The sequence below is a fragment of the Quercus lobata genome, chromosome 7 (assembly GCF_001633185.2).
Source record: "Quercus lobata isolate SW786 chromosome 7, ValleyOak3.0 Primary Assembly, whole genome shotgun sequence".
In the NCBI taxonomy this organism is placed as follows: domain Eukaryota; kingdom Viridiplantae; phylum Streptophyta; class Magnoliopsida; order Fagales; family Fagaceae; genus Quercus; species Quercus lobata.
The window spans coordinates 6,424,959-6,569,137 of record NC_044910.1 but is presented as its reverse complement, the minus strand read 5'-3'; the positions used below and the strand labels follow the sequence as shown (position 1 = coordinate 6,569,137).

The window sequence follows — 144,179 nt, the reverse complement described above, 5'->3', positions numbered from 1 at the left end:
AACAAGTAGTCCAAAGTTGGTGCATGTCTTGCTTTTTTGAAGCTAATAGTACTTTCATGACATCTTCAATGGAGGCCTTCTCAACCATGCTTGCCAATTGTTTCTGTGATCCAAAAAGCCAAAAAGAGACGAACAAAATTGGTAAGTTGAATTTACATCAAAATGAGAAATATTTGGGAAGGTTTTGGTTTTGCGTAGTTGAAAAAAATGAAATAAAATGATGGGATGTTTGTGCTAAATTTGAGCCTAAGTCGTGGTTCTGTTGTAGTTTGTTCTCTTTTTCAATTTAAAACCAAATGAGGAAAGTGAATGTTTGGGAAAGATTTGGTGTGCTTACTGTTGAAGACAAGACTGGATATGGTGATCTAAATATAGAAACTCTTGGGTTTGCAGCATAAAGAAAAGAGGGAACCAATTTGAGAAACTTGAAAATGGTACATGAAATCAAGATAAGGCTTATTATATGTCACACGAACATGTATTTTACATTTACCCGGAGGAAAAGAAAAAGAAAAAAAGAAAAGTTGTTCTTTTTCTTTTTAAATGTGAAACTGTAGAAGTAAAAGAAGACAAGGAAGAGGATGAGGTTGATAGAAAAGAAGAAGAATTGTACAGGAAAATTGAAACAATAATTGGATGAGAGTCTTCAGAGACAAACTGAATAACAGATATTCAGTTACTCAGAGGAGAAAGCACTAATTAAAATGTGATAAGAAAAAAAGTAAATGCATGTGGTGGAGATCAAACCCAAGTTTTGTTAGTGGAAAAGATTAAGACAATTTGGAGAAAAGAAAGAGTTGAATTTTATAGAAGAGAATCCAATCTCACCCACTTCACCATAAGATAATGGAAATCCCAAAATAGTAATAAACAAAAACATTATTAAAAAAGAAGAAAAGAAAAAAACAAGCACAAAGTAAAAATCAAAACTCAACCCACATCCCAAAAACCAAAACTGTGAATTGTTTGTCCAAATTCCCAAAACCCACAAAACATATGACTCCTCACACACTAACACACTGACCAAGAGATGAGATGAGAGACAAGTGAGAGACAGAACTCACAGAAGAGATAGAAGAGAAACACATCATCATCACCACCATCATCATATTACTGTAGGTTAGTACAGAACTAGAAAAAAAATTCAAGAATTCAAGAAAGCAAAAACCTGAGTGAGCAATGCGAGCTGTTCAACACCAAAAGATCTAGCGGCAGCAAGAGTGTCAAGAGCAAGATCAACGGCTGAGGTGCAATGCGTGTGCCAACACCCTCTCTCCCCACAATTAGGCCTAGGCTCATGTTTCTGAGGCACAATAGAGACTTGTCCACTGTACAAGAACTGTAACAGCAACAAGAAAACTTCGTACCCCACAGAGTTCACCGGAATAACACCGGGTCTTGAGCCTTGAGCTGAGCCACCAGAGTTGATTCTGGACCCAGCTGGGTCCAAACCCGAAGGTGGGTCTGGTCCACAAAAGAATTTCCTAAAGAACAGACTCCTCGCTGCTAAGATGCATCGATGAGCATGGACTAAGCGACCCTCTACGCTGAAGGTTACGTCGCTGAAAGCTTGGCCGTTGATCAGCAAGTTCAGGTAGTCTAGGGAAAGAGATCTTAAAGACTCATCAAGAGTCATGGTTTATGCTTTTTTTTTTCTTTTTCTTTTTTTCTCTTAGTTTTTTTTAGGGTTGAGTTTCTCTCTTAGTTTGAGAGAGAAGGGTTAGTAAGAAGTGGTGTAAGAAAAGATTAAGTAGAAAAGGAGGAGGATTGGGTTCATTTGAAAGCTATTCTTCTTTGCTCTTTGTTGTTGTTTTTGTTTGTTGATGATGATGGTTACTATTTGAGTGAGTTTTTGTTTGAGATTCTTTTGTGTGAAATGGAGTGGTGTGGTGTGTGTGTGAAGAGGTGGTGGTGTTTTTGTGTTGGTAGATATTTTGAGAGAGAGAGAGAGAGAGAGAGAGAGAGAGAGCAATATGGGTGGCTGTTCTGGGCGGCTGAGGTATTTAAAAAAAGAAAATCTAGAATTAATGAATAAATTATTGACAATTAAAAAAAGATGGGGGAGAGGGAGAAAATGATGGAAGGGATATGAGACGTTTGATTATATTACTTTTTTTTTTGTTAATTTAAAAAGTTTGATAAGATAATTATTTTAATGATTATCCTGTTCATAAATGTATAATACTAAATAATTACCCTAACTATACTTGAGTAAGTTTAGAGAAAGGAATTGAGGGGAAATTAATATGTACTTTATGACTTGGATGTGTTGACTAGCTAGGAAAACTAATATGGTCTTGACAATATATTCTCAAGGTTTCATAGTTTATATGGAGGTTTTGTGGGGGTAATCACAATATCCCTATAAGAAACAAATTTTATCTGGCTAAAACCTTTTAGAATTTCATGTCCTTCAGGCAAATACTGTTTGGGATAACTACTGTGCATTCTCTTTAAGCTCAAAAGAAAAGTTGAATCTGGGAAAAAGAAAACAAAGAAGGACAACTTCTTTGTCATGAAACATTAAAGAATAAACAATAAACCTTTCACTTTTTTGGTTTATAATTTTGGAAACAATTTTCTTCTAAATGTGTTTTCAACAAATGTCTAAGACTAGCTTCTTCTGAAAAATAATCTATTTCCAAATATCATAAAAGATGGTGCATTTTATTTCTGGTTTCTGTTTTTAGTTTAGGAAAAAAAATCATTGAAAATGTTATGTATTAGAGTTTTTTTTAATGAAAATTAAATAGTCTTTAAACTCTATTTTTCAAAAAATACAACAAGCTCTTAAAATCATTGAGCTTTCACCATGATCCAGTGGATTTATCATTGAATGGATTTTCATTTTATAAGTTCAATTTTATGTAATGGCCAAATAGAAAAGTTTTAGAGAACTTTTTTCTTTCTGCCAAACTCTTCTTCCATCACTTTCTAGCCACTATCTTGCTCCATGGAATGTAACTTGCCATGCTTACTGAACAAGACTAAATCTGATTTAACATATGGTTGATATATATGACACCGCAAATAGATTGGATAAATGCAAATTATGAGTGCATTTGATTCTCATATCGAGCATTTATCAAGTCGATATGAGTTATATAAGTGATTATGAAGAATCTTAATCATTATATAACTTTTTTTTTAGGCACAATGTAAATGTAACTAACATTTTTCTCAAAATATAACAAGTCTCAGAGTTAACCTAAACGCTTTACAGCTCCAAAACATTGTAATGTTGGGGATGATGAGGACGTCAAAGATTTAATTATTTTTGCATTCATTTTAAGATGCCTAACCTCAAGTATATACCCAAGATAAACAGAACCTGAGAAAAGCCCAACCACTTGGATGTATATTAAAATTAGAAACTAGAAGAAATTTTTTTCCCATGAGAAAAGATTCTTTTGCAGCTGGGCTTGACTTCCTTACAAATTTACCTTTATCGATGTTAGAGGTGTTCAATAGTTTCGGTCCTTGTTAATAAACAAGAAATTAATTGTGACCAACCATTTTATGAGTTGTGTTCATGTATAAAGTATTATAATGCTTGCAAGTACATTTCTTTTCCCTTCCTGTTAATTTTCTAGATACCCGTTATAGAGAATCAAACTTGGGACCAACCTAAACCTACATACTTATCCCTCTTTATTTTTATAAGTACCACACTCTCAGCTTTTTTCATTGCAATTTGCTGACCAAATAGAAAAAAGAAGAGCAGAAAATTAAGAGAAATAAATAATAAAAGAAGCCCATATATGATACCACTGTACACCTAGTACTATACAGCTCATTAATAATTGTGGAGATAGAACCACCATCCATTTTGGATGAGATTCATTATAAATTAATTTCAATAACAAATAGCTGAATTGGGTACTATATATTTGTAAGCAATCAGAATTCAAACACGTCATATGCATAATTATTTAAATTACCTACTGAAAATTTAATATAATCATTAATGTATATGAATACACTACTAGCAATTGTTTATACAGACCAAAATTCTGTACTTTAATATTTCCTTTTGGCTGTAATATATATATATATATATATTAATCTCTGTTTTCAGATTTGGATGATTGGCTTCCATGATGTAATGCTACACGGCAAGTTTTCATCTCCTTTTCCTTCTATATAATTCGATGTTTTAAAGGAGATAAATATTTATATTATTGTTGAGATTAAGGGTTTGATTTGTGAGTGTCGGAATCACAGAGTTGAATTAGTAAAATATTTTGACATCATATTACAAATTTAGCTCACATGAGAGATGCAGGACTAAAAAGAAGGTGGACAACTATCCTGTTATAGAATCAATCATTAGATTTATTATTTTTTTCCTGAAAAGAAGGTTTTGATTTCAACTGGTCATTGGTCAATAGCGTGAGTCTAATGCAAGAGATTCTAAAATCAAATATAGGATAAACTCGAAGAATTTAATAATAGCACAGCAGAGAAACACACAAAGAATTTAGTGGATATATATGTCAATGCAAATTTTGAGATGCATCTCAATTCAATTCCTATGTTTCCATACAAATTAACAACTTAAAATATTTTCATTACAAAATTAAAAAAAAAAAAGAAACTTAAATATTAAAAAAATAATAACTTTCTTAATCTAAACTTTAAAAATTACTGTTTATAAACTCCATTAACTCAATTCCTTGGTGAATTTATAGTTAAGTTTAACACTTTTGGTTTAACTCTTAAAACATCTCGAATAGATTAATGAAACATTATGCATGGAAGAGAGAGAGAGAGAGAATAAGTACATACATAGTACTAAGATTTAAATGAAGCAAAAACAACAAGATAGAAATTTGGAATGGAACTGAAAACAGTAGGGGTAGGGGGCTCGAGCTGAGTTTGAGAGCCTAGGGAAGCGTGTCGGCCGGGTCTAGGGGGTTCAAGATTCATATTATTGGGACTGGAGCCCAACAAAAACATGATAGGAGGGTTCAAATTAATTAATTTTAGCAATTTTTGTTTCTGTGGGGGACAATTATTCAAGCCGGGTGTGCACGTGAGACAAGACTTTGCACGTGTAGAAGGAGGTATTGCCTTTTTGATACATACGAAATCTATTGTGTCTGTTCTACTATGATATGCAATACACTATTTATTATCATATTAAGATACTTAACGAGGTTACTTTTAATTTTTATATACTGTTTTTGGCCTAATTATAAATATTTTATTTTATGATAAATATTTTTTTTCAATTAAACTAATTGCTCACTGTCTTTTTCTTCTGTTAATTTTTTTTTAGTGGTGAGTAAAAATTAAGAAAAAACAAAGAAAAAAGAAAAAAAGAATGGCTGTTGTTTTGCCCCCTTTCAAAAAAAATTGAAAGAAATGAAAAAAAGAAAAGAAAAATCCCATTGATTGACAGCACATCCCACTGACTGTCTTATGATTTCAAAGACCCTCGATTTGACGTTTGACTTGTCTTTTCACTCTCTATCTTACTCTTTCCACCCCAACCCAAGAACCCACCCACCCTTTATATTCTCTCTCTCTGTATGACAGGCATGGTTGTGCATAAATACACACAATAATTTGACATCTCATAAGTTTTTAGCCAATTCTGTACAGTTAAAGAAAAACAAAGATGAAAGAACTTTTACATGTACCAAATTGAATGTATTAATATATATTTAATACTATACTCTTGCAGACACACGTGCTTCATGGCAGTGTGTGATTTCACTTCCATTGTAATCAGCTTCAGAAGATGTTATGATTTGCCCGTTGAAAAGGCTACGATTGCTTACCATAAATAAAAGGCTACGGTCAGTTGTCTTTTTTTATGAACTTCTTCGGCCTTTTTTTTTTTCATAAATATATAATGATGATAATAAGTAATTATAGCGATTTGTCAAAGATTTTCCAGGGAGGTCAAAACATGCTTCTAATGGTTAAATAGAGGGCATAAAAGCAATCTTGTTTGCGGAGGATTAGATCAATTTTTTTTTCTTTAATGGATATAATAGGAATTGATTTCATGATGTATGGTTTATGATAATTAGGTTCTAAGTTGTGTTTATGTACGAAAATATTTAATAATAGTGATGATGAGATAGGCTCGTTTAGGTGAGAGAGGTGGTCATTTCAATTTTTGCATTCTGTATTATGAATTGGTCATTTGATACCAAAATTAAAAAAAAAAATTAAAAATTAATACTTTGAATTACGATTGTGCTTAGACTTTAATATATTATATATTATTGCTTTTATCAATACTTTTTAGGCAAGATTTCATCCCAAATTATATATTTATATATATATATATATATATATATATACACACCATTTAAACTAATTGAAACCCACAAAATTTTAATATTATATATCTCAAGAAGAATTTGATAACTATCAATATACACTTTTGTTGGGTTTAGAGTTGACACCAAACTAATTAAGCAATTACTTAAGTTGATTAATTAAGTAAATTATGCAAAAGATTAGTTCAATTAATTGAGGCATAACCTCATCACCAATTTAGAGTATATTGTAGAGGAAAAATAAAATTGACAAAAAGTTGATATGGTCATGATGAGAAAACCCTAACAAAAGAACCTCAATAAGTGATATATAGGTCACCACTCCTTGAAACAACAATAAGGAATATCCTAATCTCAAAATTGCTACCTATAGTAGAACTTACTAAAATATCCAAGTGTATCCCCAACCCAATTGGACTACTCTTTGTGTGAATCTCTTCAGTAAACAAATATCTAATATGTGACTCACTTCACACAATCACACTTTGATTGTTGAAAGTGCAATAATCTTCAACTATAACACACTAAACTTACCAGCTCCAAAAACTCAAATTGGTGCAAAACCCTAGGCGTACAAGGTTGAAATCAGTTCCTCAGTGTAACATTCTCCTAGATCTTGAAATCATTCACTATGAGGTCACACATGAGTTCTCTTAGATCTCAAATGAGGACGCTCCCAAAAAGTACATACTATCAAAGTCGTCCTAAAACCTTAGTACACAAATCCCAAGGTTGCCACATCATCTAAAACATAACAGAAAATTCAGAATTCTCGAAACTTTATTGATTGACTAGAGTTGAGGTATAAGTTACCTCAATCGATCAGCTGTTGTCGAGATAGCAAATTCTTCACATATTTGAGCAGATTTCATGTATTTTCAGGTGTACTTCTTTACTAATTTCCAAACATTAAAAATTTATATAAAATACATCAAAAAGTGTGTTTTAACTCAGATATACTAACAAAACAATATTTGACCCTAACACACTTCAAATTCATTCTAAAAAGATGCACAAACTTTGGCGAAAATGGGTAAATACCCATTAAAAACAAACTATTTAGTTAATAGGGTCTGTTTACAAACTATTTATAATTTTAGCAACTCGAGTCTCAGAGACTCGATTTTGGGCCCTTAAATCGACTCTTAAAGGCTCGATTTTCATGGGTTGTTCCTGTCTGATGTGACAGTTTATCCAGGTGGCGTCTACATGGAAATCGAGTCTCTAAGACTCGATTTCCAACCCAAAAATAAAATATTAATGACCACAACCCAAAATGCAGAACCAGCGGAAAAAAAAGCAGAAAGAAAGAAAAAAAAAAAAAAAAGAGAAGAAGAAGAAGGAATGGCGACACAGACAGATCCAGGTCGCACCGCGACCCAGGTCGCCGCGCGACCCAGGTCGCACCGCGAGACCCAGGTCGCCGCGCGACCCAGGTCGCCGCGCGACCCAGGTCGCCGCGCGACCCAGGTCGCACCGCGACCCAGGTCGCGCCGCGAGACCCAGGTCGCCGCGCGACCCAGGTCGCGCCGCGAGACCCAGGTCGCCGCGAGACCCAGGTCGCCGCGCGACCCAGGTCGCACCGCGATCTGGGTTTTTTTTTTTTTTTTTTTTTTTTCTTTCTTCTCCTCGCGGGTGCGATCTTGGTTTTTTTCTTCTCTGATGAACAATTCTCTCTGGTTTTTTTTTTTTTTTTTTTTTTCTTTCCTTCCTCTTGATGAACGCGGATTGCTGTGGATTTCCTGCTGGCCCTTGTGGTTTTTTTTTTGTTTTCATTTTAAATGTAAATCGAGTCTCTAAGACTCGATTTTCATGTAGGCGCCACGTGGAAAAAGTGCCACATCAGACAGGAACAACCCATGAAAATCGAGCCTTTAAGAGTCGATTTAGGGGCCCAAAATCGAGTTTCTGAGGCTCGAGTTGCTAAAATTATAAATAGTTTGTAAACGGATCCTATTAACTAAATAGTTTGTTTTTAACGGGTATTTACCCATTTTCGCCCACAAACTTTCAATATATTTTAGATGTCGGCCATTGTCGAGATAACAGATTCTTCTCATATTTGAGCAAAACATTGAGCAGTTTTCTTGTGTTTTCAAGTTTACTTCTTTTCCAACTTTTAGACACTAAAAACTTAAGACTCAAATTCATTAAAAAATGATTTTGAATTGAATTTACTAACACAACAATATTTCACCCTTACACTTCAAATTAATTCGAAAAAGATGCTCAAGCTTTCAATATATTTTAGATGTTTTCGGCCATTAGTTATCCTTCATTATTCCTTCTCCATATGAATGCAAGCATATTCTTATTGTCAAATGTATTGTTTGTGAAAAAGAAGGTGAGAGAGAATAGGAAGGACAGAGGATGTAAGAGAATATGGGTCCATGTGATGACTATTTTACGGTATCATTATTGTTGGATTACTTTATTATATTTTTATTTTTGGTGTCTTTATAAGGTGGAAAAAGTAGAAGTGCAGGTGCATGAAACATTATCTAATTTATGATAGAGTTTTAATTGACCGGGTAACACATCTTTTTCAAGAGCAACCAAATTAATTAATTTTGTAGCTACTCACTTTGACGAAAAAAAAAATCAAGCTTGTAGCTATAGACTTGTAATACCAACGGCTTTGTGGTAAACTAAGAAAGCCTCCATAGATTTGTCTTTGGAAAATTCTGTTAATGATAACGATTGGGATGGGATCACTCAGCTTGAGTGGATTTTTTTATTTTTATATTTTGCTTTTGAAGAAGAACAAGGACCTGGTGGGTAGAGTAACTAGAGTTTGAGAAGAGTTAAAATATATTCACTTGTTTCTTTGAAAACAAAATTACCCAAATGTAAAAGGAAAAAATATAAAAGAAAAGAAAAAGAAAGGAAATAAAGAGACGTGCAAAAATCAACGTGAATTTCTCCTAATAAAGAAAGTCAAAATGCTTTTCAGCTTCTTACTACATTACAGTGCAAAACAATAGTGACCTAATTCAAATTGATACAAAGAGTATGAAAAACATTCTATTCCATGAGAGAAATATATCTTTTTATATAGTAGTTATTCTTTTAATGACATCAAGTTACTGCAATTTCCCTCTCAACAAATTTTTTATTTTTTATTTTTTTTGCCTCGCATTAGTGGTCAAATTTATTTCTGAATAACCATTTCTGATTTATTCCTCAAGACTTACCCTTTATGTTATTTGTGATGTCTATAAATACCACATTACTAAGTCCAAATTCTTGTTGGCCTAATTACACGAACTCTCCTTTAATTTAGAGAAGATTCATTATGTATCGAACATATGTAATCATTCTTTCCCATAAGGATCACTCCTATATAAGAAAAAAAAAATTATATATATTGGATACACCATATACCATCTCTTTAACTTGTAGATGTGTAGCTAGGTTCTCTGAACCCCGTCACCAAACCTGTAGAATGAACTTTACTTCTTTTTTTTCCCCCTTTCCTTTGTCTAATGGGAGACATAATATACTACCTTTCCTACAAGATTTTTGATAGTAACCCTCTAAAGTAAAATGCTCAGTACTTAACAATCTTTTTTGTTAGTTAAAGCCATGATTCTTGTGTTTGGAGGGTGCTTTCAAGGTTGAACTACATGGATTGGCGTGTTGGAGAAGAGGTCTAACGTACCCCGAAATAGATAATCCAAGCTAGCAGTTTATATGTCTCTACGCATTCTTTATGGCTAGGCATCTTCAAGGTGCTGTAAAATTAGGGTGTAAAATCCTAAAATTACATGGGCATCACCAAAAGCAGATGTGATTTGGTCCTTTTTGTCTACCGAGGAGTCATTTCAAGCTTTATTAGCTAGTTTCTTACTTTATCCATGCTTAACTTATTGTGGATCCAGAATCGAACTGCCAGTGTTTGTTGTTGCCAAAAAAAAAAAAAGACTGTCTACAATTAAATGGCAGCCTTGGATTTGTTTCACTGTAACCTTTCAACCTTTGCGCTCTCCCCACGTTGTGCTTGACCCATATTTGTCGTGATTTTCTTGACATTAGTTTTGCATCCATGATACACAAAATCTATCTTTATCTTTCACCCAATTCTTTTGAAACTCTAACTAATAAGTCTTACTTTTTTTCCTCATTTAATGAAGTTCACATTTTCATGCCTTTATCAACTATCAATCTTGTGTGTTTGAACGAACTTCTTTTCGACGGTTGAAAAATATATTACTACTTCAAAACAAACCATTATTTTTCGAGGTGAAAATAAGCTCTTCCAAATTAAAAGGTGACCCTTATCACTCTAAGTACATGCGGATGGACTTGTATTTGTGAATATTGAAAAAATTTCATAGATAACCTTGGCTAAGAACAATGACTTTGAACTATTTGAAAGAAATACAGCCGCGGGAAACTACCTTCATTGCATATCACAGTCATATTTATAGTTCAGTTTCAAAATGTGTGTACGGGTGGTAATGTAATTTTCTTTCTTTTTGGAAACTATTGATTAAAATGAATGTAGTACAGAAAGATTAGACCATGGCATAGAACTATTTTTCAACAGTGAAAGAACTGGCAATTAAATAACAAACAAGGAATTAAATGCAGTAACACAACAGTGATTTTGGCTCAAAAGCATGGGGGTAAAATAAACACAATTTTCAGAAGGTTTCAGGTTTCGTGATTAAAAGTTACTGTGTTAGGCTGAGGAGTAATTGTCACAATAAATTAAAGGAGCCCCCTGGCAAGGAACTATTGACACTGGATTATATTATGTTATATGGCTAGCAAAGACTCGTGCTTTGTTTGACACAGAGTTAGGTTTTAGGTTTGGATTTGAATGAAATTTGACTCCCTGTCCTATAGGAGAACATGAAACGAGGCTGGCTTCATTCTATTCTATTCTATCCATCTAGTGGTTGAGCCACATATAGACCGCAGTAACCGTGGGTCCAACCCAATTCTTTTGAAATTCTTTATAGCCCTACTATTCTAATCATATTCACATGGTAGACCTAGGAAAGTTAATACCTGATCCCCAAAATATTTTATTATTATGCACTTTTTACAGGTTATTTATAGACAATATCCAAGCAAATGAAGTCAAAACTTCTCAAAATACATGCCAAGTGGTGAACATCTATAGATCATATAATAAGAACACATGTTTTTCCTATTACAACCATTTAAATATTATAAGAAGTATTTTATTTTGCTGGAAAAATATTGTATGAAGTATTAATTTGTAATGAATAAGCACTATAACTTTTTTAGCTAAATAATATACTCATATAGTTTAATATAGTTAGTTCCAAAACAAAACTTACTATATTAAAAATTAATTTTGTAATTTTGTGATCTTTTTCCTCTTATTTATTTATATATGAAACAATCTTTCTCATCTTTTTAATTAGATGCAAAGGATTAGGATTGATTTATACTGTTATGTATTTATGGAGTTTAATCATGTTGCTGGATCTACCACTTATATAAAATGGATCCAAACTGTCAAACATAAATTACCGTTTGGGATAAGATCCTCTCCTATTGAATTCTCCAATTTCCTTTGATTTTTTTTTAGATATAATATATATTACATTTAAAATCATATAAATACCACATGTTTCACATTCAGTTAAAAGGAAATTGAAGGGGATCATTTCCCGCACTGTTTTCATGTAATAACAAATCGAGTGGTTCAAAATGTAGCAATGTTTTCATGTACTGACAAAATTTGTATGAGCTTACGCAATGTCCACTTCTCTCATATGTTACTAAGAAATTGAAAAAAAAAAACCTACATACTATGAACTATGGTTATGTTTTACAATCTTAAAATATTATAAATTTTCGCCTAACAAAGAAAAATTATACATTGAATTTCATTTCTTTGGAAAGATTAGAAAAGTTGCTCAACCTTAGCTAGAAATTGACTTTGTAGGCCAATCGAGCCTATATATCCTGAACAATCTTTTACATGACTGGTCCATTTAAATTTTGATTCTTAAAATGCCAGATTGGTTAAGTTTTACTAAAACTGACATGATAAATATGTCTCACTCCATAGAATGATACAAGGACAAATAAGTCAAGCCTAAGAAACCGATTTCTTGACTTGACTTAGCTCTTTTGCGGGGCTATGATTTTTATGTAAATCTAATTTTCTTGAAACCACATACCCTATACAGCACATGGATTTTTATGCACTGCACCTTGTGCAAGAGCCCTCACATCCTAGCTAGGCCAAATCTCAGTCAGGGATCTCATTTGTTAGGTTAGAGAATCTCAATTGTAAGAAGGAGAGGTTGGAAATAATGACAGTGAAGTTAATTTTAGTAACATCAAGTCCATTTATCGTAAATTAAATAAATAAGGAGAAAATAGTGCTTTGTAGTAAGCAGTAAATTTGGAAGGCATGTTGTCTTATTTAAATTTGCTTTTTACTGTAATTGAACAGGAATTTAATTTACTCCAAAGAGCAATGCTGTCCATTTCAACCCCTCTTAATCCAGCTCCTTTTATGTTTAGTTGGAACAACGCCATTTTTACTCAATCAGGAATCAGGAAACTATTTGAGCACTGAAGAATTTTGAGGAAAACAATGCAACAAATGCTTCATTTTTAAGTAAATTATTACTGAAGGTCATATAGTGACAATGTGACATAAGTGTCTAGTTGGATTAGACTTTATTACTCATTCAAATGAAGGCTAGTTTTTCAAAGTTGAAATACTCCTTTGAAAGCGTGTCCAATTTGTTTGTATTCAAAGTGTCAATCAACCATACTATTAAAGATCCTAGGCGTATGTCTATCGCTCCCCTGTTGAAAAACCTGAAAGTTGTATGATTCAAAATTTTTCTTTGAATATATCTCCCAGGTTAAAGGACAGCATGGCATAATTATCATAACATTTTCTTCTAGTACATTCTTTTTTTTATAGAGAGAGAGAGAGAGAGAGAGGAATGGTAATGGCTAATGGGTAAGTTGTCCAACTAAATTATGTCTATTGAATGGTTACAATGATAGGATTTGGTTGACTTTTGACTAGGGACTCTTAGGTGGTGCCCATTTGGATTGTAGGTCTCCCTTTATTTCTCTCTTCCAGTTGAGATTGATGTTTGGTGAGTTGGTAATTAGATATTATGTTATTGGGAAAGGATGAGAATTCCATATATGGGAAGTGGGTGTGAGAAATCACATTAGGTTTTTGTGGTGTGTGTATGGTCAAAAATAACACAATTAATTTTCCTTAGGTGGGTGGTGGAATATTATTGGAGTCAGCTCAATGGCTTTCCATCCATTACAGAATCCTTCTTCTCTAATGCACATTCCACCAATTAAGGCTGTTAGGTTTCTCACCCTCACTCTCACAAAGTTCACAACTCTCATGGCTTCTCAACCCTTTGTGTTTTGGAGAAGACATTTTTTTTTTCTTTTTTTTTTTCTTTTTTTTTGGTTTTTCCAATGGAAGGTCGGCCAATTTTGACTTGGTGATATGATAGACCTAAAGGTGACAAACACTAGGTTTTGACAACAAGTGGTTTGCCACATGTCCACATGGTCTTAGCCAAAATCATTAGCCTTTGACACGTATGATTGACCATTCGATCACTATCAAATGATGTGGGAATGCAAGACATTACAAATTAAGGTTATTTTCCTACAATAATGCTAGCTAGAGCATTAAATTTTTGTTTAATTCCATACAAGATACCCAAATTTTAAAAAATGAAAATGGCTAAAAGGTGGACCATGGCATTGGCATCCATAATATATGCTAGTTTAGTATAATCTAAGATGTACCCTAATTGCCAAACTTATATTTAACCTATGCAAATGGAACCAATATACATAATATAAAATATTTAATATTTAATTTGCTAGAACATATGAATTTTATAGTTTGTGCATACGACAAAAAAAAGAAAAAAAGAAGACAATTTGTCCTCATCAATTAGTGACATGAATTATGGAGTGCATGAAAGGGCCACTTTCGAAATCCATGTGGAGGAACGTTCATTATATCAATAAAAAAAAAATGATACCTTGTTCTGATCCTCAATTTGGCAATTATTAAGGTCGAGATTTCTTAATCTAAGATGCATTTTGTAGCAATAAAAAAAGGCTATGTTTGAATGTTTTTTCTGTTTTGTGTTCGATTCCTACTAATAAAGTTTTCTAATGAAGGAAGAGACATAATTTGAAAATATTTTTTTTTATGTGACTTACAACTACAAGTAATTGTTCACGACATTTTAAATTCTTAGTATTAATAAATAGAAGTATCCCTCCAATTTACTTTGGTTTTAGAGCATCTCCAATGGTCTATGCAAAAGCAAAATATTCTCTATAATAGAGAATGAGACCAAAAAAAAGCCACTCCAATGGATTCTCTATATCCAATTTTTTTTTTGGCTCATGAACAGTAGCTCATCAAGTCTGATGGGCTACTATTCATTCTTCAATTTTTTTTTTCTATTATAATAATCAAGTGTTGAAAAAAAAAATGTTGAAAGATGTGTAATTGTTAAAAAAAAAAAATAATGAATGAAAAAATAATATTTAAATGAGATAGAGAATGAGATAGAGAATCTATTGGAAAGTGTATTTGAAAAAGTAAGTAGATATAGGTAAAAGTCACTGTTCATTCTTCAAACAATACAAAAATTTGATGAATTTGCCGGAGATGCTCTTACCATTTTAAGTTGTACGCCTAGTCTTTGAGGGTCTAGCTTTGAAAGGTACCAACTCATGAAAAATGACATGGAATATTTTAACACCTAAATGTTCTATTGGCTAAGGCACTACCCGAGCCACAAAGTGTTATCAAATTCGCTCTATAACATTGGTCACAACCTAAGGACAGCAAGTCACATGTACCTTATACACCCCCCCCCCCCCCCCCAAAAAAAATTGAAGCAAATATGTTCCCAATAAAACTAGCCAAGTCACAATCAAGACTTTTTTTTTGTAATCACTTATATAGCCAAGATCTATGTAGTAAATATTTAACGTATGACTCAACACATGTCTATACAGTGCATACTCATGCAATTCAATCCAATCAGTCATTTAAACAATCTAAATTATCACAACCTATATGGATTACAAACACACTAAGCTAAACCTCATAAATCGTACTCACAAAACACCCTCATAAAGTAACTAACACAATCTCAAGAAAAACACTAAGAAATTAATCTCACAAACACAAACTGACTTGAATCCCATTACACCCAAAACAAACTCTTCATATCTAAGGATGATAACGGGACGAAGCATGGTCAACTTAGGGGAGTCCCATCCCTTCTTCAGTGCTGGAGCGTGGTAGATTGGGGACAGAAGCAAGTTGGAAGCATTTCGCTCTCTTTACTAAGGTGGTTCAACAATAATGAGGAACATATGAAAGAGAAAAGAGAGGGAAAGTATGAAAGCTCTAAAAGAAAAAGAAAAAGAAAAGTGTTTTAGAATATGGCAATAAATTTTGTACCAAATAAATAAATTGCAAATTGGATATATAAATAAGATAAAATTATATGATAAATAATTCATATATAAATTTGTATTGATATTTATAACACACATTCGGGGCGGGGAGAGCAAGTCTCCTCCCCTCCCCATCACCTCTCTGTGGTGAGGAAATTAACCCATGTAGGGAAGAGTGGGGCAGAGCAGGTCAAGTGGGACAAGACATTTTTGCCAACTCTATTCATACCAACTAACAAACACGTAGATAAGATATTTACAATCTTAAAACCCATTTATTGATTTTCTCTCACTCAAATAATTATAAACTCTCATCCCACCCACATTGGTATTTTTTTAATCCCAAAAGACTACAATTCCACCCAAAAAAAAAAAACCCCTCTTTATGTTCTTCTAACTTTCTAAGAGTCTTCCTCTTTTCACATATATATGAGAGGAACTTTTTGGCCAATAACACCGAACGCTTTACGTCATTGTTTTATATAAGATTTAACTACTTATTTCTTCTTTGACTTAAAATACCTTCTTTCATTGATAAGTGATTCAAAATTATTATTATTTTAAAAATAGAATTGATTTTCCTTCAGTGGTTAAGGGCATTCATGAGGAGGTAAATCTCGGGAAAGATTGGTGGGATGTCCTCGGAAAGTATACATCTAACTCATACAGAAGCTGAACAACCACAACTAGCAAGGGTGCCGAGGACATCTACCTAACCTCGGAAGGTTAAGGGTCAGAGTTAAAGGGAGCATGGAGCAATTCGAGGGTGGACAAAGGTAACTTGGTATTGAACAAGAAAGAAAAGAAAAAGAAAGGACAAAATAGCCATTCCCTCAATATTAAATGCATTGCAACCACTTAGCTAACCACATTAATGGGGAAATGACCATGAATAGTGTTCCCACAGCTCACACCCTAGTGTAAAAACCTTCTACCAAGTTCTTGATGGGACAAGTATCAGGAAAGCCTGATCCTAACCCTCTAAATGTAAAGTTCAAATGCATTTTTGCTAAGTTATATAAAGCCAAGAAGCACCTAGATTAGGGGAGGTCTTTTTTTTTTTTTTGGAGAAAAAGAAAAAGAAGAGAGAGATTATCCAATTGTAACTTCTTCCTCGGACCAAACCCGAGGATGAACACTTAGTCATTTCAAGGCTTTTTCTAGTTGAATATTTATTACTACACACATAATATTGATCTAACTTTCAATCTTTATCACATAATGGGTACTTAAAGGTTGACCTTGCATTCCACCTCTATAAATTAATTGTGTCAGCAAATAATAACACGATTAACACCAGCCCAACTTATCTGTTTCACTTTTTGCCCACCACAGAAGGTAAATTCAAAACTATGCGTATTATATATTTAGCAATCTTTAGGCAGGTTTTAATCACCAAATTGTCATAAAAATTTTCTTACAATGCCCACATTACTTACTTTTTTTTTCTTTTTCTTTTTTTCCCTTAGAGGAAAAATAATCAATAACAAAAAAGAAAAGAAAAAAAAGGCACTCACATACATAGATTTAGCACCAATCATTTTAAAGAGCAGCTATGCAAATCTTAACCAAATTCTCCTATCACTGAGATAGAAACACTGGGGGAGATAACACCTTGGGTTTGATTTTGTCTCAAATTCCTAATTTGATTTGGTTTGGATTTTTTGGATGTGAAAGGAAAGAAAGCTTTGTCCATCAAGAAAAGTGTTCTTTGTCTATCAGGAAATGTATTCCTTATCCACAAAGAGGAATAGATATTGTAACCTTATAAATAGATAATACTACAAAGGGTTTGGTAGCTTTGCCCAAGGATCCTCCCACATGGGGAGAGACCATAGATAAGTTGGAGAGTGCTAAAATTAGAAGATGAGAGATCGCTTTGGTTTGTAAGTTGTGGTTTTGGTTATTTGCTCTCTCTTGATGTACTACCACTTTGGATTTGTGTTGGTGCTACAAATTTGTTTGGCAGCTCACTTTTTGTTTTGTGCACTACAACAATGTGTATTTTATTGGTTTTAGCCCAAAGGTTCTCCTACTTTGGGAGAGGCTTTGAATTAGTTTGAGAGTACCTTAGAGAGATTTTATTCTTTGTTCTTTGTATTTGTGTGTATTGAAGTTTTGTGTTTTGTGAGATGCCTCTACACCATCTTCGTTATTTGTGAGTGCTTTTTGAATGTGTATATACTTTGTTATCTCTCTTTAATAGAGTGAATTAATCTCCAATTCCTCGTAGATGTAGGCTATTACCGACCATGTAATTCCGGGTGTATTTGTGTCTATTTTTCTTCTAGGTTGGTTTCCTTCGTTCCTATCATTTTTTTTTTTTTTTGAAGATCTTTCTAAAGTTTAACATATTTTCACGATCATTCTTAGTATTTTGAGCTTCCACTATTTTACAACAAGAAATTAGTGTGCACAATGATGAAAAACTATAGTTTCATCTCTTAATTTTAATCCACTAAAGGGACAACCTTTGATTCAAACACCGTAACAACAAACCTAGAATGTCCTATATCTAATGAAAGACTTCCCAATTTAGCTGCTTATTAGTTGAGCCTAACACACCATCAATTACCATCTTAGCATACCCTTCAATAATGGATACAGCTTTTGTCCAGTGTCTTGTGACACTGGACCCACTGCGATTATGACACGTGTCTGAAAATGGACACGTATTATGGCCCTTCAATAATAACTTGTTTAATATCCTCTATTTTTTTACCAATTCTAAACCCCAATGTATTGCTATAGCCTTTATCGTAATTGCAGAACTAGCTTCAACCTTCTCCACCCAAGCTTCAACGACTTCACTTCTCACATTCTTTATAATTATTGTCAAGCTTGCTCTGTGATTCATCTACACAACATCAAAATTGAATTAACCCGTGGAAAAGGATGTGGAGTCTATTAATTTTACTGGGAGTTTTAGATTCGAAGCTTTACTGAGCTCGTCCCTGCTTTTGGATAAGAAGCACATATTACTTACTCATATATAAACTATATTACATATCAACCTCTCTCCTCAAAATCCTTATTTTTTTTAGATTACATCAACATATGATGGGAGAGTAAAAATCCTTTTTGTAACTCGATTTTAAATGATGGGAGATTACATTTTTCACCAAAAATTTTCACATATTTTCAATGTCCTCCTCAAATTATCAATTTCTTTGATTGATACCCTAATTTGAGAGAATTGTATCAATGTACCATTTTACAGTCTAAATCAAGTTTTAAAATGAGTAAAAAGTGATGGTTTTTATTTTTCTTTTATTAAAAGAGGCAGGGAAAACATGATGGATTTTCATTGCAATCAAGGAGGGTAATTTTGTCATTATACCCAAATTTCTCATAACCCTGAATTTAGAAGATAGTGGACACCTTTATTTAATCTATCAAATTTGAGTGTCAATTACGCAAATTGAATTGACTGATTAGAAGAGGCATTAATGGTAAATGAAGTAACTGTTTAGTGTTTAAAGTGTAAGTTATCTCTTAATAATTTATGGGTCTGGCAGATGCCCTTAGAATATTTGTTAATGAACTATTTTAAGAAAGTTTTGATATTAATTTTATGTAAAATATAAAAAGCTTAAATAAAATCAATTTATTTTCTCATAAAAAATTTCTAAAAATATTACTTAAACCGATATTCTTAGAGCATCCGTTAACTTTTTTTTTTTTTTTCCTTCTTTTATTTAAAAGAGCCAAGTAAATGATAACTATTAAAAGAAAGTGTTAAAGCACATTCTGGAAGGAATGCTAAACTCTCAAATGATTAACTTAATTAAATGCTTAATAAGCTAAACTCTCAAATGATTAAGTTAATTAAATTCTTAATAAAATCATCATCCTAACTTCCTTTGTTATTGACAGTACCAGTTTTACTATTCCCTCTCTCAAAATAAATGGATCATTGCAAGTATGATCATATAGTGGAACTTCTTTTATGTTTGATAAATGGGGGACCCATACCAATAACTTTCTTGCAAAAACTTTATTGGTGATCAAATGGAGCCATTTGTACGTAGGTCCTACCTCGTGTAGTTCCCGGTTTCTTCGTTGATAATGTATAATTAAGTGTCGGCCAGCCAGCATGATCATGTATGCGTGGATAGTACTTAGCTAAAGCTCATCCAAATATCAATCATATATGATATATATATATATATATATATGATCAAGGGTAGAGCTATTGCCACTTTAATTTGACTTCCCAGTTTCATTTTGGACAATTTTCCTCAAACTAGATTAATGAAATATCTTTCAATTAGATTAGGTGGCAATTCATAAAATTATTCATATGTATTACTTAAATAATTCATATGATTCATTAAATAGGCATATGGATGGTTCTATTAATCGTTATGTAGTAGGTTGAAGGAATTTTCATCCAAACTAGTTTAAGGTTAAATTTTTTTTTACTATTTCCATGAATTTTATTGCATTCATGGTTCAAAATCATGACGGCAAAATTTAATAATTTAGGTGCTCATAAGGAAAAAGTTTTGGTCCAAACATTTTTTTTTTTTTTTATCTAACCCACTATGTGGTTATTGAAGAGATCTTTCATATGTAATTTTAGCTATCATGGCTTTGTTAATAAGCTATGTGACTTGTTTAAATAATATACATAAATAGTTTTATAAATCACCATGTAATGGGTTGAAAAATATAGATCTAAACATATTTGAAGTTGTGTGTGCTTATAAAACTGTTATATAATTTCTTTTAGGGCTAATAGGAGTATTTGTAACATGCACCCTACTCTTTAAAAATTTTACAATCCACGTTCTAATTTTAAAATAATTAGCAATATCTACCCACCATTTAAATTAAATTCCAAAATAGCAATGTAAATGGCATTGTTAATGAGTTATGTGACCTGTTTAAATAATATACATAAATAATCTTATAAATCAACATGTAATAGGTTGAAAAATATAGTTCCAAACATATTTGAAGTTGTTTGTGCTCATAAAACTGCTATATAACTTCTTTTAGGGCTAATTTTAGCTATCCTCACAAAATTATAGGAGTATTTGTAGCATGCACCCTACTCTTTAAAAGTTTTGCAACCCACGCTCTAATTTTAAAATAATTTGCAATATATAAAAGCAGAGACTTCATATTGAAGAATATGAGGTTCTATCATGTGGTGCATTTCTTGAGATTTTCTTTATGTAAGCTTCCACCTCAACAAAGTTTGCATTTATATCAAAGTATTAACTCATTGAATTAGTCAATGGAGTAAATGCAAATATTTATTTATCTATTGTTATACATTAATTGTTTATATTAGAGGAAAATATATGATTACTTTATAAATTTTATACAGAATTGCTATGTCTATAACATTTTCACAATACTTCACAATAAATTTTAAGTGAGAGGTTGTTATTAGTTCTAATTTAAATCCAAAATTAAAATCACTTTTTTGTGCACAAATCCAGAAAAAAAAAAAAAGTAAAGAAAGTAAATATATATATATATATATATATTTGAATGATATTTGCATTTTTATTTTATCAAAATGATATTTTCATTCTTGGATATACATGAAACATGCAACATGCCTATCTATATTAATCACTATATTATGCAATTTTCAAATTTATAAACATACGATCAAATCATTAAATTACTCTTATTGTTTTTTTTTTTATTATGTCTATAAAATAGAATACTAAAGATTAAATTTTTTTTACATGAAAAACTATTAAAAATATTGAAGGAAACTAATGACAAAATGCTCTTTCACATTATGCAGAAACTCAACTAGTACTATTATAATTCAGAGTACAAATTGAAAATGTTTTCATAGTTTATTGTGTACATTTATAATGTTCTTATAGTTTTGGGTGGAAAGTTGCTCACTCAATTGTAATTGTTACACAAATTTAAATTTTAGGTGGAAATTGCAAACATCAAAAGAGGATGCAAATTACTAAAGTTTAAAGTTTAGGGTTATGTTGCAAATGTACCTATAATTTAGAATGTATAATTGTAATTAATCATTTCTTTTATTATTTATATACATATGGTAATACGCATTAGTAATGATTTGTGCAAGCAATTTTTTTTTTTAAAAAAGTAATGATTTGTGCAAGAACATTTTAATTTTTAATTTTTTGTTTTTAAGTATATATGGCAGCATTTTATTTGTAGAATCAAGAAGACGAAACTTATGGTCAAAGAGTGTTCAATAGGAGTTTTGGACTTTGACAAAGAGTCTAATCCCTTGAGTGACACTGCAGGCCTTTAGGAGACCACCACCCACTTATATAAAAGCATAGAACGACGGATCCTAGCGAAATCCACTTTCTTACACCCCTTTGACCTCCACCAACTGGGGCAACCATACCATCATGACATTTGCAGAACATTTACTTAAGTGGGTATTAGTTTGTGGCTTCCCTTATATCCCTCTTTCTAATAAAAACCTTATTGGGGCCCCTTTTTTTTTTCTTCTTCTTTCTTTTTAGATTGATGGCTTGTCTTCCTTCTAGGGTCATATATAGTATTTGTGGAACAATTAAATCTAGTGGTGTTTGATGGAAATCCAACTTGCATTCAAGAGGGTTGTTTGGGAGTTTCCAATATTGATAATCTTTTTGAACAAAAAAACCATAACTATAAATGGTTTGTTGTGCAAGCATCCAATAAGGTCCCACTAAAATAGGACCAATCCATTGGAGGGCCATATATATTTTTTTAGTTTTCCAAATAGCCCTTAAAAGGTTCTTCATCCAATGCAACAAATAGTTTTTTGTTTTTACAATACATTACAATTGAGTTTTCCTTCCAATTATGCCTTCAGATAAATAAATAAAAAAAGTGTGGTGAGAAAACTGTAGACTTTATACAAGATCTCCTCGAATATGTTATGAAAATCTTTGATATCTTGTTTTCAAAGGCTGTCTCCAACATCTAAAGGACATGCTTTAAAACCCATGCATGCTTTTGAACCAATGAGTTGAGTTTGTTAGAATTCTGTATCAAACTTTCATTAAGAAACAGTGACTTTTCCAAGCCATAAATAACAACAGTGACTTTCAGTTAAGGTGTGGGCATGGATAACTATGATTGATCTTCCAAAGCAAAAACCCTTTAATTATTAAAGTAAAACACATAGAAAACCACTAATTAACATACTCAATTAGATCCTTTCCTAGTTTTCCGAACCCATTTCCCACCCAATAAAAAGATAAGCCATAACCATCTTCATGCACAGGAAAAAGTTACATATTCATACTGTATAAAAATTATGTGATATTATATATAAATAAATATATATATATATATATATATATACACGTCCATATGTAATTTTTGGTAGGGTAATTTTTTTTTTGGTTTAATGATTCCAAATGATTTGACAAGACGAGTGAGTGCATGTGAGGGATATGATGTAGACATTTGACCTGACCTTTCAAACCAAGCTAGCCTTGGCAGTGTAGGTAGGCACAGAAGCCACAGACCACAGAGCCTTTATACCAAAAAAACGGCTAAAGAACTGGTACCATTTACTTAGAAACGGTCCCATGGCCTTAACACCTCCACATCACCAACATACACGCGTCAACAACCCATGTACTCTCTACCAGCCCCTCTTTCCTCTGAGGTTATACAGTTATAACAATTACAGACATGTAACAGAAGCTCTGGTTTTGAAAGGTGACAGGCATTTCATATATTTGTGTGTTCATTGTGTCATTCATTGTGTGTTTGTGTGTGTAATGGGCACTGACTCCCACGTGCCAACTATATGACTCTTGCTATCTGACATACACACTCGCACACACATACATATGTTATACACACACAAGCACAAACACGAAACACAAACAAATTCACCCAAGTGTGATATAGCTACTTAGCTAGATAGGCATGAGACACTTCATTAAAAACAGAGAGAAACCTCTCTCACACGTCCCTTCTATCCAAAGTCTCTCTCATTCCTTTTGCCTTTTTCTTCCTCTGAGATTGTCATTGATCAATCTTTCTCCTCCTCACTCAGTCTTTGGTCTGTTCTATGCCTTTTAAGGACAACACAGTTTCAACTGCAGTTCAGAAATCTGTGACCATTGGGTTTTAATTTTTGCTGCCAGACAAACATGTCCTCTGGGGGCATTCTTGTCATCTTATAAAAACAATTACACTTTTTTCTTTTTTTACTAATTTGGTGTTTTATTAGACTGCAAAATACAGCTTGACATTGTAAATTTACATACGTTAGACTTAGCCCACCTCATGCTTCAATCTCTCTGAACCCTGGATATTCTTTTGTTGGCCTAACATTTTGGAAAGGGAGAGAGAGAGAGAGTAAAATGTACAAGTGTAGATGCTGCTTTTGGTTAATTTGTGTTGGGGTCAGTAGTATTGCACCCACATTGAGTTCAAATAGTGAAACTAGAAACTATATAACCAGTCATAAAAGAAAACAAATTTTCACTAAAGAGAAGAAATATGAACAAAGTTTTAGCTTCCATGCATCCCAAACACAGCGGAACTGCAGTTAATACTGTGGAACAATTATTACAAACTAAAGAACAATGAGCATTAAAACCAATTTTAACAAGGGCATGGACGACCCATTTAAATCACACCTAGAATTTTTTATTAAAAAAAAATTATCAAGTCTTTGCTTAAAATTGAAATATTGAATATTGTTTAATAAAAAAACACTTCAAATATGATAGTAATGTCAATCTCCTTGCAAGAGCAATTCTCCTAAATTGATATATGCAACTCGAATTAATCTACTTTTGCTAAGTAAATAAGAAAGAGAAGGGGAAGGACTTTATAGGTATGACCCCAAGTTTATTAAAGAGTGAGAATGGATGTGATTCTATAATGGCATTCCCATCCAATTATGCACCCAAAAAAAAAACTATAATTTACTAAAAAGTAACCTTATCTATTTTCCATAAATACTTTTATAACACACCCTACATTCTATTATTAATTTTGCAATATATCATATTAAAGTAATCTTTGTTCATGATCTTGACCTCTCTTCTATTATTCTTGAGGGAGATTCCATGGTGGTTATTAACACTTTTAAAAGTGAAGAAGAGTTTTTGGCCCCCTTTAGATATCTCCTTGCATCAATGCAACCTACCATAACTGCCTTGAGAAGTACTTCCTTTTCTCATACTTATAGAATAGGTAATACTGTAACTCATAACTTAACTAAACATGCTAGATATGTTAAAGGCTTATCAATGTGGATGGATAATGTTCCCTCCCATCTTCATGATGTTCTTATAACCAATTATGACTAGGTTTATTTCAATAAAATTTTGAGGTCTTTCTTCTAAAAGAAAAATGTAATCCTTTTATGGTTTCACTCTCTTTCTCCCTCTCGAGCCACCATGGCCGAAGCAAAACTCTTGCCTAATTTCTTTACCACTGCCAATGATACTTGTTGGTAGCTCAATCGCTTCCTTCTCTCTCCTCGTCCTCTCTTTCCAATCTCTCTCTCTTTCTCTCTCTCATCAAACTTGAGCTCTTCACAAGGCTGAAGTGGCTTCCTTCTCTCTCCTCGTCCTCTCATCCCAAACTCAATATCTCTCTCTCTCATCGAACTTGAGCTCCTCACAAGGCTAAAGTAGCTCCATTTTGCTCACCATCGATCTCATCACTACTGTGTTGTGGCAACAAGATCCTTTTTCCTTGATACAGTTTAACCGAGTCCAAATTGAAACCGATCAATTTTGTGGAAACCATCACACATTTATACCCACTACATAAACTTAGAACCCATCACACAACCAATAATGCAAAACCCAACAACAACCACAAAGTATAAAGATACGACCCAAACCCAAACTTCTTTTGATTCTTCGACGATTCCACCACCATGACCCTTGAGGTTTTCGACCTCGATGAGAGAGAGAGAGAGAGAGAGAGAGAGAGAGAGAGGAATAAAAAATGTTTGTTATGCACATTGCTACAATGGTGATGAATTTCTAGATAACAATATAGCAATGTATAAAAGTTTGAGGCAAATTGAATAATCAGATGTGAGAGGGTTTTGATGATATTTTGCTGTTATCTAAAAAAGAGAGGAAAAATGTATTTTTTGGCCCTTTGGATGAGAATGCCCTAAACATGTATTACTAATTTGATATTCAATATCTTGGATCAATAATTCATAAAGATTGAGAGATTGAAGAGGATGCGAATCATTGGATAAGAGTGAGGTGGACGAAATAGATAAGTGCATCAAGTATATTGTATGATTGTAGAAAACCTAATTGGAAAATTTTATAAAATTGCTATAAGACTAGTTATGCTTTGTGGTAAAGAATGTTGGATTGTTGAGAACCAACATATTCATAAAATGGGTGTATCTGAAATGAGTATATAAGATGGATAAGTTGGAATATAGGAAAAGATATGATTCAAAATGAGCAAATTCACTTAAAAATAAGGGTAACTCCTATTGATGAAAATATGAGAGAAAGTCGTCTGAGATGGTTTGTTCATATCTAGAAGATAGTGATTAATGCACCAATGAAAAAGAGTAATTTTTTTTTTCCTTGAGAAAGAAAAAAAAAAGTGTAAGTTGATTTAAGTTGAGAGTATGAAAAAGGGTAGAGGAAGACCAAAAATAAGATTAGTATGTAGTAAAGAAAAAGGGTTTTAGTTATGTTCTGATCCATAACAAATTACCACCAATTTTATGATTTATCAAAGTTAAGTCCAAGTAGTTAATTAGAATTTAGCTGAATTCAATTACAATATGGATAAAAAATTAAATCAAATCATAACAAGAATAATCACACACATAGAAGATGATGAATTTTTCACCAAGTGGAAAATCCAACAAGGAAAAATACTTTGAAGCCTATAGTTCGATCTCGTCAAATCCACTATTAAGAAGTTGCGATACAACCAATCTTACAATAGCTATAGTACATGTAATTGACTTGTATTTAAGCTTCTAACTCTTGATGCAACTACTCTTCAAGCCTCCATCTTCACAGTAATTTGCTATCACAAGTTGAGACTTCGACTAACAAACTGACCTCTTAGTTACTTCATGGCCACTTGAAGATTTTTTGTAATCTTTTTGGTTTAAATACTACTCTCCAATAATACAGGTGGTGATATGGTGTTTTGGACAGTTGAATGCTCCTCTCAAAAGGTTTTGCAATTTGGAGAGGATTGGAAGACAATATGAGTTCACAAGGTTTTTCATTTGGTTCTAGTAACCTTTTTCCTTCTCTGCATATTTGGGTTAATATAGGGTTTATATAGGAATATGATTATAGCTAGAGTTTTTCACACAATTAAAAATATGCTCACACTACCGAGAATTTAAATCTCACACAATTGATATTTAATTTTGCACTACTGAGATCTTCTTTGATGCACATTGAATAAGCTTCTACTTTAGCCTTGATATATTACTTAATATTACAATACATAGCAAATTGTCATGGAATTTGTCAACACCTAAAATCTTCACAAAAAGACATATCAATTAAGTAAGTAAGATAGAGTATAACTTCTTGTAAAGTAGAATCTTCTAAGGATCATCCATAATCAAATTGTAAAAACACACAGAAAGCATTTGTTAAATCTGTGTTTATACCCTAAAAGGATTAATCAATTTACAATTAGGGATCCTCAAAATCACTTTTAAATCCAACATCCACCTAGCTAGTAAGCACTCAATGTAGGACTTGGTAGAGGCCTACATAACAATACTCATATGATCCAATCCAATTATGTATTAATTGAAGTATGAAATAGAAGAACACATTGGGAAGGAAACCATTATACGGATCTCCCATTGTGAGAAAAAAGAAAAAGAGACTGTTGTGTTGTTAGAGCACTAGCATTGGGGGTGTAAACCACCCCCCCTCCCCCAATTGCTATATTAGCTCCTAAAACATTAAAACTATACAACATCTGGGTTTGTAAACCCAAAATTTTTTACATCCTGTGAACAGTGAGGTTGCATAACTTAAAAAAAAAAAAAAAAAAAAAAAAATTTCTCTACCACTTTTCTCTCTCATCTGACTCTCCCTATTCTCTCTATTCCACTCTCCCTCTTCTCCGTTTCTCCATCTTCTCTCTATGGTGGGTCTCTGTGGTGGATTTCAGTGGAATGCGGTGGTTTATTTTTTGGGTTGGGTTTGTGGTAGATCCTGCTGGGTTTGTGGCAATTTTCTAGGTTGGGTTTGTGGTGGATCCCGGTGGGTCTGTGGTGGTTTATGGCGATTTGCTGCCGTGGGTTCTCACCACCGTGGGTTGTTGCTACTGTCACTGTCGATCGATGCTTCTGCTCCTGCCATCGTGGGTTCTATTGGTGGTGGGTTTTGCTCTCTATCTTGGTATGGTGGTGTGGTTTTTTCTTGGTATCACTGTGGGTTTTACTGTCGTCGATTCTATTGTGGTGGGTTTGTGGGTTTTTGGATTTAAACTTTTATGGTGGTGAGGTTTATTATTGTGGTGGGTTCAGATTTTTTTGTGGGTTTTTGGATTCAGATTGTTGTCATGGGTCTGTAGGTTCATGGTGGTAGGGGTTTGTCGTGGTGGTTGGGGTGGGGTTTTCTATGGGTCTGTAGCTTCATGATGGTTGTGGTGGTGTGGAGGTCATGGGTTATGGTAGGGGTGTCAATGTTCGACCCAACTTGCGAACACAACATGAACTTAACACGGGTTTTTGCGGGTTAGGATTAGGCCTTAATGGGTTTGGGTCATAAACGGGTGAATCCGAAAGCAACACGATAAGAAACGTGTCATAAGCAAGTCAACTCGTGTAACCTGCAATAGACACGTTTGACACATCAATTTATTTGTGTCAACCCGAAATGACTCACTTAATACAACCCATTTAACTCATATAACAAATAAATATTCATTTTATTTTAGATTTGTCAAATACCTTTTATATCCAACATATATTTTAAATTTAAAAAGAAAAAGAAAAGTAAGTAATTACAAAACCTTACAAGGGATATAATTGGAAATTGAAACTTTACAAACCCTAGATCTCTAAACCCTACAAACCCTAAATCTCTAAACCTTCTTATAAATATCTAATTTTTTTTTTTTTTCAGCCGTACTACTCGCTCTACTATCTTACAGTCTTACGCCCATTTCCCAAACTCAGAGTCGCAAACTGGTTATTGCTCTCTCTCTCTCTCTCTCTCTCTCTCTCATGTGTTTAGTGAGTTTTAAAGAAAACCGTTTTCTTGGTGTTTCAAAATTCTGCAGTAATTTTTTTGCATAATGTTTTTGTTCTATATATTTTGAACCCATGTGTTGTTATTAATATGTGAGATATATCAATTGTTGATTAAGGCCATAGTTGTAGCTTTTATCTTGTGTCGTGTGTTTTTTTTTAGTGTTTGTATTAGTGTTGGATACCGTCTGCATATCTTGCAAGTGGGTTTATTGAGATAGTTTATAAACTAGAATCTATGGATGATAATCGTAGTCATAGTCGAGATTAGCCTATTGTTTGCTCCAATTCTTTCAATATTGATACTTAGCATTTGACGAGTTCCAAGCATATTATATTTTTGTTGACCTATGTTATTTTATTTTTGTTAAACTATGTTATTTTGAATTTGGGTTGAAGTGTATGCACTTACTTTGGAGTGTAAAAAACTTATTTCTAGATAAATGTTATATTTTTGTTGAACTATATTATTTTAAATGCGGATTGAAGACTTGAAGTGTATGCACTGCTTTTGGGATGTAAAAAAAAATTATTTCTAGATGGATGTTATATTTAATATTATGCAGGTTGAAATGAATTGTGTTACATTTGTGTCAACCCAACATAACTCGTTTATTGAGCGGGTCAAATGGTTTGAGTTAGGTTAACCCACCTTATTAACAGGTCGGGTTATGATTGAAGGATTATGACACGATTGTTAAATGGGTTGGGTTAGGATTGAGCCATTTAGTTGAATGCTCCTACCTCAACACGACACAAATCTGACACGCTAACCCGAATTGACACCCCTAGGTTATGGGTTGTGGGTTTTGGTGGTTCATGCAATTTGGTGTATGGTATGGTGGATTGTGGTGGTGAGATGGTTCGGTGTGGTGGAGAGTTGCGGCGGTGGTATCATAGTGAGTTGTTGTTCTCTCTCTTTTTTTTTTATCTGATTTCTAGTATGGGTATTATGTGATGATGGTGGTTGTGATTGTTTTTGTGGTTGTGATAGTGGTGATTTATTTATGGTGGGTGGGTGGTGGTGGTATTATGTGGAGGTGGCTAGTTTTGATTGTGGAGGTGGTGTTTGGTTATTTTTGTGGTTGGGGTGTGGTGGTTGGTTTTATTTGTGGTTGTGAGTAGAGATAAAAAGAGGTTAGGAAGAAAGAGAAAGAGAAGAAGTTTATATTATTTTATTAGGTAGTATACATTAATTTTTTGGGTTGTATATAAAAATAGAAACTTGGATGTTTGGTGCATTGTAAAGTGAGTTGGTATAATAAATAAAGTAAATTTTGAGGTGGTAAAATAGAACTTTTTTGGCCACTCGGATGCTAGTGCTCTTAGCTCTTTTGTTATTTTTTATGTTCATCCTAGGTGTGGTTGATAGCCAAATATATACTACAACTTATCCCAAACTATTCTACACTTTATTTTAATTAATGATATAAGTAAGTTTTAAATGTATGAAAAAATATGTCATTATTACTGGATTATCACTTCAAATTTGAAGAAAAAAAAAATTTCTAAGATACCAGACTTTGACACGAGGGCCTTGGTTGCCAAACTTTAAGGAAGTACAAATTCGGGATCGTTATCATAACTCTGCCTTTACAAAGCACCAAGTGCTTTCTTTACGGAGAAAGTTGTTAAGAGAAAGATGTTACCTTTTAGTGTCGACAAAGTTAACTAGTGGAGAAGATAAGCATATTTTAGGATTCTATAAGAAGCTTTTAAGACATCAAATTATTCGTTTTTTACAGTAAAAGAGCATAAATAATAGAAAATATTCTACCAAAAACAATTACATTATGAGAGAGAGAAAGATCAGATATCTTTATTTAATCGATTGTTTATTCTTTTGTGGAAATATGAACCATAAATCTCACAACTTGCAATGCTATAAAGGTCAAGTTGAAGATTTGTGTCCATTTTAAAAATAAATAAATAAAAGGAAAGGAAACTTTTTTTTTTTTAATATAAAAAAAGGAAAGGAAACTGGTTATGCAACAAAGGTATATATTATTTATAAGTAGTTACGTGATAAGAATATTTTGTATTACACCAGAAAGGGTATTATCTATACTGAAAAGTAGTCATAATATTAAAAAAAGTAAAAAATTTCCCTTTTAAGATTTTAAATTTGAATTCTTAATTAATCAAGGTAACAATTTCTGAATTTGATTGGTTTACCGATTTCTCACCACATTATAAATTAAGAAAAATAGACATGAGCGTAAGCACGATGATTTAACTAACACTTTAACTGTAGTCCTAATAAGAAATAAATATGTTTAGTAACTAGACCATAATATACTAATAAATAATATCAGTAAATAAATAAAATTTTAATAATAAATTTACAAAAGTTAAAAAATTAGTTGTAACCTGTAAACATTAACATATTTTGGAAATCTAACATTATTGTACCACTCTTAATACATATGTCAAATTTTGTGTCAATTTGATATTATTTACTATATGATCTATAAACTTATATTTTATGCATAATTTTAAACCACAAAAACTTGCAATTTAAACAATTTATTGTAACATAACTATTGATTTTTAATTTTCTAAAAATTTTGCAAACATAAAAAACATAAGAAGAAGGTATGATCCAATGGTGGATTTGTTAAAATTCGGCTTCAATAAAAAGATATTGAATAAGGTTGTAGTCTTAGGTTACAACCAATTTTGTAACTAAACTTTATCTATAATAAATTTATGAAAATTCATAAAAAAATTTAAGTTAAAACCCATTAGATACAATATAATCGGTCATACTCTATAACAATTAAAAAAAATTTAGACCCATTAGATCACATTATAAGATAGAGTTGTAGAGAGTTCTACACACACCAAAAAAGAAAAGTATTAAAAAATAAAAAAATAAAAAATAAAAATAAAAAAGAAGAAGAAGAACAAACAAACAAACAAAATAAGGGTGGGCAAGAAAGACAAAGAGATGTATAATTGAATCACTGATTAATTGATAGTAAAGTTTTAAGAAAGCAAATCAAGAAACGATGGATCGTCTATGTGACAATAAGGATGGCTAGCGAGGTGCGATGGGGCTTATGGGTAGTTGATTTGACAATAATAGTGTATCGATGGCCAATAATGCAATAACAAGGGGAAGAGAGGGAAAGAATTGAAAGGACGTACTGTTTTTTTCTTTATTTTTTTTATTTTAATTTTTTGGTAAGCTGTGCTGCAATCAATCGAATTTGATTGTGTTGCAATAAAAAATAATTTTCATTCTATGAAAATAGAAAGAAAAGAAATAAATAAAATAATATAGAGAGATAAAGTGGAAGCAAAAGAAAGAAAAACAATTAACGGCCTTCGACATGAGGATCATATCTTTTCACTATTTCCATAGTGAAAAGTCCTAGATGATTACATTTTTCTTTAGACGAGGATGTGAATTACAATGAACCCATTGAAGGGTATTTACAATATGCTAAATTCTAATAAGCAATACTTGAACTACAGGTAGTATTATGATTAATTGGCTATTGTATTTCAAGTACAACTAAAAATTACTTTACTTATCGAACTATTTTCTTTGCACTCAAAAGACCTTGATATCCTTAACAGACAAAACATTCTACGGAAACATTGTTTGACAAAAACACATAGTCCTTTTTACCATGTCTGTACTTCTTAGGGTTATAACTTATAAGTGAAGATATGATAATCTATATAATATCAATTTGTTTTTCCTACAAATAAATAGCAAAGAAAGGTTTGGAAAAATTTGCAAAAAATACATATCTGACTGATGGGTCCAATGCCGACCATGCAACAAAAATTGTTAGGTTTTGGCCTTGATGATTTCAGACAAATAAAGGAATATAAATTTACATAGGATAGACCAATAATATATCAGTTTGTTTAAGAAAAAGAACAAAATGATGGATAGTTGGGAAACAAGTAAATAAAGTATATTTTATATTTCTAACTTGCATGCACAATTACCATCCTATATATATGTTTCAAAATAATCTCTTCATATATATTTCACTGTAAATGGACGTGTAGACTGAAACTGCATTTTTTTTTTTGAAGTGAAATGAAAGATACGAAACAAAGACCCCACAAGCAGTGAATTAGGGAATAGGAGATTTTCATGATGAGATTAGTATCCAATGAATTGTCTTTCACCTTTTGGCTAAGATGAACTCTTTTTTATAATTTGCCATTTGCAATCACTTTTTGTTCTCTTTAATGATTAGACTGCTAATAACGAAGTGAATGATGTGGGAATCTAATTAGCTATTCGCTAATGAAGATGTACTTCAAATTAAAATACCAAATTAATTAATTAAAGCCAGCATATTTGCATCTTTGCACATTCTCCTTTTCGGTTCGGATCATTTGTTGAAGTGGCTCTGTCTACCAATAATTTTTTTTATTCAATAGAATATTACATCAAATATAATATTATTCATTTATTATAATAATAATAAATAATTTCGAATATTTAATAATCATAATAATAATAGGACTTTCACGTACGGGGGCAACTAGAATTCCTGTAAAAATGATAAACTTAATATCACTTACTCAAAAAACTCTTGATAATTTTTCCTTCTGAAAAAGAAAAAAGAAAAAAAAAAAACTCTTGATAATTTTACATGAAAGTTTAATAACATATTGTTAGGAAAGGAGAGAACAAATGTACGTAAGTTTATAGATATTTATTTATATCTTAAGAACATGGGTTTCAACCACAACATAACTCAATGATTACACAACATTTAGAAGCTAATGTGATAGTGAATGTGATCCATTGATTTCAAAATTATCATAAATGAATATCATTATTTTTTTTCCCTTTTTTGTGATTAGTAACATGTTAATTTGTAAGACCTATATAGTAAAATTTGCAATATTTCTTACATTGCTCCACTTGTTAAAAAAAAAAAAAAAATCATCACGTATTCTTAGCATGATATAAGTTCTTGTGAGTTTGAGGAGGGTAAGGGTTGGGATTCAAATTTTCAACACATATTTTTCTATCCTTAAAAAGGAAATGATATACACTTGATGATCATTTAATACATATTTAAATTATTTACATAAAATTTAATATTTTTCATACATATCCAATTTATATCTTAATTGTATCATACATGTACTATTCCCACACTTTTTGCTCTCTCTCTCTCTCTCTCTCATTGGCACCCCTCCTTTTTCTCTCTTGTCTTTATTTTACTAGTGTTGGATCACCTCAATTTGGGATAAAAACATGTCTCCATATTGCAACCATGATATGTTTGTCATGTGCCCATCTAGAAGAGGGTGGCAATGTGGCACCTGAGATCCAATCGTTACCCTCCGGTTGCAATCCCTGTCTATAGCCATTATTTCATGCACCTCACCTTTTATATATATAGTTAAAAGCAAAATAATAATTATAATAATAATAATACAGTAAACTTTTCCACACAACTGGATCACAAAAATGTTCTCAAATACCCAAAATTTGAGACGTGGGCCTCCCTTACCAAACAACTCCTTTTTGGTCCAGACCTTGCCATTTGCCAAGCATTATTATTAATTAAGTTGTACGAATTACGTATTTAAAATTTCTTAACTTTGCTTTTTTAAAAGCACAAACTGCTTTTTATGCCTCAAAATGGAAGTTAAGACATTTCCTTTTTTGTGTTGAAGAAGAAATAAGACAACAAATAAACAAGATTAGCAAGTGGTGGATGATCAAGCATTTTTTTTAAAGAGTTTGTGTGACAAGCTTTTGAAACATCATATTCTTTTACTTGATAGTAAAAGAAGTGATATGAAATCTTTTGGGGACCCAAAACAAATAGATAATGTGAGAAAGAGAGCAATTAATACACCAATAGTGCATGGGGGGTGGGGGTGTTATTGAAAATAAAATAAATATTTTTACTTTTCATTGATCCTCCATATATATTTTTATAAATATGACCATCGAAAGATTGGTTTTTTTATTGTTGGATTTTTTTTTAAGTGTCTTTTTTTCTCTAAAAAGGATCTAATCCTATGTCATGTGCTTCATTATGGTTTCATTAACGACTAGATGAAACCTGCAAATTACTTACAGGAGCATTTATAAATTTTTAAATGAAAAGTCACTTTATTCTGTTTTAGCTATCTAATTTTACTTTATGCACCATATATCTCACTCTTTATTTTATAATAATACATTTTATTTAAATAATTATTTTATTTATTTTTTTCTACACTCCCCTAAATACCGGGTAGCTGTTTAGACTCAAGTCACTCCAATTATCTCAAATAAAAGCTACAAAAGAGAACATGGATACCCAAAATCGATTACTTCTTCTTCACGAATTCTTTATTGGGTCAATGGTGATACATATATATGAAAAAGAAAAAAAAAATCAAAGGGAGATAAATCTGCACGTGTTTCACTTTCTATTGGGTGGTTGTTTTAGATTCTTCAAATGAGGCTCAAATAATTGTCTTATCATCTTTTCATTCTCGCTTTCTTAGCAACCAAACAGATTATAAACTTCTGAAGAAAAACAATTTGACAGAAAAGAACATACAAATAATTGGAATCAGAATTGAAAGGAAATTAGACTCCTAGGTTGATTTTAAAGCCGAACTAAATCAATTTTGTTAAATTAACCAATAATGAAGTTCAATTGATTTTTAGTTAATTGCCAACGATAACAAATCACCAAGTAGAAGCTATAAAGTAGAAAATAAATAGCATAGGTGATTTGTTGATGTGGTGAAGAACCAATTGACGCATCCAAAGGAAATACTCGCAGAGTTAACCCCAACTTCAAGGAAAATTTCACTATCAGAATTAAATTTGACAGCAGAAGTATACCCATATTCCTAATTGTTACCTAGTAGAACTTACAAACGTAACTCCGCAATCTGCTTTAAGCTACTCGGACTCTTTTACTATGAAATTCTTCTCATGATTGTGACTTCAAGGACCACATTGAAGATTCTTCTTGTGGAATAGGGAAGGCATTGTGCTTCATCTCTGATCACCAAAAAGAAACTCAATCTTGAATTTGAATTCTAAACTCATGATTGGTAAAACCAAGGTATTGGTTTTTCTTTTGAAGCACATTGCATAAGCTCTCTAAATCTCTATCTTCGTCGACTCTTATTTGCCATTATGTAGTTTTAGGTGTAGGGCACGGGAATTGCACTTAACAATTGATTTAATAGGTCTGATGAGAATCAATTGATCCAATCCTTGATTGATTGAGGCATAATCGAGAGTAGATTGATAAGCATTTCTTGATTGATCTAGTGATAGTTGAAGAAACCGAAACTGCCTTTTTCTTGAATTGAATCTTGGACTTGGTCTTGTTCTTGATTTACAAAATTACAACTGAATCAAGACTTACGTTGTCATGGATTCACCAACACTACATCTAACAAGAATAACAATAATTTGGAATCAAAACCAAAAGCCATATCAACCATCACAACGACTACATCTAGATACTCAACAACGTTGATCAAGACCCCAGCATCACAATTTCTTTTTTGTCTAAATTTTGAAGTAGGTAGGCTTTGAGATGCGGTATTTCATTAGTGATTCTTTCAAGGCCGTAGCTTGTCACATGAATCTGAATTTCCTATTTCTGTATGTGAAAAGAAGTATAAATATATCCATATACTAGACGCTCGCTAATGAGTACCGCATCTTCAGAATTGTAACCCTCCCATAGCATATAAGCTACTAATACGTTTTTTCCCAAAGCAAGTTTGCCGCCAATTGTAGCAACACCATCCGCTAAAATTTATCCCTTTTTGATGCATTTACCTCGCAGAACCCTCGGTTTTTGATGCATACAAGTATTTTTGTTAGAACGTTGGTACATAATTAATGGAATGCTTATAATATACCCCTTATCCACCTTGCCTGATAAAAGTATCTTGTCAGCATCGGTAGAAATGATCTTTCCCTCGTGTTTAGCTATAATGAGAACCCCTAAATCTAGAGCCCTTGGTGTTCCAACCCAGTTCCAACAATACACTTTTTGGACTGGGAAAGTGGAACTGCCTGACGTTGCATATTAGAACTCATTAAAGCTCGATTCACATCATTATGTTCAATAAAAGGAATGAGTGAAGCTCCAACAGAAAAATATTGGAAGGTAAAAATACTTCGAAGATGTACCTGTTCCCATTCAACAGTCAAGAATTCTTGACAGTATCTAACCGGAACAACCTCCTCTTCTTGAATACCTCAATTCAACCCCAAAGAATTTCCTAATGCTACAACAGAGCATTCGTCTCGACTTGGTGATAAATAAAGCATCCGTACTTTTTTTTATCTCTCAGAGATTTCATAAAATGGGGTTTCTAGGAACCCCTAATGACCAATTCTCGCATGAATTGCTAAGGATCCAATAAGTCCAACATTGATTCCTTCAGATGTGTCAATTGGGCAAATGCGCCCATAGTGACTAGGATGGATAGCTCGTATTCGAAAACTAGCAATTCGACCTGTCAATCCTCCAGGGCTCAAATAACTTAATTTTCTCCTATGAACTATTTTCGTTAATGGATTAGTTTGATCCAAAACTTGAGATAGGGGGTGTAATCCAAAAAAAGATTCATAAGTGGTTGTTAATGGAGTTGAAGTTACTAAATTCTAAGGAGTTGGTATCAATTTATGCCTAATTGCTCCGCCTATAATTCCTCTAATCATATTTTCTAAACGAAATAGGGCCGCTCCGAATTGATCTTGTAAGAGATCCGCTACAGACCGAATACGTTTATTTTTCAAATGATTCATATCGTCAAGTGTACCCATTCCAAATTTCATTCCAATCAAATGATCCGCAGCTACCAATATATCTCGCGGTAACAAAAATGGAATGTTTTGAGGTATATCAAGATTCAATCTCTGGTTCATATTTAGGCGACCAATCCTTCCTAATTCACATTTTTTTTGAAAGAATTTCTTTTGTAATTCCTTACATAAGGATTCAGAAAATACCGGATCTCCACCTACACAAGCAAATTGTTGATAAAACTCCAAAATGGCATTTTCTTTTGACCCAATTTTTTTTTCTCCTTATCATTCAGGAAAGACAAAAAAATTTTAGGGTAGCAAACATTCTCTAGAATTTCTCTTAGGTTTGAACCCATAGTTGATGATAGAACTAGAATAGATATTTTTTGTTTCCTATTCACACGAGCCCATATCCTTGCCTTTCGATCAATCTCTAATTCTAATCCCCCCCCCCCCCAAAAATCTGATATTATTGTGCCTATATAAACCGAAATTCCGGTATTGTCCAATTATGACCTATAATAGATACCGGGGCTTTGCAATATTTGATTGATTACAATTCTGTATATTCCATTTACTATAGAAGTTCCCAAGGAATTCATTAAAGGAATGCTTCCAATAAAAATTGTTTGTTTTTGCATATCTCTACTGTTTTTCCAAATTAATCCCGCGGATACATATAATTCAGAAGAATATGTGAGCGATTCATATATAGCATCTCTTTCTTTTATCACCGATTCTACCAATTGATATGTTTCCACAAATAATTGAAATTCAATTTCTTGATTTATATCTTCCATTTTTGGAAACTTATAAAGTTCTTCTGTTAAGCCCTAATTAATGAACCTACAAAACCCTTCAAATTGTATTTGATTAAACCAAGTATTGTATACATTCCCTCATTTCTACCCCCAACCATTTTAATTTCCCTTTTTCTATATAGAAAAAAAAAAAAACCATTCATTATTTGCTCATCCTTCATCAAATCATATGGATCGATCTAGCAATGATCTAATTTATATTATGTTTACTGAATCACATGAAATTTTACCTAACCTCATCTTCATATATGTAACGTATGTAACGTATGAACGAAGGAATAAAAAGAGAATTGTATACTCAAAGTAGAATTTGCAACAAAACCCAGCGACCTAAAGATGTTGATCAGTTGCCCATGGCTAGATAAATCATCGCAATGCCACACTAAATAATAACACCCAGACATTGATCAACCACCCACGACCAAATCAACCACCTCGATCAGTGACACACCTAGCAATGCCTGAAGCCTAATGAACACCCAAGCCTAGCATTACTAACTCAATACAATGCCCACCCACATTTTTGCAGAGAGAGAGAGAGAGAGAGAGAGAGTTTCTTTCTATTTTTTAATTAGAGGAGATAGGGAGGGAAAAAGAAAAAATTGAAAATGTATATACAAAAGCTAATGTACTTGGTATTGTTACCGAGTAATGTGGCTTTTTGCAAATGAAAATATTAAAAGTATTACAAATTTTATTATATAAAACTTACAAATTGATGTGACAATAAATGTGATTAGTGGACTATAATAACTTCATAAATAAATATTTAAATTGCCTATTTATGATTGGTAATGCATCAATTTGTAAGCTCAATGAAATAAAACTTAAAGTACCCAACCGTAGCACTATTCTTTTGCAAATTAGCTTTTAATTGTAGTTTAATTTTGTCCCAAGTGTTCATTTTAATTTTCTTAATTTGGTATCAAATAATTCATTTATAATACTCAATGCGAAATTCAGGATGATAATTTGATCATCACTACTATTTTTCTAACTATAGTTCTAGTTAAATTGGTTTAAAACAAAAAAAAAAATAAAAATAAATAAAAAAATAAAAACCCAAACAAACAAGCAAAGGGAGTGCCCAATGTGAACGCTCTAATCTTCGAGATGCCTTCCCTATTCTATAATATCACCATCAATAGAAGTGTTGGAGTAGATTATCATAATATTATGTCAAAATTAAGATGCAAGACTATAAAATAAATGCATAAAAAGAAACTATTATAAGAAAATTATTTCTTTATCTTAATAATAATAAAAATGAGAATTTGAACTCTAGATATCTCCGTTGAAAATGCCAAAAAAGAGCCAACCAATTAAATTACAAAGCTTTTAACAATTATAAGAAAACCACTGATAAAAGAGATTTGGTTTTCTTCACTACATCAATAGTGCAATAAATCATTCTTGTCCATGTATTAATACAAGAAGTCCAAAAAAAAAAAGAAAAAAAGAAGAAGAATAACTTTACAAATCTATGGACTAAGTTGAAATCTAGAAAGAAAATTAGCTAGGAACACCCCGCCATAAATTACTTGCTAGACTTTCTTGATAAGATTAGCATCCAAGGAACCATATATAACTCACATATACCTGGCCTTATGGATAAGATCGAAATTTATGTCCAGACCAGATCACCATTCATATATTGCATCGTGTTCACTTTTCTTGCACTTGAGTTTACCATTCATATATTGCATCGTGTTCACTTTTCTTCCACTTAATTGGTCAAGTTGCTAATTACTAATGGAAAATGTACTCAAATTATTTTACAAACTGCTGATGTGGTAAGTGATTATTGAGAAGTAGAAAAATAATGTTCGTGGTGGATTTAGATAAAAACCAATAAGAACTTGTCATACCGTGATTTGTAAAAATATTGTAAAAAAGTTTGTTTTTATAACATTACCCATTACTAATTAACAAAGCAAAATACATACTGGCACTTGCTTTTACCTTAATTTTCTCCTTTTTGGCCATGGCCTATTGTTAAATGAAGATGTACAAAACTACAAATAAGAAGCGCATAATGTTTGTATACTTTAGGCCGAGGCTAAACACGTATTTCTATGTAGGATTTAGCTTACCATATTTAGTCTTATGAAATGGTAAAACTAAGAGTTTTATAGCTCAATTGACTAATACGTCATGTTATTTTCAGCAGTCTTCCAAAATCCAAATCTCTTCTTTCCTATTCTAACTTATAACTATCAAATTATCTTTTAGAAAAATAAAAAAGATAGAGAAATCATTTTGGGAAACTTTGAAAAAACATTAGCTCTAGCTTATTAATGTGGATATTATCATTATTTTAGTTTAAATATGCACATGATATATATGTCAAAAGTCTTATAGTTCAGTGACATAATTTGATTTTCTTTATTAGAGAAATCAAGTTTGAATTCCCCTCTTTCACCTATCCGACTTTCAAAAAAAAGAAAAAAAAAAAAGAAAAAAAAAAGAAAGAGGCACATATAGAGTCAAGCATCTCTAAAAAAAAAAAACTTTTCCGAGTGTTATTTCCATTTCCACCTACACCTAAATTTTACAAAATTCTGCAACTCCTTTCATAGTTTCCTTCATAATGGCACGTCTTTCATTAAATTCCTTTTCTCAATGTGAAATCATGAAAATGTATAATGAACCTCCTTTTATGTACAGAAGAGAGATTGCAAAGGTAAGGTCCTAAATAAATATGTCATCGCTCAGGAGCCGAATAAGCAATATTAAACATCAATTCCTTTCATTCCTCTACATACTAAAATTATTTTGGTTATTTACAAATAAATGCTTCTCTTCACAAACTTGTTTGATCACCTTGTGTACCACCATATAGAATTTGCTCAATTTTATTGTTCTAACATTAACATTAAAAAAGGGGAAATGAAACTTTACCACATCAAGTTTGAGAAAGAACTGGAAATTTATGTGGAGCTGCTTCTATCTTAATTTATCAACTCTAATGTTTGTCATTTGCAATCATTTTAAACTATTCATATGCAACACCCCGAAATTTCTTTCCCCTTATTCTTTTTTTTTCATGATTGATCATGTGTTGTCTCTTGTCATATATGTAATCAATCATGTCTTGTTAATTTCCTTGGTGTTATAATCGTTGACCCATATTTTGCCTTCTCAATGTCACTTTTATAATGCTGTGTTTAATTAGACGTAAATGAAGAATTAAGAGTCTTGACATATTCCACCCAGTCTAATTGATGTGAAAATATTCAGTGTGAACAACATCAAATCCAACAATATCAAAAAGTCAACTAAAAATTAATCTAAACAAAACTTAATTAAAACGACCACAAGTGCACAACCGTCAATGAGATATTATCATTAACTTTGGAATCAAACAAAAGACAAGCTCTAGCCAAAAATACTACTAGCACTAATCTAAAAAAACTTTCATTTACTTCTATGAGGACTTTGAGTACATTTGTAGACCAAATATTAAATGACATAAGTCAAGATGTGTCCATGAAATGGCGATTGATGGCAACATATCCTGAACCCACATGTATCACAATATAAAAAACCAATCCAACCTTCTTCTTTTTTTTTTCTTTTTTCCTTTAGAAATAAAATGATATTGAAATGGTCAGTCTCATGAACATTCCATATGCAAACTAGGTATGATCATAGTAGCTCCTATCGCACATGCATGCTTCCAAAACCACAGAAGATAAATTCCAATTATTGCAAGAGAAATTAGCATTAAAAGCAACATAAAGTTTAGCCGTAAAATGAACTGCTAAGTAACAACCTCACCAAATACCTAAGAGACTTAAATGGAATAGGGACTAATAGGTATTCCTAATTATAGATTTAATCATAAGTTTGTAACATAGACTTGAATGGTTGAACCTCATCAATATCTTATTAAAACAGTATAAAACCTTAAAAGTCCACAAGAAAGATGGGAAGTAAGAAGAGGGTGATGGAGCTAAAAGAGGTCAAAGCACTGCTTCAGAGAGAGAGCAAGGAAGCACCAACTGCAAAAAAAAATGAAATAATAATAATGGGGGCAGATTTATGTGGGGGAGGGGGGCAAAGGCGACAAGCGTGGGGTTGTCTAGTCATGTCAACTCCAATTTAGTGGCCTCACCTTTCTTTTGACACATTCAAGGCCAAGGGAGGTTTTGTTTTTTTTATTTATTATCCATCCTTATTGGCACTTATTTTGGATTTACTTTATTGTCCTCCTATCTTAATTTTCCATCTCATTGGAGGGTCAATGACTCAAAGATCTTGTCCCTCTCAATCTCTCTCTCTTAGAAACTCTTTTTTTTTTTTTTTTTTTTTTTTTTTGGGAGTCCTTTAGTGTGAGGGATATTATTATTGTTATGTGTATTTTGAGTGACCCAAGGTCATAACTCATCATCATAATTGAGATTTTGTTATACTTGTAGAATTGTATCCTGACCACAACCTTGATTCCAAAAAATGAAAAATATCATATGAGATTATTGCTTTGTTTTTTTATAGATTACTATTCATTTAGCAAGGTAGTGAAAAACATATGTACTTAAGGTGAAGATGTTGAATGTCTATCCAGGCCCCAAACATTTAATGGATGGGCCAGGTTTTAAATCGACTGTGCTCTTGATTATGTGGGCTAATTGCATTCCAGTAGAGCCTCCATCTGCTATGGGCTTGGGAACAAAACAAACGTCTTCACTAGAGATTGGATCCTGGTTGTCTCATTAGGAGACGCCTTGAACAGCTTATTGTTTTTCAACAAGAAAGAAAGATCAAAACTAACAGCCCCGTTTGGTTCTTATTTTTAAATTCACAAAAGAAAAAAGAAATTTATATATATACCCCTCAAGTTGGTTTTTATTTTCATGGGTTAATGGTTTGGTGTTTGGGTTGATTTTTTTTTTTTTTTTTTCAAAAAAACCCAACTAATACCTACTCTATTAAAAATATGAAAAAATATATGTATTTTTTTAAAAAAATTATTATAGTTTTGATAAAATTAATATATCAAAGTAATTATGATAATTTATTTAATAACGAGATTAAATAGTTAAATAAAATTTACAATATTTTATTAAAGCTAATAAAATAACACTAGCCCAACAATCCAACCTATTCAAGGATTTCTTAACTTTAGAAAGTCGCAATGGGTTGAAAATACTTGGCCCAACTCAATTTGTTTCTCCTAGGACTGTAAGATATTTGAACTCCACCAATAATCATCATAAGAAACTGGTTTGAACATTGAATAAAAAATGAGTCAAGTGATTAAAAAGGATATACATTATACAGTTACCATATTCGAAATGGAAGGAACACCTTATAAAGTTTTGACAATTGGCACATAGAGAAACCTCTAATTAATAAATTTGGTTAAAGAATAGGCCATAATGTAGCAATCCAAAATGCTAAAGGTTTCGTTTGAGATAAAGGGATATAAAGGGAGAGGAGATGAAAGGATACATTCCAAACATGTTTCCAAGGTGACAAGAAATTGAGAGATTTCTTGCAAGGATTCGAGTGGCTTTACTCTCTAGCCATCTTGGGCTTGTTTCCAGTTCTATAATGGGTCTAAAAAGGTCATCTCCTTTGGTCCACTACTCAAAACATTTAACATACTGTCAAACCCAATCAACTGGAATGCATAGAAGCGAAGCATCAAATTGGGTTGATTTTCCTGTTCATGCTCGGACACCTGGTTTCAAATGTACCTACAGCTTCACAATAAATACAAAGATATACAGACTACATGATATCGGGTACTAAACAAATTCTCAAACTTGGCCTGACCTCTCCACATCTGACTTGTTAGTCCTGAAGAATTAGGTACCAAAAAAGAATGACCTTTGCCACTCCACTGGTATTGATAAACTACCACTTTCCTAACATCTGAATATTTTATTTTCTAAGGGGGAGGTGTGACATATATGGGGTGCAAAATTAGAATCACTGCACTATCATGATAAATTACCACTTATTTCAAAAGCTTATGCTGATAGAAACTATTAAAATTAATCACTTAATCATTATTTTATTGCATGCAAAATACATCAGATACGAATGATGAATAAAAGCCTAACAAAGGAATGAGAGGTGTTACAACCAAATGGTCATTTGCTAAGGTCATGTAGGCATGTACACAGAAGAGAGAGGCGACTGCTAGAATATGTTTGATGATCATGAGGAATTCAAAATTTGTATTGCCACCATTGGCAAAATATAAAGGAGAAAGTTGTACATTGAAAGTCTCTCTAGAAATTTACACAATATATGATTATGAAGCAATAAACAACTTAAGACTTATAACCTCACTTCATTCACAAGGTCGACAAGCATAAGCAAGTACAGGGAAAAAAGGGTCATTATACGAACAACCTACATTTTTGTCAAAGAAAGAACTATATTGACGAAGGCTTGGTGGTGGTTGTTGTTGTTGTTGTTGTTGCTGCTGCTGTTGTATTGGCAAAGCTCTTTACGCTGTATTTTAGACAATTGCCCAAAACTTCTTTCTGCATAATAACACAGTTTCTGCATTGCTTTCTTTGTTTTTTGCCATATGTGATGTAACCTCCCATAGAAATTTGGGAGCAAGATCTTGGATTCTTGATGCGATGGATTCCACATCTCTAATAATAATAAATCCCTGCACATACATTCTCAATAAATTTCTTGTAAACTTTTGCTACTAAGCCATAACTAACAAATGCAAAAGAAAATTATAATTTCCAACCCTGACTAGAGACAATCATGGAGATGAATTTAATTCATGGCAATTTTCATTTTAACATTTCAGATAATCAATCTAGACAACTACAGATTAATTACCTGGGGCCTTATCATACGGTCCATCTCCAGCATGATATCCTCCAGTAAGCAACCTTCTACCTTGTTATTATATAGAGAGAAAAGATGGTCCGCATGCAGCAGATCGTATGTGCGTGGATAAGTTGAGAACGGTTCACACCTGATGTTAAAAAACATAGCTTAGCAATATTAGAAAATTTTGTTTTTAAAGAATTTGAAAATTTTAACAGCTGCAAGTAATAAATTCACACAATCTTACCAATCATGGAAAGCACCAATCAGTCCTCGGTCATAAATAGCAGACAGGGTATTCTTCGTGCTTACAGGAACTATATTCATCACCCAAACAGGCAAGGTATTCAAAGCCACGGCAAATCCACCACAGAAAGCATTCATGTCCATGACATTTCGTATTTCTGTCTTACTAATATTCATCAACCTCCAGTAAAGGCTAACTTGATCTTGCCAAAACAAAGTGTCTGAACTAAATTCCTTTTCATTAATATCTGTTGCGAACAGATTAATCATGTCATCAGACTGAATAACACTTCTTTGTAATGCTTAATAATAATGTCCATATATTTGTAACTTAAAAGGTCCAAAAGATGAGCAAACAGCAGTGTTGCAAGATCTAAATGAATCAGAAATACCATTTTGTTTGAGATTTCAATAAATGGTTTTAACATATTTGAAGAAAAATAAACTAGTAATTGAATTTTACAAACCACTTATTCAACTCTACAACCATTTTGTTTGAGATTTCAATAAATGGTTTTAACATATTTGAAGAAAAATAAACTAGTAATTGAATTTTACAAATCACTTATTCAACTCTACAATGCTTTCGTGCTCTTATTTCTTTTTTTTTCTTTTTTTTTTTCTTTTCTTTCTTTCTTTCTTTTTGATTAGCTAGCTTACACACACACCCCTAGTGAGAACCAAAGACCTTACCCTCCACCTTTCTTAAGGGAGGATGAGGTGCCATCGATACAAAGCTCATTGGCACAGTGCCATCATGCTATCTCAAGATTCCTCACCAGAAAATCACATTTTGTTTATTTTTGTTCATCACTTAGACTATATTATAATTAATTTTAATTTGCTTTAGGTTATCATAATTCTTTTAGGATAAACTGAATTTCTATTTGCAAACAATCAATTGTTTAAGATTCCAATGATCTAAGGAATAAAAATTTGAGCTTGTCAAAAGCCAGACTGCCCAAATATTTCTCTTCAGGTCCACCATGTGGGATTGCAAACTTAGCACAAGCTCAATTCTTATTAGTCCAAAGCAAGTCCATTTTATCATTAAATGAAATATGCATCTAAGAAGCCTAATCTTCAGCTTTATTTCTTTAATTGGGTTTGATATGTATCAAATCTGTCTTTTTGTATAAATACGAAGGCAATAACAACATGCTTAAAAAGAATTCATGCAAAATGACAAACAGAAACATAGAACTAGCTTCTTTAAAGTTTTGAAAAGGAAAATAGACAAACCTATTTTGCTGAGACTCTGTGAATACACAGAAAGACGCTCTGCCCTAGTATGGAGTTTCTGAATATTTGTTTGTCCACTAATTACTTGTATACAGTTCCTCATTGGTGTATTCCATGATGGTTTAGAATCATTGACAGCATCACATATGTTCAAAAGTTTCTGCTCGGCATTGTCCAGAAGGCATGCCTGATTTTCTTGTTTAACCCAGATTGCTGTTTGAACTTTTCGAGCAATGAGTTTCCAGCACATTGCTGAAGTCAGATTTACCAACTTATTCCAAATCAATGGATAGTCTTTATCCTTCCTATATGCAGGTGGAGCCGAATAGACAAAGTACCCATTAGATCGCAGAAGGCGATTCACTTCTTTGAGTAAAATCCCATCTGCAAGTAACAAATTAGGAGCAAAAAGGATAAGCACACTTCACATTAAAATAATTAGCATAAAAATCAAAACTTGGCAATTTACAGATCCCACTGGTGCAGAAAGCATCCTTCACTCAGGGCTGGCTTTATTGTCAATCCACTTAGAGAATTTCCTAAGGCCTCCAAATGAAAGAAGACCTTATAATTTGGTTCTATAGTAAAATATCATACTTTTATAGCAACATAAAATAAAATATATCTCATACCATAAACTTTTTTGTTTGGAAAAGTGGTCTATGTCTAGTTAAAAATGGAAGAAATCATACTCTTTTCAAGAGTCCGTTTGCTTCATAATATTTTTCATATATTCGTAAAGGAGATGATAAAGTATTAATTACTCTTCCCTATGTTCACACTCAACATGGTCATATTGGCTTTTGTACATTATTAATAGGAAAGCATCTTGAAAATAATGTAATTTTAGGTGGAGGTGCAGTAGATATATGGGCTCCTGCTAGTTGCAAGCTGGTTGTTGCAGATTTTTATTCAAAGTTTACAGTACATGCAACCAATAGGTACAGGTATGTCACACAACAGTTTGATAACAAACATACATAGAAGCATGTTTGCTTCATCGCTGATCTCTATAACAAATAATTACTTTCTTGGATACTTATTAATTTTTTATTTTTCAAGATAATTAAACTAATTAAATTCATATGTTATGTAGCACTTTCTTACTTTCTACAATGCAGTATATATAAATATCTTTAGGATGGAAGAGTACCATTCTCATGCCAATCGACACGACACCTTGAACAGTGAACCATCTCAAAGGAGCTACTGGGATATGGTAGTTGCTTTGTGGCTAAAGCAGAGATCATTGTACCAATTCCTCGCTCCAATGCAAATTGAATTTGATTCTCATGTCCATCTTTGGGAGCAAAGGACATTGTTTGAATATCCAGTGGGAGAAGGTAAGCAGAGAAGCTGGCAACCCCACAACCAACATCCAAAACCTGAACTACCCCTGCAGAACGCAGATCACCTGTCTCACTTGTAGTCATATTTCCTACCCTGAATTTACAATAAAATTCAATAAAGTTCAAAACATATGACTAGAAACATCACAGAACACATTGATCCTGACACAAAACTTAGAAGTATGTAGAATTTGACATTCCCATTACAAAATAAAACATAGTTTGTCTAAGATTTTAGGCATTTAGACTTCAATGACTCTATTTTGTGTGTAGTTGTGATAAGTTTGTTCAACAGACCAATTTACTTCAATTGTTTCCCAAACTTCACAGCCTTTAACTAGCCCAAATATTTTAGATGTTTTAATCTGTTTGTTTCAATAGAAAACTGACTTGTTTTCCTATGTTTGATAGTGACCCTGAAAATGAGCAAGAAAACAATTTTCAGTTGTTTGAATTGCATGGAAAATCATTAGTATTTCTTTTCATTCCAAAAAATTATATGAATTAAAACTTTCATTCACAAAACATACATAAATAGCAAAACATTTTCCCTTTTTTGGGCAATTTGAGAGTCTCAAATGGGAAATCGCAAAATCGGGCTCTAAATTTGGAATCTAAGCAAAAATGTAAGTGGGAAAGAGACTGGTTTGAGCAAAAAAGTCAACAATCAGTAAACAATAGTCAATGATTGGTCTGTGGTAAGAAAAAGGGCGGCAAAGAGGGAGAAGTTACCATTGGGAAAATTCTTTTGTGGTTTGAAATTAATTTGTGGTGGTTTGTTGAGCATGTGACGTTCCAAAAAACATTTTTTGCACCTAAAAAAATATTGTTTTCTTCTCTATTGACTTGTTTTTTGTTGATCACAGAAAATGTTTTCCACCATAGAAAATGCAGAAAAAAATTTCTACAAAATGTTTTTCCACCTAAACAAACAGAGAAATGTCAAAACCAAAAACTATGAACTATTTTGGATCACAAACCATAACTTCAATTTATAAAATCCATTACAAAGTAATGATCCTAGAAGGAGAAACATTATTTTTTCATTCATAAAAACCTCAATTGTTAGTTAAAACCAACACTACAATGTAATGAATCCTTACCACAAGTTAGGTGGAATCTTCATAGTATGAATCAAAAGTATTAAGAGACAAAACAGAACAAAATTGTTAAGACTTAAATACTGCATAGAATTACGGTAGCTTAATTCTTCAGGTGGTCCTACTCCCAAAACAAGGATAGTGAATACTTATATAAATAATAAAAATAAGTAAATTCCAATTTGGAAATTCTAGAAGCATGAAATCTGCATCATTTGTATGATTGGCCTCAAGCTTGGGGACTCACAAATAGTGATTCCCTCCCTCTATTCATTAATTCTCTTCTCTCTTGCTCATACTTTCTTTTCGCTTTTCTTTTCATTCCTTGTATTTTTTTACTCTTTATGCTCGTTTGGCATAAAGTAGCTTTTGCAATATAGATTCTTCTTACTTATCACAAAAAATAAAAACTAAGGGGGAAGAGTTTTACTGAAGCCGAAAGGTATCCTAAACGACTGGTAGCACCACAATCAAATATGATTATAAACTCAGGAACTATGGAAATTACAGTTGAAATAAAATGTTAGTGACAAATTTGGGTTACCTAGGTTAGACAACATCCCCTTTATCCTCACTCTTTTCCTAGGGCAGACTTACATGGGACTATTTCTTTATTCTGGTTTTTCGGGCCCAGTTTGGCTTAGGTATGTTTAATTAGGTTATTTGTAATGGCTGTTGCCATTTCTTTTAGATAAGTTTTGGTCCCAAGGGGAGATTTGAACTGGTAAACCTTGCTACATGAGGCATGGTCCCTAGTCAATTGTGCTACCCATTAAATTTGGCAATTGCATCTTGTATGGGGGAGGACGGGGAGTGAATTGCTTACATGGAAGCATGACTGAATGCTCCAAAAAACCTAATAACTAATTTATTATTTTATTATAAGAAAATTCAAAAAAATTAATGCCAATGGTGACTTCAAATTTACATATGATAAACTTTACTTCAGTGCTTGACTAGCGAAATCATCATCAAATGCTAACTACATGGCCATCACAGTAGTGGTAGAATATGAAACACATCTGAACAAAATAGAGTATGTAAAACAAGCGTACCTTTGAATATACTCAGGGGCCCCATGTTTGAAATGGGTACCACCACCTGGGAACCACCAGAGTTGATTCTTCTCATGTACCCAATTTTGTCCTCCTTTGACTTCAGCAAGTCGTGTATGGTTCACATTGCTCCGCCACACAAAATCCCGGCTTGTTGGCCATTGTATTGGTATCTTATAATCTTCTGGAGGTGGAATCAAGCAAAATAATCGTTTCTCAAGTGGAGGGCAATGCCTCTCTAGCTCTTCTTTTCTAGAAACATCCAAGTTGGGCAGCAAACTCTTAATGTAAGAAACATCATGGCAAGGAATATATTCATTGAATGTTAATGGGCACACATTCATTCCAGTTTCAGGGATCAAAAGTGGTGTTTTTCTATAAGTAAGAGCAACCTTGTTTGTAAATGTAGAAATACCTGAAATTGTGGAATACAACAATATCAATCACAAGAACACGAGGTTGCATATCTTAGTAAAATACCAAATCTCAAGACGTTACAATGTCTTATAGGCATCCACTACTGTTGACCTCATAGCAACAATCAAGGCGATACATCAAATAAGTCAAATCATAGATTAAGACATTCCAGCCAACTATACAATGTGCACATATGCATTATATGTTCATGCCCTGAAGTACAGAACTTAAGAACAGACTTCTAGCATGCATTCGCAATAATTATTGAGTTGGAATTTCACAACATATACCCATAAGATCTATTGCATATTAAGCATTCAAATGCTTAAATGACATCAAACAATACTCAGTTTGTGGGGATTATGCAGTACTGGCCTAAGAACTTCCTTTCAAATCCAATCTACATTTATGCTATGGGAGCGGTATCATAAGGGTATGGCACTGAACAACTCCCATGACATTATTCATTAACATGGTTTTCATCCATTTTTCTCACGCCATACACTAAAGACACTCAGCCAGACAACTTCTAATAAGGATGAGCTAGCTACGCTTTGGGTTCATAGTCGACTATGCCCTCTCCATCTTAGCTTTGCATGTGTAATAAAAGACTAAGATAGAGAATGTAGACACCTTCTACAAAGTTTAGTTTTGAAAAAATTACATAGACCCAACTTATGCCAGTTCCCAGTCTCACTTAAACCACACAATGTATCATCTCCATACAATTTCAAAATCTTGACCATGAAATCAAATACATTCCCCCACCAAAATCACCATAAACCAAAAGATCACTACTAAACAAGATCCATCACACTCCCCGTTAAAAACAATCCCATCTAACATCCAACTATACCATGCATAACCCAAACTTACAACATAAACCCACCCAAAAAAACAAAAATTTGAACACCCATAAAAGCTAGAAACACAAAGAAAACATAAGCCATCAATCTAAACTCCAACTACACCATGCATAACTATTCAAGCTGCCCAATTTACTAAACCAAAAACATAAACCCACCAAAAAAAAAGATACCCATTAAAGTTAAAGAGAGAGAGAGAGAGAGAGGTGTTACCAGTGGAAAAGGAAGAAGGAGAAGAAGAAGAAGAAGAATTGGAAGGGAGCTCGGAGACATAGATGGGGCCATTGTTGCCAAAGAGGGTGCCAGCATAGAAGGTCCCAACCATTAAAAGCAGAGCCACCATTATCATTAGACCCGATTTGGAATCAAACGCTGAACCCAGCGCAAAGCCACTCATTTTCTCTGCCTCTATTCGCTTTGCTTCTTTCGCCTTCTCTACTCTGCTTTTGGCTTTCTATCTCAAATGGGTTTTTCTTGAATTTGCAGGATTCATAAGGACTGAATCCACATTTGCAAATCTGAGGAGGAGGAAGAAGACGACACTACCACCAGATTGCTCCCATTCCCAAGCTGTGAAAATTTTTATGTTACCTGCTTTTTTTATTTTCAATTTTTTTATTTATACTTTGCACGGGCATGAGTGCACGTGTGATTCACGTGACAATGACACCTTTTTCCCTCTTGCTATTGATATCTACTTAGGTTAAAAGGATACCACTCTTTACTGACAAATTTATCTATACATATATCATTATCTTGTAAAAGTAGTTCCTTAATTAATTAAGAGCTTTTTTTGTTGTAGTTCATGAGGCTTTAAAAGGTATTCGTGCTAGTAACTAGTAAGTGCTTATTTGTAATCTTGTTACTCAATTTAATCTTGTTTGTACTGGTATATTTTAGTTTGATTCAAGTTCCTAACTGTCAATAATGTTCGATCCATGTCTTCGATTTGATTTTTGAAGTTCAACATTTTTACTTAGGCTTCAATTTTTTTTCTACATACCATCAATCCGTTCATTAATTAGGTTGGATTTGTTCTATCTGTACTCAAATTAATTGTGATCATGAAAAATTTAGCTTCTTGAAACTCAATATGGATGTTTGGAAAAAAAGTCTAACCATATTAGTTGTATAAAATTTAAGCTTTTCTAGGTTTTAAAGAGATTTAACTTGAAACCCTTTTTTTTTTTTTTCTTATATTGATGTGGCGTGGGTTGTGAACAAGATTGTGCCACATGAGTGTCAAAAAGAGCCCTCAACACCTCCTTTTTCCCTCTAAAATTTAAGTATAAGGTGCTTTTATATAGATATACAAAACAGGGTTCAAACCAAATTAAAGCCCCTCCATTATTAGTATTAAAATTCTAAATCATTGTATTTTCGCTTAAGCGAGATTCTTAAATTCAATGGATGGGATAAAGGGTTGGGTCAATTTAGTAACACTTAGTAAAAAAGTTGAAAGCTCCAACGGAAGTCTAGTACTTTAGGTTCTAGGATACAGAGCGCAACACCATTGTGGGATTTGTGGTAAGCACATTGAAGCTTAAGTTAGGGAGCAAGAATAGAATGCTCTTAGTGATTTTCTTTATAGGTCTTCAATTGCATACCTTGAAGATGAGATGAGGGAATATTTATACCCTTTATTGGCATGTGTTGGACTGGGAGAAACCATCATGATTCCCTTCCATTGTTTTTGGCAGATGTGACAAGCCCATTCCTAGGCATCCTTCCCAACTAGTTAGGACCCCCACGGAGAGAATAGGTTACATCACATTTAGCGTTAAGTGGGTAATAAAAGTAGGTGATAAGGAGTAATTAATGTGATAATTACTGATTTGATCCTTTGCCTACTTTCTCATACCATATAGGTTGGTTGTATGAACTAGATACTACCCTTGGCCTATGAACATTCATCAATATCGGCCAACCTAGGTGAATTTACCATCTTACTCCTAGTTCATATGACACTCTACTCACAAGTGTAATTGTGCCAACTTCAAACAACTATATCTTACTCATTTAAATCTAAATTGGGTCAAATTTATATCCATTTTAAAACTCCAAATGTCTACTTTCTAATTAAATAAATTTTACTCCAATTAAGTGTGACCCAAAAAATGTGAGTAAAAGATCAACTCTTTATGCTGAGTGGATTGAAACTTGATTGTCTTTAACTCTAGCTCAACCTTTCCTTTGATCCCACATTCCTAAATCGGCCTAGATCATTTAGGATCGTTTATATGTTAGGTTCGAGGTAGAATTGCGCGGCAAATTGTGGGATCACGTAGGATCGCGATCCCAAGCATTGATCCTAAATAATTATAGAGCAAGAACCTTTCTGGATTGGCCTAGAGAAGCAATAGGGATGAGATCATGAGAAAGGTTAGAAGAGGAGTAAGCTTCTTTAATAGGAGCTGGAGAATTGAGACAGATCTCCTTTTTGGGTATAGAGAATTTTTGTAGAAGTTGCACAGCCTTATATTCCTTGCTGGAATCTTACATGAGCAAACTAACAAGATTGAAATTTATAGGGAACAAAAATCTTAAAGCTGTTAGAAGATAAAGTCATTCTTAAGGTGTTGAAATTATCTATCTTGGTTACTATACTGATTTAGAGCTTTGAGTTGCTGTGCAACCTAGAAGGTCTTTCTTTGACAAATATGTGCTCTTTGTGACTTGTGTCACACTCTATAGCTTTTAATTTTTAGGTTTTTTTTTTTTTTTTTTTGGGTCACATTTTATTGAATAATCAGCATAATTTGTTTTATTTTTTTACTAATAAATAAGTTACAGGATGCCAAGATGAGTCAAATAATTGAGTACAAAAAATATAAACCAGTTAATTTGTTGAACTTGCATTGAGTGCTAACGTTGTTAACTTGAGAATATTATTTTTATCGAATGTTCCAAAATTGACTCATTTGATACATTTTGAGTAATTTTCTGAATCTATAGTTTTGGTCCTCTGAGCAATGCCATTGAAATCACTTTCCTAACGCAGAAGATTGTCCCTATTATATTGTCAATTCTTCTCCAGCTTCATTTATTAATCTTCTCCATTCTAATCAATTTAAAGACTTTTAGAACATTTGAAAAGCTTATTATGTAGTTGAATATAAAGAAACGTACAAAAAGAAATATGCATTACATTAAGCATGTCAGTCATTTTATAAGATATATCAGTATTTGATTTCCTGTTTTATTTTTCAATGCTTTTTCTATCATATTTTTTAATACTTCCAAGCGTATCATGAATTGAACAGTACTATATCACTACTAGATTGAACTCAAAATAAGAGGAAGTAACTAAGGTAAGATGGTTTAATTTGCGTTGAAGTCTACAAAATCATTTTGCTTTGTATTAATTGTATTGTATTTATAAATATATATACATACATACATATATATATATATATATATATATACATATAAAATATGTTTGCCAGCATTATTCTTGTATTCCAAAGTAATGGATTTCGTTGTAACAATGAATAGTACTGCATATCCATTTTCAAAAATATAACGAAACTTTGACAAAAGAATGTAGTTGCAATATATTTCAATAAAGCCACATAGGAAGTACTAAGGTTGAAATTCAGGGTTTGGAAAATTCTCCTTTAAATCCCATAACTGGTGTATCTTCTAAGGAGGATATGGCAGACAACAAAAGTGGCTCAACTATACCCAACGGATTCCCATTCAAACGGTTCTGCAGTAATAACACCCGATGAAAAAGGGTATCCATTCTGTCACAGAAATGAGCGATACAGGAACATGAAAGCTCATAGCAGCCAACCTGATTAAAGCCAACGATAAAGCCCCATCAACAGGCCATGAATCCAAAAGATTTTGATCATCCATTATTTTAACCTCTCTTTCTGTGGGGAAGTGCACTTCTTCATATCCATTCAAATCAGAGACCTTCAAATCTTTAGTCTAACGCTTGATGGCTTCACGTTTAGTCGAACTCATACTTCTCTGCTAGTTTCAAAATGCAATAACAGTTTTTACCATCTTGAAGTTGTGACAGCAGCAGAAGAAGATTAGCCATCTTCTCCCGACATCTGCAGACCACTTGATAATATCAGTATCTTCAAGAGAAATGAGTATATTGATTGGCCAATGTAAAACCAGTCATCTTAACCGCCTTACTAGCAAGTTCTATTAGTGCATCAACTTTCACACATAACCTCATCAAATCCTCAACCTTGCTCTTAGCATATTCCATTCTTCTTTGTCCTCTGCTCTCCTTTATTCCTTCTCTAATGCCTTTTTATTTTGGACCAGACTCAAATATGAGTCAACTTGCTCTTGGAACTTGTCATAGGCATCAACCAGCTCTTGGGGTATTGATCTCTAAAGTGCCTTAAAGAGAGAATTGCCTGCTGTGAGCATCCGATGCCATTCCCAGTGCTCTTCCAAGGACCCCAACAAATCTGGACTGCTCATCAGCCCTATTCTGAAAATTTCTCAAACTTTGTCCTCAATTTGACACGCAAATTTAAACCCATCACTTTACTTCAACTTCTTAAAACATGCTGCAAGGTCCTCATCCCCAGTTTTTTTCTACTCCTCTCCAGCATTTTTCATGGGCATTAGAATGCAAGACTCAATTGATCAATTTAGCCTAAGAATACTATACAAATTCCAGCATCATCCTACTTAAACTCCCCAAAATTTCGTAAATCTTCTCCACTTGATGGTGTGATCTATCTGCAGAAACAAAACCATGGATCATCCCATTAGCCTCGACGCAGCTCCACCCTGGTTTCTTCTTCAGATCCTTTTCATTCATTACTCTCCTTACTTCTTCAACTTCATCCCATTGTCCAACACATGCTTGTACATTACTCAACAAAGTATGATACCCAATATTACCAGGTTCCAATTCCAAAAGCCTTTGTGCTGTATATTCCCCAAGTTTCATGTCTTCATAAATTCTACAAGCCGCAAGAAGAGCACCCCATATCCTACTATCAGGAAAAATCACCATTTTCACTATTATAGATAAGGCCTCTTTAAGCTTTCCATATCGACCCAAAAGATCCACCATGCAAGTGTAATGATCCAAATCAGGTTGAATACCATATATCCATTTCATTGAATTATAAACTTCACACCCTTCTCTAACAAGACCAGAGTGGCCACAAGCAGACAGTAAGCTCAAGAAGGTGATACAGTTTGGTTTTATTCTTTCCCCAAGCATTAGACCAAAAAGTTCTAGGGCTTCAAGACCAAGCCCATGGCATCCAAAGCCTTCAATCATTGTTGTCCAGGTTACTAAATCTTTGACCAATATATTATGAAAACATGCTCTAGCAGAAGAAATATTTCCACATCTTATGTACATGTTTAAGATGGAGGTTTCCATGTGTGTGGTTTCCTCCATAGATCTGTAAGACAAATTTCTTATAAAGAAGCCATGGATTGCCTTACCCAATTGCAGTGCTCCCAGATAAGTATATGCATCAAGAATGCTTCTCAAAATCTCAGCCCCAGGCTCAAAATTTGCAGCTTGCATTTGATGGAACAAATTTATGGCATCCTTTATATATCCATTTTGTATGAATCCCAACATCATAGCACCAAACATAACAATGTTTCTATTTGGAATTTCTCTATACAACTGAGCTGATATCTCTATTTCCCCACACTTTGCATAAAAGTCTAACAAACAAGTGAGCAAAATTTCATCACAAAAACCAGTTTTAATGGTTAAACAATGTATCTTTTCTCCTTGAAAAAGATCTCTACACTTCGCAAATGCTGATATAAGTAATGTTAAAGTCTCAATGCTGATTGCAGCACTACCCCGCATTTCACTAAAAATATTCACTAACTTTTCAATATCCCCTTCCATGGCATAATAGGAAATCAGAATATTCCAGGAAACCTCATCCTTTCTGTCAATCTTGCTGAAAAATATTTCAACTTCTTCAACACTACCTGTCCTAGTATACATTTTTAAAATTGAATTTTGTACTGACCCATCTATTGCTAACCCACTCTTCATTGCATAACCATGAAGTTGCATCCCATAGATCAAACTTTCAATGGCACAACAAGCCTGCAACATTGCCATCAAAGTCACCGAATTGGGTTCAGACTTTACCATCATTTCCTGGAACAAAATGAAAGCGCTACCAACACTTCCCTCACCAACATACCCTGAAATCATTGACGTCCAAGAAACCAAATCTCTCTGTGACATAGCATCAAACAGTTTACGGGCATAATCTACACACCCACATTTCAAGTAAACCTCAATCATGGTATTGCAAAAATAAACATCAAATCCAAACCCCATTTTCGTTGAGACACAATGGACCATCTCTCCATACATTACATCACTCTGAAGCGATGAAACAGCTTGGTTTACTATTGGAAACGTGAAACTATCATGGGCAACACCCAGACGTCTCATTGTTTTATATAACAACAAAGCCGAATAAAAAAGACCCGAATCAAGATGAGACTTCATGATCAAATTCCATGCAATAGTATGGGGTTCTTCTAAGGTATTAAATACACGAATGACGCTGTGAAGGTCATGGAACTGGGCGTAGAAGCTCATGAGAGTTGAGGCAACAGAGATGGGTAGGAAACCTTTAGAGACAACGAGAGAAGCATGGGCTTGTTTCAGAGTTTGAAGGTCCTTGCATGAATGTAATAGCCGAGAAGAAGAAGAAGAAGAAGAATGAGTATTTAGGTGATGGGTGCGAAGAAGAAGAAGAGGAAGTTGTGAAGGGAGAAAGGAGAGGCGAAGAGGATGAAAGACATGACGGAGAAGCGAAGGAATATTGAAGTTTATAGATTGAACAAACAAAGGTGTGTTCTTGTTATTGTCTGATTGATGGTGAAATGAATAAAAGAGACAGAGACTACACCGTCGTTTGCTCTGCTCTTCGCGGATAAATCTTTCCACGGCTAACGGCTCTTATTTGATTTTTAGGAAATTACATAAAAGGGCTAAAGTATATTTCTTGTCTGGTTAATTATTTCGGAGCATTACACATTTGTTAGACATGATTTCATTTATAGTTTGTAAATCCTCTCAAAAAAAAAAAAATTATAATTTGTAACTTCTATATTCCTTAGAGCATCACCATCTCTCTTAAAAGAAATTTCATTTTGACACATTAAAAATCTATTTTATTATTTTAAGACATCATTTTACAATTCATCATTTATCATGTCTTCTATTATTCAATTCTATATATTAAAATAATATATACCAATATTAAAATAACATTAAAAAAACCAAAAATATATAAAAATACAAAATAAAAAAAACCAACCACTCCCACCATAACCCACAGCCCACCCCCGCTGCCAGCAACCATCAACACCCCACCCACATCCCACCCACCATCGTCTCACACTAGAACCACCACAGCAGAACACCAAAACCACCACCACAAAAAAACAAAAACAACAAAAAACACAAAGATCGGCATCATAACCCACCCACCACCAATCTGCCCATTCGAACCCACCCATTGCCCAACCCACCCATCAAACCACAACCAAAAAAAGTGAACGGAAAAAAGAAAAAAAGGAAAAGAAAAAAGAAAAAAGAAAAAAGAACTCGAAGCGGAATAGAGAAGACAGATGATCGGCGGCGTCGAGTGGTGGCCTTTGGTGATCGGCGTGCTGTGGAAGAGGAATAGAGAAGACAGAGATGAGAAGACGAAGAGAGAGATATCTGTGATGAGAAGAGAGAAAAATTAAATTAAATAATATATAAATTTTTGCAATTGTTGTCCATACCATCTCATATTTGAGATGATATTGTAGTTGTGTGCCAAAATTTTTGGCATTTGAAACACCTCATGAGGCTTATATTTTGGACTATTGTTTTATATATTTATTTATTTTTATTGAACTTGACTGACTTGAAATTATATATATATAACCTCAATTGCTCACAAGCCCAAATGTTGAATTGATTGAGCACTTCTACCAACTTCTACTTCCATATCCAAAGTTAATGTAATGCTAAAGTTACTACAAAATTCTTAAAATGATGTGATAAGAATATGATTGGTGCCACTTAAATAATATAATAAGTGAATGTTTGAATAATTTTTTTTGTCAAACCGTGACACGTCAGCTTGTAATGCTTATGCTATAAAATTTGTAATATTTCTAGTATTCGTCAACTGAATTAGTCAAATTAAAAGTAAGAATAATGGGTTTAAAATGAAACATTAACCAAATTGATGGTTAATAAATTAAATATTATTTAAGTGGTGCTTAAATATAAAAAGGCTCATTTAAAATTTTGGCCTCAGCCTCAAATTGTATTGACGTAGCCTTGCACAACTAAACACATAGTTAGTTTCTCCTTTTTTTTCTAAACTAAAACCATAGTTAGTTTTTTTACCACGTAGTATTTGTTGATGGGTAGTATTATGGATATAATAATTTCACAACAAAACTTAGATGACAAGTTGTTATTGGTTCTCATTTAACTCTATCATTATCATCATTATTTTCCTTCCAATAAATAACAACTTGTCATTTTTTGTTATGAAAATATTGCGTTAGTAGCTCTACTCTTTGTTGATAAATGTAAAAGGTTTTTTGGATAATTCAAATGGACGAGATGAGATTTGGATTTGAATGTTTTATTTAAAAACACCAAAATATACCCATTAATTAAGATACAAAACTCTTGACAATACCGCAAAAATATAGGTCGATAATTTTTGGCTAATGTTTGGCATCCTTGTCCATATCTGGATTAAATTGAATTGCAAGTTGGGGCTAATTTTCAAGTGAAGTCATGAACCGAAGTGGCATCTTATCTTACTCATTTTTTTTGTTTAGAAAGGAATCCTATGCTTCATGGATAATGCTGTGTTATGAAATTGTTTGGCACTTTTTCATCCCAAAAAAAAAAAAAAAATTGGCATTTTTATTGGAGCACTGTTTATTACACACACATGTTTAAACTTTAAAGTGATTTTTTTTGCTTAGTCACAGCGAGTGGCAGAGCGATGTATGTTTGGCTAGAGTGAGTTTATTTGCTTAACTTTGTGAACCAAAATAGAGTCAGGACTCTAAGTTAGAAGGGCTATAGTATAAAAAGAAAATTATTATGAAACTTCAATTAGTTTTTACAAATCAAGGGAGTTAATATTGTATTTGAGGCCATTTCAATTTGGCAAAAATAACAAAATATTTCAGTAGGGATTTGAAATTACCGCTACTTTATATATATATATATATATATATATAATCCCAATATATTAACCTAATATAAAGTAATATAAAAATATATTATATTAGAATTATATTATCTTTTAGAAATTATAAACCAATTTACACCATATTTTTTCACGTAATCCCAACTAGCTAGGCCCATGGTTTTAGTTTTCCACCCATCTACAAGCCACTTTTTTTTTTTTTTTTTTTTTTTTAATTCTCCTCCACCCCTTACTTATCTTCTTAGAACTTTCTTCTGCTTCTTCTTCTTCTTTTTTTTCTTTTTTTTTTTCACCTAAATCCACACAATTAATCATTTTTATTTCTCCCCTCTCCTTCTTCAGCTTGTTTCTCTTTCTTCGTTTCATCTTCTTCCTTTTTCTTTATTTCATCCATTGTAAAAACTCTCTCTCTCTCTCTCTCTCTCTCTCTCTTAAGTGTCCTTCAAAACATTAATTCTGCACTTATTTGTATGCTCAATCTGCTGTCAAGTTGTGCTGCAGTGACACTACCTCTCTGCTATGAAGCACGGGTGTGTTTCGAGACTCAGGTGCGGGTGCGGGATTCGGCAATTTTTGAAAAAGGTGGGTGCGGGTGCGGCAGGACTTGGCAATTAAAAAATTATTAAAAATATTTTTATTTATATTTTTAATATATTGCTAAGCATACTTTCACACATTATATAAACATATACCAAATTTAAGGAGCAATAGTAAATAATAACTAAAACATGATGTTTATAAATTAAATACAACCCACAAGATTGAAACTAAAACATTCCATGATGTTCGGAAATTAGATTCAATTTAACTTCATTCATTGCAAATTCAATAGATTCAATTTAACCTACAAATAATAACAATTAACTAAATAAATTAATAATAAATCAAACCCAAGTTTACATATTCACAAATCACAATGAGTAATAACTATTAACTAAATAAAACTAAGATTGAAAAGAAACTAAGATTCACAAATCACAAATAACAAATCAAACTAAGATTGAAAGCTTTATATCAATACCTGAGTTGAGAATGCGTGAAAGAGAGCTGAAATTTGAATGAAGTGACTGAGTGGCTAAGTGTCTCACAGGGGAGACGAAGAGCAGAGACAGAGAGGTAGAGAGTGAAGGCAAAGAAAAGCCAAAGTGAGCACACCACAGAGAGCATATAGAGAGACGAGTGGGGGAGTAAAGTTTGGTGCTTGGATGAAGTGAGAATGCGTGAGAGAGTTTTTAGGGTTTGTTATTAAGTTCAAACGGTGTGTTTTGCACCTTTTTTTTTTTTTTTTTTTTTTGGATTTCGACCTGAATCGGCCGTTTCGGCCTGAATCAGCCATTTCGGCGGTTTCGCCAGATACGACTTGAGTCAGCATGAATCGGCCCGAGTCTGAGCTACGTCAGCATGAGTCATGAAAAAAAAAAAAAAAAAAAACACGTGGCAGGACGTGGCTCGACGCACGGGTAGCGGCGTCCCTCGCACGTTGCTGCGTCGCGCTGCATCAGATGTGGGTGCGACTCCTCTGGCGTCGCGTCCATGCATCCTAGCCTCTCTGCCTCTCTTTTCGATTCAACATCTCTCACTCTATCTCAGTTTTTTTTTTTTTTCCTTCCTTTGGGAATTTGATGGAATGATCAAAATTTTTTAGGGGCTAGGCTTTTTTTATTTTGGTAAAATTGGTAGATTGGGCTAAATTTTATAACTTTGCTATTGGTGATTTTGTTATTGGGCTTATTTTTTTGGAGTTTGCTATTTTTAAGGGAGCCAAAGAATGGCACCGATTCAACTAGACGTTCTCATAAATTAACCAAAAAAAAAGAGGTAAAGTTGTTTGACCGATCTGAAGAACGGAAGGATTAAAAACATTGCATCAAATGGTTTCTTCTTCCCTAGTTTATTTTCATTATTTTTTCTTTAGTAGTATTTAATTTCCTTTTTTTCTTTTTTGTTTTGGTATGCAGATCTATATATAGTGATTCAATATTTAGTAGTAGTGCATTTGCAATGGCCTTAATGGGAATGGAAACTGCATCATTATCTTTCCCAAGTTCTTCTACTTCATCTTCTACTGAGCAACGGAAGTACGATGTTTTCCTCAGCTTTAGAGGTGAGGACACCCGAAACAATTTAATGGATCACCTATTTACTGCTTTGATAGAGAAAAGAATTAACACTTTTAAAGATGATGAAAAACTTGAGAAAGGAAAATCTCTCTCACTAGAGCTGTTGAAAGCAATAGAAGAATCAAGATTTGTTGTTGTCATTCTCTCAAAAGACTACGCATCTTCTACTTGGTGCTTAGATGAACTTGCAAATATCATTGCGTGCAAGAAAGAAATTGAAATGGCAATTTTACCTATTATTCACTATGTTGATCCATCTGATGTACGAAAATAAAGGGGAACTTTTGCACAGGCATTTGTTAAACATAAAGAAAAGGAGGAAAAGACAAGGGTGGATAAATGGAGAGATGCTTTGAGACAGGTGGGCAACCTCACCGGATGGCATTTAAAGGATACTAGGTAATTTATCCCGACATATTTATTTCATTTAAATATTCAAATGACCCACTTTTTATATATAACTTTATTTGGAACCTTAAGCAAATCTATATACATGTTTCATTGTACTTCTTTCAATTTTTTCCTAAGCAGATCGATGTACATGTTTTTGTTTCAGTCAACAAAATTAAACTTTAAATATGAATCGTATTTTTTTGTCTAACTTATTGGTGGTTCAAACTCAATGTATTTCCTACCTTTTTAATTGCAGACCTGAGTCACTAGATATCCAAGAAATAGTAGAATGGATATCGCTAAACTTGAAATATGATGCATTCTCATATATTACCAAAGACCTAGTAGGAATATACTCTCGACTAGTGGAATTGGAGTCATGCTTAGCTCTAGGTTCAAAAGATGTCCACTTTATAGGGATTTGGGCAATGGGAGGGATGGGTAAGACAACTCTTGCTCGAGTTGTTTATCATATGGTTTCTAAAGAATTTGAAGCTCGTTGTTTTATTAAGGATGGTAGGGAAAAGTTTGAAAAATATGGTCTCGTTCCACTACAACAGAAAATTATTGATGAAGTTTTGAAGGAAAAGAATTTGAAAATAGAAGAGGAGTATGATGGATTTCTTAAGATCAAGAATAGGTTATGTCGTAAAAGGATTCTTCTTGTTTTTGATGATGTAGATAAGATAAAACAGTTAAAAATGTTAGCTGGGAAGCATGATTGGTTTAGTTCTGGTAGTAGAATTATCATAACAACAAGAGATGCACATTTGTTGGAGGCACATCAAGTAGATGAAATCTATGAAGTTAAAGGATTGAATGATGAAAATGCTCTCCAACTTTTTTCCTCGAAAGCTTTTAAAAAAAAGCATGTCCTTGATGATTATAGAGAGTTGTCTAAACAATTTTTGAATTATGCTGCTGGCCTTCCTTTAGCTCTTGAGGTTTTGGGTTCCTTTTTGTTTGGAAAAAGTATTGTTGAATGGACAATTGCATTAGAGAGACTCCAAGAATTTCTAGATGAAGCAATTCTTGAAGTAGTTAAAATAAGTTTTAATGGACTCCAAGAACCATAGAAGGAAATATTCTTGCATATTGCATGTTTTTTTAATAATCAAAGGAAAGATTATGTATTAGAAATACTAGATATTCTTGGCCTTTACCCTATTATTGGATTGAAGGAACTTGCTAATAAGTCTCTTTTGAAAATTATGGATAATGATATAGTGTGGATGCATGACTTACTTGAAGAAATGAGTAGGAACATAGTTCGTCAAGAGTGCCTTGATGATCCTGGGAAGCGTAGTAGATTGTGGGATTATGAGGACATTCACAAAATGTTAAAAAGAAATAAGGTAAGGTTATTTAGAGAATTTGAGCTCATTCCCTACCTTCATGTTTAACAATTTGGAACTTGAATTGTAATGCTAGTAATTAATTTTGCGATTCACCAATTCTTTCTTAATTATTAGGGGACAGAAGCACTTAAAGCCATGGATATTGTGAGTACTTATAATGAACAACAAGTTGTATGTTATAACCCTGAGGCCTTTTCAAAGATGGACAATCTTAAATATCTTAGAATTTATGGCATCCTCCGCGTCCCCACACACCTTCCTAATGATTTAAGAATTCTTGATTGGATTTTGTATCCATCAAAATATTTGCAGTCAAGTTTCCAGCTAGTTGAGCTTGTTCAACTTTGTTTGCAACAAAGCAAAATCGAACAACTTTGGACAGGAATAAAGGTAAGTATCCTCCTAAAACTTTTCTTTTTTAGATTACAATAAATGGACACTAGGAAGCTAATTATTCTAACAATTGTTTTTCTTCTAACATAATTTTGACAAGTTGAAGTTCATTGACTTGATCGACTCCTCGGACCTGATTATAACTCCAAACTTCACTGGAGTCCTAAATCTTGAGAAATTAGTTCTTGTAAGGTGCATTAATTTACGCAAGATTGACCCATCTATTGGAATTCTTAAAAAACTTATTCATCTTAATTTACAAGATTGTGAAAGACTAATTTGTCTTCCAAGCAAGTTTGGAATGGAGCCCCTTGTGACTCTTGAAATTTTTAATTGCTCCAAAGTCAAGACAATTCCAAAATTTGTGGCAAATCCAAAATTCTTACAGGAGCTTTCTTTGGATTGCACTGCTGTTGTGGAACTAATTAAAAACTTGCCAGAGAACCTATGGATAATCAAAGGCCTAGAGATACATGATTTGAACAAAGCAGATATAGAAGAGTTGCCTTCATCAATTGAACATTTGGCTGACCTTACTTCATTGACTCTAAGATATTGCGAGAATCTTGTGAGCCTTCCTAACACCGTTTGTAGTTTGAAGTTGCTTAAGTCTCTTGATCTTTTTGGATGCCTAAATTTTCGTAACTTGCCAAAGAACATAGGAAATGTAAAAAGTTTGGAGTTGCTTAATTTGTGTTGGACAGACATAAGAGATGTTCCTTCTTCCATTGCCCTCCTTAAAAATCTAAAATATCTATATATCTGTATATATAAGTCAGCTGAATTTATTCCCTACCAAAAAGTCTTGAGTTGATGGGCCTAGTATTTCCTTCATTAATTTCCTGGACAACAAGTCATCGGATGGCCTTTTTTATTGAATCGGTCGAGCCCAAAATTTGTTTCCACGCTACAAGTTCCTCAACCATTATTGCCTTCCTTTTTAGGTCTTCAATCTTTAACATATTTGCATCTTAGTGACTTCGATCTTACATCAATCCCTAATGACATTGCCTGCTTGTCCTCTTTAGAACACTTAAATCTAAGTGGAAATCATTTTGTTTCCCTTCCTAAAAGCATGTCTCAACTCTCTAATCTTCGAAGACTCCATTTGGAGGGTTGCACAAGGCTTCAATCATTGGAAAATGTTCCTTCAACTACTGATATTGTAATTGCAAACAATTGTATCTTACTGTGGGGATTGCTAGAATTGCAATTTTATACTTTTAGGTCAGATCACTCCCATTTGAATTTCCAGTGTGTTAACTGCTTCAAATTGGTTAGCTATAATCAAGGTAGCAATAACATGCTTCAGGTCTCTCTCTCTCTCTCTCTCTCTCTCTCTCTCTAAGTTCTAAACATTATTTTCCTAAAAAAAAAAAAAAATTCTAAACATTAATTATGCTTTGTATATTTCAGGGACAAAGTGGTAAACTACCAGACATCTTTGACATTATTATTCCTGAAGGTCACTTTCCAAAATGGTTTGAACATGAATCTGTAAGTCTTGAATTGCAGGAACAAGTGCCTTATGGGTGTGATGAGCTGATGGGAATTGAGTTGTGCATTGGTTTTTCAATCCCAAAAGTTTCTTATACCTCTAAAGATTTTCTTCTTACATGTTGGATTAAAGTCAATGGATTTGAAAGCAGCACATCACCAATACGCTCTTCTTTTAGGACAAACTATGGTGTAGTTAGTTCACATCACCTTTGTCAGCTCTATTTGTCTCCTCACTATTTCAATGCCCAATGGGGAGAAAATTTTCGTCAAATTGATGGGAATGGATCCAATAAAATTGAGATTAGAATAAGTGCTTCACATAACCTATGGGTGAGGAAAGTTGGGATTCATTATGATATTAATAATGATTCAGCCTCCAAAGGTACCCAAAATAATTGAAGCCATGATGAGGATGATGGGGCTGGGCATTGTGGAGGAGGCTATTCAAATGATGAACCACCTCCAAAGACATGGAGAATGTAAAATTGAATCAAGTATAAGAGAATTTTTTGACTTCTTTGCCTATAAGTCATCATCATTCTTCTTTCTATTACAATTTACAAGTCTTGATGTTCTCTTTATTTTGGGGAGGGAATCCAATGAAATGAAAGTGTGGGTTTTGAATTATTTTAGCATGACAACAAATTTAATTTGTTCTAGGTATATAATAGAGATTTTTTTCTTTTTGTATTTCCCTTACTGGCATTTTAAAAAATATAGTAAAATCATTGCATTCTGCTAGTTGTACCTTAGCATTCTTTTGGCTTTCAGATAGCCACATTCTCTCTCTCTCTCTCTCTCTCTCTCTCTCTCTCTTTTTTTTAAATCAGGTTGAAATCAAATTTTCCTGTTGTCTTGTTTGTGCACTTCAATAAAATGGAAGGAGGAGATCAAACGTCCAAGAATCTTGAAGCCCATTGCGGTGGTAATTAAGAGGGATGGAAGCCAAAGGCACGCTGAAGAATTAGCAAACCTGGGCTCTTGCTGAAGTTGTCAAGGACTCAAAATGGTCAACTATTATTATTGATTAAATCATGTTCTTTTTTTTCTTTTTTTTGGTGACCTACAAATGCAATGCTCTGTTAAACTTTTATATACAAATGCATATTGAAATTTCTCTTCCTTAGTATTAATGTAATTGTTGTTTTGCTTTTTCTTCCACGGTTTGGTGTTTACCGTTCTCAGATTATGGTGTAACCGTTTCTCCTGTACTTAGGGAATGCTCATTTGATTTTTCCTTTTGTTGATTTTGTGGAAATGACAATGCTAAAGTTGGGTTCACCTGAGCTTGAGATCAGTTTTACCATGACGGGCTTCTGTGGCATAATTTTGACAAAATTGGGCTAAGAGAAACTGCAAGTTCTGTCGAGACTTTTTGCAGCACCATGGTGGAATGTTATTGATGAATTAAGCTGTTACATTTAGTCTTGATATTGGAATACAAGACCTCATGGTGGACTGTTCCAATTTCAGGTTGATATTTCCATTGAAGTTGAGTGAAAGCTATTTGTTTGAGGCCAAGAAAGATATAAAAGTGCTCGCACTGCAGGTTGTTTTAAACAAATTTCTTCAGTTTTCACGCAATATTAAAGAAATGTAATCTAACAGCACATGGTTTAGTGGGGTATGCAAAGGAGAATGAGGAGATCTCATGATTGGAGGACTGTCTTCTCTTTTTTCTTCCTACCTTACTAAGCTAATTTAAATCTGTCTCTTTAGCTTCTTTTCTTTTTACTTATATAAAAAAAGTTGATTTTCTTTTCTTTAAAAAAAAAAAAAAAAAAGACAGTCCGATATATTAATGTTTTCTATATACTTTTTCCCCACGCAACAGACCTGCTCGTTTCCAGAACTTGATTTTGGACCGTGATTTGCATACCTACATGTAATTGAAAGTTTTTTAGGACTTTGATGCACCAACAAAAGAAGCTTAGCTCTAATGTACTCCAATGACTCTGCACTTGAATAGGTACCAGGCTTTATCTGAAACATTTTGAGGACTTTGATGCACCAACAAAGTTTACTATGATAGATACTAGGCCATCTCATCTTACTGGCGTCCAAAGACAGTTTTTTATGGTGAATTTTAATTTCAATGGTTTTGATTGATTTTGGTGGGTTCTTGATTTCGGTGGCTGGGTTTGTGGGTTGATCGGGGTGGCTTTGGGTGCTGGGTATGGGTTGATCGGAGTGGTGTTGGGTCTTTGTTGTGATTTTGAGATTCTTTGATTTGGATGATTCTTTGATTTCGTGATTCTTTGATCCAGGTGATTCTTTGAGGTGGCCGGCGACGCTGGGTTGAGAAAGAGAGAAATAGAGGAGAGAGACAAGAGGAAGAATAAAAAATGATAAAGAAAGAAAGAATATTTAAATGAAGTGTTAAAAATATAGAAGTTTTTATGTAAGTAATGTTGTAAAATGATGTGTTATTTATTATAAAGTTGATTTTTGAAATGGTAAATACTAAATTTTTTAGAATCTTTGATGGGAATTCTCTAAGTGAAGTGGAAGTTTGGATTTTGGAACCTCCACTTTTGAGATTGTACTTGACAAGCTGGCCAAGTCTTTGCAAATAGCAAACTTTTCTTTTTTTTAAAAAAAAAATTTTGGTAAACTTTGTTTTTAAACCCATATTTTATATTGGTTTTAAATTACAATCCTCCTACCTATACTGAAAAATTTACCCAGTGTTTCACATTTGAGATGGACCGATGTTGCTCAGTTGAACCACCACAAGACAAAAACACAAAGTAGGTTGTAAGAAAATTAATGACACTTTTGAAGTAGACATTTTATTTTTTAGAATCCTTCTCTAGTTTTACCATCTTTTTCTAAACTTTTTATTTGCTCAATTAGCCTCCCAAATTTGAGAGAATTACTGCAACATTCACCCTTTGTCCAAATTGAGATTATCTTAGACAAAAAAGCATAGTTACAATCACATGCAAAACATGTGATTTGTGGACCCACAACACCAATTAAATTGCCCTCATTATTGCAATTTGTTATCTAACACATACAAAATTGATATAGTACCCAAATTGAAATTGAAACAATCTAATATGATGAGAGATTAAATTTGGTAAGGATGTGGTGTAAAACTCATGTTTTATCCCTCCAATCTCAACATGTCACATTATCTTATCATATATTTAAAAATAAGTATAACTACACCCAATCAATTCTAATATTCATATATAAATCCAACCAAATTGAGAGTTTATTGAGATATTATTAGATGTGGTAGGATGTATCGAATTTTAAGTAGAATGTTGATGTAGCAATCTCTTATTAGATGGTGTAAAACATAGGTTTTATACCTCATCTTTACCAAATTTGGACTCATATAATAATATTGTAGAGACTAAATTGTAAAACACACCTCTAAAGTTTAAGGTTATATTTATTTTGTTTCCTAAAGCTTCAACATTTTGATCATCTTCCCTAAAATTAGGGGATCATTTTGATTGGCAACACCTCCATTAAAAAAAAACAAAACAAAAAACAAAATATTAGTTAGCCATTAAGTACACCCTAACTTGTCACATGGGCTAGTTCATCCAATTAAATCATGCCATATGATGTGAATTAAATGACAAAAAAAAATTATAAAAAAATCTCTAAAGTATAATAAAATAATTTAATTTAATTTAACCTTTTATTTTCTTTAATATTTCTTTTTTCTTCCACAAAATTTATGCTCTTTTTAATCTAAAAACACTAATTGTTTGGTGGTTTGGTTTTCTTCCGCACTAATTTATGCTCTTCAATATCTCTAAAGTTTTGTGCGTGTGTGTTTGTATTGCTAAATAAAAAAGGGTTTCCAATGTAGACTCATCGACCCTACGTTTCGTGACGACAATGAGCAATACCATGTGTACTATCAGTGCCCTGATGAGGCTATCATCATGAGCATAACACATTTATTGAAGCATCCCTACTCGAACCACTTACCTCCTACCAAGCATCATGCGTAACGATACGAGAACTTTTACTACCAAGCCACAACCCGCAATGGTTTGCTAATGTTTGCTTTCTTCTTTATTCTTTATGTTCGTACTACTGTTTCATTTTTATTATTGAATTTGGTTGACTTGAAATTTCATAGAAATATAATCTCAATTTCGCATGAGTCCAAATGTTGAAATGATTTAACTCTTCTACTAACATCTACTTCCACACAACGATAAAAAGTTACACACTTCAAATTGGATTTGGGCTACCTCCAAATGACACAATAAGAGGCTGTTTGGATGACTTGTTTCCATAACTCAATTCTCTGTTTCCATAACTCATAACTCAAAAATGGTGGGACCCATAGCTCAATATCCGTTTGGCTACACGATAACTCTGTTTCCATCACTCTATTCTCTGATTTTTGAGTTATGAGTTATGGAAACTAAAAACACATTTTAGCTATTTTTCAGTTTTCATAACTCATAACTTAATGACATTTTTGTAATTAAACATACATGGGGGACCCACTAGTTATAACTCAGCCGCAACTTTTGATCACCTTTTGACTCTTTTTTTTTTTTCCCCTTTCTTCTCCTAGTTTTTTTTTTTTTTTTTTTTCCACTGGGTTCGATCTTTTTTTTTTTTTTTTTTTTTTTTTTTTTCACTAGGTTTGGGTTTCTAGGTACGGGGAAAAAAAAAACTGCACCGAGTGACAGATATGGGACCCACAAATAGTGTGAAAAATATTGAGTGATGGAAAGTGAGTGATGGTGCCAAACGGGTGTGAAAAATTAAGTGATGAGTAATGAGTGATAGAAATTGAGTGATGAAATTTTTGCATCCAAACAGCCTCTAAGCTTCTTCTTTTTTTATTTTTCTTTTTTCCTTTTTTTGAGGTTATTGGCTTTGAATTAAATAAAATTAGAGACGAAATTATGCTATTTATATTGAAAGGATATGATCGTTGGAAAATATGATTGTTAGAAATATATGGCTATTTTTCTTCTTCCTCTTCTCAAAAAGGAAAAAAATGTGGCTGTTGAAAAAATATGACCATTGGAAAGGGAAAAAATAATAAATACTTAAATATAATAGAGAAAAAATAAAGAATATGTTGGGTTTGAAAAGTAGGTAACTCAAATTGAAAATTTTAACACCTTCGATCCTTCAAGTCAAGCCCCAAAAGACCAACCTTTTGGGCTTGAGCGACACAAGGTATTAGAAATAGAATTACAAGAATGTTCTACTCGTTAATAGGACATGTCAAGAGCCTCGTGTGCAAACACCTTTGTAGGACACAAGGTGTTAGAAATGGGAAGCCCCTTTCCTATTAACCCCTTTTAGGGTTAAAGGGTTCAATATGCTACAAAAGGTGGGCTTTTAGCTAAACTTTGGGTGAGAGTTGGCCTAACCTATTAGGTATGTACACAAAATACATGTCTCTAATTACACAAACTTAAATTAACAGAAAAAGAAGACACCCAACCAATGGCCTAACTACTATTAGTTAAACTTAAGGCATAACAATTTTTTTTTTTTTTGGTAAACAAAAAATGGGTAGAGAGGGTGACTAGTGTGCCACGTTCCAAACCCGATACCCGAATTTGTGACCATGACCGGCATGCTAATATCAAGTTTAAACCTGATATTAACAAGAACCAACTTAACTTTTACAAAACTTTTTCAAAAGCTTTTCTTTTTCTTTTCAGAATAATTTTCTTGTTTCTTTACTTCTTGATATCACTTTTCACTTGATAGTCAGAGTATCTACACTGTACACAAAATATAACATAATCCACCAATCATTTAATTTCCACACTTTCACATAATACATCTCTTAATACTTTAAGGTACACAACTTTCTTTAGATCCTAAAATACACAATACTACAAAGCTAAACATAAAATTGCTAATTTAGGATCTATACATATAAAACTAAAACCAGCTCCTTCCAAACTCGACTAAGGCTCCCTCTGCTCCAGAATAAAACCTGCTAACTGAAAGAGTGGAAGGGGTGAGCTACACAGCTTAGTAAAGGTAAGATATATGAGAATTCAATAAGGATGCATGTATATCAAATCATTTCATTCTATGAATATTCGAATAGGAGAACATCTTTTCATGCATAGTATTTTATACTATTCACAATAATAACTTATACACTCTTCATAGAAAATAATTGTTTTCCTTTTTCTTATCAGGTTAATATTACCAAAACCTTTCGTATTAAACTTCTTTCATTTCCTACAAAGTCGCCATATATATATATTCTCATTACAAAATAATCATTTTAACTTAAATCAGATAATCGACAACTTTGTATTAAAATAGAAACGTCTCGACTAATAAGAAAACTTTTCTTTATAAACTTCTTCTCATAAGATACTATAACTTTCATGATCATAAAATTTAACGTTTCATAAAAACAGATATCTGATAACTTTTAAATATAAACTTGTACTTTCATCAGAACTTTATCTTTATAGCACAACAGAACTTTAGAAACTTTTATCTTTAATGAATAGCTTTTCTTTTCATCATAAATTTCTTTTCATGAGAGCTTTTAACTTTTCATAATGCATTTAAACAAAATCATTATCTCATGATTAATAACATAATATAGCTGTTCATAAATAACTTGTTGGTTAGTCCATATCTGATAAGTCTGTACAGAGAAGGCCTCATCACATTTGGGTGCCCCCGTGTGTATGATATTGTCCCCTTTAGGAGGCCTGATGGCACATCCCCTCTAGGTTTTGTTCCTCCCTGCCGTCCATACACATTGAGGAGAAGGCCTTATTCAGATTAGAGTTACGGGCAACCCATTTCCTCTACTTTAAATAGCCTAAAGTTACGAGCAGCCCCATTTCCTCTACTTTAATTGGCCAAACATATAACATTTTTCCATGGAAAGCCAGTAATTAACCCCTACTAGCCGAGTTCAAATTACCAGAGGACATAACCCGAAAATATTTCATACTTTACATCATACTGAAATTTCTTGTTTTGCATGACATTTCATTATAATAGCATTTCCATTCTTTTCTTTAAATATCATGTTCGCAGAATCAGTAATAGCATAAATTTGTTGAAATCATATACATAAGGTTTCGAAAGCTCACGAACATATCTTTGTCAAAATAATGATTACATGCCATATCTCTAATCAAAAACATTTTAACGCATAATATACTTTAAAATAACCTCATGACTTATCAAATACCTATATAACTTATCCCTTACCTAAAAGTAGAGGAACCGAGAACCTAAAGTTGAAGGAGCTTAGAGTTGGATACTGGTAACACCTAAACCATAAATCAAAACTTATTACTATTCATAATTCCTTATCATAAACTTACACATTCATCTCAAAACCTAGCTCTTAGAATCAAGGAAATCCTAATCCCACCTCAAAGAAGTTCCCACAACTACAAAATGCATTCATCAGACAACATGATGTACTAAATCATTAGGAAACCAATTCATAAAAATTTATATATGATTCTAACATACCAAAGAATGAGCATATTAAATTATAGCTCAAAACATTCACCCTAACTTTAAAATTAAATCCTCAAAGTTAGGCATGTCTCTTACTATTCACTGTTCTATTCCAGCAGCATATGCCCCATTTGTAAAATACAAACAGGCTGTCCAAACACATCCAATTGTCATGAAATTTTAATAACAACTCCCCTGTATGTCCAGTATATACCATAAAAATTTCGGAGTCAAAGCATAAACCCATGATTTATTAAAAATCATACAAGACAACGTACTCAAATCTGTCCTGACAGAATTTCATGCAACTTGGAAATTAAACCATTATTTTTATATTAACCCAAATGCTGTGAGACCAATTCATTAACAACCAAAAGTGTCTTAGGTTTCATAGGAATTATCCCTAGCATCCAAATTCACTATATACAATTTAATACATAATTTATCATGCATGAACACAAAATCTGTCACAGTGACAGCTTTGCAATGTTTTATTGTAAATTCATAAACAATTATCAAACAATGGTATTTTCATATGGGGATTTTTATACACTCATAAGACATGTTATAAAACACTTACATATAGTTATTTAACCATTTAGAGCAAAAATACTCCCAACAAAAATCCCAGTTGCAGCATCAACAATACTCATCCTAACTTTTTCTTACTTCCTTAATCATACAAAATCATTAATTAATAAAAACCCTAATCTACCTTCAACAAATCACCAACACAATTTCAAGGCTTCTTAAAACAGCATATATATATATATATATATATATATGTAGACTTACATGAAAGGATTTCCCTTTCCTAATGGCTAGACCAAAAGTATGAGAGGTAGAGAGTTTGAGAGAGTTGAAAGAAGCTTCCTTCTTGCTGCTGGACTTGTAGGTGTGGAAGGGAGAAAATAATTGAGAGCTTTTCCTCCTTTTGGTGTTGGATCCGTAGGAATGAAAGAGGGAGAGAGCTCTTAACTATTCTAGTTGCTTTTAAAAGAGTAGAAAGAAGAAAAGATGATGAAGCCTTATCTCTCTTTTAATTTGTTGACCCATGGACCTGACAAAGTGGACTTAAGAGAGCTTCCAAGCTCTTTCCTTGAGAGAAAAAGAGAGCAAAGTGAGCTGAAATTTTTGATTTGTGTGTGTACCCGTGGAAAATGAGAGCAAGGGAGTTTATGGGGTGTCCTAGAGCTTGAGAAAGTCAAAGAAGAGATAAAGGTGCAACCAATAAGAACAAAGAAGGAAGAAAACAAAGAAGTAAAGCAAGAATGACCAAGGGAATTTCTGGTGCAGCCAAGAAGTCCAGCAAAATATCTTGGGTGATTCATGTGTATTGATAGGAAAGAAAGGATAACTTACCTTTTCAACTTTCTTGCATTCACGCTCACTTTTCTACCAAAATAATTCCTTGCATTCACACTTACTTTTCTACAAAAATAATATCACTTTGCATATATATATATCTATATATATATATATATCTCATAACTTAACCACCTAATATAGTTTTGTACATGCTAAGTATATATTTATAATACAAAATAGTCATTTCAATTATTTATAATCTTTAAAATTCTTATTCAATGACATTATAAAATAATATGTTTATTAAATACTCTTATATTAATTTTTGTAAGTAAGTGGCTTAAAATATTAATAATACTTAACCACTTAGACACATAGTTTAATTATAAAAATTGGGTCGGAGTGTTACATAGTGTGACTTTCCTACCTGGGTGTGACCATAATAGCACCCTACTCACTCCCGGGCGAAACCTCATACTCCAGGTTTGTAAGAAACTCATTTATTATCTTTGGATCTTTTGAATTGGAGATGAGATATAAGCAGTACCAACACACAGCTAATTGTTGAGGCTTGAACCCAAGTCATGAGATTTGTTGGCCGAGTATCTAACCAACTAGGCCACCCAAATGTGGGTTTAAGGCCTAACAATTTATGTTTAGGATTTATTTTATTTATGAGTAATTAGTTAACCCTTATTAGGCTTATTTTCCTTTTCCTTTCTTTTAAAAACCTTATTGTCTTTTATTACCTGGTTTAGAAATTTAATTCCTTTTCTTTATTTGATTTTATAAAATTTCATGTGATTTATATAGCTTATACTTGATTTAATAAGATTTCATTTGAAATGTTCTCAATGATATTGTGCTGATTTCAGTTAAGTCTATGCATAAATTTCTTTTTTTTTTAGCTTTCTTGCTTAATGCCTTCTCTGGCAAGTCTACGTATCGCCAAAGAGGATGGTTTTTCTAGATTTAAATTTGTGCAATAGTACCTTTTAACATGAGAGATAAAAAATTTAAAAGCTTTAAAAAAAGTTCAATACAAAAACTAAAAATATAAGTGAACTTTTTAATTTCCCATCTCATCATTCAAAAAAGTCAGAGTCAATTGAGCGATTTTTCTTATTGTAATGTTTGGTTTTTAATAAATTTATAAATAATTTTCTTTTGATAATTCAATAATTGGTAATTATATTGAGGATAGACGTATTTAAATCCTAGACATTTTTGTTAATAATACTAGAAGTTATGGTTAGCTTCAAAGTTCTTGACTATAATAGACTCTTTACAAATTGTATAAAGAACTTTGTAGATTCAGTACTGTATGCAATTATATCCATTCCTCTCACAATATTGTTTTACTTCTTCACTTTTTAATTTCTAACTTTTTTTTATTCACTTTTTTTACTTCTTCTAACCTTTTTTATTCAATTGTTGAGATTGATTTTTTTTTTTTATTCCTCAATGTTAGCTATTAAAAGCAATTACACACAATGCAATACACTAAGTAAGCTTATCTCAATCTTAACTTTGTAGCCATATAAATACTAAAAGGGGCAGTGGTTGTTTCATACATTGCCCAAGGTCCTAAATAATGATCATTAATTAAATGAGTCATATTGGTGAAATTGTTCATAATATTTCAGAACTTTGAATCCTAATAAACTTGAGAGCAAATTTAAGAACACGATAAAATCTTACAATGTTTTCACAATATCCTTGTTTATTGGTTGAAATTTAAGTAGCTTACTTGTAATTTGAAATTTGACACTTTATTGTCAAACTTCAAACTACAGGTAGACAATTTAAATTTTGATCAAGCCACAGGTGAGTAAGTTGTAATTTGTTCATGTTTTATTTTGACTTATGGTTGGTTGAGACACCTAATTTGTAAAAATATTGCGAGATTTGATTGCCTACGTAAAAGAATGGGAATATAGTAATATACTATTTCTTCTTGAATAAAAAAATATTATTTATTGAATAAATTTTCCATGAAAAAGTGTTAATCATATCATGGAAGGAAATATAACAAGGATCTGGTGTTTTTAAAAAAAAAAAAAAAATTTAAAATCGGCATCACTACTCTTCTTATTATATTCAAACATTTCCTTTTTCAAAAAATCCAAACATGAATTTTTTTTTTAGAAACAAACATGCGCAAAAGAAAGAGAGAAAGAAGTTCTAACACAATCTAGACAATACACATTGTTAAATCAAAATAAATATCCCAAACAATACATTTTAACAATTTACCAAATTTGTTTATAATACTAAATAAAACATTATATACAAATTCTCATAAATCCATTCCCCATCAAAGAAAAATTGTTAACCTTAATGGATTCAACCGCTACAGCTAACATAACGGGCTGGTCGGATTTGGTTTTAGTCTCCTTACACAACTGGAGTATTTGATAAGAGAATTAGATGATTCTAAAATCCAATTTGCCTGATCTAACTTCATGGATGCAATTAACTATGGAATTTTTTTAGGACTATGATGCCACTACCAAATTAGGCCTTTTTATAAGTGCTAGTGTTATAAGTTTTGTGTTTCCACTCTCTCCTTCTCCATCCCCTATGTATTTTTGTATATTATCTCAAAAAAAAAAAAAAGTCACCATCAAAGGATACCAATACTAAAAATTGTTTTTTATTTTACTAATGAGACTTAATAAACTCTATACAACGGAAAGCATCGATAGAATCGATCACAAACACAGTAGCGAAGGAGCAGAAATCAAATAGCAAAGCTCCAGTAATTAACGACAAAAAGATGGGCCTAAACTTAGAATCGGTTTAATTAGCATAAAGTTTAACAAATACAAATTAGCCAGATACAACTTTTGAGTTATGACACTTATTCAATGCCCCCACCATTTGTGTAACAATCGAGTTATCATCATCTTTTGCTATTCACCATGAATTTACACTTTGTCCTCATTTTTGAACATGCGGGATGTGTACTGTAAGGTTGACTCGTATAATGACTATACCATTAACTCAAGGTTTAAGTGTTTTAAAAATACGTGTGAGTAAAAAGTGTCGTGAAAATATGTGTTGTGTTGTTTAATCAATGAAAATTGTAGTTTAAATAACATAACTTTTTCGAAACTCTAGAAGAAGGAAATTTCTTTCTTTGGAAATTTCCAACGTCACTGCTTATACAGTATACACCTGGTGAAAAAGCAACGTGAAAAGAACTTCGTTATTTTTAAGAAGAAAATATAAAAAGCAGTTTAGAGTAGCTAATAAAAATAAAATAATAAAAAAGAGAAATTTCGCACTACAACTTTCTGCGCCACTTTTGAAAAAGCGTCAAAAAAAGGAGCACGATGAAGCTTTGATAGAAACTACGCAAATTCTCTCCTCATTCTTCTCTCTCTCTCTTTTCACTTTTGCTTTCTTCTTTTCTTTGTTGGGTTCGTGTGTGGAAGAAAGGTGGGTATTGGGTAGCCGTTTTGACATGGTTCCCATTGTTTGAGTTTTATTTTGCTTTTTACAAACCAAAAACTGAGTTTAAGTTTGGGTTCCAAACAAGAATTTGAGTGAAAAAAAAAAAAATAATAAAAAAAATAAAAATAAAGGGAATTATGAATTGAGTTAAGAATTGTGAGTTATGAGAATGAGAATTAAGTTATGAAAATTGAGACATGGATGTGTTGAGAACCAAACACTGTATAAACTTCCAAATCTTTGACCACACTAGCATATGCCCCATTTGAGCTCTAAATTAAAGTTTCTTTTATTGTGATGATCCTAGCCACATAATAATTATATTTGACTGTGTAAAACCCATTATCGGAATGTGACCAAAACATAGCATCATTTATCCGATAACAAGTTAGGGGAACACGTGAAAAATTGCCTCAACATTTCCACTATAAAAGTATAAAGACTTAAAAAGATTTAAAAAAAAAAAAAAAAGGGTCCGGTTAAGGGCACACATTAAGTTTTCTATTTTTGGAAATATTTTCTCGGGAATTGAAAAAATTGTTATTACTTTTTCAATTATCGAGAAATTTTTTTCCAAAAATAGAAATTAATGTGTTCCCTTAGGTCACACATTAGTAAAATTCATCTTAATTTTATGTTTTTAGCAATACTTGCAAACTATGTCTTATTCACAATTAAAAATAGATTCTTATAAAATAAACTAAAAAATTGTTAAAACTAAAGAGAGGCTAATAAAGTATATTCTCCATTAAAGTTTTAAAAATAAAGATAGTTTAATTAAACTTTAAAGTTTTAATAGTTTGCAACACAAAGTGCAAACAATTTATAATGTAGACTTTTAGAGTGAATTAACTGAATTTAAGTTGTGGGGCCCGAAATCTGAGGTCCCAGCCCACTTTGTATTAAAGGCCCAGGCCGAGGAGCCTTACTGCTAAGAACGCGCAATGAAAGCTTCTTGAAGGTCCAAGGATGCGGCCGAGGACGACTTTACGCCCAATACCTCACAAAAAAGCCTGAAGAAAAGGACAAATTTAGTACAAGAGCAGCACAAGGGAGAAGGCTGCCAACACCTTAATGTGGAGCCCATCGCCTGACAAACTCATACTCATACCCTACTATCCAGCTTTTCCCAACCACTCTGATGTGAGGGTTGACAAGACGAGTAACCACCCTAAACAAGAAGAAACAGACACGTAGGTGAAGAATGGGAAGGAAATACTAGTATAAAAGGGAAGTTCGTTGCATTGACAAAGGGGTCTTCCCTGAAACCGGGAAAAAGGGGGGAGGACGAACTCATAAAAAATGAGGACGGTGAGGGTGAGATGCTCCTCGAACTAATTCCGAGGAGGTATATCTTCACACCACATCCGTGTAAGGCTTAGACATACAGGCCAAATCCACCTTCGGATGGGCTCCCATGAAAATCCTGACTAACCCGTTACCCAACGACCAAGGTCTAGCCTTTTCAAACCCACGCTCTACAAATGACATTGTATGGGCCTTTCTACATGCGAATCCAACCTTGTTGTGATTTGATACGAATCGTGTCCCTACATAAGTAATTAATACATAAAACTAACAATATTTATGTTTTTTTTTTTTTGAGCTGACATTATTTATCATATTAGTAATGCAAAGATGCCGTCTTATTACTAATACTAGGCGCATGCACAATGTATATAAGCACCTGGAACTATGCAAATGCACTTTTAATGTAAGACAGAGAAGTTAAAAGGTTTTAAACTATTCATTTCTTCTAATGTTGAAATAAAAAAATAATTTTTTTTAAATTTTAATTTTTAATTTTTTTGCTTTTGCATAGTATATCATCAAAACTTTTAACCAGAGACTAATTATTATTTGCGCTGGATTGGCCCACGAAGGGGTAAAGCGTTGGCTTAGGAAATTCTTTTTAAGGTGCAGGTAGCAGGACTCGAACTAGGAAGCACACCTAATCGAGCCCAGTACAAGCACTTGAGACCGAGAGCCCAACCAACTCGGCCAATCCTGTGGGTTAATTCTCAGTTCTTAAAAGACAATTGCATGATTCTCATTTCTTAAAAGACAATTACATGATTTTTCTTACTTCACTTAAATAAATAATTTTTTAATAAATATATAAACAAACTCTTAACTTGGGTCAAAAGCAAATGTGTAAAGAACTTTATAAGTGGCAAAAATTAGCAATATAAACAGGACTTCTCTAGTCAATGAGAACTTACAGCCTGTCTTCCTCTCTATTGTGCTTGAATTTTTTAATTTTTTACTATAAAAATAAAGCGATGCACCCCCGGTGAAAAAGCAATATGATAAGAACTTTTATTATTTTTTTATTTTTATAAGAAGAAAATATGAAAAGAATTTTATAGAAGCCATTAAAATTAAAATAATAAAAAAGAGAACTTGCGCCACTCACGCACTACAACTTTCAGCGCCACTACAGAAAAAGCGTAAAAAAAGGAGCAACTTTCGCACCTCACTAGGAAGTGGAACTACTCAGAAAACATATAATATTAATAAAAAAGAGCAGCGGAAGTTTCTTGTAATTTTTCCTAAAAGGAGCACTGAAATTTCAGTCCTCTTTCATTACTTCAAAAATTCTAGCTCTCCTCAGTCTTTTCTCTCTCTTCATTTGCAAATTTCAGATTGGATTTCTACTCACTCCGATTCGACTCATTTTCAAAACTATGCAAGTCAGGTTTGGGATCAAGTTGTTTCTTCTTCCCTAATTTCAGATCCACCTGTTCTAGCCCCAATTTCAGGTGCGTCTCCTTGATTCTTTCAGTCTCATCTATTGTTAAAATTTTGTGGTTTGATGTGTTGTTACAGTCATTTTTGGCTCTGATTTTCGGACTACATTATTTTAGTTTTTTGGGTTTACGATGTTTGTGCTATTTACTAGGCTTATGATATGAGATCGGAACTTCAAATATCAACACCAAACCCTTAAAACTGAGATATTTTGGCTTCATTTTTTGGGTTTATTTTATGAGATCAAAGCTCTTTTTCTTTCTTTTTTCACCTTTGCATTCTTCTTTTCTTTTAAGTTTGGGTTCATGTGTGGAAGAAATGCAGGTAGCCGTTCTGACATAGTTCCCATTGTTTGAGTGTTATTTTGCTTTTTACAAACCAAAAACTAAGTTCAAGTTTGGGGTTTCAAACAAGAATTTGAGTGAGATTTAAAAAAAAGGGGAATTATGAATTGAGTTAAGAATTATGAGTTGTGAGTTATGAGAATGAGAACTAAGTTATGAAAATTGAGACATGGATGTATTGAGAACCGAACATTATATAAACTTCCAAATCTTTGACCACACTTGCATATGCTCCATTTGAGCTCTAAATTAAAGTTTCTTTTATTGCGATGATCCTGGCTACATAATAATTAGATCTGACTATGTAGAACACATTCCTCGAATGAGACCAAAACATAGCTTCAATTGTCCGATAAAGTTAGGGGAACACGTAAAATTGCCTCAACATCCCCACTATCAAAGTATAAAGACTTAAAAGGACTTTTTTTTTTTTTTTTTTTTTTTTTTTTTTTTTTTTTTTTCTGCCCTTATCCTCACACTCCACAAGTTATACTTGTGGAGTGACGTCCATTGCACCAAGAGTATGTAAAGACTTTAAGACTTAAGAGTTATAATAGCTATCTTAATTTTATGTTTTTAACAATACTTGCAAATTATGTCTTATTCACAATTAAAAATAGATTCTTATAAAATAAAATAAAAAAAAAACTGTTAAAAATAAAGTGAGGCTAATAAAGTATATTCTCCATTAAATCTAAAAAAGATAGTTTAAACTTTAAAGTTTTAATAGTTTGCAATGCACAATGCAAAGAATTTATAATTTAGACTTTTAGAGTAAATTAACTGAATTTAAGTAAATTTTTTTTTGAGTGAATTTAGAGTGAATTGAAGTAATTAATACATAAAACTAACAATATTTATGTTTTTGATTTTTTGAGCTGACATTATTTATTATATTAGTCATGCAAAGATGCCATCGTATACTAATACTAGGCACATGCACAATATATATGAGCACCTGGAACTATGCAAATGCACTTTTAATGTAAGAGAGAGAAGTTAAAAGGTTTAAAATTATTTATTTGTTCTAATGTTGATTAAATTTTTTAATCTTAAATCTCAGTTCTTAAAAGACAATTGCATGATTTTTCTTACTTCACTTAAATAATTAATTTTTTAATAAATATATAAACAAACTCTTAACTTGGGTCAAAAAGCAAATGTAAAAAGAACTTTATAGCTGGAAAAAAAATAGCAATATAAATAGGACTTCTCTGGGCAATGGGAAGTTACAGCCTGTCTTCCTTGTTGTAGTGCATGAATGTTTTAGTATTTTTACTATAAAGAAAAAGCTATACACCTGGTGAAAAAGCAATACAAAAAGAACTTTATTTTTAAGAAGAAAATATGAAAAGAAGTTTATAGTAGCCATTAAAACTCCGACACTTTAAAACCCACAAACTCACATAAGCTTTGCCAGTTTCTATCTCATTTTCTATTTCTTATTCTTCTTCAGATTGAAGACATTTAGTTTAGCTCTACATCCTCCTTTCTTTTTCTTCTACTTTTGGATTTGGTTTCTATTGTCAGAGGCTCCAACAACTTTTCAGGTTCTATCTTTTGCAAGTTCCTCTTTGTTTTCTTTTTCTTTTCTTTTGCTTATCATTGACTTTCTTTGAGTTCTTACCTGTCATGGCTGCCAAGTATTCATAGTTTGAGGAGTACTTACCTGTGGGTAAATGTGATTAGGGATTCAATGGTGTTTGATAGGGCTTATTACCCATGGTTGACTTTAAAATTTCAAATAGAAGGATTTGTGTTTGACCTGGCTGCTTGAAAAAGGATATTGGTAAGGGCTCTTTCTTTTTGTTTTGGCCTAGAATTAAACACAAACTCTTTTTTGGTTTTTATTTTTTGGAATTTACGGTATTTTTTTTTAAGGGAATTACGCTACTTGGTTTGGTTTTTTATTTATTTATAGGAATTTACGCTTTTTTATTTATTAATAGGAATTACACTTTTGTGGTAACAAACCTATACTATTACCTTTAATAACACGCCTGCTACTTTTTTTTTTTTTTGAGAATGTAACATGCCTGCTACTTGGTTTGGTGTTTTTACACTACTTTCCCCTGTTTGGATTCCTCAATTTTGATGCCTAAAATACCCTCGTCATACCCACTTGTTACAAGTTTTTAACTAACGGGAATAAATATGTAAATTAAAACTCCTACACTTTAAGACCCACAAACTCACGTACGCTTTGCTAGTTTCTATCTCACTTTCTATCTTTTATTCTTTTTTAGATTGAAGACATTTAGTTTAGCTCTACATCCTCCTTTCTTTTTCTTCTACTTTCGGACTTGGTTTCTATCGTCAGAGGCTCCAACAACTTTTCAGATTCTATCTTTTGCAAGTTCTTCTTTGTTTTGTTTTGTTTGTCATTGACTTTCTTTGAGTTCTTACATACCATGGCTGCCAAGTACTTACCTATAGGTAAATGTGATTAGGGATTCAAGGGTGTTTGACGGTGGCTTATTACCCGTGGTTGACTTTGAAATTTCAAATAGAAGGATTTGTGCTTGAATTGGCTGCTTGAAAAAGGATATTAGTAAGGACTCTTTCTCTTTGTTTTGGCCTAGAATTAAACACAAACTCTTTTTTGCTAGTTTCTATCTCACTTTCTATCTTTTATTCTTCTTTAGATTGAAGACATTTAGTTTAGCTCTACATCCTCCTTTCTTTTTCTTCTACTTTCGGACTTGGTTTCTATTGTCAGAGGCTCCAACAACTTTTAAGATTCTATCTTTTGCAAGTTCTTCTTTGTTTTGTTTTGTTTGTCATTGACTTTCTTTGAGTTCTTACATACCATGGCTGCCAAGTACTTACCTATAGGTAAATGTGATTAGGGATTCAAGGGTGTTTGACGGTGGCTTATTACCCGTGGTTGACTTTGAAATTTCAAATAGAAGGATTTGTGCTTGAATTGGCTGCTTGAAAAAGGATATTAGTAAGGACTCTTTCTCTTTGTTTTGGCCTAGAATTAAACACAAACTCTTTTTTTTTTTTTTTTTTTTGGAATTTGCGGTATTTTTTAAAGGGAATTATGCTACTTGGTTTGGTTTTTTTAATTTATAGGAATTTACGATTTTTAATTCATTTATAGGAATTACGCTTCTGTGGTAACAAACCTATACTATTACCTTTAATAACACACCTACTACATTTTCTTTTTCTTTTTGAGAATGAACATGCTTACTATTTTTTTTTTTTTTTTTGGGAGTGTAACATGCCTGCTACTTTGTTTGGTGTTTTTACACTACTCTCCCCTGTTTGGTGCCTAAAATACCCTAATCATACTCACTTATTACAAGTTTTTAACTAACGGGGATAAATATGTAAATTAAAACTCCTATACTTTAAGACTCACAAACTCACGTACGCTTTGCTAGTTTCTATCTCTTATTCTTCTTCAGATTGAAAACATTTAGTTTTGCTCTACATCCTCCTTTCTTTTTCTTCTACTTTTGGATTTGGTTTTTACTGTCAGATGCTCTAACAACTTTTCAGGTTCTATCTTTTACAAGTTAGTCTTGGTTTTCTTTTGTTTATCATTGGCTTTCTTTGAGTTCTTACCTACCATGGCTGCCAAATACTTATCTGTGGGTAAATGTGATTAGGGATACAAGGTTGTTTGATGGTGGCTTATTACCCGTGGTTGACTTTGAAATTTCAAATAGAAGGATTTGTGCTTGAACTTGCTGCTTGAAAAAGGATATTAGTAGGGGCTCTTTCTTTTTGTTTTGGCCTAGAATTAAACACAAACCCTTTTTTGGTTTTTTTTTTTTTTTTTTTGGAATTTACGGTATTTTTAGTAAGGGAATTATGCTACTTACTTCGTTTGGTTTTTTTTATTTATAGGAATTTACGATTTTTTTATTTATTTATAGGAATTACGCTTCTGTGGTAACAAACCTATACTATTACCTTTAATAACACGCTTGCTACTTTTTTTATTTATTTTGAGAATGAACACGCCAGCTACTTTTTTTTTTTTTTTTTTTTTTTGAGAATGTAACACGCTTGCCACTTGGTTTGGTCTTTTTACACTACTCTCACTTCTTATAACAGTTCTTTTTATTCCACTAAAAACTTCGACGTTTATGTTCTTGGAATCTATGTTTTATCGCAGGGTGAAAACCATTACTAGCATCGACAGAGGCAGACGAAATCAGGGATGAACTTTACCAAAATCTGAAAGGAAAAAAAAAAAGGTAATATGATATGAGATTCTATGTTTCTTTCAGTGTTTGTTACTATCATTATATATTTAATGTATCATGTTAATCGTTACCCAATTTAAAACAAACACAAACTCTCTTTTTGGGTGTTTTTTTTTTTTTTTTTTTTTTTTTTTTTTTTAAATTTAATATAAGCTATTTTTTTTAGAGGGTATTACACGCTACTTTGTTTCCCAATATCCAAAAAAAATAAAAATTAACTTATCATTCAAAATGTATCGGTAATTGGTTTTCCTATTTAACCCAATAATCCCATCTCTCATCTACTTTCCCATCATTGTTGATTAATTCAAATTTAATTTATAATACTTGGTTTATTCAAAATAATGATAATTGTATATTTAACCCTAACGCTTTTATCTCTCTTAAGTTGACGTATGCACAAATTTATTGGATTGCATTGAGTAGGCATTAGAATGGAATATTATTAGATAAGTTTGGGTGAGATCCTTTACAAGAATTATTGTATGATTCAAACCTCACGTAAAATGGTTGTTATCTAAGAAATTGTTGTAAAAAAATTTCTTTTATAACAAAAACTATATTTATCATTTATATAATTATATGTGAAATTCAATTTACATTTTTTTTTTATAATTATTAATTTACTACTCCATAAAAAATGTTACTTACCTTTTCTCATTAATTTACACTATTTTTTTTAGAGGGTATTACACGCTGCTTTGTTTCCCAATATCCAAAAAAAAAAAAAAAAAAAAAAAAATTAACTTCTCATTCAAAATGTATCGGTAATTGGTTTTCCTATTTAACCCAATAACCCCATCTCTCATCTACTTTCCCATTATTGTTGATTAATTCAAATTTAGTTTATAATACTTGGTTTACTCAAAATAATGATAATCTTATATTTAACCCTAACTCTTTTATCTCTCTTAAGTTGACGTATGCACAAATTTATTGGATTGCATTGAGGAGGCATTGGAATGGAATATTATTAGATAAGTTCGGGTGAGATCCTTTACAAGAATTATTGTATGATTCAAACCTCACATAAAATGGTTGTTATCTAAGAAATTGTTGTAAAAAAATTTCTTTTATACTAGAAACTATATTTATCATTTATATAATTATATGTGAAATTCAATTTACATTTTTTTTATAATTATTAATTTACTACTCCATAAAAAATGTTACTTACATTTTCTCAGTTTTAAAGGTTGTTGATATATTTGAAATTTAAAATCTTTTTAACTTTTGTTATGGGTGTGTAGTAAGTGGCTAACTTTTAAGATTAAAAAACTATATTTTAGGATTAAAATTGATCCTTCTGTTGTAAAAGAAATATATTTGAAATTTAAACTCTTTTTAACTTTTGTTATGGATGTGTGGCAAGTGGCTAACTTTTAGGATTAAAACACTACATTTTAGGATTAAAATTGAGCCTTTTACCGTAAAATGAAAAAAAAATGGTAGTTACTAAATTTTAAACATAAGCTGTTCTAACTTTTTGTTATGGATGTGTAGTACATGACTAAATTTTAGGATTAAAACACAATATTTTAGGATTAAATGAGAAGTTCTTAATGTGGGGAGTGTTATGTCAACCCACATGTATAAATCATACATTAAGCAAACGTGGGAGATTGGTAGTTTTATCTGAAATTTTTAACCGTGTAGTTATCCACAAATGTGTGCTGTTTTTAAACTTTGAATTTGAAAAAAAAAAGGGTGGCCCGGTAGTGTTTTTTTTTATAGAACATGGGATTTAAAAAAAAAAATAGTTTAATCTAAAATTTTTAAACGTGTAGTTTTTTTTTTTTTTCCTGATAAACTTTTAAACGTGTAGTTATCTATAAATTTGTACTGTTTTTAAACTTTGAATTTGAAAAAAAAAAAAAAAAGTGGCCGGGTAGGTTTTTTTTTTGATAGTACATGGGATAGTTTTAGCTCAAATGGGTTATGATTGGCAGGAATAATTTTATTTGGTGATTGATTAGCTTCTCGAATCTTTTGTCATATTAGATGCATTTATATTTTATGGTGATGACCTTTGCACTAATAAATCCAGAATCAATACATTTGAATTGGTATATAAGAAGCGGGTCAATTCTGATCAGAACTAACACGTGGCAGACATTGTTGGAAATATTAATAACATGCCCTTTTTTTCTCACCTGAAAAATAACTTAAAATAACAAGATGCACTTTTTTTTTTATTTTTTATTTTATTTTTTTATGGTTGATACAAGATAAAGTTCTACTCTAGGGGTCCGTTTAGGATCCGTTTATTTTGCTGAAACTGAAAACTTTTTGCTGAAAGTACTGTAAATAAAGGTAAAAGTTAGTTGAAATAGTATAGTGAGATTCATGAATAATACCAAAAAGTGCAAGGGACTTATAGATAGTAGCAAAAATAAACTGAATAGTAAAATAAGTTGGCAAAAATAATTTTTGCTAAACGGACACTAGGTGTGTGTGACTATGAATCTACATGTCAAATAGAAAGTAGAATTTATAGCATAGAACTGTTATAGAAGTGATGGTATTGTATTACTGGTTCCGGTTCCAAAGGAAGACCATGTCATGATATGAATAATGAATATTAGCCTCCCATATAATATGGGATTACTACATTTTCAAATAACAAAAAAACTTAAGGGTGTGATGAGTATTATGCGTTTGTAGATGAAATAATTTTTCATCACACTACTAGGGTTTTTTTTTTTTTTTTTTTTTTGTGATTAGAAAATGTGGTAATCCAAAATTATAATAGATAAAAATTATTAATTTTTTTCCAAAAAAATAGAAGAGCCTTTGAGCCCACGCTTAGTTTTTCCTAAAAGGAGCATTGAAACTTCAATCTGTTTGATTACTTCCAAAATTCTAGCTCTCCTCACTCCTTAGTCATTTTTCTCTCTTCATTTGTAAATTTCAGATTGGATTTCTACTCACTCCGATTCGACGCATTTTCAAAACTTCGCAAGTGGTTAGGTTGGGTTCAAGTCATTTCTTCTTCCCTAATTTCAAATCCACCTGTTCTAGCCCCAATCTTAGGTGCATCTCCTTGATTCTCTCAATCTCATCTAATGTTAAAATTTTGTGGAGTTTGATGGGTTGTTACAGTATTTTTTGGCTCTGATTTTCGGACTAGATTATTTTAGTTTTTTGGGTGTTTTTTAGGTTTATGATGTTTGTGTTATTTACTAGGTTTATGATATGGGATCAGAACTTCAAATATCAACACCAAATCCTTAAAACTGAGATCTTTTGGCTTCATTTTCTGGATTTATTTTATGAGATCAAAGCTTTTTTTTTTTTTTTTTTTTTTTTTTTACATTAGCATTCTTCTTTTATTTTCAGGTTGGGTTCAGTGTGTGGAAGAAACGTGGGTAGCTATTCTGATATAGGCCCCACTGTCTAAGTGTTATTTTGTTTTTTACAAACCAAAAACTGAGTTCAAGTTTTGGTTCCAAATAGGAATTTGACTGAGATTAAAAAAAAAAAAAAAAATTATGAATTATGAGAATGAGTTAAGAATTGTGACTTATGAGAACTAAGTTATGAAAATTGAGATATGGGCATGTTGAGAACCGAACACTGTAAACTTCCAAATCTTTGATCTCACTTGCTTATGCCCCATTTGAGCTCTAAATTAAATTTTCTTTTATTTTGATGTTCTTAGCCACATAATAACTAGATTTGATTATGTAGAACTCATTGTTGGAATGTGTCCAAAACATAGCATCATTTGTCTGATAACAAGTTAGGGGAACACGTAGAATTGGCTCAACATCCCCACTATCAAAGTTATAAGACTTTAGACCTAAGAGTTGTAATAGCCATCTTAACTTTATGTTTTCAACAATGCTTGCAAATTGTGTCTTATTGACAATTAAAAATAGATTCACATAAAATAAATAAAAAAATGTTAAAAATAAAGTGAGGCTAAAAAAGCACAATCTCCATTAAATTTAAGAAGATAGTTTAAATTTTAAAGTTTTAATGGTTTGCAATGCAAAGTGCAAAGAATTTATAATTTATACTTTTAGAGTGGATTTAAGTAATTAATACATAAAACTAATAATATTTATGTTTTTGTTTTTTTTGAGTTGACTTGATTTATTATTTTAGTCATGCAAAGATGCTGTCGTATAACTAATACTAGGCATATGCACAATATATACTAGCCCCATCAGACGTCCGCACATGCGATGAGATTTTTTTTTTTTTTTTTTTTGAGCTTATTGTAATATTGTACCGAAAGGAATTTTTAAGAAACTAAAATTTAGGATTTTAAAACATGTGATGAGATTCTTTTTTTATTTTGAGTTTAACGTAATTTTATATAGCAAATAATTTTTAAGAAACTAAAATTTAGGTTTTTTTTTTTTGAGAAGATAAAATTTAGGATTTGAAATGGAGTAAACTGCTGGGTTTAGTGTGCGCTAGTTTTTAGGAAAAAATGTATCAAACTTTTTTATAATATTTTTAAAACAAATCCCAAATGGCAAGTTGTTACTGGTTATTATTGTTAGGACAAAAAAGTAATCTTAGTGTTAGGTTCAAATTTGAACTAATAACAACTAACCACCTATGATTTATTGTGAAAATGTTATGAATGTAGCACCTATAGAAAGTGTGCTAATTTTTAGGAAAAAAGTTTTCCTAGTAGTTTTTTTTTTTTTTTTTGAATTTTGTTGAATTACAATTTTAACCCAATTTTTTATTTTTAAGAATAAAAATTATTTAATTAGATTAGGAGTATTTTTTGACATTTTTTGAAATCATAACTAACTTTTTAAATCCTCTTAATATATATAAATGAGCACCTAAACTATGCAATTGCACTTTTTTAGTGTAAGAGAGAGAAGTTAAAAGGTTTAAAATTATTCATTTGTTCTAATGTTAAAATTGAAAATGAATTTTTTTTTAAGTTTAAAAATCTCAGTTCTTGAAAGACCATTGTATGATTTTTTTTTTTTTTTTTTTTACTTTACTTTAATAATTAATTTTTTAATAAATATATAAACAAACTATTAACTTGGAAGCAACGTAAAAAGCAAAAAAGCAATATAAACCAAAGTTTTGAATACTGTTTAAGAGGTCTTATTGGATTGGCCGTGAGAACAGAATATTCTAGTATCGGTGTGTGTTAGTGTACTGTTCTGAAATTACGCACTGAATATATATATATACACACACACACACACACACACACATAAATTATTTAAATTACTTATTTTATGAGTATAAAATAAATTCCTTATAAAATGATATAATTATGGGATTGATTGTTAAAAAAATTCAAACTTGATATTACTTAAAATCCATTTGGAAAAAGTTTATTTAGTTGAAATTAAAAATTTTTTGTTGAAAGTATTGTAAATAAAACTAAAAGATAGCTGAAATAATATAATGAGATTTATAAATAGTACTAAAAAGTATTATGTGACTTATAGTAGCAAAAATATGGTAAATACTAAAAAAAAAAAAAAAAAAAACTGATTTTTTAAGCCAATGTCTTATTACAGCTGAGATGAGATTGTTTAGTTAAAAATTATCAAATAAAGAAGATTGTACTTGTAGGTATTGGGTAAAGTAAACTATGAAATCCTACTCCATTTCTTTAATTCATTTTCTGTACTTTCACATTTCACGTGACCTTTCATGGTTTTTGATGTCTTTAGTACTTTTCAACTTTTCAGATATTATTGTTTCTCGTTCTCATCTCTTTACCTTCTTCCCTGACCTGACCAGACCAGACCTTTTTCTTCCCTCTCTCACTTTCTTCCATTCTCATTGTACCCTCACAACCTCTCAGGATCTACTCATTGTTTAGCTCTTCTCAAAAAAAAAAAAACTCATGCTTTTAGTTCTTTGTTTTCTCTCAGGAGCACTGAAATTTCTAGGAAGTGGAAGTACTCAGAAAAATATAATAAAAAAGAGTAGTGGAAGTTTCTTGTAATATTTCCTAAAAGGAGCACTGAAATTTCATCACTTCCAAATTTCTAGGTCCTCTCCAAATTCTCTTCTCAGTCTTCTCTCTCTTCATTTGCAAATTTCAGATTGGATTGGACACATTTTCAAAACTACGCAAGCCTGGTTGGGGATCAAGTTATTTCTTCTTCCCTAATTTATTTTCTTTTTAATCGTTTTTCGGTTCTAAATTTCTAATTGATTATTATTATTATTTTTTTGGTTTTTTTAAATTTTGATGCAGATCTATTTTTCTAATGGCTTTAATGGACATGAAAACGGACACATCAGCTTTCCCAAGTTCTTCTTCTGCTGCCCGACGGAAGTATGATGTCTTTCTCAGTTTCAGAGGCGAGGACACCCGCTACAAGTTTATGGGTCATCTATACCAAGCTTTGATCCAGAAAGGCATTGTCACCTTTAAGGATGATGAAAAACTTGAGAGAGGAAAATCCATTTCACCAGAGCTATTGAAAGCGATAGAAGAATCAGAATTTGCTGTAGTCATTCTCTCAGAAAACTATGCATCTTCAACTTGGTGCTTAGATGAACTTGCAAAGATCATTTGCTGCAAAAATGAGACAAGAATGACAATTCTACCTGTTTTTCACTATGTGGAACCATCCGATGTACGAAAACAAATGGGAACTTTTGGGCAGGCATTTGTTAAACATGAAGAAAAGGAGAACAAGGAGAGGGTGGAGAAATGGAGAGATGCTTTGACCCAAGTGGGCAACCTTCGCGGATGGCATTTAAAGCATTATTGGTAATTTAACTTATTTATTTCTTTAAATATTCAGATGACCCACTTCATACATGTAACTTTTTATTTGGAACCTTGAGCAAATCTATATACATATATGTTTATTCTACTTCTTTTAATTTTGTCCTGAGCGAATCAATTTACACATTTTTGTTTCAATTACTCGAATTGAACATCAAATATGTACCATATATTTTGTGTGACCGATTGGTAACGCAATGTCAACGCATATTGTACTTTATTCGTTGTAGGTCTGAGATAGAAGACATCAAAGACATTGTGGGATGGATATCGCTTCACTTGAAATATGATGCATTACGATACATTGCCAAGGACCTAGTAGGAATATACTCTCGAGTGATGGAATTGGAGGAATTGGAGTCGGGTTTAGCTTTACGGTCAAATGATGTTCGCTTTATAGGGATTTGGGGGATGGGAGGAATTGGTAAGACAACTCTTGCTAGAGTTGTTTATTATATGGTTTCTAAAAAATTTGAAGCTTGTAGTTTTATTAAGGATGTTAGGGAAAATGTTGAAAAACATGGTTTAGTTCCACTACAACAAAAAATTATTGATGACATTTTGATGGAAACGAATTTGAAAATAAAAGAGGAGTATCATGGAGCTATCATGATGGAGAAGAGATTATGTCATAAAAGGATTCTTCTTGTTCTTGATGACGTAAATGAATTAAACCAATTAAAAATGTTGGTTGGGGAACGTGATTGGTTTGGTCCGGGCAGTAAAATTATCATAACAACAAGAAATGCTCATGTGTTGGAGGCACATGGAGTAGACGGAATATATGAAGTTAAAGGATTGAATAATAAAGATGCTCTTCAACTATTTTCCTTAAAAGCTTTTAAAGAAAAGCATGTCCTAGATGATTATTTAGAGCTAACTAACCATTTTTTGAATTATGCTAAATGCCTTCCTTTAGCTCTTGAGGTTTTAGGTTCATTTTTGATTGGAAAAAGTATTGCTGAATGGAAAAGTGCACTAGAGAGGCTCAAAGAATTTCCTGAGAATACCATTCTCCAAGCACTTAAAATAAGTTTTGATGGACTCCATGTCACAGAGAAGGAAATATTCCTACATATTGCATGCTTCTTTAACCATGAGCATAAAGATAATGTAGTAGAAGTACTGGATGCTCTTGACCTTTACCCTGACATTGGATTGAAGGAACTCATTGATAAATCCCTCTTGAAAATTATGGATACGGGTAGAGTGTGGATGCATGATTTACTAGAAGAAATGGGTAGGAACATAGTTCGTCACGAGTGCCTTGATGATCCTGGGAAGCGTAGTAGATTGTGGCATTATAAGGACATTGACAAAGTTCTAAGAAAAAATAAGGTAAGAGGTTATTTAGAGAATTTAAGCTTGTTCCCTACCTTCCTGTTCAACAATTTTCAAATTTAAATTGTTATACTAATAATATATTTTGCAATTCACCAATTCCTTCTTGATTATTAGGGAATGGAAGCAGTTCAAGCCATGCAAATTATGAATCATTTTGAAGTACAACACATGCGATCTATGGGTACTCTCGAGGCCTTTCCAAAGATGTACAATCATAATTTTCTTCACAATAATGCTATTTTCCACGACGTTCAACATCTTCCAAATTCTTTAAGATTTCTTGATTGGAGAGGTTATCCTTCAAAATCTTTGCCTTCAACTTTCCAGCCAGATGAGCTTGTTTGGCTTTCTTTACAATATAGCAGAATTGAAGAACTGTGGATAGGAAGAAAGGTAATTTTGTTATTAAGTATCCTCACAACTTTGCAATTAAATTTCAATAAATCGGACACTAGGAAGCTCATTGACTTGACTTCTTTTTTAACTATTTTTTTTCTTCTAACAGAATTTTGACAAGTTGAAGTTCATCAACTTGACATACTCCTCAAACCTGATTATATCCCCAGACTTCACTGGAGTCCCAAATCTTAAGAAATTGATTTTTGCACATTGTCAAAATTTACGCGAGCTTCACCCATCCGTTGGAATTCTTAAAAGGCTTGTTCTTCTTGATCTAAAATATTGCTCAAAACTAAGTTGTCTTCCAAGCAAGTTTGAAATCGATTCCCTCGTGACTTCATTAATTATGAAGGGTTGCAACAATATTGTATGCCTTCCTAACACCATTTGCAGTTTAAAATCACTTGAAAGTCTTGATCTTTGTGGGTGCTCAAATTTGGACAACTTGCCGGAGAACTTAGAGAATCTCAAAGGTCTCAAGAAGCTTGATTTGAGTAAAACAGCTATAAAAGAGCTGCCTTCATCAATTGATGGTTTGACAACCCTTACTTCACTTGAAAGTCTTGATCTTTGTGGGTGCTCAAATTTGGACAACTTGCCGGAGAACCTAGGGAATCTCAAAGGTCTCAAGAAGCTTGATTTGAGTGAAACAGCTATAAAAGAGCTGCCTTCCTCAATTGATGGTTTGACAACCCTTACTTCATTGACTCTTATAGATTGTGAGAATCTTGTGTGTCTTCCTAGCACCATTTGTAGTTTGAATTCGCTTGAATGCCTTGATCTTTGTGGGTGCTCAAATTTTGACAACTTGCCAGAGAGCCTAGGGAATCTCAAAGGTCTCTATCATCTTGATTTGAGTGGAACATCTATAAAAGATCTGCCTTCATCAATTGATGGTTTGACAACCCTTACTTCATTGACTCTCACAGATTGTAAGAAGCTTGTGTCTCTTCCTAGCACCATTTGTAGTTTGAATTCGCTTGAATTCCCTGATCTTTGTGGGTGCCAAAATTTTGAAAACTTGCCGGAGAACCTAGGGAATCTCAAAGATCTCTATCATCTTAATTTGAGTGGAACATCTATAAAATATCTGCCTTCATCAATTGATGGTTTGACAACCCTTACTTCATTGACTCTTAAAGATTGTAAGAATCTTGTGTCTCTTCCTAGCTCCATTTGTAATTTGAATTCACTTAGAAGGCTCGATCTTTGTGGGTGCTCAAATTTTGATAACTTGACGGAGAACCTTGGGAATCTCAAAGGTCTCAAGGTGCTTGATTTGAGGGGAACAGCTATAAATGAGCTGCCTTCATCAATTGATGGTTTGACAACCCTTACTTCATTGATTCTTAGCGATTGTAAGAATCTTGTGTGTCTTCCTAGCACCATTTGTAGTTTGAATTCACTTGAATGCCTTGATCTTTGTGGGTGCTCAAATTTTGACAACTTGCCAGAGAGTCTAGGGAATCTCAAAGGTCTCAAGGAGCTTAATTTGAGTGGAACAGCTATAAAAGAGTTGCCTTCAACAATTGGTGGTTTAACAACCCTTACTTCATTGACTCTCACAAATTGTAAGAATCTTGTGTGTCTTCCTAGCATCATTTGTAGTTTGAGTTCGCTTGAATTCCCTGATCTTTATGGGTGCACAAATTTAGAAAATTTGCCGGAGAATCTAGGGAATCTCAAAGGTCTCAAGAACCTTCGCTTGAGTGGAATCGCTATAAATGAGCTGCCTTCATCAATTGATGGTTTGACAACCCTTACTTCATTGACTCTTATAGATTGTAAGAATCTTGTGTGTCTTCCTAGCACCATTTGTAGTTTGAATTTGCTGGAATGCCTTGTTCTTTGTGGGTGCTCAAATTTTGACAACTTGCCGGAGAACCTAGGGAATCTCAAAGGTCTCAATCATCTTGATTTGAGTGGAACAGGGATAAAAGAGCTGCCTTCATCAACTGATGGTTTGACAACCCTTACTTCATTGACTCTTAAAGATTGTAAGAATCTTGTGTCTCTTCCTAGCTCCATTTGTAATTTGAATTCACTTAGAAGGCTCGATCTTTGTGGGTGCTCAAATTTTGATAACGTGACGGAGAACCTTGGGAATCTCAAAGGTCTCAAGGTGCTTGATTTGAGGGGAACAGCTATAAATGAGCTGCCTTCATCAATTGATGGTTTGACAACCCTTACTTCATTGATTCTTAGCGATTGTAAGAATCTTGTGTGTCTTCCTAGCACCATTTGTAATTTGAATTCACTTGAAGCGCTCGATCTTTGTGGGTGCTCAAATTTTGATAACTTGCCAGAGAACCTAGGGAATCTCAAAGGTCTCAAGAAGCTTCACTTGAGTGGAACAGCTATAAATGAGCTGCCTTCATCAACTGATGGTTTGACAACCCTTACTTCATTGACTCTTAACGATTGTAAGAATCTTGTGTGTCTTCCTTCCACCATTTATAGTTTGAATTCAATTGTATGGCTTCGTCTTCATGGGTGCTCAAATTTTGACAACTTGCCGAAGAACCTAGGGAATCTCAAAGCTCTCAAGGTGCTTTATTTAAGTGGAACAGCTATAAATGAGCTGCCTTCATCAATTGATGGCTTGACAACCCTTACTTCATTGATTCTTAACGATTGTAAGAATCTTGTGTGTCTTCCTAGCACCATTTGTAATTTGAATTCACTTGAAGTGCTCAATCTTTGTGGGTGCTCAAATTTTGACAACTTGCCAGAGAGTCTAGGGAATCTCAAAGGTCTCAAGGAGCTTAATTTGAGTGGAACAGCTATAAAAGAGTTGCCTTCAACAATTGGTGGTTTAACAACCCTTACTTCATTGACTCTCACAAATTGTAAGAATATTGTGTGTCTTCCTAGCACCATTTGTAATTTGAATTCACTTGAAGTGCTCGATCTTTGTGGGTGCTCAAATTTTGATAACTTGCCGGAGAACCTAGGGAATCTCAAAGGTCTCAAGAACCTTCGCTTGAGTGGAACAGCTATAAATGAGCTACCTTCATCAATTGATGGTTTGACAACCCTTACTTCATTGACTCTTATAGATTGTAAGAATCTTGTGTGTCTTCCTAGCACCATTTGTAGTTTGAATTTGCTTGAATGCCTTGTTCTTTGTGGGTGCTCAAATTTTGACAACTTGCCGGAGAACCTAGGGAATCTCAAAGGTCTCAATCATCTTGATTTGAGTGGAACAGGGATAAAAGAGCAGCCTTCATCAACTGATGGTTTGACAACCCTTACTTCATTGACTCTTAAAGATTGTAAGAATCTTGTGTCTCTTCCTAGCTCCATTTGTAATTTGAATTCACTTGGAAGGCTCGATCTTTGTGGGTGCTCAAATTTTGATAACTTGACGGAGAACCTTGGGAATCTCAAAGGTCTCAAGGTGCTTGATTTGAGGGGAACAGCTATAAATGAGCTGCCTTCATCAATTGATGGTTTGACAACCCTTACTTCATTGATTCTTAGCGATTGTAAGAATCTTGTGTGTCTTCCTAGCACCATTTGTAATTTGAATTCACTTGAAGTGCTCGATCTTTGTGGGTGCTCAAATTTTGATAACTTGCCGGAGAACCTAGGGAATCTCAAAGGTCTCAAGAACCTTCACTTGAGTGGAACAGCTATAAATGAGCTGCCTTCATCAACTGATGGTTTGACAACCCTTACTTCATTGACTCTTAACGATTGTAAGAATCTTGTGTGTCTTCCTTCCACCATTTATAGTTTGAATTCAATTGTATGGCTTGGTCTTCATGGGTGCTCAAATTTTGACAACTTGACGAAGAACCTAGGGAATCTCAAAGCTCTCAAGGTGCTTTATTTAAGTGGAACAGCTATAAATGAGCTGCCTTCATCAATTGATGGTTTGACAACCCTTACTTCATTGATTCTTAAAGATTGTAAGAATCTTGTGTGTCTTCCTAGCACCATTTGTAATTTGAATTCACTTGAAGTGCTCGATCTTTGTGGGTGCTCAAATTTTGATAACTTGCCGGAGAACCTAGGGAATCTCAAAGGTCTCAAGGACCTTCGCTTGAGTGGAATAGCTATAAATGAGCTGCCTTCATCAATTGATGGTTTGACAACCCTTTATTCATTGACTCTTAACGATTGTAAGAATCTTGTGTGTCTTCCTAGCACCATTTGTAATTTGAATTCGCTTATTGAGCTTGGTCTTTGTGGGTGCTCAAATTTTGACAACTTGCCGGAGAACCTTGGGAATCTCGACGGTCTCTATCGTCTTGATTTGAGGGGAACATCTATAAAAGAGCTGCCTTCATCAACTGATGGTTTGACAAGCCTTAATTCATTGATTCTTAACGATTGTAAGAATCTTGTGTGTCTTCCTAGCACTATTTGTAATTTGAATTCACTTGAAGTGCTCGATCTTTGTGGGTGCTCAAATTTTGATAACTTGCCGGAGAACCTTGGGAATCTCAAAGGTCTTAATCGTCTTGATTTGAGGGGAACATCTATAAAAGAGCTGCCTTCATCAATTGATGGTTTGACAACCCTTACTTCATTGATTCTTAGCGATTGTAAGAATCTTGTGTGTCTTCCTAGCACCATTTGTAATTTGAATTCACTTGAAGTGCTCGATCTTTGTGGGTGCTCAAATTTTGATAACTTGCCGGAGAACCTAGGGAATCTCAAAGGTCTCAAGAACCTTCGCTTGAGTGGAACAGCTATAAATGAGCTACCTTCATCAATTGATGGTTTGACAACCCTTACTTCATTGACTCTTAAAGATTGTAAGAATCTTGTGTGTCTTCCTTGCACCATTTGTAGTTTGAATTCAATTTTATGGCTTGGTCTTCATGGGTGCTCAAATTTTGACAACTTGCCGAAGAACCTAGGGAATCTCAAAGCTCTCAAGGTGCTTTATTTAAGTGGAACACCTATAAATGAGCTGCCTTCATCAATTGATGGTTTGACAACCCTTACTTCATTGATTCTTAATGATTGTAAGAATCTTGTGTGTCTTCCTAGCACCATTTGTAATTTGAATTCACTTGAAGTGGTCGCTCTTCGTGGGTGCTCAAATTTTGATAACCTGCCGGAGAACCTAGGGAATCTCAAAGCTCTCAAGGTGCTAGATTTAAGTGGAATAGCTATAAATGAGCTGCCTTCATCAATTGATGGTTTGACAACCCTTACTTCATTGATTCTTAGCGATTGTAAGAATCTTGTGTGTCTTCCTAGCACCATTTGTAATTTGAATTCACTTGAAGTGCTCAATCTTTGTGGGTGCTCAAATTTTGATAACTTGCCGGAGAACCTAGGGAATCTCAAAGGTCTCAGGAACCTTCGCTTGAGTGGAACAGCTATAAATGAGCTACCTTCATCAATTGATGGTTTGACGACCCTTACTTCATTGACTCTTAAAGATTGTAAGAATCTTGTGTGTCTTCCTAGCACCATTTGTAATTTGAATTCGCTTATTGAGCTTGGTCTTTGTGGGTGCTCAAATTTTGACAACTTGCCGGAGAACCTTGGGAATCTCGACGGTCTCTATCGTCTTGATTTGAGGGGAACATCTATAAATGAGCTGCCTTCATCAACTGATGGTTTGACAACCCTTACTTCATTGATTCTTAGCGATTGTAAGAATCTTGTGTGTCTTCCTAGCACTATTTGTAATTTGAATTCACTTGAAGTGCTCGCTCTTCGTGGGTGCTCAAATTTTGATAACTTGCCTGAGAACCTTGGGAATCTCAAAGGTCTTAATCGTCTTGATTTGAGGGGAATATCTATAAATGAGCTGCCTTCATCAATTGATGGTTTGACAACCCTTACTTCATTGATTCTTAGCGATTGTAAGAATCTTGTGTGTCTTCCTAGCACCATTTGTAATTTGAATTCACTTGAAGTGCTCGATCTTTGTGGGTGCTCAAATTTTGTTAACTTGCCGGAGAACCTAGGGAATCTCAAAGGTCTCAAGAACCTTCGCTTGAGTGGAACAGCTATAAATGAGCTACCTTCATCAATTGATGGTTTGACAACCCTTACTTCATTGACTCTTAAAGATTGTAAGAATCTTGTGTGTCTTCCTTGCACCATTTGTAGTTTGAATTCAATTGTATGGCTTGGTCTTCATGGGTGCTCAAATTTTGACAACTTGCCGAAGAACCTAGGGAATCTCAAAGCTCTCAAGGTGCTTTATTTAAGTGGAACAGCTATAAATGAGCTGCCTTCATCAATTGATGGTTTGACAACCCTTACTTCATTGATTCTTAGCGATTGTAAGAATCTTGTGTGTCTTCCTAGCACCATTTGTAATTTGAATTCACTTGAAGTGCTCGATCTTTGTGGGTGCTCAAATTTTGTTAACTTGCCGGAGAACCTAGGGAATCTCAAAGGTCTCAAGAACCTTCGCTTGAGTGGAACAGCTATAAATGAGCTACCTTCATCAATTGATGGTTTGACAACCCTTACTTCATTGACTCTTAAAGATTGTAAGAATCTTGTGTGTCTTCCTTGCACCATTTGTAGTTTGAATTCAATTGTATGGCTTGGTCTTCATGGGTGCTCAAATTTTGACAACTTGCCGAAGAACCTAGGGAATCTCAAAGCTCTCAAGGTGCTTTATTTAAGTGGAACAGCTATAAATGAGCTGCCTTCATCAATTGATGGTTTGACAACCCTTACTTCATTGATTCTTAGCGATTGTAAGAATCTTGTGTTTCTTCCTAGCACCATTTGTAATTTGAATTCACTTGAAGTGCTCGCTCTTCGTGGGTGCTCAAATTTTGATAACCTGCCGGAGAACCTAGGGAATCTCAAAGCTCTCAAGGTGCTAGATTTAAGTGGAACAGCTATAAATGAGCTGCCTTCATCAATTGATGGTTTGACAACCCTTACTTCATTGATTCTTAGCGATTGTAAGAATCTTGTGTGTCTTCCTAGCACCATTTGTAATTTGAATTCACTTGAAGTGCTCGATCTTTGTGGGTGCTCAAATTTTGATAACTTGCCGGAGAACCTAGGGAATCTCAAAGGTCTCAAGAACCTTCGCTTGAGTGGAACAGCTATAAATGAGCTACCTTCATCAATTGATGGTTTGACAACCCTTACTTCATTGACTCTTAAAGATTGTAAGAATCTTGTGTGTCTTCCTTGCACCATTTGTAGTTTGAATTCAATTTTATGGCTTGGTCTTCATGGGTGCTCAAATTTTGACAACTTGCCGAAGAACCTAGGGAATCTCAAAGCTCTCAAGGTGCTTTATTTAAGTGGAACAGCTATAAATGAGCTGCCTTCATCAATTGATGGTTTGACAACCCTTACTTCATTGATTCTTAATGATTGTAAGAATCTTGTGTGTCTTCCTAGCACCATTTGTAATTTGAATTCACTTGAAGTGGTCGCTCTTCGTGGGTGCTCAAATTTTGATAACCTGCCGGAGAACCTAGGGAATCTCAAAGCTCTCAAGGTGCTAGATTTAAGTGGAACAGCTATAAATGAGCTGCCTTCATCAATTGATGGTTTGACAACCCTTACTTCATTGATTCTTAGCGATTGTAAGAATCTTGTGTGTCTTCCTAGCACCATTTGTAATTTGAATTCACTTGAAGTGCTCGCTCTTTGTGGGTGCTCAAATTTTGATAACCTGCCGAAGAACCTAGGGAATCTCAAAGGTCTCAAGGACCTTCGCTTTAGTGGAGCAGCTATAAATGAGCTGCCTTCATCAATTGATGGTTTGACAACCCTTTATTCATTGACTCTTTACGATTGTAAGAATCTTGTGTGTCTTCCTAGCACCATTTGTAGTTTGAATTCTCTTATTCAGCTTGGTCTTTGTGGGTGCTCAAATTTTGACAACTTGCCGGAGAACCTTGGGAATCTCAACCGTCTCTATCATCTTGATTTGAGGGGAACATCTATAAAAGAGCTGCCTTCATCGACTGATGATTTGACAACCCTTAATTCATTGATTCTTAACGATTGTAAGAATCTTGTGTGTCTTCCTAGCACTATTTGTAATTTGAATTCACTTGAAGTGCTCGATCTTTGTGGGTGCTCAAATTTTGATAACTTGCCGGAGATCCTTGGGAATCTCAAAGGTCTTAATCGTCTTGATTTGAGGGGAACATCTATAAAAGAGCTGCCTTCATCGATTGATGGTTTGACAACCCTTACTTCATTGACTCTTAGTGATTGTAAGAATCTTGTATGTCTTCCTAGCACCATTTGTAGTTTGAATTCACTTGTGTGGCTTGTTCTTCGTGGGTGCTCAAATTTTGACAACTTGCCGAAGAATCTAGGGAATCTCAAAGGTCTCAAGGTGCTTGATTTGAGTGGAACAGCTATAAATGAGCTGCCTTCATCAATTGATGGTTTGACAACCCTTACTTCATTGATTCTTAGCGATTGTAAGAATCTTGTGTGTCTTCCTAGCACCATTTGTAATTTGAATTCACTTGAAGTGCTCGATCTTTGTGGGTGCTCAAATTTTGATAACTTGCCGGAGAACCTAAGGAATCTCAAAGGTCTCAAGAACCTTCGCTTGAGTGGAACAACTATAAATGAGCTGCCTTCATCAATTGATGGTTTGACAACCCTTACTTCATTGACTCTTAACGATTGTAAGAATCTTGTGTCTTCCTAGCACCATTTGTAGTTTGAATTCACTTGTATGGCTTGTTCTTCGTGGGTGCTCAAATTTTGACAACTTGCCAGAGAACTTGGGGAATCTCAAAGGTCTCAAGGAGCTTTATTTGAGTGGAACAGCTATATAGGAGTTGCCTTCATCAATTGATGGTTTGACAACTCTAAGATGTTGCAGAAATCTTGTGTGCCTACCTAGCACCATTTGTAATTTGAAGTTGCTTAATTCTCTTGATCTTTTTGGATGCTTAAAATTTGACAACTTGCCAGAGAACATTGGAAATATGGAAGGTTAGGAGCTACTTAATTTGTGTTGGACAGCCATATAAGAGGTTCCTTCTTCCATTGTTTTCCTTAAAAATCTCAAACAGCTTCATATCTGTGGATGGAAGTTATCTGAATTTTATTCCCAGCCAGCAAGTCCTATGTCGATAGAACCTTTATGGATTTCATTATCTTACTTGCCAACAAGTCCTACCACGGAAAGAATATTTTTGCCTTCATTTATATATTATTCCCTGCAAACAAGTCCGGTTCTGGTGGGCTTATCATTGCCTTCCTTGTCAGGTCTACAATCTTTTACAGATTTGAATCTTAGTCACCGCGATCTTTGGTCAATCCCCAATGACATTGGCTGCTTGTCCTCTTTAGAATACTTAGATCTAAGTGGAAATAATTTTGTTTCCCTTCCTGAAAGCATGTCTCAACTCTCTAAATCTTGGAAGACTCTGTTTGGAGGGTTGCGAAAGTCTTCAATCATTGGAAAATGTTCCGCCAACTATTGATTCTATAATTGCAGACGATTGTACCTCACTGGAGAGATTGCCAGAACTGCAGTTTTATCTTTCTAGGTCAGATCGCACCTACTTGCAATTCCTGTTTTTCAACTGCTTCAAATTGGTTGACAATAGCATGCTTCAGGGCATTAATTACATGCTTCAGGTCTGTCTCTCTCTCTTTCTCTCTCTCCAAGTTCTAAATGTTATGCTTTGTATATTTCAAGGACAAAGTATTACACTACCAAAGAAGTTAAAAATTATTATTCCAGGAAGTGAAATTCTGAAATATTTTAACCATGAATGTACAGGTCATGAATTGAAAGTACAAGTGCCTTCTAATTTGTCTAATGCATCAATTGGAATTGCATTTTGTGTTGTTTTTGTTCCCAACAAGTGGCGTGAATGCCCTTGTGATTGGGAGCTTTCATTTAGAATCGATGGATTTCCATTGAATGAGGGAGAAATTTCTGGTTCTAGGAAAGAATATGGTACAATTGAATCACATCACCTTTGGCTGACCTATTATTCCTATTGGAATGGATTTCATCCTCTTAAGATTAGAGCATCTTCTCGGAACTTGGAGGTGGAGAAAATTGGGGTCCGATTCATATACCGGCAAGACATCAAAAATCCCAGTAAAACTATGGCACAGTGCATCAACAACAGCAGCATCATAATCCATCATGATATTGCTGATTCAATTGCAGATGGTAGCGGAAATAAGCGAAGCCATGATGAGGATGATGGGGCAGGATCTAGTGGAGAATGCTACCCTATTGTGGAACCACCGCCAAAGAGGATTCAACGGCTTGGAGGATTTATGGAGGATTCTGAGGATCCTAGTCAAAGGGAATTTTCCAATTTCTTTGCGAGTAAGTCTATCTTTGTTCTTACTTTCAAGTTTTAACTTTTAACATCTATAAGTCATTGTCTACAACTACTTGTTGGTGCTCTTTTATTTAGTGGATGCAGAGGATCAAATGTCCATGAAGCTTGAAGCCATTCACGAATGTAGTAGTTACCAAGACATCGAAGATATCAATCAAACCCTGGCACAGAACAGCAACAACAGCAGCACGCTTTATGAGGGTCTGGGTGAATCTATTGTGATATTGAACGATTCAGCCGCCGAAGGTAGAATGTCTGATTTGGAAGAATCTAGTGGAAAAGGCCACTTTAATGAAGGACCAGATCCAAAGACTTGGAGTATTTATGTCTGATTCGGAAGAATCTAGTAAAAGGGAATTCTTCGCCTGTAAGTCATCATCTTTCTCTTTGCTATTACAATTTACAAGTTTTACTGTTGTCTTTTATTTTTGGGGAGGGGAATCCAATGAAAGTGTGGCTTTTGATTGATAACAAAGAATTAGAGAGCCTTTCTTTTTGGATTTCCCATACTAGTATTAATAATTAAATAAATTATTATATAAAAAAAAAAAGCAAAGTATTCTGCAAGTTGTACCTTAGCATTACCTTTGGCACTCATATAGCCACATTTTTTTTAAAATCAGGTTGAATAATACAAATTTTTCTTGTTGTCTTGTTGGGGCACTTTTATATAATGGAAGGAAGGGATCAAACGTCCAAGAAGCTTGAAGCCTATTGCGGCGGTAAGAGGGATAGTTAGCAGAGCCACGTTGAAGAATTAGCCAAGTAGGATCTCTCCTTTCACTCAAAATGGTCAGCTATTTAAATTAACTGTCAAATGGCTCTTATTATTGATTAAATATTTTTTTTTGTCCTGCAAATGTTCTGTTGAACTTCTATTCCTATACAAATATATATTGAAATCTAATTATTTCCAGATTCCTAGTGAAAAAGCGCTCAAGGAACAAGTGTGCTCTACATTCCAAGATCTTCCTGCACAGTACACATTTTAGATCACTGGTATAACCCCAATGTAGCATTTTGTCCTGAGTGCTTAATTTGTTCCTTGTTAGTTTTTTTTTTTTTTTTTTTGCTGGCAGCATTATGTATGACTTGAGTACCATACTTCTGAATTAGGATTCCATCTGGATGTTACCAATCATGCCATAGGAAAATGATACAACCTGATCCCACTTCAAACTTCAGTAATGTCCTGACAATGCAACTAAGGTTGCGTTTGGTTCAATGTAAATCGAATTCCGAGTGTAAAATGAATGCAGAGGAAAGTGAATTCCCGTAAAGAAAATGAAATCCGGGTGTTTGGTTCTGCAATGGAAAATAGTCCAGAAAACGATTTTCGGTGTTTGGTAACATTCTGAAAATGCTATTTTCCTATAAATTTTTCACATTTTCTCAGCCATTTTCTCAGATCCTAAACAAATTTTATAACAGAAAAATTCTCACATTTTCTTAGGATCCAAACAAATATTATTACAGAGAATCAAAATATATAAACAATCAAAAATTAAAATCACAAGACCAATCGTGAGAGAGGGACAGAGAGAGAGAGATTAAGTGACAGAGAGAGATCGGTTCGTGGTTGACTTGGTGGTGGCAACGGTAGTGGTGACATGGACACGGTGGGTCGATCTAAAGGCGGCGGCTCGATCTAGGACTGGGTCACCCACTGGGTGGTTCGATCTAGGAGTGGGTTGCGCACATGGTGGACAAATTGGCTTAGGGGTGGGTTGCTCATGGTGGTCCGATTGGCTCAGGGGTGGGTCGTTCACTGGGGTCATGGACTCACGGTGGTCCGATCTATTTTCCGGTGGCTACCCTGAGAACGAGGGATGGATCGGCAGAGGACGAGGACGAGGACAAGGGATGGGTTGACGAAGTACCCTCTCTTTGCTCGGCTTGAGGGATGGGTCTTCTTTCTTTGGGTGTGAGTCTGGTGAGGATGTGCTTCAGGTGGAGTGATCTGGGCGGAGGGGGCGGCGGCGGGGGCAACATGATCTGTGCTGGCCTTGGCTTGGCTGTGCGGCCGTCTTGTGTTGGACTGTGTGTGGAGTTGAGGTAGTGTGTGGGTTGGAGCTGAAATGAGGTTGGTGCGTGTGTGAGAGGAGTGTGTGAGGAATGAGTAATTCCGGAAGGCATTTGAAGGTAAATTGGGAACGGAAATGATTTTATGGGTTGGCAAGGATTTTTTCGGTCAAACTGAATTCTATTTTCAGTTTGACTTTATTTTCAGGTGATGCCAAACATGGACCCGAGTGTAAAATATTTTTCGGAAATCATTTATACCTAAAACAAACACAGCCAAAGAGTAAGAATTTCCGCCTATCCCTGAGTGCTACTTGAGGAATGTTAACAAACCAGAAACTCTTGTATTTCAAAAGGTTTTATTTAACACAAGCTACCTAAATTGAGCCTGCCTTAGCAAAGAGATTCCATATATGTCTCATTATGGTTTCTTAGTTCCATTCTTGCACCTCTTTCAAACCTAATCCACCTTCTCTTTAGCTTGCATACAACATCCCAAGATACTGTAGCCCTCTAAAGCTCCTTTCCTTTCCATAGGTAACTGCTCAATATCTGTGCAATAGCCTTGATAAAATTCTTTGGCAATATGAAGATGCTGGACTAGTTAAACCTAAAGGCTATAAAGAACTGGAGCCATCCTGCGAAGGAAAGGTTCCTTGCTGTCCAGGATTCAATTCTGCTTGTTATCTTATCGAGAAGGAGCAAACATACTTTTGCACCAGGTCTTCGAGAAATTAGAGAAACCCTGAGCTATCTTACAAGTGGTGAGCCTTTTTGAATTGCAAGAGCTCAAATATTCACTTCTTCATTCCGTCAGGAGCAGCAGCACAGAAAACCTTAATCTTTTGAGAGTTAGCAGCCACACCAGACATATTTCCTAAACTCCCCCAGATATTATGAAAAACATACTGCAAACTAGGAGCTTATGTTTACGGGTGCTTCTGGATTTACATTTCCCATCCAATCAATCCAACATAAACAAATAGCTTTAGGGTGGAAAGGTACCATTCTCGTGCCAGTTGACACAACCTTGAACAGTGAACCATCTCAAAGGATCTACTGGGGTATGGCAGCTGTTTTGTGGCTAAAGCAGAGATCATTGCACCAAATCCTTGCTCTTAATGCAAATTGAATCTGTTTCTCATGCCCATCTTTGGGAGCAAAGGACATTATTTGTATATCCAAGGGGAGTAGGTAAGTAGAGAAGGTGGCAACCACACAACAAACTTCCAAAACCAGAACTACCCCTGCAGCATGCAGGTCACTTTGGTCTCACTTTTAGTCATATTCCCTAACTTGAATGTACAACAAAATTTAGTATGTTAAAAGTATGACCAAAAACAAGTATTGATCCTGACACAAAATTTAGATGTCATGCACACACACATCACAAATACATGTATGTATGTATGTACATAGGTAGTAGTAAGAAGTTAATAAGTTAGCATGACAACAAGCTTTCTAGCTAGTCCTTTACTATATGTTGACAAATCTTTAGCAACAGGTTGGTGGAATCTTCTGGTGGTGGAGGGAAATGTCTCTCTAGGTCTTCTCTTCTAGAAACATCCAAGAACAGCAAATTCTTTACATAAGAAATATCACGGCCTGGAAGTAACTCGTTGAATGTCAATGGGCACACACTCATCCCAATTCTAAGGATCAAAAGTGGCATTTCAATAAGAACAACCTTGTTTGTAAATGTAGAAATACCTGCAAGTTTAAATTACAACAATAACAACCAGAAGAACACAAAGTTGCAGAGCTCAGAAATATACCAAGGCATCTACTGCAGCATGCTCTCTAAGGATCATGATCCTGACGATTCAGCCTCAGAAGGTAGCAGAACTAAGCGAAGGCATGATGAGGATGATGGGGCTGGACACCTAGTGGAGAAGGCTACTCTAATGAGGAACCACAGCCAAAATGAATTTATAAAGTCGGAGAATTTATTGCTGATTCTGAGGATTCTAGTCAAAGGGAAATTTTCGACTTCGTTGCCAGTAAGTGATCATCTTTCTTCTTACTACTTTACAAGTCATCATCATTTTTTTTTTTTGGGACATATACTATTTTATTTTTTTTAAATTGTTAACTTCAAAGTATTGGGCTAGTTGTACCTTAGAATTACCTGTTAACACTCACAGCAAAATCAACCTAAACTCAAAAATTAAAATCATACCATATTGCTTTTCTTTTTTTAGTTTTTTTTTTAATAATCTGGTTGGAGTTATACAAATTTTTTTGATGTCTTGTTGGTGAACTTTGATTTAGTACGAGGATAGTATGAAATGTCCTAGACGCTTGAATCCATTCACGGAGGGAAGAGGGATAGTTACCAAGACATTGAAGATCTCAATTAAACTATGGCACAGTTAAGCATCAACAACAGAACACTCTGAGGATCTGGGTGATCTCCGCCATGATCTTTGTGATTCAACCGTAGAAGGTAGCAGAAATAAGTGAAGCCGTGATGAGGATGGCGGGACTGGACCAAGTGGAGAAGGCTACTCTAGAGACGAACCCCATCCAAAGACTTGGAGGATGTATGGCTGATTCTAAAGAATTTAGTACAAGGAATGTTTCGACTTCTTTTCCTGTAAGTCATCATCTTTCTTCTTGTATTATAGTTTACAAGTCTTGATATTCTCTTTTATTTTTTTGAGGTGGGGAATCCAATGAAATGAAAGTGTGGGTTTTGATTGTCAGGTTTAAATTGGCATGATCAAAAATTTAAATTTGTCATATGTCTAAATTGGGGTTTTTCTTTTTAGATTTTTACCCCTGTTTTTGTACATATACTATCATTGAGAGAAGGAAAAAAAGAAAGTTCAAAGTATTGTGCTGGTTAACATTACTTTTGGCACTCACATCCTAATCACCCCAAACTCAAAAATTAAATTCATTCCATGAATCCATGCACTTGTTTCTTTAAACTTTTTTTCATCAGGTTTGAATAATACAAAATTTTCTTCTTGTTGGGGCACTTTTTATATAATGGTAGGAGAGGATCCAAGAAACTTGAAGCCTATCGCAGTGGTAAGAGGGAAAGTCACAAGAGGGACGTTGAAAAATTAGCTCAAACCCACCTTGGCACTCACTAGACCGGTCAAGAGTTAACTGAGGGTTCCTTTTTAATGTATGTATGTCAATGTGTGTATATATATGTGTGGCTTTGTTTAATTGGTTTTATAGAGTTTAGGTAGTGGAATTAGTGTAGAGAAATTAAAGTTCTCTTGTCCCATGCTTTTGTGCTATTTTGTAATCTCCTACTAGTGAAATTTTCTGTTGGACACTGTTTGTGGATGTAGGCCTAAAGCCGTACCATGTAAATCTTTGTGTTCCATGTGTGATTGTCTTTTCTATTTCTATTTGGCATAACATACTATTATTTTGTTCACACAACAAATAAGCATAAAATAACCTACTATTAGTTTGTTACGCAACAAATAAGCATAAAAGCTTCCACCAACTCAATAGTTTGTGATTGGAGCAATGTCTACTTATGAGATGAAGTTGCATTGTTGTAACGATTGAGTGCCCTGTTGGGCTTGGAAAGTGTGGTTGCAAATGTAGCTGTTTGTACTTTGGTAGCAGAGAGGTGGGGTTGTTTGAGTTTTGTTTTTGCTGGGCTGTTATTTGTGTCCAGCTTTGTTTGAAGTTTTTTCTTCTAGTGTTTTGATAAATAAAAATTATTTATTCATTAAAAAAATTCTCCTGAGGTTTGTTGTATTAATATATTTCTCTTGGGATGTTGGTTCAGCTAGTGACAAACAAAATTACCCAAGAACCCTAGTGATAAGTTGCTACATTTTTTATCATCTTGAAGTTGTGACATCAGCAGAAGAAATCAAGCCACTTGACAGTATCATTATCTTCAAAAGCAATGAGTAACTTGATCATCTTAAGCAGCCATCTAAACCACCTTCCTAACAAGCTTTATTGCTGCTTTTCACACAACCTTGTCAATTACTCAACTGTGCTCTTAGCATATTCATATTCCTCTTCCTCCTCAACTCTCATTTCTTCTTTCTCTAATGTCTTTCTAGCTAGAAACAGAATCTTTCTCTAATGTCTCTTTAATGCGCCTTAAAGAGAGAAAATTGCCTGCTGTACGAATCTATTGCCTTTCCCAATAATTTATTTTAAAATTTTTAAGGGCTTATTAGTTTTGAATTAGTTACCTTAAAAAATCAAAGAGCCACAACTATTAAATGAAAGAAAGAGGTCTTTGTCCTTGGAACAAGACCAAACTCCCATTGGAGCCGTTCTCTTCCTCGGCAACAGTATTAACCCAGACCCAGAGCGACGAGTCCGTACAAAAAGGATGCTCTTTCTCTAACTCTTCGACTGTATCCATTTTAATACAAAGAAATGGAGTATTATGGTTTCTTAACCTTCAATGCATCAGACATTTATGAATCGTTTTAACTTTATTTAGTTTTACTGATCCGTTAATGTTGATAATTGCTTTAGTTTGAGTGTTGTTGGTTTTGAAATTCAATTTGGATTACAAGAGTCTATTAATTTGTTTCCACCTAATTATTTTTTTATGTAATTTCTTAGCCCCCCAAGGAGCTTAAATATAATTGCAATCTTGTGATTTTGTTTTTCTAAAGGTGATACAATGAAGATTGAGGAAGCAAAGAGCACATTCTCCTAAGGAAATGTAAGTAAATTCTTTTTCCTTTCTTTTAGTGAATTTTCTTTTTTTGAATAATTTTAATATTATTTTTTCTATGATTAATGTTGCATGTTTGTTTTCTATTTGATAACAAGATAGCATCTTTTTTTTTTTTAATCTTTTTTGGCTTGAGAACAAGTTAATATCTTTATTTGATATCTAATTGTGTGGTCTTTTTTTTTTCTCCATTCTTTGAGGTTTGCATGTGAAACGATTTCTGGGTTTGTGAGGGTTTGTGAAATTGAAGGGTTTTTATTTTATTTTGTCCTGCAACAAAATATATATATAGTGGTACTTCATGTTGGTGCTTTTGCTCCTAAGATTGGCCTTTTGATTATGTTATAGTGATCTCCTCCGCTATTATTGACCCGTTGCAAGTTGAGAGCACAATTCAACTCTCCATCAACAATGAAGCAAAAGTAGTGTATTCCTAATGGAAGCATCATAGTAACAGAAGCAATTTTTCCTATATTCTGCAAGTCCTCCCTGTTGAAGAAAGAAAGAAAGAAAGGGGGGAGTTCATCAATATCAAATTATGAAGTTAAAGGAGAAAAATAAATTAAGTTGAAACTTGGAAAATGAAAAGCTATGTTACTTAGTCTGCCAGTTGTTCTACAATCCCACGACAGATACTACATTGCCACCACTATACCATGTGATTTCAACAGAAATCAATCTTCCACCGAAGTAATTCTCATCATGCACCATGCTTCCTGGCAATGGATGCCGCATTTTAGACTTCATAAATTCACAAGGTGTAAATTCACGAGATGTTGGCATGGGAGTCACAAAAACCTGCAAGTAAAATGTAAAATGAGCTTAAATCCTCATATAAACATTTTGTGCATTGTTTACATTGTTTTTAAAGTAAAACTTCCATTATCATTTTTAATAGTATCTCTAATACATTTACATTTTATTGCAGCTGTGCGGTATAACAATGTCCAAAGGATATAGCTTTCTTGATCAAATATCTGATGCTAAGGAGGCATGGAGAATTAGAGTGAGAATATGCAGAATGTGGAAAGCAGTGAATAAGAGAAGTGGAAATAACTTCATCAGTCTTGACATGATCTTTATCGATGAAAAGGTTATCATACTTGACAACAATAAAATGTTTGAATCTTTCAACTATTCGTTGTATTTGTAATATAATATATAAACTAACTTTTGACTTCCATTTTCCTTTTTACAGAAAAACTTAATGCATGCAATTGTAAGAAAGAATGTGTTTCAGAAATTTAGTACCATCCTACGTGAATGAGGAACCTTTGTCATTTCAAGCTTTAAAGTAATCGTGACAAATAAAGGTTATAGACCGGTTTCAAATGACTTGAACATCATTTTCTTCTTAACAACTTCGGTTAAGGAGTGCAATGAAGAAAGTGAACTCATACCTATGCATGCCTTTGAATTTGCAACATATGATTGTATCAACAATCGTTTGAATGACAATTCTTACCTAACAGGTAAATTATGTTTTACTTCACTTCTTCCCCATTTTAATTAATCAAAATTCATCCTTCGAACATTATTTTTTACGTGTACAAACTTGCAGATATGATTGGCAAACTTACTGCTGTTGGACCCATTGAACAAGTTCACTTTCACAACGGCTCTACAAATATAAGAAATCTCCAAATTCTACTACCTGAGTAAGGAACATTTCATTTTACTCCCATTTATCTCAAAATAATTCTTTTGTTTCTTCATGTGACTTTGTTTGCTATTCTGACAAAATTAAATGATAAAAGAAATATATGAATGTCTCTGAACCCATGCACTTTTATTTCTATTCATCTTCCTTCCAACTGGGTTTGAGCCCACCACCCTATTTATATGAAAAACTATTCTTTTTTAATATTTGAACTATAAATATCTACTTGAAAAGTACTTCTATCTCAGTTTGAACACTAATGACCAGATTGGACTTTTGAACCTGGCTGTGTTGCACATTTATGGTTATAGAGTTCAACTCTATTATAATTAATCGAATATAAATGTTAAGTTTTATTTCAGTAACATTCAATAATTATTATTAATTTTATAGTATGGATGGGAAGCCGGGTTGGTCCAGTCTTGCACACATTGTTAAGTTGACTAGGTACCATTTCTAAATGGAGTTTAGAGAGGGTTGCACTGAATATAATTCTATTTAAAAATTGAACATGAGATGCACATTGCACCCATCATAAAAGTTATACTTGAATTTCAAATTGCATATTTTGAAATCTTTCAGACTATTTAATGGAGATGGTTTCAGTAATATTGGACTCAATGCTACAATAGGTATTGGTTATGGCATGTGATTTTGGCAGGCCTGCCATGAAACCATGCTATTAAGTATCAAAACTTTGAAAATTATTTAATAATGTTCCCAATTCCTTTATGTGATCACTTATTGAACACGTTTATCTGTTAAGTATGAGTTTACTATGGTTCTATTATTCAATTAAATTTGTTTGTTTGAAGTAACTTCTTTCTCCTTTTAGGCTTCCTATGTGTTCCCTTTTACTTTACATGGTTGTGTAAATATAGAGGTGAATTGCTTATTCAAGTTTTCCACTCTTTCAATTATTAACACTAGGATTGTTTTTAACTACTGTATTTAATCATGAATGGTAGCAAGTCTCACATTTTAATGTCTTTTGAATGCTATAATGTACCATTAGGGACAAAGAGCTAAAAATATCATAGTGGGATGAAAGTGCTGAAACAATTACTGAAAACGACTTCAAAGAAGATGAAGGTCCTTATATAATCATTGTTACTTCAACAACTGTAAAAGCATTCTAAGGTATTGAAAGATAGGTAGTATATGTATATATAACACCTTTTATATAATAATAAAAAAAATGTGTATAACAAATTCTTCAATGTGTTTTATGGTTTTTTTAATAAGGCAAACTGAATCTTAACACCACAAGTGCAACTAAAGTTTACGTCAATTTGGACATTACAGAGGTTTCTGAGCTTATTGACAGGTTCATAAACATTTACTTTACTAATTCTCTATGATGGATTATGAATGGATTTTTTTAATTAAAAATTTTATCTCTTCCTTTCTTCAGATATAAAGTTGCTGAGGATGAATACGATAATGTTGTTCGATCTATTCCAGCACATGACAAAAAACCCAAATTTGAATCAGAATTGATATTGCAAACTACGATGTCATTGGCAGAAATTAAAGCACTGGAATGGGTGGAAGGAGTCAAGGTTTTCTTTATCTTGAACTATTTCAAATCTAAATCTTTATTATTCAATCAAAACTAACTAGAATGACTAATTTTGCAGGAAAGATTTTTTACCTGTTATGCGGATATTGTAAACATAGAAACAAAATTTGGGTGGAATTATATCTCATGTCAACTTTGCAAGCGAAAAGTAAAACAATAAAATAATATGTTTTGGTGCAGCAGTTGCAATTCTGAATCTCAGTTCCCTATGCCTAGGTGACTAAATTCTACATTGTTTATACTATATAACTGTTCAAATGACTGCATAGGAAAACAAAATGAAGCACACTTTCTAACTTCTCTCATTATTATATACAGTTACAAACTACAAATCCAAGTGAAGGATCATACTGGGATAGCTTCATTTGTTCTTTTTGATAAAGATACAGAAAAAATAATTCAAAAAACTGCTATGGAACTTTCTTCAAAAGTATCTAATCTAAATTCTTAACCACTTCCAATTTTATGCTTAAACATAATGTTTTTATTATACTAACAATTTATGGGCCTTACATCATGTTGTGCAGAATCAAGAGCCAAATAAATTACCTCAAGAAATTCAAAGCTTGCTTGGAAAATCTTATACATTCCAAATAAAAGTTGATGATTACAATGTCAAAGAGGGATGGGAAGTTTACACTGTCACAAGTGTCTTTAAATCTGAGCCTAACAAACACTCAGGAAATGTTGTTGCTGACAACATTCAGATTAAACCATCAGAAACACTGTTCAGCCATGACCAAACTATTGCAAACAATTCTATTGCTACTTCAGATATTAAATTACTTACAAGCTTGAAGGATGTAACCGATGACAACCTAATAGATGACATCTTTGGAAATACACAATTGGTAAGAAGACAAAAACTCATTATTAATTGCTTCATCATAACCTTTCTTACTAATAATGTTTTTTTGTTAACCTTATTAGAAATTTAAATATTTATGCACAATGAACAATGAATCTGAAAAATGTATTCTCCCCTTACTGTGCAGAAAGATCTTACAAAAAAAAGAACCTCCAAACAAACTTCAAACAACACAGGCAGCTCCCAGAATAAGAAGAAGAAGTGATTGCATATCACATGTCCTAATAATTTTACTTCTATTATGTAATACATGGAAAAATTAAACTTGTGTATTAAGTTGTGCATTTGTATAAACTGAGTTACTGCAACTTAACAATGGTGGTGGATTTTGTTTTGGTTATGATTTGGAAAGACTTGGAATGGTGCACTGGTTGTTTGGCACTGAATGTGTTTGTGTTTGCTATGTATTGGACAGCTTCTTATAAATTGTTTGAACTCCACACAATTTCAGCTGTACCATTTCATGATATATTATGATTGTTTACATTTCAGTTGATTTTATATCATATATACAAGAAACTTTTTACTATAATTAATCTCTACTTTGTTTTAATTGGAATTCTTACAATACAAATATGTAAGTACATATATGTAATTGCAGGTGCATCATTCAATGTCTTCTTCTATTTCTTCAGATATTCAGCTTTTATGTACTGCATATCAATCTTAGTACTTGTCACAATTACCCTTATAAGGGTAGTGTCATCAGTCCCCAAGCTAAAACTAGAGATATGGTCCATATGGAAACGGACAGAATAGTTTGACAAAGCATAATTTCATTCCTATCTAATTTTAGTATAAAAATAGTGAATATAGTCATAAATCAATGAGTTAGGTCCACTTTTGTTCTGTTGGTTTCTAATCGTTACAATGGAAGAACTTATAATTTATTGGAATAATGTGAGGGATATTTGGCAGCTCATAATAAAAGGAAATTATGCAAAAGCTTTATAGAATTATCATGATGCTGTCCAACTACAAATTGATCCATGTATATGTACAATAACATGGGCCTTATCCACACAGGGAACAGAAAATATGTGTAAGCTTTGGCATACCTCATTATTTTAGGGTGCTGAAATGCCTTCAAAAACCAAACTAATTCCCATTGGTTTTTACATTAGAATGAATTTTTTTTTTTTTTTTCCAATTAAGGAAATCATTCCGGACTACTATTCTTCAAACTTAAAGTAGTTAACAGTACTAAAATCATCCAACATAAAGGGATACACGTGTACCAGATAACTCTACTATTGCCTCTTTTATTTTCCACAAAATGATCAATGATAAAACCTGAATAGCAAAAAGTACTATTTACGTTAACTACTTAGCATGAAACTACCAGTTTGTGAAATTACAATTATGAAAAACTTATACATTGTAATCAAATTCACCAGAGAGAAACAACAATTAAACCCAGAATGTGGGATGATACCTTACCAAAGTATCTCACCGGATTTTCTGAGCAGCTTAAAATTGTCAAGAGAGCATATTCAAAAAGCCCCGATGTCTTGCCCTTCACGGCCTAAATTTCAACATTGAATAAGCACTTCTTTTCTTCGGGCAAAAGATTTTTTTTTTTTTTTTTATATAAATTAAAAAATACAAAAACAAAAATATAAAATTACTCAGAAAATATATATATATATATATATATATATATATATATATATTTATATACCTTTTTAAGTGAATTTCCATACATGTCATGGTAAGCAGAAATAATAGCAGCCAATTGTGCCCTGCTTCATTCACTGAATATGTGGATAAAGGTCTTCTCATCAGTTCCCAATTTCTTTTCCCCTGCTTTAAAAACAGCCTTTGAATCCTTCATAGCTATCTCTTTGTCAAATTCCAGGCCTTCATAACGGGGTGTGCTTACATATACTACCAAGAGCTACATCAAATATTTTGCATTAAGATATTGATGACTTCATTTCCTCTCATATCCTAAAAGGGATATTTTAAATTCGAAAATATCAAGCCACCCCTCATATACCAGATATTACATATATAGTTATATACTACTATACTATAAGTTAGTAATGCTGTTATAATTGCGCCTATCACTCCTACAGCATGAACTGCAAAACCCCAAAGCCAAGGAGCATTCAATGAACCGCACATCAAGTGTGCACTTTTGACCCTTTTTGGAAAATCCCAAAGGCCATAAAGTGTGCTTCTATTTCTTTCTTTCATATTTTTCCCATAAACCCTTTCAATTAGTCACTACATTTTCGTATTTTAGTGCTTCATGATCTCTGACTTTTGGTCATATTTTGGTAAAGCCATGTACTTCATTTCGATCATTGCTATTATAGCTGTCTAAATTTTGTAAAACAGAGACAATTTCCTAAAATGTTGCCTTTAAATTGTATATGATTAATTGATTATCATGTTCTCCGTTGATTATTTTTTTTTCAAATTTACTATATACAAAATATAAGAAATTGAAATAGCCATTGTTTGATTTAAAATTTGAAGTGACAACCTTTGTGCAATTGCACCACTCCAATGATTTGATCTAATAGCGTACATATTACTATTTTAAATTTTCAAAGTAATTTTGATTGTATATTATAAATATTACTCCGTATAAGAAAAAGCCTTTAAATACTTCAAAAATGCACTTCCAACTAGGCTGTGCTTGCACTTTCTGTGTAGAATCTGAAATGATTGTCATGTAATAATCATTTTGTAATATGTGTCTATAGTCATGGCAAAAGCTATGAGGATACAGGAAATATACAAATGAAAAGCCCTAGCTTTTCAACGCATGATGTCTCATATAGCTTTTCAACATGAGGTTCAATTAAGATTCAATGCTTTACATTTATTTTCGTTTTGGTTAATTCATTGAACTGGTTTGTCTTACATTCTTGGGATCCGAATGGTTGAGCACTTTCTACTACTGTCAATTATTAGGGGACTGAAACAGGAGTTCAATGGACTTAATTAAACACTAACATTAACTGTGAACTATTAATATTAACAGATGGAAACAATTAAATTAATTAAGAGCCAATTGCAATACAAAATTCTATATGAATTTAACAACTTCACCATCAAATTCATGTATAATCATCTCAAAATTCTTAAACACATTATTATTATGTATTGTTATTAAATATGATACTATGAACCTTAAAAAAATTATTTGCTTATAAATAGTATATCAAATGTTAACACACTATTTCAAACCAAAAAAAAAAAAATGAATACTTTAAAAAATCTTCCTAATGACATATTTGTTGAAATCTTTTCGAAAGTGGGCAAAGAATCCGCAACACTCCTGGGAAACATTAAGGTATAAAAAACTTTTTTCCCAATTTGTATCTACTTATTTATTTCCCTCTATTTAATTATGCAGTCTATTAACTTAATTTTTCCCTTTTTCTTAATTAGTTGCAAACGCTTCAACAAGTTAACGGAAAACAAGTTAGTTCTCCAACAAATTAAACTGACACCATATTTCAACCACCCAGCTCTACTACATGACAAAGAAAAAATCCTAGTTTTTTCATGTTATGAAGCTGAAAATCCCGATGCGCTACTGATAGTGGGAAGCTACAAATACTTTTTGAATGAACAAGTCGATGAAGGAAAAAGTTAATTGAAAAAACTCTTCCATGTCCCAATTTTATTGCAGCTTATATTCATGGAATCATGCTACTTTGGGAGTCAAATACGAAAGGCGTTGATAACCTTTTGGAAATTTTAAATGATGAACATGGGAAGCACGGGCTTCTAAAATGCCGTAAAATGCTTCGACTACTTGCTACGGGAACCACCCTGTATAAAATTCCAAACTTTCAAGCATGCCACAAAATTGGAATGGGACATTGGAACCGAGATGAACCTTATCCTTACGGTTACGAAGAATTTGTGCTTACATGCAAAAGATGCTCAATTGACCTTGAAATGTTTAAGTTGGTGCATAGGCTTCTTTAATTCTCTTTTATTTTATTTTTTCCCCCTCATTGTAGCATCACTTAAATTATAAGATGTGAAAGTTCAAAAACGTGTATAAACACCCTTGAACGTTTAGACCCCCAAATTACAACTTAACCAATTCAAGCAATATGTCAAACAACAAGTGTGCGGAAACTTAACATAAGCTATAATATGGAATTGGTTAAAAACTATCTAAGCCAAAACAAAATACAATCCACAGCAGATAATAAAAAGGCAAAGATAGAGAGGAAGGAAGATGCAAACACAAAGATAACACGCGATGTGTTATCGAAGAGGAAACCAAAGCCCTCGGCGTAAAACCTCTCCGCCGCCCTCCAAGCGGTAAACAATTCACTAGAAAATACAGTTGGGATACATGGACAGCAATAGACCCTCCAAGCTTCTTGCTCCAACGAGGTTGCGTCGAACCTTTTTCTTTTCTAGCTTCCCGGATTCCGCTACTAGACCGTAGCATCAACCAATGAAGATTGGTTCCTTCCTAACTGCTTCCCAAAAATCCAAACAGCTCTCTCACGATAATGATAATGGTAAGAATCAGGTTTGGTATAATGTCTCTCAAGGATTTGACAATGGAGAGGAAGAGAGTTGAGGAATTTGAAGAGACTCTAATGTATAGATTGTGGGTGAATCAATCTGGTTTTTCTTTAGGGTTTCTCTCTCAAAATTCTCTCTAGAAGCTCTCTCACAATCGTGGGTAAAAGGGGTATTTATACTGGAGTGGGAGAGGAATGTGAAACGTCAGGTTTTACAAAACAGGGGTGGCTCGCGGCTTGACTAAGTCGCGAGATCCAGTCGCGAGATAACCGTATGGCTGGTTGTCCTGTTTTGTCCTGTAGTGCTCCAGCTTGCATGACTGTTCACCTTCCAGCATGCTTGGCACGTGTGCTGCGTCTGGCGGCTTGAAGCCGCGAGTCACCCGCGAGGCCCAGCCGCGAGTCTCTGTTTTCTTGCACACTCTTGAGCAATCTTCACTCTATCTCACTCACTACCCTTACATCAAACCCACCTAAATACAGGGTTACTAAATGCTGAATTACAAGCAAATTTGGCATGGAATAAAGCCAATTAGATGGTTGAATAAATTCAACCTTACAAGATGCAATATTCTGTTTTTTTTATTAATTGTATGTTAAGCTTGGAAAAAGTTTAAAAATTATGATTTCCTTAATGGTTTGTAAAAAGGAATGCTTATCGATTGTGGAAAATTCAAAGTGTGATGAACCTTATCCTTCTGATTATCAAAAATTTGTCGTTACATCTCATTGAAACTTCATCTCTCTGCCTATAATTCTCCCGTCCCCACTCCCTCTGATGTAAACATTGGTCTGTAAAGTATAAGGCTTCCCAAATGTTGTCCCAAGGAATTCAGTGTCTACTTCATCATGGAAACCTGGATGAGCTTCATTGTTGGAGGATCTGCCATTGCCCAATTTAGTATACAATTACACTAATCAAATTATAATTAAAAAATCTAGTTCCTTTAAAAAATTATTATACTTGTCAATACACATAAATTTTAATTACTTTTAAAAAATTGAGTCTTTCTTAAGAATAGTAAAATTAATACCACTTATTATTTGGTCCAAATTCTGACATAGAAAGCTGTAATGACTCCTGCAGTGTAACCAAGTTGAAACTTAATGGAGCCACCAAACTAGCCAGATCGAAATGGACGTACAGACTTGAACCCACTTCATGTTATGAAAAACCAAGCAATAAAATGGAGAATAGTTAATAAAAAATCAGGATGTGCACAAAGAAATTTAAGAGCTATATATTAAGTATACATAATGAGACTGAGTAAGACCTGAGGTACGATCAACCCAGATGGTTAATGCATTTTGGCCAAAGTTTTGATGCGAAGGACCCCAGAGGTTTTTATATCCTTTGTAAAAACTCATGGAGTTGAACCTACAGCTTCGCCAGTAGCCAGGTGAAGGTGGCCACTAAGCATTGCTTGAAGGGACAAAAAAGATCAAAAGTAGGAAAAAAAAGAAAGCCATGAAGAGGGGAAGAAAGATGAATGAAAGGAAGCTATAATGTGGAGAAAGTAGGATGATTGTGATTGTGCATGAAAGGTGAGAAAATGAGACAGAGGACTTCCAGAATTGAGACAAGGTGTACATGAAAGAAGAGTATGGCATTACTATTCGATATAAATAACAGGATTAGTGGGTCCCTCTAAGAGAGGTACAAGCAAATGACTCATGAGGAAATTGATTATTATTAGGACTCAAAACCAATCAAATTGCTCACAATTAAAAGAAAACCTGAAAAGCTCTAGAGCTCTGCACAATAATAGACTTGGTAACATTAAGTACAGTAATACTAGTAAGTAGTAAATGTATGAACCATTTCTCAAAACGAATTTTTTTGTTCTTTTCTTTCTAAAACTACTTTCTTTCATGCTCTTAATGAAAAGAACAACCTGTTATCTTTGTTTGCATGGTTGGAAACCTACGAAAAGAAGTTGCAATGAAATGCATAAGTACTGGTAGTAGATTTTCAGAGTACGTGTAGTTCTCAATGAAACGCAGAAGTACTGGTAGTACATTTTCAGAGTACTGGTAGTAGAGAGACTTGAGATTGGGAGTAGAGAGAACGAAGACTTCTAAGATTGAGAGTGAGATTTTGATTTAATATTGAGAAGTGAAAACAGATCTGAGATGGTATTGAACTCCTTGAAGACTTAGGTTTGCGTGTGGATTCGGTGGAACAGTGTTTGAGATGGGATTTCCCTTTCGATCTTAGCCGTTTTGAGCTTCTGTATTCTGGTGATTTGATCTTTGCTTTTGCCGATTTAATTTTTGCTTTTACAAACTCAGTTTCACGTGCTCACCTCAAGAACCGAGAGATATATATCTTCTTTTTTTTTCCTTTACTCTTAAACTTTCGGTCGGGTCGGGTTATACGGATTTTCAAACCCTTAACCCACTGTCCAAACAGAATATTCAGGTTTACTAAGAAAACAAACCAAATCCAACTGATCAAAGGCTTCGGGTCAACCCACTGGTCTAAGGGTCTGTCGGATTCGGCCTTAAAACAAGCCCACCTCCCCATCGAAGCAAATTAAATTAATAAGATAAATTAAAGTCACAATATTGTTAACAACATACTTCATAATTACCTTATTCATATGATAAGTTATTAACGGTAGTCAAGAAAGTAATGTTACTGTCCTAACGATGACTCCAAAAATCAATAACAATTTACTAACTCAATAATTGTAAAAAATATTTATAGTGTAACATTGCTCTAATTTAATAAGAAAATTTTAATGATTCTTTTCTTTTTCGTGTCATAAAAGAAGAAAAATTATTGAATACATTGGAAGTATCATAAAAACGTATTGCTAAGTTTTGTGAATGAAATTTTCTGGTTAATAATATGAATTTAAACTTAACTGAGCATTTTAAACATAAATAAACTCATGATTTATAATATATCCATTCCCATGCGGTAGCACGGGTTACATACTAGTAATAATAATAAAAGCATTGGAAGTTTCTTGTAATTTTTCCAACAGGAGCTTTGAAATTTAGTCCTCTTTTATCAGTTCCAAATTATAAAAGTCCCCTACTCAGTCTTCTCTCCATCTCTCGTCAGCTTCAAATTTCATATTCAATTCCATTTCTTTCTAATTCGACGCATATTCAAAACTACGCAATTCAGGTTGGGAATCAAGTATTTTCTTCTTCCTTTAATTTATTTTCTTTTGAATCTTTCTTCAGTTCTAAACTAATTCTAATTGATTAATAATTTTTGCTTTTGGTTTTTTTAAATTTTGCATGCAGATCCATTGTTAGGCACAACAAGTTCTTCTTCTTCTTTTCTCTCCCCTATTATCAATAATTCTCATTCTCTTACAATTTCTATGTTGTTTAGAAATCTATAACTCTCTTTTATTTTATTTTATTTCTTATCACTTAAGCAATTTGACGTTCGTGAAATCCATAGTAGAAGTCTTTATCAAATCTCCCATCCAAAGTATTATAGGTATGCGTTTCTCTTCTTTGTGGTTTTTCTGTGTGTGTGTGTGTGTGTTTTTTTTTTTTTTTTTAATTTTTTTTTAAATTTAAGGTTTTGCTTATGAGTCATAAATGCAATTTTAAATACATTAAATTTATTATATAAATCTTTATAAATATACTAGCCTCTGAGCACATGCGTGAGCGCGTGCTCAGAGGCTTTTTTATTTTTTAGATAAGGGTTAATTTAAAGCATTTATTATAATTTGGGATTACTACATTTTTCAATCACAAAAAAAACCTAGGGGTGTGATGAGTATCATGTGTGGAGAAATAATCTTTCATTACACCCCTAGATTTTTTTTGATTGGAAAATGTAGTAATCCCAAATTATAATAAATGCTCTAAATTAACCCTTTCTCAAAAAATAGAAGAACCTCTAAGCACGTGCGTGAGTGCATGCTCAGAGGCTAGTCCAGTATAACAGTTATATACAACATTCGGTTGATATAAAAGAAAATTTAAATAGTATTAATTTCTTACAACACCAAGAATACCGATTGAGAAGTCCACATATTATCTAAGATTAATATCAAGCGATGTAATTTTTTATTTGGTGCATCTATTATTTTTTTTAACCCAATCCCAAAAGTTATGGATTTGTTCAAAAGCATATTGTTTTTTTGAACCCAAGCCCAAATGTTTTTCTTCAGTTCAGTTATCTTTATCACAATAAATTTAAAGATACACACATAAACTTCATTTGAAGTACGCATAAACCGCAAATTAAAATTAATGAAATTTTCAACATTAAAAAGAAAAAAAGAAAAGCACTACACTTCTGGAGCATCTACACATAAGTATTAGACATGAAAAACATTGCACAGGTTGTAGTAGCCTTCAACCACAACTTAGTATTTTCTACAAAATTAAGATAGTTTTACAAATACCACCTTCAACCACTACAACTTAGTATTTTCTACAAAATTAAGATAGTTTTACAAATACCACAGCCAAGATCCATAGGGTCATAGTAAAAAATACCAAATACGGAGTACATGCTAATACATCACTTTAGCTCAAAGTCATGGATCCTTAAACTCTCTAAGGCACTCTTCCTCTTCATTAGGGTTGTCTCAAATTCTGAATGCTTGAAATCCAAAACTTAGCTACATCATTCCATTAAATTGACTACTTGTATATTTTCACTAAAGAATACCAAATTGCAAACTCAATATCACATACAACATCAATTAAAAAATATACTAAGCAAAAAAAAACCTAACAAAATGACAATTCTTCATATTGACTTACCTCAAGGCTGTAAAATATATATCCGGTGGGATCTTCAGCTTTTCTCATAAAAAAGAATGCATTTGAAGATGATAGAAAAGATTGGAGGTTCTTATGTAATTCTTCTTCTTCTTCTTCTTTAATCCCTCTGAAGTCATAATCTTAGTCAACCAATGCACCCCTTGGGCAAGTCCTTCAAATAAGAATATATATCATAAAGTTTATAAATGCATATAAAACCAAAGTAACGGTAAGTGTTCACATTGAGCCAAATTAACACCAATCGGATTTTTCGATCTACAAACTAAAACTTGTATATAGAAAAATCACCAAAACTCTCTATCTCAAATTCATTTTCTCTTGAACACAAACTTTTTGATTTTGTAATATATAATACATGACACACATATGACATAACATAAAAAAAAAAAAAAAATATATATATATATATATATATATATATACTTGAATTCCAATAGCAAAAAAATGAAGGTTTGAAAACACACACACACACTCACAAAATCTGTAACCTCTAAACACCCACCCCACCAATTAAACCCCTTGGCTGGAACTCAAATTCTGTTCCCATATTTGTGCAATGATGAAATCCTAAAGCAGCCTCCATTACGGGCTTATGACCATATCAAATTAGCCACTATGAACACTAACCAATAATCCTCCATAGCCCACAAACCACGGTCAACCTCTCTATTCAATTAACTGTTTGAAACTATTTTTTTTTTTTTTTTTTTGAGAATGAATTGAATGTTTGAAACTTGAAAGGGTGGAGAGCTATATATTTTGATAATGGTTTAAGTTGGGATAGATTTTTAACTTCTTTCAGTTTTTTTAGTAAGTAGATTCGATATTCTTGTTAAAGATCTAAACGTGGTATTTAAAATTTGAGAGATGTTACATCCACAACATTTTTACAACATTTTCACAACAAATCATAGGTGGTTAGTTGTTATTGGTTCAAATTTGAACCTAACACTAAGATTACTTTTTTACACCAACAATAACAACCAATAATAATCTTCCACTTAGGATTTGTTGTAAAAATGTTGTGAAAATATTGTGGACATATTATTTCTCTTGAAATTTTATGATGTTTTTAACTTCAGTTTTTTTAGTCGTAGTTATCTAAAAGTTTTGTTAAATATTTGAAAGTAGGGTTTTTTTTTGGATAAATTTGAATGTGGGTCTTTTTTTTTTAGGGAATTTTTTTTTTTTTTGAGAATTTTTCAGGGAAAAGTTGAACATGGGTTTTTTTTTGGATAGAAGTTGAACGTGGGTTTGAAATTTCAATGTGGTATTTGAAAATTTTTGGATTTCTTTTGGATATGATTGATTTCTACTTTTTAGTATTTTTTTCTGAAAAAAAAAAAAGATTTAGGGAAAAAAAAAGAAAAACCAAACGTGAGATGAGATTGAGGGAAAAAAAAAAAAAAAAAACTAAAGAAAGAAAAGTGAAAACGTGGAGTAATGCTTGGAGTTTTTTTTGTTGAGAAAAGAGTAATGCTTGGAGTTAAACGTGGGAGTTAAATATTGCCTATTAGTAGGCAATGTTATAGGTGAGAGTTAAAGATGTATTTTTATTATGTTATATTGGGAGTTATAGTTACATTTTTACCGAATTGTTCTTTAGTTTTGTCTCTATTTAAACATAGGGGTGTAGGGACTTTTTTGAACTAAAAAATGAGGAATCCAAATAGAGAAATCTTTATTATGTTATAGTGGGAGTTATAGTTACATTTTTACCAAATTGTCATTTAGTTTTGTCTCTACTTAAATATAGGGGTGTATAGACTATTTTGAACTAAAAAATGAGAAATCCAAATAGGGGAAGCCTCTTAAATAATAGTATTATGTTATAGTGGGAGTTATAGTCACATTTTTACCGAATTATTCTTTAGTTTTGTCTCTACTTAAACATAGGAGTGTAGGGGCTTTTTTGACCTAAAAAATGAGGAATCTAAATAGGGAAAGCCCCTTAAATAATAGTATAGTTTTTACCAAATTGTCCTTTAGTTTTGTCTCTACTTAAACATAGGGGTGTAGGAGCTTTTTTGAACTAAAAAGAATAAGGAATCCAAACAGAGAAAGCCTCTTAAATAATAGTATAGATACTCTTTACCTATTTATTATTTAAGAATTATCAAATTTTGTATTCACTCCTACAACAAAGGTTTAATTTGTATTTGTGTAATGTTTGAATGTGCGTTATTAGATTAAATTGATTTTCTTGAGTAGTAAAATTTTTATGATACTATTTCTCATTTTTAATTTTGTTGTTAATGATATTATATATGTGCGAAAGAAATTGTTCAACATTATGAGCATGTAAATTAAAAAAAAAAAAATTCTCCGCAATTAGTCCTTATTTTTGGTTTTTACTAATAGTAATATCCATACCTATATTTATCACTCACAACACATTTGAATAGTATCCATGATTTTGTTTTTTTTTTTTTAACATAGCATGTTATGAATATCAACAACATATTTCTTCACAAGATTGCTATTAGCAAGTAATATTAAATCTACATCATGAAAAGGAATTCACATCTCAATATGATCATGCAACTTTGCTTGAACTAATAATTTTTTCTAACAAATTGCCTATATCATTTTTATTCATTAGGACTCCTTTAATATTAAATTTTCATGACTCTCCACTCATTCGTAAGGAGATCCTATTTAGATAAAAGAGGCCATTAGTGTATCAAAACATAAATCTAAATAAAGGTTTAAAAAACAAAATACCATGTAGTCTATACTCTTCAAGTGCATAACACATTTTAGATCTAACTACAAATATTCTAGCAAATGAAAAATCTCTGGTTAAGTTTCCTTAGATTTTTAATTATTAAATTTAGGAATTTCTTTTTATATAAATATGTTGTGTGATTGCTTGAATCCAAAGAACAATACTTTATATATAATTTAGATTACTTAATATACAATTTAGATGAGACTCAAGTGAGTATTAATTTATTATTTTTCAATAAAATTAGTTTAAAAGTTTATAGCCAAAACCATGCAATGCATAAGAATAAATCCAGTTAAAAATGAAATTTCAAAACTAAATCTCATATTTGCATGATTTTTCTTATTTTACTTTAACAATTAATTTTTTAATAAATATGTAAATAAACTCTTTACTTGGGTTAAAAAGCAGTGTAAAATGATCTTTGTAGTTGGTGAAAAAATAAAGCAATATAAACAGGACTTCACTGGTCAATGGAAAGTTTTAGGACTTCCTTGTGTTCCTCGTTGCAATGCTTGAATTTTTAATAAAAAGAAAAAGGGTAAATTTCACTAACTACCCCTGAGGTTTGGGCAAATACCAAAGAGGTCCAGAAGTTTTCAAAACCAACCCTTTCAATCCTTTATGTCCAAACGGACCTTTAACCTCTCCTCTCATCCCTTTCTCTATCTATCTCTCCTCTTTCTTGAGTGATAAAAATAGAAACTCCCCTGTAATTTTCTCAGTAAACAAACAGGGAAAGAAAATGCTTGAATGAATCCAACAATCAAAACAGAAAACACACAACAAAAATCACAAATCCATCAAGAATTGTGACCAAAAAAAAAAATCAGCCTCTCAACTCAAAATCCTAATCCCAAAACCAAACCCAATAAATCAAAACCTCTCTTTAACCAAAAACCCAAAACATCTTCTCAAATTCACAAACACTGCTCACTCCATCACCAAAACCCCTTTACCAATGGCTCTCAAGCTCAGCATCTTCATCAACAAAGAGAAAATCTTTGCTCAAACCACAACAAACCCACAAAACCTTTGCTCAAACCAAAGCAAACCCACCTTGCCGATCCAAACCAAAATACACAAACCTCCACTGCCGACCCACCGCCGATCCAAACCAAAATCCATACCTCTGCTGCTAACCCACAAATAACCCAAACCAAAATCCACAAACAACCTCCATCACTGACCCACAAATAACCCAAACCAAAATCCAAAAACAACCTTCACCGCTTCCACACCAAAACCTATGAACCACTGCTAACCCACAGCACGACACCACCGAAAGACCACGAGAACCATTACCAATCCACGCCGAAACTCGCAAACACTGTTTACCCATAGCTCGACGTTGCCAAAGACCACGAGAACCAACACCGATCCACACCGAAACCCATGAACGCTGTTGACCCACACCACAGCGCCATCGCAAAGACCACGAGAGAGAAGAAAGGGACAAGAGAGTCAAAGAAAGGTATGAGAGTGGAAGAAGGTTAAGGCAGTTAGAAAGATTGGGAAGAAAGGTTTAAGAGTGGAAGAGGGACGAAGGATTCAGAGAGGGTGAGAAGAAAAAGGGATGAGAGAAGAAAGGTTTGAGTGAGTGTAAAAGTTAAATAATGGCGTTAGGTCCGTTTGGACTTAAGGACTGAAAGGGTTAGTTTTGAAAACTTCTGGACCTCTTTGGTATTTCCCCAAACCTCAGAGGTAGTTAGTGAAATTTACCCAAAAAAAAAACCCATCCAATGGGTGAAAAAGTAATATGAAAAGAAATTTATAGTAGGTGATAAAAATAAATAATAAAAACAGAACTTTCATTGCCCACGCACAACTTTTAACGTTACTTTTGAAAATGCGGCCAAAAAATTTAAAAAAGAATAAGAAAAAAAGGGCGAGTTTCGCTCCTCACTAGGAAGTTTGGAGTGTAAGCACTCAGAAACAAATAAAATAATAATAATAACAACAAAAAAGCACTGGAAGTTTCTTGTAATTTTCTCAAAAGGAGCTCTGAAATTTGAGTACTCTCTTACTAGTTCCAAATTTCAAAAGTCCACTTCTTAGTCGTCTCTCTGTCTCTCATCAGTTTCAAATTTCAGATTCAATTCCATCTCTTTCCAATTCGACGCATATTCAAAACTACGCCAATTCAAGTATTTTCTTCTTCCTTTAATTTATTTTCTTTTTAATCTTTCTTCAGTTCTAAACTAATTCTAATTGATTAATTTTTGTTTTTGATTTTTTTAAAATTTGCATGCAGATCCATTGTTTCTAATGGCTTTAATTGACATGGAAACTGCTTTGTTATCTTTCCCAAGTTCTTCTTCTTATTCTTCATCTTCTACTGGCAGATGGAAGTATGATGTCTTCATCAGTTTCAGAGGCGAGGACAACCGCAACACATTTGCAGACCTTCTATATGATGCCTTCAAAAGGGAAGGCATTATCGCCTTTAAGGACAATGAGAAACTTGAGAAAGGAAAAACTATTTCGCCAGAGCTTTCAAATGCAATAGAAAAATCGAGATATGCTGTTGTCATCTTCTCAAAAAACTATGCATCTTTGACTTGGTGCTTAAATGAACTTGTAAAGATTGTTCAGTGCGAGAAAGAGAAAGTTTGGCCTGTTTTTTATGATGTGGAGTCATCCGATGTACGGAAACAAAAAGGAACCTTCGAACATGACTTTATCAAACATGAACAAAATTTCAACGAGGACTGGGTGAAAATGTGGAGAGTTGCTTTGAGTCAAGTTGGCGAAATCGTTGGATGGCCTGTAATAAATAGGTAATTTTTATTTGCTGCATTTTTTTCTTTTTAATATTCAGATGACCCACTTCATATATGTAGCGTCATTTTGAATCTTAAGCAGATCGGCATTCATGTTTGTATTTCTATAAGTTTTATCTTGAGTCAATTAGTTTACACGGTTTTGTTTCAATAAACGGAATTGAAAACCAAATATGTACCATGTTCTCTCTTCATTGCAGGCCCTGGTCACAGGTTATCAGAAGCATTGTTAGAGTAATATCGCATAAATTGAATGATGATACATTCTCAGATATTGATGAGGGTCTAATAGGATTAGATTCTCGAGTGCTGGAGTTGGAGTCATGTTTAAATGTAGGGTCAAACGATGTTCGCTTTATAGGGATTTGGGCGATGGGGGGAATGGGTAAGACAACTCTTGCTTCGGTTGTTTATCATATGGTTTCTAAAGAATTTGAAGCTTGTAGTTTTATTGCAGATGTTAGGGAACTTTCTGAAAAACATGGTTTAGTTTTCCTACAACAGAAACTTGTTTCTGACATTTTGAAGGAAACAGATTTGAAAGTAAAAGATACTTTAGATGGAATTTGTGTGATCAAAAATAGATTTCGTCATAAAAAGATTCTACTTGTTCTTGATGACGTACATGAATCAGACCAGTTAGATATGTTAGCTAGGAAGCACGATTGGTTTGGTCCTGGCAGTAGAATTATCATAACAACAAGAGATGAGCATGTGTTGAAGGAACACGAAGTAAATCAAATATATGAAGTTAAAGGATTGAATGGTGAACATGCACTTCATCTTTTTTGTTTGAAAGCTTTTAAAAGTAAGCATGTCCCAGACGATTATTTAAAACTATCCAAAGATTTTTTAAATTATGCTGGTGGTCTTCCTTTAGCTCTTAAGGTTTTTGGTTCCTTTTTGTATGGAAAAAGTATTGTTGACTGGAAAAATGCGATAGAGAGGTTGAAAGAATTTCCAAATGAAAAAATTAGCGAAGTACTTCAAATAAGTTTTGATGGACTCCATGATTTAGAGAAGGAAACATTCTTATATATTGCATGCATCTTTAACCATGAGAAAAAAGATGATGTGGTACAAATACTTAATGTTCTTGGCCTTCACGCTGGTATTGGATTGAACGAACTCATTGATAAATCTCTCTTGAAAATTATGGATGAGGATATAGTGTGGATGCATGATTTACTTGTAAAAATGGGTAGACACATAGTTTTTCGTGAGTACCCTAATGATCCTGGGAGGCATAGTAGACTATGGCATTACGAGGACATTGACAAGGTGTTGAAAAGAAATAAGGTAAGAGGTTTTTTTAAGAGAATTTGAGCTCATTGCCTATCTTCTTGTCCAACAAATTTGAAATTTGAATTGTTATGCTAATAATATATTTTGCAATTCACCAATTCCTTCTCAATTATCAGGGAACAGGTGCAATTCAAGCCATCGATATTTCAGGTATTCATCAAGCTGCAAAAGAGGCACGTTGGAACCTTGATGCCTTTTCGAAGATGGACAATCTTAGATTTCTTAGGATTCGTAATGTTTGCCTTCAACATGGCCCAAAACGTCTTCCTAATGATTTAAGAATTCTTGATTGGAGTAATTATCCTTCAAAATCTTTGCCATCAAGTTTCCAAGCGGATGAGCTTGTGCAACTTTGTTTGCAACATAGCAAAATTGAACAACTTTCGATACGAATAAAGGTAAATGTGTTAATCATACAACTCTCCTTTTAAAGTTCAATGTAGAGGTTTAGAAGATAATTATTTGAGCTTTTTTTTTTTTTTTTTTGGTGTGTTCTTCTAATAGAGTTTTGACAAGTTGAAGATCATCGATTTGGCCAACTCATTGAACCTGACTAAAACTCCAAACTTTACTAGAGTCCCAAATCTTGAAAAATTAGTTCTTGAAAGATGTAAGAATTTAGAGAAGCTTGACCCATCCATCGGAGTCCTTAAAAAGCTTATTCTTCTAAATCTACGACAATGCGAAAAACTACATTATCTTCCAGACGAGTTTGAAATGGAGTCTCTTGTGATTCTTGATCTTTCTGGATGCTTAAATGTAAAAAAAATTCCAAAATTTGTGGGGAACATGAAATACTTACAGCATCTTTCTCTAAATTGCACTGCTATTAGAGAACTACCTTCATCAGTTGAACACTTGGTTGGCCTTACTTCATTGACTCTAAAAGCTTGCAAAAATCTTGAGCGTCTTCCTATCACCATTTGTAGTTTGAAGTTGCTTATAGAACTTGATCTTTCTGGATGCTCAAAATTTGATAACTTGCCAGAGGACTTAGGGAATGCCAAAAGTCTAAAGGTGCTTAATTTGAATGGAACAGCTATAAAAGAATTGCCTTCATCAATTGGACGTTTGATTGGCCTTATTTCATTGAGGCTAATAGATTGCAAGAATCTCGTGTGTCTTCCTAACTCCATTTGTAGTTTGAAGTTGCTTGAATGTCTTGATCTTTTTGGATGCTCAAAAGTTGAGAACTTGCCAAAGAACTTGGGGAATGTCGAAGGTTTGAAGGTGCTTAATTTGAGTGAAACATGTATAAAAGAGTTGCCTTCATCAATTGAACACTTGACTAGCCTTACATCATTGACTCTAAGGGATTGTAAAAATCTTGTGTGTCTTCCTAACACTATTTGTAGTTTGAAGTTGCTTGAATGTCTTGATCTTTTTGGATGCTCAAAAGTTGAGAACTTGCCAAAGAACTTGGGGAATGTCGAAGGTTTGAAGGTGCTTAATTTGATTGGAACAGCTATAAAAGAGGTGCCTTCCTCCATTGCTCTCCTAAAAAATCTAAAAAAATTAAATATCCATAGATTTAATGAGACATCAACCTCATTTTATTCCCTTCCTAACATCATCGGCAGGTTATCCTCTTTGACATACGTGGATCTAAGTGGAAGTAATTTTCTTTCCCTTCCTGACATCATCGGTAGGTTATCCTCTTTGACATACTTGGATCAAAGTGGAAGTAATTTGGATTCCCTTCATGACAACATCGGTGCATGGGTTTCCCAAACATGGCGTTCTATTTGTCTGAGCAACAGTAGAAGGCCTCAGCTTCCTTCGCTGACGCTGACGCTTTCTGAAACACTTTCCACAGACATGCGAGATCACTTCAATCTCCTCAACAACGATCGTTATCAATTACGATTATTTGACCGTGGAAAACACTGTTGGGGATCTCCACTTGGTTTGGTTGTAACCTTGAGTCTTGATTATGAAACCCACCTTCTGCACGTTATTGAAGGAGTACAAATGACATCGGAGAATTAGTTTGGGATTTTTCGTTATGGAGATCGTAATCCTCTGGAGTTGAGGCACGGGACTACATCTTTTTCGGTTTACAAGTTCAACTTTAGAGTATCGGCTTGGAAGGAAGTGATAGACTTGGAAGATCTTGCTGTTTTTGTTGGTGATGGCAACTCCTGGTGCATTCCTACAAGCACTATCCTTTGCAGAAGTAATTGCATCTACTTCACAGATGACAATTGGGAGTGGCAAGGGTACACAGGAGTGGCATATGGAGGCCATTATGAGGATTACTTTAACATGGCACAGAGGGTTGTCCAACGCCTTCCATACGGTAAGAACAACCCTCTTTTTTATTCTCGACCAATTTGGGTTACACCTACCATGCTTTAGATGAGCTTTATGTCCGTTAGTTTATTAGCTTATCTACTTATGTACAACTTTTCAAGCCTTCTTTTCTTCTAGGTACCATTGTACTTTGATTTCTCTAATACCATTGGCTTAATTGAAGTCCCTGACTTCTATGGTGGCCAAATACAATTGGGCATTCTGGTTTGTAAGCAAAGACAGTCTTAAACTAATTTCTAGAATGTTAATGGTTGTGATGCTGTGAATTTAAGCAACTGTGACCCTATTTATCTTATGTTCTGGATTTGAAACAAAATCTGAAAATGCAGTTTAGATGATGTTGATCAGTAAATTATTCAAAGAGAACCATTAAAGAGTAGCAAATTAGTGTAGCTTGCTAATTGCCAACAAGCTGTTGGATTGATTTGCTTTCTTGCTTGAACATGAAACTCTGGACTAAAGCAGATGTAATTTTTTCTTCTTGTTAACAAAAACCAACCATCCTTCTAACATCTTCTCTAATGGCTTGAAAATGCCTTCTATCTTGATAGTGCCACCACAAATCCTCGTCATTCTTTGCAGTCATATATGGTAGATTGTAGCAGCCCAAGCAATCTTACATAGATTCCTTTGGAACCTTCTTTCCCTTAATCTCCTAGTGAAAGAACACAATTTGAAAACTCGATGCCATTATGTCCTACTGAAAACACTTAAAAGCATATGGTTTCTACTCTTAATTTGGCTTCTGCATCTCCGTCGTATCCCTAGTTTGCTATGCTGTATATAGTGGATAGTCTATCATTAACAGGCTACATACTGATAAATGAATGCTAGGAATATCATCAGGCAACCAAGCCATTTTGTGCCATTCATCCTAGGGTTTTCTTGTAAAAATCTCATTCCAAGTTGAACTACAAGTGTACTGACCTGTCTCAGAAGGAATCCAGTTCATAACACCTTCCTCCCCATGGTTTACTTGATTTTTAGAATTTTGTTGTTTCAGTTACTGCAAATCTATTTATCTCATGCTCTGTATATGAATTAATTGACTACTTGGGTTTCATTTTTGGATACATATAAAGAGATAGATCAGAATATTATTTAACTGAATCAGAAGAACAAAAAATCTTTCCTCCAAGCAAAAATAACAGCAGAAGGAAGACAAGCCAAGGAAAACACAAAAGCCGTAAATTTTACAGCCCATTTACAGCGACAGTGAGCTATTAGAGATTACAACTTACAAAAGACCTTGCTCACTCCTTTACAACGACAGGACTGCAATTTCTCTATGCAAAATTTTTAAATCTCCCTCCACTTGAATGCTTTGAAGTTTCTCTTCCTTAGCTATTTGCCTATTTCCTCAATCACCGTGACTACTTGTTTTTAGTCCATATAATATATAAATTAGTGAACCATGTTAATTGCCAACAAACTTTTGGATGGTGCCTGCTGTAGCTTATCAGGCATTCCATTTATAGTGATGGTACCAGACCACAGGTTAGATCCCCCTAGGTTGTGTGAAAAAAATAGGAACTTTGTACAAAAGAGAAAAGAAGAAGAAGAAGATGAAGAAGAAGAATTTTCTTCTTTCTCTAATGCCTTTCTAGCTTGGACCGGACTCAAATAATTGTCAACTTGCTCTTGGAACTTATCATAAGCATCAACCAGCTCTTGGGGCAATTGATCTCTAATGTGCCTTAAAGAGAGAAAGTCGCCTGCTGTAAGCATCCGATGCCATTCCCAACGCTCTTCCAAGGAAATCATGGACCAGTTCATCAGTCCAAGTTCTGAAGATTTCTCGAACCTCATTTTCAATTTGAAAGTCAAATTTAAACCCATCACTTTGCTTCAACTTCTTAAAAACATGCTGCAATATCTTCATCCCCAGTATCTTTCTATTCCTCTCTCTAGCATTTTTTAATTCTAAAGCTATAACTTCCTTCTGCCTAAGGTACTTCTTCCGTGCCCTAATTGCTTTCGCCGTCATGGGAGGATGCAAAACAGAAGGAGGAACTGCCTGTAGTTCCATACCTAGAAAACTAATATTCTCAGATACTGCACTATGAATTGCCATCTTCATTTTATCCACCCTCAAATCCAGCCTACATTCTAAATATTTCAAAACCCAATTCTTAAAGTCCATGGTCAACATATTTGACCCTGACGTTATCACTAATATTTCATCCAAATACCTGACCACATACATCTTCACTGGCTTATAAAACAGGCCAGACATCCAAACAAGCTGCTCTGATTTAAACTTTGGATTCTCCTGATTTTTTTGAAGACGCATATCTTGAATTTCTTTATCAAACCCATTAAAGTAAATATTAATCAAAATCGAACACAACCCGCTTTCTTGAGGAAACCCCCTTCCTAAGTAACAACCACCCAATTCAATTCCGACCACCTCACACTCAAACAACCGCTTTATTAAACCAATCAAAGAACCATCTTTTATTTTCTCTTCAATAAACAAACACAACTTATTTGCATGCCTATCATCAAACCTTTCTCTATCAAATGTGACACTAAACCACCAACTAGGATTCTCTACTGAGTTCTTAAGGTACCTAATGGCGGTGTGGCGTCCCATACCGACACGCCTACCATAAGAAAAAGTTACAAACCGTTCCTCATACACAATTTCCAATACCATCCTAATAGCTTCAATCAAAACCTTTAATTTCAAGTTGGGCAAGACCAAGGACTCACCTTTCATTCTTGAGGGCATCATTGTGACACAACAAGCTTCAATATCAAACCGATTCTCACAGAGCTGGCGGCCCATTTCTTCGATATCAAACCGCCTCGAGACCGAGTTGAGAAGGGACTGTGAGTCAAGGGATTTGAGGCCCTTTTTGGGTTGTGGAGCGGTGAGATTTTGGCAGGCAGTGAGGAGGACATTGGGTAAAGCAAGGACATTTGAGACAAGATAAGAGGATGTGCCATGTGAGTATTGAGTGAGAACTAAGGCTTTGAGTTGGGGTTTTGTGAGGGTTTCTGTGGGGTTTTGAGTTTGGGTTTTGGGGGGTGGAGATGGGTTTTGTAAGAGAGTTGAGAATAGTCTGAGAGAAGAGCGATTTGGAGACTTGAATTCAAGTGGGTTTATTCTTCTGAGGTGGAATAAACTTCTGAGACCTGAATTCAAAAGTATCTTTTACTTTCAAAATCTTTACCATCAAGTTTCCAACCGGATGAGCTTGTGCCACTTTGTTTGCAACATAGCAAAATTGAACGACTTCCGATACGAATAAAGGTAAATGTGTTAATCATACAACTCTACTTTTAAATTTCAATATAGAGGTTGGGAAGATAATTATTCTAACCCTTTTTGTTTTTTGGGTGTGTTCTTCTAATAGAATTTTGACAAGTTGAAGTTCATCGATTTGGCCAATTCACTGAACTTGATTATAACTCCAAACTTCACTAGAGTCCCAAATCTTGAAAAATTAGTTCTTGAAAGATGTAAGAATTTACAGGAGCTTGACCCATCCATCGGAGTCCTTAAAAAGCTTATTCTTCTTAATCTACGACAATGCTAAAAACTAATCTATCTTCCAAGCAAGTTTGAAATGGAGTCTCTTGTGATTCTTGAACTTTCTGGATGCATAAGCGTAAAAAAAAAAAATTCTAGAATTTGTGGGGAACATGAATACTTACAGCATCTTTCTCTAAATTGCACTGCTATTACAAAGCTACCTTTATCAGTTGAACGCTTGGTTGGCCTTATTTCATTGACTCTAAAAGCTTGCAAAAATCTTGAGCATCTTCCTAGGACCATTTGTAGTTTGAAGTTGCTTACAGAACTTGATCTTTCTGGATGCTCAAAATTTGACCACTTGCCAGAGGACTTAGGGAATGCCAAAAGTCTAAAGGTGCTTAATTTGAATGGAACAGTTATAAAAGAATTGCCTTCATCAATTGAATGTTTGATTGGCCTTATTTCTTTGAGGGTAAGAGATTGCAAGAATCTTATGTGTCTTCCTAACTCCATTTGTAGTTTGAAGTTGCTTGAATGTCTTGATCTTTTTGGATGCTCAAAAGTTGAGAACTTGCCAAAGAACTTGGGGAATGTTGAAGGTTTGAAGGTGATTAATTTGAATGAAACATGTATAAAAGAGTTGCCTTCATCAATTAAACACTTGACTAGCCTTACATCATTGACTCTTAAGGGATTGTAAAAATCTTGTGTGTCTTCCTAACACCATTTGTAGTTTGAAGTTGCTTGAATGTCTTGATCTTTTTGGATGCTCAAAAGTTGAGAACTTGCCAAAGAACCTGGGGAATGTCGAAGGTTTGAAGGTGCTTAATTTGATTGGAACAGCTATAAAAGAGGTGCCTTCCTCCATTGCTCTCCTAAAAAATCTAAAAAAACTACATATCCATGGATTTAATGGGACATCAACTTCATTTTATTCCATGCTAACAATTCATGATCCTGTTAATGTCAGTGGGTTATCAGCTTCATTAATATGTTTGTGTTTTCAGAACTACAATCTTTGGACAATCCTGAGTGATTTTGGCTCCTGGTTTTCCTCTTTGGAAACATTAGATTTAAGGGGAAATAATTTAGTTTCCCTTCCTTATAGCATTGGTGGGTTATTCTCTTTGCAAGACTTGGATCTAAGTGGAAATAATTTTGATTCCCTTCCTAACAACATCAGTGGACTCCATCATCTAAAAATTCTCGGGTTGAATGGTTGCAAGAGGCTTCAATCATTCTTAGGACTTCTGTTCTCTGGTTTTGTACATTCTAGCTTTTGTAACTCATTTGAGATTTTCAATTGGTTCGAACTGGTGTACTATATTCAAAGTGGCACTGTTTTTCTTGCTCTTGGAAGTGAAATTCCGAAATGGTTTAACAATCAAAGAATAGGTCATAAAGTGAACATACAAGTGCCTTCATGTTATGGGAGGGATGAACGGATGGGAATTGCTTTGTGCATTGTTTTGGTACCCAACAGTGCTCTATACGCTGGAGATTTTGTGATTACATGTTCATTTGAAGTTAATGGATATCAAATGAAATGTACACATTTATGTTGGGAAAATTGTGGTAAAATTGAATCGCATCAACTTGGTCTGCAATATTTGTCCCATTACAGGTTGTCCAATGGCTTTGATTCCGATTGGAAAGAAGTATGGAGTCAAAGTGATGCAAACGGAATCTGTCAAATTGGGATTGAAATATCTTCCCCGAACTTCGAGGTGAAGAAAATTGGGGTTCGTTTGGTATTCGAGCAAGTAGTTGATGATCCCGATCAACCGTGGATAGACAACAATGAATCTAGTGAAAGTGACATGGATGGCTACAATGACAACTGTGGAGAGACAACAGCGAATCTAGTGAAAGTGACATGGGTGACTACTATTGTGGGAAACCACAACTAAAGAGGATTTAAAGACTCGGAGGATTTATGACTGATTCTAAGGATTCTAGTTGGTGGGAAATTTTCAACTTCTTTGCCAGTATGTGATAATCTTTCTTCTTACTACTTTACAAGTCATCATCATTTTTTTTAGTTTTTTCTTTTCAATCAGGTTGTAATAAAACAAAATTTTCTTGTTGTCTTGTTTGTGAACTTTTGTTTAGTGAAAGGAGAGGATCAAACGTCCGAGAAACTTGAATCCATTCATGGAGGGAAGAGGGATAGTTACCAAGACATTGAAGATCCCAATCACAGTTAAGCATCAACAGCAGGACACTCTATGAAGATCTGGGTGATCTCCGCCATAATCTTTGCGATTCAGCCACAGAAGGTTGCAGAAATAAGCAACGCCGTGATGAGGAAGATGGGGCTGGACCCAGTGGAGAAGCCTACTCTAACAATGAACCACATCCAAAGACTTGGAGGATGTATGGCTGACTCTAAAGAATGAAGTATTAGGAATGTTTTGACTTCTTTGCCTGTAAGTCATCATCTTTCTTCTTGCTATTACAGTTAACAAGTCTTGATGTTCTCTTTTATTTTTTGGGGAGAGGAATTCAATGAAATGAAAGTGTGGGTTTTGATTGTCAGGTTTAAATTGGCATGATAAAAAATTTTAATTTGTCATAGGTATAAATTGGAGTACTTCTTTTTAGATTTTTACCCCTTTTTTGAGAGAGGGAAAAAAGAAAGTTCAAAGTATTTTGCTAGTTAACATCACCTTTTGGCATTCACACCCCAATCACCACAAACTCAAAAATTAAAATCATTCCATATCCCTTTTTTTTTAAAAAAAAATTTTCATCAGGTTTGATAATACAAATATTTTTCTTGACTTGTTGGGGAACTTTTATATAATGGAAGGAGAGTGCTACTATAATGAGGATCCACAGCCAAAGTGGATTCAAAACTCGAAGGATTAATGGCTGATTTTGAAGAATCTAATGAAAATGACCTGGAAGGCTAATCATTTGCTGTTCATTACCTGTAAGTTATCATTTTTCTTCCTACTAACTTCAAAATATGGTGATACTTGTACCTTAGTGGCACCTTTTGGCACTCACATCCAAATTGACCCAAACTCAAAAATTAATATCTTACCGTATCACTTTTTTTTTTATCAGGTGGAACTAACACAAATTTTTCTTGTTGGTGAACTTTTATTTAATTAATGGAAGGATGGGATCAAATGTCTGAGAAGCTTGAAGCCTTTGCCAAAGTGGATAGTTACAGGTATTAGCCAAGTAGCTATGCTCCTCTCACACTCACCTTGGGCTCTTGCAAAAGTGGTCAAGGACCCAAAATGGTCAAGCATTTAAATTAACTGTCAATTGGCTCTTATTATTGATTAAATCTGTTTTTTTTTTTTTTTGGGTGTCCTGCAAATGTAATGCTCTGTTAAACTTCTAATGACATACAGATATAAATCCTTCCAATCAACGTCTTCTTGTTAACACAAAGTTACCATCCAATACCTCATTTGGTTGGAGATGTGTAATGGAAGCTAGAAAGGTTGCACAGTTGAGCTACTGTTGGAAAATAGTGATGGAAGACAGGTTAACATCTGGGAAGATAGGCAGCTGCTGACACTGAGTACATTCAGGGTGGTTTTACTAAGAAATCCTCAATCTGCAGCAAACTGTGTGTGACTTGCTGGATGATAATACAAAGACTTGCAGAAGGATTGTTCTGGACAGGTTGTTCATGCCACAAGAAGCTGCTGTCATTCAAAGCATTCTGTGAAATTCTCAACATTTGTATCTTTTGGTTGGGAGCAAAATTTGGAGATTTTTCAGTTTGGAGTGCATATGATTTGTCAGACCACGAGGCAGTGTCAGGTTTAGGAGAGGCTTCAAACAATCTCTGCTCAACAATTATGTAGCAGGCACTGTGGAAGGCCCAGGTTCCTAACAAGATTAGAGTTTTTCATGGCGTGCTCTTCGGTTTATCCTGCCAACAAAGCCTCATCTATTCTCCAAATGCATCATCTCTTCAGTAACTTGTGAGCAGTGTAATGAAGTTCCTGAAACCAGTTTACATGCTTTGTGGTCTTGCCCAATGCCCACACGCCAAGAAGGTATGGCAATTACTTGAAGGCATAAAGTTTATCCCACACTAGCCTTATCAGAACTGGACTGATCTATTCTCTGGGATGCTGCACCACAAGAATACTTTCTCACTGAAACTATTTCCCACTCTCTCATGGCAATTATGGCTGCACAGAAACGGAGAAAGATTTGGGGAACCAGGAATACAGGCAACCACTTTGGTATATATAGGTATGGAGATGCATGAACACTACTTGGCTGCAAAATTTCGTCTGGGATACTGCAGAAAGTACATTTCCTAATATGGAAGCCCCCTCAGTTACCTTACACCATGGTAAATATTTCTGTAAATGTTGCAGTGATTAGGGATTTCAATGAAAATTTGGTTGCAGCTAAGGTTGAGGTGATTGTGGGCCAATGCTGGCTGGAGGCTCATTTTGCAGGATTCTGGCATGCCCTACAATTGGGTAAAAACGGGGACTTCAGGAGGTTCAACTTGAGAGCCACTTAAGTATTGCCAATTTGCCATTGCTGCTTTTAACATGGATTCCCCAAAAACAAGTTACCTGAAATGCTCTGTTCAACAAAGTGAAACTAGCAATATCTAATTTTAGATACTGCGAGTTTAATTTTGTGGACAAAAGCTGTAATAATGCTCCTCTAGTTTTAGCAGATCTTGGATGTAAAAATTGCGCCACTGAGATTTGGCTACTTGATAATTTTGTGAAATGCAATATAAATCCTGCCGCTTTTATTTTATATATATATACATAATCACATATTGATATTTGTCTTTCCAATGTAACGGTTTATTATATTAAATAATTTTTGTTTTTTTTTCTCTCCAACAGTGGCCACATATAATGTTTTTTTTCCCCTTCCCGGTATTTGGCTCTCTTATTCATATTGAGAGATTTCAAACGGAAACTTCGCTTGGTTCAGATGTTGATTTTGGACCGTGATTTGCACACCAAATTAGCTATGCAGGGTGCTCTCCAACGATAGAGCTAATTTAATCCCCCATTTACTACAAATGGCTTACTTCTAGTCTCCACCGTTGGTTTAAGCTCTCTCTTTATGAAGACTACATAATCCCTCCTCGGTTCTTATCCCTTGGCGATGGAGAATGGCATTCACTTGGTGCCATATATGGCTACACAGCAGCACCTGAGGCCTGCTTACATACCACAACCCTAGAGATTTTCAAATCCACTGATTTTCTCATACAATGATGTCTTCCCACACAAATTCTTGGGAATTAATTAAGCAGCACTTCAATTCTTTCCAAAACCAGACAATTTAAATTCCTCCAGATACTATGAAAAACCTTACAGCAAACTAGTTTCTTATGCCTATAGTTGCTTCAAGATTTCCATTTCCCATTCAAGAAATGCAATATAAATAAATATCTTCAGGGTGGCTAGGTACCATTCTCATGCCAATCGACACAACAAGCTTGAACAGTGAACCATCTCAAGCTCTACTGGGGTCTGGTATCTGTTCCTGGCTAAAGCAGAGACCACTCCACCAATTCCTTGCTCTAATGCAAATTGAATCTGTTTCTCATGTTCATCTTTTGGGAGCAAAGGGCAAGGTTATTGATAAACTCATTTAATAATCCTCAAATCCTTCTCATTTCTCGTAACCATTTTCTGCACACAGTATAGTATAGTGTCTCTTTGAAACCACATTCCTTCTTTAGGTACCACATTTCTCCAAAACAACTTATTATTGATATGATATGCCCACTCTTTCCAATTTCATAGGGAATGGAAATTAAATATTTCAAACTAAAATAAAAACCTTAATCATATTTTAAACACCAACTTATATATTTTTGCTGTCTCTAAAGAAATACCAACAATAAAATAACGGCCCCGTCTATAATTGGCAATTGCCACCATTTTTCACTTCACTAAGTCAGAGTTGAGCTTATTGAAGTAAAAATGGAGAACACGGCAATTCTAAAGGACTGGGTTCGAGCGAGTCTGAGTCTGACTCGGAGAAAACCGGAACCATCACAGCTCCTCAGCTCCAGGTTCTCTTCTTTCTTCTGTCTCTTTCGATTCTCTTTTTTCTAGATCTTCTGCCCTCTTTTCTATATCTTTTGCCCTTAAAACGACAACGTTTGACATTTCCTAATTCAATTATTCAAGTGAGTTTATTTATTTATTTTTTTGCTGAATAGTTTATTTGTTCTACTGAGTTGCATAAGAGAAGTGGACGTTTGGATTTTGGAACCATCACTTTTGAAATTGTACCTGACAAGCTGGCCAGGTCTTTGCAAATAGCAAACTTTTTTTTTTTTTTAATTTTTATGGTAAATTACATTTTTTTTAACCCATATTTTATATCGGTTTTAAATTACAAGTTACAATCAACCTATAGATACCGAAAAATTAATCAAATATTTCACATTTTATTACCACAATGTTCACCCTTTTAATTCTCAAAAAAAAAAAAAAAAAAAAAATGTTCACCCTTTCATCTAAATTGAGATTATATTAGACAAAAAAGCATAGTTACATTTGCACGTTACTCGTGGGCC

At 33.6% G+C, this 144,179-nt stretch overlaps 5 protein-coding genes, 3 long non-coding RNA genes and 1 pseudogene across 8 annotated transcripts in view; 3 read left to right on the top strand and 6 right to left on the bottom strand.

Annotated features, from left to right (window-relative positions):
- The window catches only part of LOC115952304 (BTB/POZ domain and ankyrin repeat-containing protein NOOT2), a 3,292-nt gene extending 1,350 nt beyond the window's left edge, over window positions 1-1,942 (bottom strand). Inside the window, exons 1-2 of the mRNA XM_031069407.1 lie at window positions 1,169-1,942; window positions 1-103 (exon numbers count right to left, since the gene is read on the bottom strand). The exon at window positions 1-103 is cut by the window's left edge and continues 1,350 nt beyond it. Coding sequence (XP_030925267.1) covers window positions 1-103; window positions 1,169-1,636 — 571 coding nt within the window. The 5' untranslated portion in view covers window positions 1,637-1,942. The remainder of the gene's footprint in view (window positions 104-1,168) is intronic.
- A 42,780-nt stretch (window positions 1,943-44,722) lies between these two features.
- LOC115952928 (probable methyltransferase PMT7) lies at window positions 44,723-52,230 on the bottom strand. The gene is made up of 7 exons (XM_031070290.1): window positions 51,858-52,230; window positions 50,362-50,776; window positions 48,011-48,300; window positions 46,858-47,241; window positions 45,617-45,863; window positions 45,379-45,517; window positions 44,723-45,196 (listed from the first exon to the last, which is right to left on the bottom strand). The coding sequence occupies exons 1-7, from the start codon at window positions 52,039-52,041 to the stop codon at window positions 45,038-45,040; spliced, it is 1,818 nt and encodes a 605-aa protein (XP_030926150.1). The 5' UTR covers window positions 52,042-52,230; the 3' UTR covers window positions 44,723-45,037.
- Window positions 52,231-55,217: 2,987 nt separating this feature from the next.
- Window positions 55,218-137,650, bottom strand: LOC115951470 (annotated as a pseudogene).
- On the bottom strand, window positions 55,722-59,144 carry LOC115953139 (putative pentatricopeptide repeat-containing protein At3g01580). The gene is made up of 2 exons (XM_031070659.1): window positions 59,141-59,144; window positions 55,722-58,580 (listed from the first exon to the last, which is right to left on the bottom strand). The coding sequence occupies exons 1-2, from the start codon at window positions 59,142-59,144 to the stop codon at window positions 56,281-56,283; spliced, it is 2,304 nt and encodes a 767-aa protein (XP_030926519.1). The 3' UTR covers window positions 55,722-56,280.
- LOC115952935 lies at window positions 72,549-75,401 on the bottom strand. The gene is made up of 3 exons (XR_004083599.1): window positions 74,874-75,401; window positions 73,821-73,882; window positions 72,549-72,574 (listed from the first exon to the last, which is right to left on the bottom strand). It is a non-coding gene; the product is annotated as an uncharacterized LOC115952935 (long non-coding RNA).
- LOC115952648 lies at window positions 81,316-116,130 on the top strand. The gene is made up of 26 exons (XM_031069833.1): window positions 81,316-81,607; window positions 86,073-86,154; window positions 92,034-92,256; window positions 92,363-92,884; window positions 93,133-94,240; window positions 94,361-94,639; window positions 94,752-95,071; window positions 95,222-104,209; window positions 104,355-104,918; window positions 105,010-105,301; window positions 105,558-105,726; window positions 105,852-105,933; window positions 108,461-108,956; window positions 109,228-109,552; window positions 109,958-110,092; window positions 111,573-111,622; window positions 112,563-112,727; window positions 112,833-113,106; window positions 113,196-113,292; window positions 114,310-114,434; window positions 114,540-114,621; window positions 114,709-114,856; window positions 114,935-115,092; window positions 115,195-115,306; window positions 115,404-115,727; window positions 115,872-116,130. The coding sequence occupies exons 4-8, from the start codon at window positions 92,376-92,378 to the stop codon at window positions 103,266-103,268; spliced, it is 10,263 nt and encodes a 3,420-aa protein (XP_030925693.1). The 5' UTR covers window positions 81,316-81,607; window positions 86,073-86,154; window positions 92,034-92,256; window positions 92,363-92,375; the 3' UTR covers window positions 103,269-104,209; window positions 104,355-104,918; window positions 105,010-105,301; window positions 105,558-105,726; window positions 105,852-105,933; window positions 108,461-108,956; window positions 109,228-109,552; window positions 109,958-110,092; window positions 111,573-111,622; window positions 112,563-112,727; window positions 112,833-113,106; window positions 113,196-113,292; window positions 114,310-114,434; window positions 114,540-114,621; window positions 114,709-114,856; window positions 114,935-115,092; window positions 115,195-115,306; window positions 115,404-115,727; window positions 115,872-116,130.
- Window positions 124,474-124,714, bottom strand: LOC115952934. The gene is made up of 2 exons (XR_004083598.1): window positions 124,641-124,714; window positions 124,474-124,585 (listed from the first exon to the last, which is right to left on the bottom strand). It is a non-coding gene; the product is annotated as an uncharacterized LOC115952934 (long non-coding RNA).
- Window positions 137,651-137,726: 76 nt separating the features above from the next.
- On the top strand, window positions 137,727-139,545 carry LOC115951469 (disease resistance-like protein CSA1). Its single transcript, XM_031068671.1, has 2 exons — window positions 137,727-138,242; window positions 138,376-139,545. The coding sequence occupies exons 1-2, from the start codon at window positions 137,727-137,729 to the stop codon at window positions 139,543-139,545; spliced, it is 1,686 nt and encodes a 561-aa protein (XP_030924531.1).
- A 2,228-nt stretch (window positions 139,546-141,773) lies between these two features.
- LOC115952936 lies at window positions 141,774-142,390 on the top strand. Its single transcript, XR_004083600.1, has 2 exons — window positions 141,774-141,862; window positions 142,024-142,390. It is a non-coding gene; the product is annotated as an uncharacterized LOC115952936 (long non-coding RNA).
- The last annotated feature ends 1,789 nt before the right edge of the window (window positions 142,391-144,179 follow it).

Coding starts and splice junctions, on each gene's coding strand:
- LOC115951469 (XM_031068671.1), top strand. CDS start 137,727: ATGGAGTCTCTTGTGATTCTTGAACTTTCTGGATGCATAAGCGTAAAA. Junction 138,243..138,375: donor GGAATGTTGAAGGTTTGAAG/GTGATTAATTTG, acceptor TGTAGTTTGAAG/TTGCTTGAATGTCTTGATCT.
- LOC115952648 (XM_031069833.1), top strand. CDS start 92,376: ATGGCTTTAATGGACATGAAAACGGACACATCAGCTTTCCCAAGTTCT. Junction 92,885..93,132: donor TGGCATTTAAAGCATTATTG/GTAATTTAACTT, acceptor TATTCGTTGTAG/GTCTGAGATAGAAGACATCA. Junction 94,640..94,751: donor AACTGTGGATAGGAAGAAAG/GTAATTTTGTTA, acceptor TTCTTCTAACAG/AATTTTGACAAGTTGAAGTT.
- LOC115952928 (XM_031070290.1), bottom strand. CDS start 52,041: ATGAGTGGCTTTGCGCTGGGTTCAGCGTTTGATTCCAAATCGGGTCTA. Junction 50,777..51,857: donor TCCTTCTTCCTTTTCCACTG/GTAACACCTCTC, acceptor CCACAATTTCAG/GTATTTCTACATTTACAAAC. Junction 45,864..46,857: donor ACAGAGTCTCAGCAAAATAG/GTTTGTCTATTT, acceptor TGTTCGCAACAG/ATATTAATGAAAAGGAATTT.